This window comes from Sander vitreus, chromosome 16 (genome assembly GCF_031162955.1).
Source record: "Sander vitreus isolate 19-12246 chromosome 16, sanVit1, whole genome shotgun sequence".
Classification (NCBI taxonomy): Eukaryota; Metazoa; Chordata; class Actinopteri; order Perciformes; family Percidae; genus Sander; species Sander vitreus.
This window is the reverse complement of record NC_135870.1, coordinates 22,823,908-22,937,033: the sequence shown is the minus strand read 5'-3', so window position 1 is coordinate 22,937,033 and position 113,126 is coordinate 22,823,908. Positions and strand designations below refer to the sequence as shown.

Below are 113,126 nucleotides of genomic sequence, written 5' to 3'. Positions count from 1 at the left end.
TTGACATAATGCATTCCCTAGCCCCTTACCCTAACCTTAACCATCACAACTAAATGCCTAACCTTAACCCTTACCCTCACCCTAACCCTAACCTAATTCTAACCCTAATCCTAAAACCAAGTCTTAACCCTCAAACAGCCCTTTAAACTTGTGGGCTCCAGCATTTTGGCCCCACAAAGCTGTCGGGACCCCATAAGTATACTGGATTCATGGTTTTTGGACTCCACGAATATAGTTAAACAAGCCCACACACACACACACACGCACACACCCACCCAAAGGATGTTTAAATGGAGCATGTTTAAGTGTTATTGAGGCTTGTTTATTCATTTGCTCTGTTTGTGATTCTATGTGTTCTTGTTGTATCTATTTTGCATTGGTAAGTGTTGCTGTAAAAGAGCACAGATGTGAAGCCAACTTGAATTAATGTTAAGAATAACTAATTTCATTTTTATGGAATCACGTTTTGAGAGGAACCCATTATGCACTGTACATATGTCATGGTTACATTCACTTTACTGCACACTCCACCATGCACATGTCCTTGTATCATTCATTCAAGTTTATGTAGGCTATGTATGTGTTGTTATTTGTTGTGGCAGGTTGATGCTACATTTAGTTGTTCTGGCACTCGCGAAATGACAATTAAGTAACTTAAGCTGTTCATTTTACGCTGTACGACAGCAGCCGAATAAGACAAATTTTCATAGAAAGAGACAGGGACTTTTGTCAATGACAATGATGCAACGTCACATTTTATGATATCATATGATGTTGAATGTAATCCGAATGTAAAAGAAACTTTAACTTTTTTTTTTTATTTGTTCAGCTTTAATATTACAAAGTAGTATTGAGGGTATGGAAGCCCATTTCTGCCAGGAAAAGATACAAAATAGATAAGATGTCAGGATTGGCAAACATAAAAATATTCATGGTAAGTAAAAATTCTGAGACAGTGGTTCCCAAACCTTTTCACGTCAATGACTCCTAAACTGACACAAATTAGACTAAGGATCCCCATTTGATAAAATTTTCTCCAAAGGTCCCGCATCTGCTTTTAGATATTTTATTACAGAAAGTGTAGAAGAAGCCATAGAGACAGAGCACATTTAAGTCCCACCCCCACCAGAGGGTAAAACAACTCTCTGCTCTCCATTGACTTGTATTGTGTGAAGGTGCCTCCTCATCACTTCCGTCTGCTAGCAAACAACAGAAAATGCCTAAAAAGTGCTGTGTGTGATGGTAGCCTGACAAGCCAGACCCACATCAAGGAAACTCACCATTGGCAGGGCTCAATCCGAGGGGCGGGATAAACGGTTGTCTTTCAAATTCCCTCTGCCCTCATAGCCAACCAGAGCAACGTTAGTTGAAATAACTGGCCTTTAAAAATAAACATCTGCCTGCCTCTATGGGAATTTAACATGGGGGTGTACTTACTTATGCCCCCTGTATTTTAAGGAAGAACATTTATTTATTTATGATACATTATTCATTCACAAAGAAAATTGGTGTCCTTAAAGGTTGGATTTTTCCTCATTTTTTTTAATTAAGGCATGAAGATCAATTTCCTAAAGATGTTTTTTTATTCCTCTTTTTAGTCAACTTTAGCATAGGTGTTCTAATTTGTTCACATACATGCATAGGCCTACATACATACATACATACATAAATTCAAACATACATACATACATACATACATACATACATAGGCCTACATACATACATACACAGACATTTAGCTATTTCAAAATTTTCATCCATTCTTTTTTTCTGCCATTTATGAGCTTCCATATAGATCTCTCCACTACCCACTGATGATGTTTAAAAAAAATAAATTAAAAAAAACACTACCTGGGAGAAATTACAAATCTAATTTGCGCGTGCGCTTTTCACATGTAGGTCACGCGAAACCGCATTACACACATTTCATCCTTCCACCAATGGGGAGATGAGAAAAACAATCTTAGCTTTGCAACACAGCGAATAATTTGCCGGTATACACATGAAATGACTACATCTGAGTTATCAGATGTCATTTAACACATTTCGTTTAGTTGTTGTTTGGGTCAATGAGTTGTAAAAGTTGTAACTGCGACTTGCGGGGCGCTAACTTGTGGGATTAGTTTGCATGTAGCCCGACTGCGGAGGCTGACTTCGGTGGGATGGGCTGTGAGGTGTTCAAGATGGCGGCGCCCTGTGGAGTGCAGCTACTCTAACAGGTAAACAGGTCCGATTATTAATGTCTCGTGTGTTTTTCTTACTGCGAATCTTAACGCATATGACTTGTTTTACTGCAAACGAGGTGTTCGGCTTGCTTCTCCGCCGATTGAACACGACTGACAGGCAAGATGAATCCCCCGAGCGAGTGTGGGTCGCTGCTGCCAGCTAACGTTAGCTCTTGGCGTTGGGACTGACTTTTTTTTGGAAAGAGCCGGTGATGGATTTAGCATATGTTGATGCTTTAGACATGTATCCGTGGTTATATCTGCGTTGTCTGTGATGTTTGAAAGGGGGTTATCGCTTTGCCAGAGGAAAGATGCTTGCATATTTTTTTAATAATCGGATAAAGTAAACCCAACCCTGCCCATTGTTCTCTGCGAGTTGTTTACGACAGGCAGCAGGCAGCAGCCAGTGGCCAGTCCACATACAGCAGCAGCAGCAGCAGCAGCACTGCTGCTTTTCAGCCTCAGCTCTCAGCCGGTCCGGTCAGGTCCGGTCCGGGCTCGGTCAGACTCTTTTCTGCTCACATTGTGCATGTCACGATCACAGATTATCATTATGGCCTTGTGTGTGTGTGTGTGTGTGTGTGTATGTGTGTGTGTGTGTGTGTGTGTTTGTTTTATTTTATTTTTATTTGCTGCCTCTTTATTTATCCCAGTCAAAATATCTCTTGCAGCTTTATATTTTGGCTGCAAACGCATTTGCATGCACAGTTTTCCCCTGTTATCATGTTAATCATTAATATCCTGCTGTCTAGCATGTGTTCATTCATTCTCCATCAGTTTCTCCTTTTCACCATGGAGACAAAACGGTTCGCTAGTGTCACCGTTTGATACTAGTGAATCCCTTGGTCACATTATACTGGACTCACTGTCGCCATTGCTAATGTCTGTTCGTCATAATTTTCCCAAATTATGATAAAGTTATTGTCTTAGTAGCAGGGGCTGTACGTGGTCATGAGTTCGATGTCTGAGCAGAAACCAAAAACTCATGTCTCTGAAATGTTGTCAATATTTAGGATTGTTATATTTTATTTATTCAGCTATATTTTCTGTACATTTCATTTTCTAAACCCGAGTGTTCTTCTCACTGGCAGGATTAGAATTGGGGGAAAAAAAACTTTATTTATGTTTGTTTTGGTGTCCTGAAAGTAGTACAATGCAACTAATAGGCCTACTGAGTATATGGACAGTAACATTACGGATGTTATTAATATAATTATTATTAATAGTTAACCTAAGCAATTTCTTTAAAAACAAATGACCGGTACCATGAACCCACTGTTCTCAAGGTCCCTATGGGCCATAGGGACCAATACAAATTATAGTGCAATACTACTTATTTTTGGTACTGTTATCAAGAACAATACTTTTTTCAACACCTCTTGTTTGATGAATATGAAGATGTTTTTTTTTTTTTTTTTTTTACAAAACCCTTATTTAATTTAACAAAACATTGGAAGCGTCTCAGTGAATCAGCATTTAATGTCCCAACACAGAAGCAGCCTCACAGGAACTTAACCCAAATAAGACGTAGTCTAACATAAGATGGATATCTCCTGATCTAAATGAAGGCTCCTGGGGTCGGTAAAGCAGCTCTAGCCGCCTGTTGGGATGAGTGAGGGTTTGTGTGATTTTTTTTTTTTTTTTTTCCCCCATTAATGAAGTTAACCACAAGCTCCCACTGCCTAAATGTCTTCATACTGCTTGTTTTGTTCTTCAGCACTGATAAATTCACACACTGGTAATAGTTAGTTGTTCTAGTGTGTGGGATTCTTTTTTAAATTCTTCTATTCTATTCTTCTACATTGACAGCCTAATAAGATATCAACTGATTTTTATAGATATTTTTGGATAAACCCTTTTGCATATTTGCCGGCCCTGTGCTGTAGTTTTTCATCAGTCGTGCAGCTATGAAATATGAGTGAATGAATAGTTCTACTCTTGTGTCTGCCTTTCCATTTACACACACACACACACACACACACACCCGTGGAATTATTCATACTAGAGCTGGGCGATATGGAAAAAAAAATCTAATATCACGATATTATTGACCAAATATCTCAATATCGATATTGCGGCGATATTGTAGTGTTGACAATTGGTGCTTACAAAAAAAATATTTACACAATGACATTTTTGATAAATAATCATCATTTATGTGTATATAATAACTAAGTGGGTAAAGGCAAATAATAGAAAAGCTAGGACAGTCTGGTCAGTCAGCCATTAAAACCAGAGACAGATAACACTTGTGTCATATTCCGATATCCAAAATCTAAGACGATATCCAGTCTCGTATCCCGATATCGATATATTGCCCAGCCCTAATTCAGACACATTAAACAAACGACTCACCAAACATCCCGCTATGTAAACCCAACAGCAACTAACAGCACAATATATTAACCTCATACATATAATGTCCCATGTATGCGATATCTAACAATTGTTAAGCAAATTAAATGAACATATACACAAAGCTAGAAAGTGTGTATGTGTGTGTGTATATATATATATATATATATATATATATATATATATATATATATATATAAACAGTCCTGTATTTTTTTTGTGCATATTAAATTGAGATATTTATGTGAAGAAAGTTAACATTTGCTATAGTCTCTGAATCAGTTGAATTATTGATCTGTATCCTCATCACTGTCAGTTACTCTAAAGTGTAAATACATGTGCAGGCTCATAACCTTATTATTGCTGAAATGATTAGTCACTTAATTGATAAGTTGACTGACAGAAAAGTAGTAGGGCCACACGATTAATCGTAATTTTATCGAAATCGCAATATGGACTAGGGCAATATCCAAATCGTGGGGGGGGGGGGGCAATATTTGTTAAAGGCAAAATATGTGTCAAACCAATCTAAAATAAAGTATTGTGGTGCTGCATAGACATCCCGGCCTATAAATCCTATCCTACAGACAAAAGGATACATGTGGTACAAATCCTCGCAAAAAATCACACTTTAATCATTTTAAACCAAAAACATTTTCAATGAAAATAATGATACAAAAATGATCATTCCCTCCAATATCGCGAATCATATCGCAATCGCAGTATCAGTCAAAATAATCGCAATTAGATATTTTCTTTAATATTGTGCAGCCCTACCGAAAAGACAACATTTTTGATACTTACTTTTAATAATAAAAAAAACAGCATTCTGGAACATCTGCTTCCAGTTTCTTATATATAAGGATTTACTATGATATCAATATCTTTGGGTTTTGGACTGCTGGTCGGAGAGATCAAGACGTCCCATTCTCTGGGAACTTTTTATGGGCATTTTGCTCTATTTACTGACATTTTAATAGACCAAAAAGTGAATGGATCCGTCCAACTATTAATTGACAGATTAATCTGTAATGAAAATAATTGTTAGTTGCTCTACATACTGTTTAGTCCAGTTAACCACTCCTACATTCCCATTTCCTTTCATCCCCGGCCTGCAGCAAGGAGATGGAAGGAAATGTGCTATTTTGCTAACCGAACAGGGCAGTTGGGTGGATGAGAATCATTCCTTCAAATGGACCAAGCAGGCTGCTTGTGTCTTTTTTATTAAAGTGCTTTAAAATATTCACCCAGGAGAGAAGGAGGCTGTTGCTAACAGCTTGCACACAGTCAAATGTTAACTTCCAGTGTGTGTACATGGAAGTGCTCGGGCCGCATAAAGGTCCTTTGTGTCCTCCTGAGCGTTCCCAAGCTGCCTGAGATCACACTGAGGGTTGGTCGTGTTTGTGCCACTGACCTGTTCCTGCAAGAAAAAGGAAAAAACCCAATTTGAATCCACTTTCCACACTCAGACTCCCATGACTGCGCACTTTATTATTATTTTTTATTTTTTTTTAGATTAGTTTCGACTTTATTGTCATTGTGCAGCTTACAAGTAAGTAAACAAAGACAACGAAATGCAGTTTGCGTCCAACCAGAAGTGCAAAAAGAGCAGAAAAGTGCAAAGTGATATACAAGTATAGAAGGGAATTGATAACAGGGAAACGATTGCGCTGTGACCTCTTCACTGAATCAACAAACGAGAGCGCATTTGCACATTTTGATTAGTTATGAATTAAGAGCGGCTCGAGGACATTAATATTGTTTATTCGTTTCTTCCCACAGGGTGTTTTTTTTTGTTGTTTTTTTATCTGACATGTGACTTTAGTGGAACTAAGATAAAATACACTGCTTATTGATTCACTTCTTCTTGTCGCACTCCAATTTAGCTCCTGTTGTCTTAGTTTTGGTAGCATGTGACTGTGTTGAAAGATCGCATATTCTGTGCTAATGAAATAGTTTGTAGGCTTCTCATCCTCTAGCATGTTGAGTGTTTTGGCCAAAGGGTTGAAAGGAGATCTTAGGAGTTGACAAGATGTCTGGTGCTGATTCATTACTCCTGTGTTAGGGAATAAGCTGCTGGGTGCAGACACTCTCCCTGACGATAATGACCTGCCTGTCAGGATTATTCATACCTGTTTTTCAGATGGAGATTTGCAAAGCTCCCCTGACCTCCTTTACTTGAATTACTGACTGAGCGTCTAGTAGCCTCAGTGTATCATAGACAACTTAAATAGACTAATATTCCCTGAAATGTTAACACGTTAGGCCAGGTGGTTTGAAAAGCACATTTTTGATATAGTCAGTATAATAATGTTTAAAAAAATAGCTCTTAAATGAAACTCTTCATTTTGGGCACTGATAGTAAATGGGGGAAGATTGAAACTAGTTATCTTTTGCGGGGTCAACTAGGGTGACCTGACGCTCCAGATGGTTTGTTAAGACAGAACCAGGGTCAAAGGTCAGCTAGCCTATACTGTGAAATCATGTTCTGCAAAAGGCACTTTTCTGGCCATCATTCAACACCACAACTCAGGAACAGAAGTGGTGACACCTTCATCAGATGCTAAATTGGTGTCACTAATCTTGAAACTGTGGTGATTGTAGAGATACTCTGTGCTGCGTGTGTGTGTGTAGCAGCTACTTTTCACCAAAAAAAGGACTTAATACATTTTTATGAAATTCCTTCAGAGTCTACACTACATACAGTGGCTTGCATAATTTTACACACCCATGCTAAAGTTGACTAAAAAGAGGAATAAAAAAAATCATCTTTAGGAAATTGATCTTAATGGCTTAATTAAAAAAGCGAGGAAAAATCCAACCTTTTAAGGACACCAATTTTCTTTGTGAATGAATAATGTATCGTAAATAAATAAATGTTCTTCCTTAAAATACAGGGGGCATAAGTAAGTACACCCCTATGTTAAATTCCCATAGAGGCAGGCAGATATTTATTTTTAGAGGCCAGTTATTTCATGGATCCAGGATACTATGCATCCTGATAAAGTTCCCTTGGCCTTTGGAATTAAAATAGCCCCACATCATCACATCCCCTTCACCATACCTAGAGATTGGCATGGGGTACTTTCCATAAAATCATCTCACAATGCAAATCAAACCAGCTATTAGGCTAACTGAAATAAAACCATGCCAATCTCTAGGAACATAGATACGATGTCCCTGAAGTGAGTTTGTGATTATTTGGCTAAATATTTCTCTTATATGGCCTGGGGTGAGCTCTCTTTCGCGCTGCAACCAACACAACCACTAAGCTTTATGCAATTGAATGCGCGGTCACACCAGTGACATGCAAATGAGCGCATGGCGTCGTTTGTGCCTAAAAGTCCTCTTAAAAACCTAGGGAAAACTCTAGTATGGTTCCGTTATAGTATTCTCAATGAGTCATGTAAAAGAGCCCCAAGCTAGTTATACCCATAGAGTGTGATGTTCACATGTTCTGTGGTGATGTCGAAAAGCATAGTTTTGTTATCAGACTCATCATTCGTTGTGTTTTCGGGGATAGAAGTATCGATGCCTGCCTGCCCGAGTTTGTACTTTCCTGAGAAAATGATTTATTTTCCCATTTCAGTAACCCAACATGTAACCCAACATTTTGACAGTAGGAAAGTCTCAGGTGTAAATAATGAAATTAATGATGGCTGAATTCCATTTAGCTGCTTCAGTTTCAGGGTCCTGGTATTGTGCACGTCGGCTCGCTGTCACACGGCCATGACTTCCTGTGGCACTTGAATAGAACTGAGCCACCATTCATGTTATTGGTAACATCTCTCTTCCTACTAGGACAAAGTCAAAATGTCTGCTGTGAGAAAGGCCGTTGGGAAGGGAAAATTAGTTTGGGCATTGCTGCTGCATATGTTGGCATGTCACCACCCTCTGTGGATCAGTGGAATAGTGTGAAACCATTGGCAGGAATGATTGTCGTGTCACCCGTGCGCACATAAACCCCACGTTGACATATTATCACTGTGTAAAGTTAATAGGGCTATGATGTGTTGACAGCGGACACAGAGCAACATTAGTATTTATTAGGAGTCCTGTTTGTGTCCACCTGGTATATGAAAGTCCAACATTAACTGTCCTTTTTAGTGCTTATTTCCCGACTACCGCACTGAGGGAAACATCTGGCTCTTTAGTTGCTAAACGCTCCAATATGTTCACCAACTTGCCACTAACTTTGTGTGTCTGCTGTTTTATGCTGGCCTACCTTTTATAAATGATTAATCATTTAGGTTTGTCATTTCGATTAGCAGGCTAGGGCCGACAGCGTACAGTTGCTAGTGATCTTTGCTGAATGTGTCAGTTAATCCATTATGGCCAACACACAGCTTGCAGTCATTGTTGTCAGTGGTGTTGAAGCTGTTTGGACCACAGCTTTTAGTCCACTCTCCCCGCTCTTATTGCATCTGTTTCAGCTTCCAGCAGGCACGTTAACCTTTTATTTATCCAGGGAAGTTTCAGAGCGGTGCTCTTTTTCTTTTTTCCACGCCCTTTTCACACAGTCCCACACATACACACCTGGAAGCTGCCCAGCGCATTCTTATCTGTTGGCAACTGAGCAGCTCCACTGGAGCAGTTGGGGGTTTAAGGGCTTTGCTTTGTGCTGCTCTCATTTGGCATAGTATCCCATCACAAAGCTATTATATTGTCAATTCATGAAAACAGTCCTGTTAGTAATTATGGTTCCACCATTGTCACTAATATCCACACCAGAAGTGACTGTCTCATTAGACAAGACAATGTATAAATACAGTACTCTTACTTGATGGTTATACAGAATTTCGTAACCATGAAATGTGCAAGTCATTATAGCAAAACCATTGTGTTCATACTTCATATACTTGATATGCTGTGGTATCACACATGGTTCTCTAATAGAATTCCCTAATGGGAACTGAGGCAACGCCCATCTGTAACCTCCAAAAAATGTAGTTCATTTGATCATTTAGAGGTGTTATTCCTTGTCTATGAGTACATTTGATGAAGGGCTAGCTACCTCATTAAGAACAACACTCCCATTTGTTGCCATGTTGAAGAAATGCCTTTAGCACAAACCCAGCTTCCCAGTACTAAGTTGGTATTATGTGACTGCTAATCCTGAGATCACAGCTCTAACTAATTCTGGGAATTGTTCTTGGTGCAATGTAGAGGTGCCTGGAGACTGTGTTGGTGGGTGGCCCCAGGAGTCCTCCAGGCAGGCAGGGACGGACACAGCGAGAGAGACGCGGCCTCCCCCTCCAGCACTGTCACCATCATGGCCAGGGAGCAGCCCAACGTGGGGGACCTCCTCCCGCTCCTTGAGACCTCCGACCTCCACCAGCTAGAAGAGATCCGAGGCGTCATCAACGAGCATCTCAGCACTGGTAGGGCAGCTTGGCTTGTTTAACACCAACATGGTTTATCTATGTGGGTTCCCTGCTTTCTGGGGAGCTTTGAGATATCGCAACTTTACTCATGAGTTTGGTCAGTGTGTCAGGATCACCCCAGATTGCTTGATTAATGTCCTTTTTTTTTACCATATGTTTGAACAGACTTCTCTTACTACTTGCCTACTACTCTTTCTTTCAAAAACAAACTCATTGAAATTTTCCTTCCAAAGAGCGAGGGTCCATGCTGCTGAACGGGCTGGTGGACTACTTTTTGGAAACAAACTCTGCCCAGGCCATGCATATCCTCTCCTCAGTCAGAGAGCCACACGATAAGGTGAGAAACGCCCCTACACAAGCCTGATGCCCGGTCACGCCAGGATTTAAAACGGCAACATTTTGCATAGTGAAATCAATTCATTCCAGTTGAATCGCCGGGATTAGAGGATCTGCTTGTTATGATGGCATGCCTTACATGTGACGTGGTTCCCATGGGTCCTTGAAAGTTTGTAAATTTGAGAGAGGAAAATCAATGCCTTGGAAGTTTAAAAGTGCTTGAATTTTTATATTTTGTGCAAGAATAGCAATGTAATAGAAAAGTTCTTTTTGATATCTATACATAGATATGGAAGAAAAGTGCAATTCTAAATTAAGTTTCCCTAATTATAGTTTCCTTATTAATTAATAACAAGAAGAAAAAAAACCTCCAGCCACCATAATTGTGTTAAATACAGAGCAAACTCTGCTGTCCCTCCCTCCCTCTCAGCACCTTCTGGACAAGATGAATGAGTGTATGACCAGGCAGGCCTGCCGCCTGCCCACCCTCACCCTGCTCGGCCATGTAATCCGCAAGCAGCCGTCCTGGATCCACAAGATCGCTCGATACCCTCTGTTGCTTTCGCTGCTCAAATGCCTAAAGGTAACGACCCGGTTAGGACTCGGCGAACAAAGAAATCTCCTCGTCAAGGCACTAAGAGGAGATTTCTCTTCCAGCCTTAGAATTGATAGCACATAGAAGATGTGATATTTGGGTAATAAGAATTGGTAGTAAGAATTGTTGGATGGTTTGCCATGAACTAACTTTGGTACACGCATTCATATCACCCTAAGCTTTAAGACTGCTGAATGGAGAGTGTAATAATAGAGGGTGTCGTACGCTGTACCTATCTAAAGCCCCTCACATAGGGCTATCTATATAAATAAAATTGACGTTTCTATAAAAGTTCCCACTTGTAAATACTGGTTAACATAAAGAACTGTTTTGGTACAATGTTCTTCATCATAATGCAGTCCTTCCAGAAAAATGCAGTCTTTTTGTGATTGTTGCGGGCAAAAATCCTTGATTATGCGGCATGTTTTCTTAAAAAAATGTGATGGAATACGCGGGATATTTATGCAGTTTTATGCGATGAAATTGCGGGAACTTGCAAAAATTGCGGGAACTGCGGTTTCATTGTGGCTTCATCGCGGGGTTTGCAGCTTTTCGATGATGTTCACGTCGCGTAATTATGTGACTTCATAACGTTCCCATGGCAACAGGGGAATATGGCTGATTTTGTGTGAAGTAAACGCACCATTTTCCAACTTTTTGCTTAGATATGTGACTTTTTTGCAAGGAAAATGCGGGGATTATGAAATCGTGCAAGCCCCGCATATTTTGCGCGGAAATCGGCAATTTATGCGGCGAAAGTGCGCCGTTTTTGAAAAAATGCGCCCCCCCCCCGCATAAATATGCGGACTTAGGCTGATTATGCATTGAATTATGCTATTGCATAATCACGTTTTTTCTGGAGGGACTGATGTTGACATATTTACCAACATTTTAATCTCTCCCTTTATCACAAACGTGAATACTTGTGTCTCAACTTACCCGGCAGACGGACACGGACGTTGTGGTGCTGATAACTGGAGTGCTGGTGCTGATCACTCTGCTACCCATGATCCCTCAAGCTGGGAAGCAACACCTGTGGGAGTATTTCGACATCTTCGGCCGCCTGGCATCTTGGAACCTAAAGAATCCCGGTAAGAGTTTCCTGTCATGTCTAAGGGATTTTAATTCGAAATTGACCGAGATGAAGTCACAACCTCGAACTTCAAATAAAAAAAAAAAAACTGAATCGTAGCGATGCTGCCACGCCCCCATGTCACGTCCGGTCGGCTTGCCAACATGGATGTAAGCGGAAGAGACAACCTCCGCTTACATCAGAGTCAACCTCCTCTAACTTAGCTAGAGCCATTCAAAAGATAGCACGGCAACTGCAGATGCAGGAGACCCATCGACAGAACTTGAGCCCCCTCCTCTTTCACTGAAGTCGCCGGTGTGGAAGTATTTTGGATTTCCAGTGAGTTATGTTGACAACGTTCGCGTTGTCGACAAAAATGCCACGGTTTGCAAGCTCTGCTATGTGATTGTACCATATTCTGTGTGTTTTACCATTGCACATTAGCCTAGCAGCTAGTGGAGTTTCCTTCTGCTAATAGCTTAAGCCCAACAAAACCGCACGGCTGAATTTTAGCCTGCATGCACGTTTTGTAGCCTAAACAGAGTGGTACATTGCGAACAAAAGTCGGCTAGTAGATAGCATAAAAGTCTAGTCTAAAAATGGCATAGTTGCTGCACTTTTTTAAGTAAAAATTGAGAATCGAACCGTGACCTTAGAATTAAAAATGTAATCAAATCGAGGATTTGGAGAATCGTGACACCCCTAGTCATGTCTCACAAAACATGTCGTTGCTACATGTTTGTAAATGTACACAAAATAGTCGATTTTGATTTAGATCATTTTCAATAGGTCAGCCCCAGATGGTCCTTGGGATGGTAGTCTCGCATTGCCAGACCTTCCTCCACAGCGCTGCGGAGGAGGGTCTGGCTAGTCCACACAGCATTCCGGGATGGGAGAAAAACGTGCTCTGGTTTATTGGCATTTCTTTAAACCAATCACAATCGTCTTGGTCGGCGCTAAGCACCGCACAAAAATAGCCTCGCCAACACAAAGAAAGCGGAAGGTAACGGACACCCGGCCGAAAATGAGAGCCGTCCGGCGGAATTTCCGGCGGCACCTGAACAATCCCAGAGGTGGAACGTCGTGGATGTAGACTATTGGGGTGGTAACTTCTCCCATAAGAACTTCTAGTGCAGCAACGGATAATAATTTCAGAACGTATCCCTATTAATATTGTGAGAAACATTGCCTGGCACTGTAAAAAGGCAACTTAATATTGTATTTACTGCATTATTTAAATCTCATCTACCAAAGAGTCGACCACTCATAGGCTCCTGAATGGATGTTTGCACTCGCAGCCATGCACAGTAGGCAGTTAACTGGAGCGCGAAAATCCAAATTTGGTGAAAGGGGAGGAAGTCTGGGTGGACGAAATAGAAAACAAACTACAAACAAAACTATAACTGGGTTTGCCAATTATCTTGGCAGTTCAAGTTTGTGCTTTATTCCCCTTTTTGATGTTTTTTTTTTTTTTACTCGTTCAGGGCACGTTTCCGAGGTCTACCTAATCCACCTGCACGCCAGCGTATACTCCCTCTTCCACCGACTCTACGGCATGTATCCTTGCAACTTTGTGTCCTACCTGCGCTCCCATTATAGCATGAAGGAGAACATGGAAACCTTTGAGGAAGTAGTGAAGGTGAGGATATTATCCCTGCCGCTCTTTGCAGAGTTTTTGTAGCCATATGATTATTGTTACTAATCTAGATTTTGTGTTTAACCTTTCATTCAGCCGATGCTTGAACACGTTCGTATTCACCCAGAACTGGTGACAGGAACCAAGGACCATGAGCTCGACCCCACCAGGTACGTCCCACACCGCTCCACACCTGGCAAGGGAACACTTTAGCGTTTCGTCTTCTTTTTCGAAGTCTACTGCATCTCTTTGACCAATGGTGCTCTGCTTCGCCGTAGGTGGAAGAAATATGAGATCCACGATATCGTCATTGAATGTGCCAAAGTGTCTCTAGACCCCAAGGAGGCCTCCTGTGAGGAGGGCTACGCCACCATGCCTGAGAACTTTTACCCCCAGATCCACCTGCGACCACAAGACTGCACTTCCAGCCCCTACACTGACCTACACAGCAGCTACGGTCAGAAAACACTTCATACATATCAGGGCTGCTCCATTATAGGAAAAAAAAAAAAAAATCCTAATTATGATTGTTTTGGTCAATACTGAAATCATGATTATCCAATACGATGACTCATTGTCTTTTGGAACGATGTTGCAATTATTGCGGTTAAAAAACAGTGAAACACCTTAAAGCAGGGATGTAGTCAAGTCCACCTTTGTCGAGTCCAAGACCAAGACTAGTCGAGACCAAGTCCAAAGAGATTCAAGTCCAAGTCAAGACCGAGTCGAAATGAGAGACAGTCAATACCGAGACAGTGAAAAAAAAAAAAAAAGAACCCTCTTCAAGACCATTTACTTACCTGTTCAGAATTTATGTGATGTGAGAGACAGTATATCTTCTATTAAGATGATAATTTTGCTTTATTATTTGTAATAATCAAAAAGCAAGTGCAGTAAAACACTATAGGATCAAATTAAGCCGTAATATTTACTTAAAATATAAAATGGAAATGTTCCCATTCTTGAACTTGTTACTTGTCCTGAAGAATTCATAGTACAAAGACATTGTGTCTACGGCCAAAATGAAAATGATTGATACCTGATGATTGAGGTGTATGACGCAGCCAGGTGTATACCAGGCCTCCAATCACGATGCAATTCAACTAATACTAATAATGTTTTCTGAACGAGCGCGTTTCATCAATGGTTTTGTTTTGAAGGAGGAAGTTACTTTAGAACAAAAGCATATAGTGCTGGACTTGGTCGAGACCAATTAGAATATTTGGCGAGTCCGAGACAAGTCTGAGTCCAAATACCAAAGAGTACAAGATGAGTCAGACAACAGAAAAGCGGCTTGAGTACGGACTCAAGTCGGAGTCCGGACTCGAGTACTACAGCCCTGCCTTAAAGTGTGACATTTCCTTTAATCCCGTTTTCCTTTTATTTTACATTCAGAATACAAGACAAAATAAATTAACTTAACTTATTTTAGTGTTTATAAGGAGCCAAAATCGTATTTAATATTTGGATTAATTGCAAAGCCCTTATACACATGCCACTTTAAAGAGCCCCAATGATACTGGATTTGTTACCATAAACACAAGACTATAAACACACATTTTATTTTTATTTAAAAAATATGTTGGCTTTGTTCTCTGCTGGGAAAACTATGCAAACAACTGTTTCTAAATTACCTTTAACTTTGGTATTTCTGTACTACAGTTTCTTGTTAAGTATTGGCCAATATATATACACAGATAATAAACTGTGTATACAGTGGGGCAAAAAAGTATTTAGTCAGCCACCAATTGTGCAAGTTCTCCCACTTAAAAAGATGAGAGAGGCCTGTAATTTTCATCCTAGGTACACTTCAACTATGAGAGACGAAATGAGAAAAAAAAATCCAGAAAATCACATTGTAGGATTTTTAATGAATTTGTTTGTAAATTATGGTGGAAAATAAGTATTTGGTCAATAACAAAAGTTCATCTCAATACTTTGTTTTATACCCTTTGTTGGCAATGACAGACGTCAAACGTTTTCTGTAAGTCTTCACAAGGTTTTCACACACTGTTGCTGGTATTTTGGCCCATTCCTCCATGCTGAGCTCCTCTAGAGCAGTGATGTTTTGGGCTTGTCGCTGGGCAACACAGACTTTCAACTCCCTCCAAAGATTTTCTATGGGGTTGAGATCTGGAGACTGGCTAGGCCACTCCAGGACTTTGAAATGCTTCTTACGAAGCCACTCCTTCGTTGCCCGGGCGATGTGTTTGGGATCATTGTCATGCTGAAAGACCCAGCCACGTTTCATCTTCAATGCCCTTGCTGATGGAAGGAGGTTTTCATTCAAAATCTCACGATACATGGCCCCATTCATTCTTTCCTTTACACGGATCTGTCGTCCTGGTCCCTTTGCAGAAAAACAGCCCCAAAGCATGATGTTTCCATCCCCATGCTTCACAGTAGGTATGGTGTTCTTTGGATGCAACTCAGCATTCTTTCCCCTCCAAACACGACGAGTTGAGTTTTTACCAAAAAGTTCTATTTTGGTTTCATCTGACCATATGACATTCTCCCAATCCTCTTCTGGATCATCCAAATGCCCTCTAGCAAACTCCAGATGGGCCTGGACATGTACTGGCTTAAGCAGGGGGACACGTCTGGCACTGCAGGATTTGAGTCCCTGGCGGCGTAGTGTGTTACTGATGGTAGCCTTTGTTACTTTGGTCCCAGCTCTCTGCAGGTCATTCACTAGGTTCCCCGGTGGTTCTGGGATTTTTGCTCACCGTTCTTGTGATCATTTTGACCCCACGGGGTGAGATCTTGCGTGGAGCCCTGGATCGAGGGAGATTATTAGTGGTCTTGTATGTCTTCCATTTTCTTATAATTTTTCCCACAGTTGATTTCTTCACACCAAGCTGCTTACCAATTGCAGATTCAGTCTTCCCAGCCTGATGCAGGTCTACAATTTTGTTTCTGGTGTCCTTTGACAGCTCTTTGGTCTTGGCCATAGTGGAGTTTGGAGTGTGACTGTTTGAGGTTGTGGACAGGTGTCTTTTATACTGATAACAAGTTCAAACAGGTGCCATTAATACAGGTAACGAGTGGAGGACAGAGGAGCCTCATAAAGAAGAAGTTACAGGTCTGTGAGAGCCAGAAATATTGCTTATTTGTAGGTGACCAAATACTTATTTTCCTGAGGAATTTGCAAATAAATTCATTAAAAATCCTACAATGTGATTTTCTGGATTTTTTTTTCTCATTTTGTCTCTCATAGTTGAAGTGTACCTATGATGAAAATTACAGGCCTCTCATCTTTTTAAGTGGGAGAACTTGCACAATTGGTGGCTGACTGAATACTTTTTTGCCCCACTGTATATGGGTCACGGTTTTCGGTTCTGTACGGTTCTTGTTCTTTTTTCTTTTAATCTTTAACACTCCAGAAATATACTTCAGCATATGATATATAGCTTAATTATCCACAATGTAGGATACAGTATTAAATAATTATATAGTTATATCATGTAATCATGCACAAACTGAATTTGACTTGACTTTAAGCACATTGTTGGGACCCTCTCTGAGGAAAGCTAGGTGAGATTTTGATACAGCAAGAGGGAAGACATTGATGATTTCAACATGCTTTTCCTTTATTTGGAAAAAAAGGAGACTGTGTATTTCCATCTACAGGAACTTATATGCCTTTTTAGCACATGAAGATTCTCTTTTTTGAATAAGTCAGAATACGTTAAACATAAAAACAGTTTACATTGTTAGTTAATTTCCTATCCTGGCCTGGGCTGGGACACAGTCATACGGTTTGATAAAGTACTTATTGGACTTATCATTGCACTTCCAATAACGAGCGTAGCTGTCAGGTCCTCCTGTATATGTCTCATCTCCGTTTTTTCCTGCATCCACCGTGTGTGTTTGTTTGTGTTTGTGTTTGTTTGTGTTTGTTTGTGTGTGTGTGTGTGTGTGTGCGCGTCAGTCGCGGGGAGAACTGAGCAGCCCCGCCCGCTGCAGAGACCCGACAGGATCTAAACTGCAGCCGCTTCAGCGAATTTAGAGTGAAAAAACGTTACAGTACATTGATGTTAAAATGTTTACAGGTTGGCAGGACGGTCTGAAATGTTTTGCACGGTCTTTAGCTGTACGTTTTGTTGGTAACTTGTCCACACCTCTTCTTTCGCGCGAAAGGGAAACACACTGTCTGAGGTCACATATATATATATATATATTTTTTTTTTTTGAGCTAAAATTTGACGCTAATATTGGACAGGTCAATGTTTAATTCATGCTCTAAAATTGACACTCCCTTACAACCCAGTGCAGCAAGTGCAAAATGAATCGTTTTTAATAAGTAATGAGAAACAAGTAAAGAACGCTGATGCTTTTATATTTTTATCAGACAACTTCCCTTAACACAGAGTACAAGATACAACAGGAAATGACACGTACAGAGTTATGACAGGAAGTTGCAATCAAGGTTTTGGCTCCTCATATATTATCATGTTTACCATGACAGTAATAAAATAAAACATGCTATCAAGAACAAAAGCTCAGGTGTGGATGGAATAATGTTTTCGATGATTTAAGTTGTTAGGGGCGCCTGGGTAGCTCAACAAACAAATTTAAAAAAAATTGAAAAGTACAGTACATACAGAGTAAAATCCAAGCGGGTTGTGTGTAAATATGAGGATGGGGTCATTTTACAATGATTGCAAGCTGGATTTATGTCTGGGAATCTCTCTGATAACTTCTCTTTTGTCCAGTGAGCCCGATGCAATATTTTACACTGTAGTAGTCCATGTCTTGCACAGATAGAGAACTGGACTCTTTTTAGTATTGCATCCCAAGTTTCATCATGTATAATCTCACCTACATCCTGCTCCCATCTATGTCTAATAGTGGCAAGGGACAGGGTGTTTTGGGAAAGTGCACTATATAGGTTGGATATTATACCTTTTAAACGACTGGACAGGCGCCAATAGAGAGTCAATATCAGAGCTTGGGGGAATTTCTGGAAAGTGAGGCAGCTGTTTACGCATAAAATCACGCAACTGTAAGTATCGAAAGAAGTGTGTATGTGGGATAAGAAATTTAGTGCGCAGTAGCTGAAAAGAGGCAAAGAAACCATCTATAAAAAGGTCATGCTGGGTGCGCAGTCCCCTGTTTTGCCACTGCAGAAACACATTGTCCTGAAGGGAGGGAGGAAACGTGATTTGCATGGATCGGGGATTTCAATGAGTAACTATGCCATCCATAGTGCCGACGGACCTGCTTCCATATTTTAAGTGTTGTTCTGACCAAAATATTTCTTGTATACGGGGCGGTGTCTGAGGCTAGAAGTGCATAGATTAATGCTGACAATGTGGACGGGGCACAGGATCTAGCTTCAAGAGCGCACCATGAGGGAGCGTCGGCACCTGGATCCTCATATAGCCAATGGAGAATAGGTCGAATATTAGCAGCCCAATAATACAACTGAAAATTGGGCAGAGCCATACCACCTAGCACCTTTTGAACGTTGTAAATAGGCTCTGTTCAGTCGCGGACTTTCATTATTCCAGATGAAGCTGGATATAAGTGTGTATAGTCGTTTAAAGAATGACATGGGGATATACACTGGGAGACATTGAAAAAGATATCCATATTGGGCAACACATTAATTTTTATAGCATTTATTCTACCAGCAAGTGACAGATGTAGAGGCATCCAACGTTTAAGATTCTGCACTACCTTAGTTACTAGTGGGTTGAAATTTTCCTTGAAGAGTCTGCCTATACTGTTTTTAATTTGCATCCCTAAATATGTAAACTGATCATGAGAAACCTTAAAGGGAAGTGTGTGAAAAGAATAAGTGCGGGCTAGGGAATTGATAGGAAATACCTCACTTTTCTGAAGGTTTATTTTATACCCTGAGATTTTACCGAAATTCTCAAGGATGGAGAGGACCCTGGACATAGAGATGTCCGGGTGCGAGACATACAGTATCATATCATCCGCATAGAGCGAGATTCTTTGCTCTAGCCCCTCTCTGAATAGGCCAATCATTATAGTATCCTGCCTTATTGCGATCGCTAAAGGCTCTATGGCCAATGCAAAAAGTAACGGTGATAGGGGGCAGCCTTGCTTTGTTCCACGAGAAACCGCAAAATGCTCAGAATACATCCCATTGGTACAGACTGATGCTACTGGCATGGTATATAATAGTCTAATCCATTTAATATATTGTTTCCCAAAACCGAATTCATCTAATACATAAAACAAATACCCCCACTCCAGCCTATCGAAGGCTTTTTCAGCATCCATGGACATAATAAGCTCTGGGGTGGTGGGATCTGAATCATGATAAATTATATTTAAGAGTCGCCTGATATTAAAAAAAGAAAATATTTTTTATAAATCGTGTTTGGTCAGAGGAAATGATCTGGGGTAACACCTTGGCTAAAATTTTGACATCTACATTCAGTAGTGAGATTGGACGGTAAGATTCACAATGGCTAGGATCCTTATTGTTTTTCAAGATTAAGGATATAGATGCCTTTTTTAATGATTGGGGTAGTACACCTAACTCAAGGGACTCATTGTACATGTTCAGCATGTGAGGGTGGGTGGAAAATTTCTTCAAGAACTCAGATGGGAAACCGTCCGGCCCCGGACTCTTGCCACTCTGAAGTGTTTTAATTGCCACATTTAGTTCTTCAGCAGTAATAGGATTTTCTAATATGTTCTTGGACTCTTCACTAATAGTGGGCATGTTCAAATTTTGAAAAAAAACTGTCAAATGTGGGACAAGAATCATGCTCAGAAGAATAAACTGAACTATAGAAATCCCTGAACATATCATTTATTATTTTATTATCATATGTATAACCCTCAGCTGTTGTCCGGCAAGAAAAAGAAATAAGTCCGAGCAGTGGGGTTCATGCTTCGCCATAGATCACTTGGGCAGATTTAGACTGTTTAGAGGGGTTAGCTGAAGACCTGTCCAATACTGGATTGAGGCAACAGTTGAAGTCAATGAGGAAAAATTATGACCGTTGAATTTCTATTTCTATTGTCTCATAGTACGTATCATCATATCATGCTCGATGGTGTTTTAAGCCCCCCAATGTCTCCTTCCAAGGCAGCGCTGCGACCGTTGACTTCAAGGCACCTAACCCTAACCCTAACCATAACCATTGCCTAATCCTGGCTGCCTGGAAGGAGGCGTTGGGGGCTTAAAACAGCGATAAACTCATATCGCCCAACCCTAACGTACAGTCAGGCAAAATATTGGCAAAACCTCAGCTAACACCTTAAAGTTAAGCTGTTATCTGAGTATCCCTGTTTAATAAATAAACCATTTAAGTGCATCTTCCTGTCCTAATGCAAATTTAGTGATAGTATTTATTTTATATAAAGTGCAAAAGAAATATCAAGAGTCATCACTATAGTATTATCAACAGTAAGTACTGGTTGTGGCCATGTGTTGTGCTACCTAAATGATCACCATGTTCATCTGTTTGTTTCTTTGCTTTGTCAAAAAATAATCTGTTTCGATTTCACATTTGTATTTCAAAGTAAATCTGCAAATGAATCAACAATGAAAATGTTATTTGGAGCCCTAGTGCAACCCTTGGCAGTTATGTTGTTGTTCAGTGAGACCCTTGTGTTTTCGATGTTAAACAGTGTGTGTTTTCTAACTGGTTTAAAGGAGAGTGACAGTGATGTGCAAAAGAGCAGAGCAATTTGAAGACTGATCAGACTGTTTTGTCTTCTTGACAACAGGAAGCTCTTCTTCGACCCCGTTCTCGACTCCGCGGCAGCCGCTGCCCCCGCCCCTGTCTTTGCCCCCCTTCTCAGGGACACAGTCCTCCTCCCGCAGCCCACAGACCTCCAGACGTCAGGTAAGAGCATCCAGAATATGGTGAAAAGCTGTCAAAAATCACAAGATTGGTCAGTGACTGATCAAAGGGTAGTACCAGAGCGTTGCGTCGTGAAGCTTGTGTTTGCTGTTAGCTCTTGTACACGCGGCAATGTTTACACTCCATACATCACCTGTCAAAGGTAGTGAGCTCAGTGCTTTCCTCCGAAAACCACACAAATGTATTTGTGGTACACAACACTCCATGGTATTTAAAGCCGCTAACAGAAAGCGAGTGTACAGACAGATTTGAGTCATCAAAGTCGGCAGGCTGGCAGACAGGCGGGTCAAGCTTCAGGAATTGCAACACATGCCCCCTGTTTTCGTCCTGCCACCTCGCTGTAGACACTCCCGAGGGCTGGTTGCCATGGAGATGCTGTCTCTCCCTTTCTATTATTGGCCATAAGAGGGAGGGGTCTGGGTGTTTTTCTGCCCCCCCCTGGGGTCTGTCTGAGGGTTTGTCTCTGCGTTACACTCCATCCGACCCAGACAGATGAAAACATGGGAGACCCGCCATTTTGGGAAAAACATAATTTAATTGGCTGGAGTTTGGGTTGTCTACTTATTAATAGTCCTTCTTTTTTTTTTATTTTTTTTTTTATCCAGGATCATATTACTTTACATTTCATACATTTTTAGATTATAGTATAATAAATAGCTAGTGGTCCTCAGTTATAATGATTATATAATAATAATAATAATAATAATAATAATAATAATAATAATAATAAATTACAGCAGTAACCGTAACAATGCTTGTCCATTGATGCCAAAAGCAACATGTCTAATATCAGGCCCTTCTCTGAAGTGAGGTCAGAGGTCAGGTCAGGAATTCAGCAAGGTGGACCATCTGCCAAAGGGGCTCAAATCTGGATCTTATATTTAATGACAGGCTACTACTAACTCAGTTTCCCTCAAGAAGTTGTTTTGTCTCCGTGAGTGTGACAACAATCAAAACATTCTGGAAGGAAGTGATCAATAACACTATGTTCATCTTGTATGTGAACATTCCACTTGACCATGAGATGATTTTGCTGCACCTGTATCCAACAAATAAGAATCTGAAACTCTCAAAAATATAACTATTGATTTTGCTATACTTCAGGCAAAAATGACTATAGCTCTCATCTGGAAGAAAATGGAGGCACCTACAATTAGAGATGGCCCGATACCATTTTTTGCTTCCCGATACCGATTCTGATACCTGAACTTGCGTATCGGCCGATACCGAGTACCGATCCGATACCAGTGTGTCATGTATTTTATTATGTTTTAACAACTGTATACTACTATCCCTGTATGGATGTGATATTATTTCTATCTTTGTTGTCGGTCTGGCTCAGGTTTAACTCTTTGTGAAACATTAACAAACACAAACAATTAATGCCACAGAACTTATTATACAGTTTGACAGTTATAACGGAAAAAGAACATAAATAAACTACTTTAACGTAGATTTTTTTTAAGGCTTCATTACGTGGTATCGGATCGGTGCATAAACTCCAGTACTTCCCGATACCAGCGTTTTAGGCAGTATCGGAGCCGATACCGATACATCTCTACCTACAATTGGTGCTTGGATCAAGAATATGGCGCAATGTATGTCCATGGAGAGGTTGACATTATATATTGACAGGCAAATGGGGGGTGTATGAAAAAATCTGGAGGCCATTTGACCGGTTTGTAAAAGAAGACATAGGGGATCTGCTACTGTGATACTGTCGTATAATTGGGGCCCACATCTTGCACCCGGCGCTGCGCAACGCAAAGCCCGACACAAGTGTCTATCCATGCAGATCCACCTGGCCAATGCAAAACACTGCTACAACATACACGAGTTCACCATAATCTACAAAAGAACTACTTACATGTCCCTGCTCTGCAGGTATTCCACGCAAAGTTGGAAGTGCGCCTTCGTTTAGAAGAAGTCTCCCAGCTAATCCTGCCTTGTACTGACTGCAGTTAGAGAAACAGCTAGCTAGCAATTATGAGTCTTACCTAGCTGCTGCGCATGTGCAAATCCCAACAAAGATGGTACAGAAGTAGGATGTCTCACTCTGTAGCTAAAACAGAGACCTGAACACAGGGTGAAAAGAGGAGCTGCAGCAATGTGCAGTACATCAAAAATATGGTGTTTTTTGATAATTAAACCATGTAAACCTATTCTGGTACAACCTCTAAATACAATTATGAACCTGAAAATGAGCATAATATGGCCACTTTAAAGGGTCAGTTTGCCAAAATTCATCTGTGTATTGAGTAGTAGTAGTAATAGTTTTGGGCAGCACCAACAAAATGCCATTTACCCTCCATATATTGGAGTAAAAGGTTCAGAGGCAATTAAAGCAGAACTGTTTGCATGACCAGACACTACAAGGAGTGATGAAATGATGTGCTTTTGGTGATTTGGGTGAATTGACTAAAATGTATTTCACAAGTTGAGAACCACATGAGCATAATAAGGTAGAGACACATTTTAGGAAATGTGTCTGCTCAATATGAAATTACAGCCAGCAGCCGGTTATCTTATCTTAGCATAAAGACGGAAATAGCTAGCCTAACTTATTAAGATCTCATTTTATTAATCCGTATTAAATTAAATTAAATTAGTGGGCTTTAGAAGTGCTGGTAGGCCGATTTTGCATGGCTGTAATTTCATGTTGCGTGCAGACAATAATCTAACTCCCTGAAAGAAAGACAGACAGACAGAGAGGGTATTTCCCAATGGCTTGTATCTATGTCCTGATGTTGTGCTCTGTCAGATCTGTAATCTGTAGTCATTTTTGCTGTTTGGTCTCTTTTTTTGCAGAACTCCAACTGTGAACTCAACTCTTCCTATGGGGGGAAGGACTCTCTGTGGAGCCCCTCCTCGTTGTGTGGCATGGCCACGCCCCCTTCCTCCAGGGGCATGTCGCCCAACTTGGAGCTCTCCCACAGTGCCTCACACCTTTCCAGCCGCTTCCACTGCACATCAGGTCAACCCTTACACCGTTACAATAGATTTCAACCCGGCTGTCGGTGTACTGCAGTGCGTTTTTAATGTTTGAACTGACGCTCTGGAATGTTCTTTTCTGCTGACTGCTGATTGTTTTGACCCGAGCAGGAGGAAAAGGAACGCCTGCCTCCAGCACTCCAGCCACCTCTTCCCCACCTCCCACCCTATCAGATGACTTCCCCATAATCTCCTTACCAGCCAACACAGTCCAGTCCAGTCCACCAAGAAAGGTATGCTCTCTGCCTTTCATTTTACAAATGGCATTATAACAGGACAACAGTTCAGGATGGATTACATGTCTTACCTTCATTAAAAGACAACAATCCCCAAACAAACTTCTTCAATTGTTTTCTTTTAGAATAACAGAATTGCAGAAGGCCAATGGGTTGGATTGTAATTATCACCAGTATGCTGTTTTTCTGAATTGCACAATAGCTTAGTTGTTAAGGATCGTGTTCCTCTTATGTTGCTTAATTAGGAACATCCAAGCCAATATGGCAGCCAGTTCAAATTATCAACACTTATCATCTTGAAAACTCATTTCCTTGACAGCAGGAGGCAAATTGATTTATCAAACGTGCTTTAAGTCTGTGATTTTTAACTCAGGAGTAAAGCAACGGTGGTGGTGGGGGGGTGGGGGGGGACATCATATTGTAAGTTCTCAGCAGGAGTCTGATTTGTTTGGATTTTTGTCTCATAAATGTTCTTTATTCTGGTGTATAAATGTAGTGTCTGCATGTCTTTAATCCCACATTATCACGTGGAGCAAATGTTCACAGAAAGAGCTGGAGCGAACCATGGACTCGTTTTTCCAAAAATGAATTCAATATACAATAAAACCATAAGCTGTGTAACTTTCCAGGATCGTCGACCAGGAGAAGGCAGTAAGCCTGCACTGGTGAGACAGGAACCAGTAAAAGATACAGAGAAGAGTGCAGAAGCAGCCACGCACAGAGGTTAGTCATGACGAGTCTCATCACTGTGATTTATTATCATTATCATCATCATTTCAAAGTAAAGGTCTTTTAACGGTCATTTCAATAACATCCGAAATTAAACCGTGGAAAAGCAACGGTTAATTTTCAGTCTGGAAGGCAGGGTCTGAGGATAATTATACCCGAGCCAATAATGTGGTTAAGTCATTTGGATCATTAGTCTTGATAGGGGCAAACTTCTAACCGACTTTCCCAAACGCAACCATATCCGAGTTGTATTTGTTGTGTTGGTGTTTTGGCTTTTTAACCCTCCTGTTGTCCTTGGGTCAAATTTGACCCATTTTCAAAACATTTCTATACCTGAAATTTGGGTTTCTTTCAACCAAATTGTCCAAAAAATAAAGTGGATGGTTCCATGCAACACTCTTCACAAACAACTCAACTTTCATTGAATTTGGGTGTTTTATTCAATGTTATAGAATTTGAAAGTGGTAAAGTGGTCAGTAGTTGAAAAAAGTGACAAAAATGTCGGAAAAAGCTTCAAAAGGGCGGAGGGAAAAAAACCAAGAAAACATCAAATGAAGCACAGAAAAAAAATTGACAAAAACATAGCAAAAAGTGAAAAAAAAAGTTGTAAAAGCTTCAAAAATGTCAGGGGAAAAATAACAAAATTTGGAAAAAGGTGACAATCGACAAAAACATCGGAAATAGTGACAAAAAAGTTGCATGGTCGTCAGGAAGACAACACAAGGTTAAAGAGGTTGTTTTTCTGACATCAATACGTGATACACTTCCTCATCAGATGCCAGAGCTGGCGAGAACGTCCCCAGGACTTTGACGGAGCTGTCGGCCTTCATGAAGAAACAGGAGCTGGAGCTTCAGCTGAGAACGGAGAAAGAGAGAGAAGAGGGTGAGTATCGACTCGGTATTGATCAAAGAACCAGATCCGGTCGGTGTGTGACTCAGCATGGAAAACACAGGTCACATTGTGGCTATCTTCTTTATCAAAAAAAAACATTAAAACAAATAATGCTGCTCACAAGCATGTTACACTCTTGAATGCTTTTTATGTGTGGCAAAAGAAAGTGTTTATTTTTTAACGTCCAAACCACAAAATGGCCAGACCCACGTCTGGACCAGTTCCAGTAAAAAATAAATATACCAATATAATATATTTACTGACAAAGAAGGTAGCAGATGGTTGATAAATACAGTTAAAGGTTAAAAGGTTGAAAATGTTAAAGGTCCCTTATTGTAAAAAGTGAAATTTCCATGTCTTTTTATTTTATTATTATAAAGCAGGAAATTAAACAAAGGGTATATAACAAAGTATTGAGATGAACTTTTGTTATTGACCAAATACTTATTTTCCACCATAATTTGCAAATAAATTCATTAAAAATCCTAGATTGTGATTTTCTGGATTTTTTCTTTCTCATTTTGTCTCTCATAGTTGAAGTATACCTATGGTGAAAATTACAGGCCTCTCTCATCTTTTTTAAGTGGGAGAACTTGCACAATTGGTGGCTGACTAAATACTTTTTTGCCCCACTGTGTGTGTGTGTGTATATATATATATATATATACAGTGGTGTGAAAAAGTGTTTGCCCCCCTTCCTCATTTCCTGTTCCTTTGCATGTTTGTCACACTTAAGTGTTTCGAACATCAAACCAATTTAAACAAAAAGTCAAGGACAACACAAGTAAACACAAAATGCAATTTGTAAATGAAGGTGTTTATTATTAAAGGAGAAAAAAAATCCAAACCATCATGGCCCTGTGTGAAAAAGTGATTGCCCCCCTTGTTAAAACATACTATAACTGTGGTTGTCCACACCTGAGTTCAATTTCTCTAGCCACACCCAGGCCTGATTATTGCCACACCTGTTCACAATCAAGGCATCACTTAAATAGGAGCTGCTTGACACAGTAAGGTCCACCAGAAGATCCTTAAAAAGCTACACATCATGCCGAGACCCAAAGAAATTCAGGAACAATTGAGAAAGAAAGTAATTGAGATCTATCAGTCTGGAAAGGGTTATAAAGCCATTTCCAAAGCTTTGGGAATCCAGCGAACCACAGTGAGAGCCATTATCCACAAATGGCGAAGACATGGAACAGTGGTGAACCTTCCCAGGAGTGGCCGGCCGCCCAAAATTACCCCCAAGAGCGCAGCGACGACTCATCAAGAGGTCACAAAAGACCCCACAACAACGTCCAAGAACTGCAGGCCTCACTTGCCTCAGTTAAGGTCAGCGTTCATGCCTCCACCATCAGGAAAAGACTGGGCAAAAAATGGCCTGCATGGCAGAGTTCCAAGGAGAAAACCACTGCTGAGCAAAAGAACATCAAAGCTTGTCTCAATTTCTCCAGAACACATCTTGATGATCCCCAAGACTTTTGGGACAACATTCTGTGGACCGATGAGACAAAAGTGGAACTCTTTGGAAGGTGTGTGTCCAAGTATATCTGGCGTAGAAGGAACACTGCATTTCATAAAAGAACATTATACCAACTGTAAAATATGGTGGTGGTAGTGTGATGGTCTGGGGCTGTTTTGCTGCTTCAGGACCTGGAAGACTTGCCGTGATAAAAGGAACTATGAATTCTGCTGTCTACCAAGAGATCCTGAAGGAGAATGTCCGACCATCTGTTCGTGTACTCAAGCTGAAACGAACTTGGGTTCTGCAGCAGGACAATGATCCTAAACACACCAGCAAGTCCACCACCGAATGGCTGAAGAAAAAACTAAATAGAAGACTTTGGAGTGGCCTAGCCAAAGTCCTGACCTGAATCCTATTGAGATGTTGTGGTATGACCTTAAAAAGGCCGTTCATGCTCGAAAACCCTCTAATGTAACTGAATTAGGACAATTCTGCAAAGATGAGTGGGCCAAAATTCCTCCAGGACGCTGTAAAAGCCTCATTGCACGTTATCGCAAAGCGCTTGGTTGCAGTTGTTGCTGCTAAGGGTGGCCCAACCAGAAATTTGGGTTTCTTTCAACCAAATTGTCCAAAAAATAAAGTGGATGGTTCCATGCAACACTCTTCACAAACAACTCAACTTTCATTGAATTTGGGTGTTTTATTCAATGTTATAGAATTTGAAAGTGGTAAAGTGGTCAGTAGTTGAAAAAAGTGACAAAAATGTCGGAAAAAGCTTCAAAAGGGCGGAGGGAAAAAAACCAAGAAAACATCAAATGAAGCACAGAAAAAAAATTGACAAAAACATAGCAAAAAGTGAAAAAAAAAAGTTGTAAAAGCTTCAAAAATGTCAGGGGAAAAATAACAAAATTTGGAAAAAGGTGACAATCGACAAAAACATCGGAAATAGTGACAAAAAAGTTGCATGGTCGTCAGGAAGACAACACAAGGTTAAAGAGGTTGTTTTTCTGACATCAATACGTGATACACTTCCTCATCAGATGCCAGAGCTGGCGAGAACGTCCCCAGGACTTTGACGGAGCTGTCGGCCTTCATGAAGAAACAGGAGCTGGAGCTTCAGCTGAGAACGGAGAAAGAGAGAGAAGAGGGTGAGTATCGACTCGGTATTGATCAAAGAACCAGATCCGGTCGGTGTGTGACTCAGCATGGAAAACACAGGTCACATTGTGGCTATCTTCTTCATCAAAAAAAACATTAAAACAAATAATGCTGCTCACAAGCATGTTACACTCTTGAATGCTTTTTATGTGTGGCAAAAGAAAGTGTTTATTTTTTAACGTCCAAACCACAAAATGGCCAGACCCACGTCTGGACCAGTTCCAGTAAAAAATAAATATACCAATATAATATATTTACTGACAAAGAAGGTAGCAGATGGTTTATAAATACAGTTAAAGGTTAAAAGGTTGAAAATGTTAAAGGTCCCTTATTGTAAAAAGTGAAATTTCCATGTCTTTTTATTTTATTATTATAAAGCAGGAAATTAAACAAAGGGTATATAACAAAGTATTGAGATGAACTTTTGTTATTGACCAAATACTTATTTTCCACCATAATTTGCAAATAAATTCATTAAAAATCCTAGATTGTGATTTTCTGGATTTTTTCTTTCTCATTTTGTCTCTCATAGTTGAAGTATACCTATGGTGAAAATTACAGGCCTCTCTCATCTTTTTAAGTGGGAGAACTTGCACAATTGGTGGCTGACTAAATACTTTTTTGCCCCACTGTGTGTGTGTGTATGTATATATATATATATATATACAGTGGTGTGAAAAAGTGTTTGCCCCCTTCCTCATTTCCTGTTCCTTTGCATGTTTGTCACACTTAAGTGTTTCGAACATCAAACCAATTTAAACAAAAAGTCAAGGACAACACAAGTAAACACAAAATGCAATTTGTAAATGAAGGTGTTTATTATTAAAGGAGAAAAAAAATCCAAAACCATCATGGCCCTGTGTGAAAAAGTGATTGCCCCCCTTGTTAAAACATACTATAACTGTGGTTGTCCACACCTGAGTTCAATTTCTCTAGCCACACCCAGGCCTGATTATTGCCACACCTGTTCACAATCAAGGCATCACTTAAATAGGAGCTGCTTGACACAGTAAGGTCCACCAGAAGATCCTTAAAAGCTACACATCATGCCGAGACCCAAAGAAATTCAGGAACAATTGAGAAAGAAAGTAATTGAGATCTATCAGTCTGGAAAGGGTTATAAAGCCATTTCCAAAGCTTTGGGAATCCAGCGAACCACAGTGAGAGCCATTATCCACAAATGGCGAAGACATGGAACAGTGGTGAACCTTCCCAGGAGTGGCCGGCCGCCCAAAATTACCCCCAAGAGTGCAGCGACGACTCATCCAAGAGGTCACAAAAGACCCCACAACAACGTCCCAAAGAACTGCAGGCCTCACTTGCCTCAGTTAAGGTCAGCGTTCATGCCTCCACCATCAGGAAAAGACTGGGCAAAAATGGCCTGCATGGCAAAGTTCCAAGGAGAAAACCACTGCTGAGCAAAAGAACATCAAAGCTTGTCTCAATTTCTCCAGAACACATCTTGATGATCCCCAAGACTTTTTGGGACAACATTCTGTGGACCGATGAGACAAAAGTGGAACTCTTTGGAAGGTGTGTGTCCAAGTATATCTGGCGTAGAAGGAACACTGCATTTCATAAAAAAGAACATTATACCAACTGTAAAATATGGTGGTGGTAGTGTGATGGTCTGGGGCTGTTTTGCTGCTTCAGGACCTGGAAGACTTGCCGTGATAAAAGGAACTATGAATTCTGCTGTCTACCAAGAGATCCTGAAGGAGAATGTCCGACCATCTGTTCGTGTACTCAAGCTGAAACGAACTTGGGTTCTGCAGCAGGACAATGATCCTAAACACACCAGCAAGTCCACCACCGAATGGCTGAAGAAAAAACTAAATGAAGACTTTGGAGTGGCCTAGCCAAAGTCCTGACCTGAATCCTATTGAGATGTTGTGGTATGACCTTAAAAAGGCCGTTCATGCTCGAAAACCCCTCTAATGTAACTGAATTAGGACAATTCTGCAAAGATGAGTGGGCCAAAATTCCTCCAGGACGCTGTAAAAGCCTCATTGCACGTTATCGCAAACGCTTGGTTGCAGTTGTTGCTGCTAAGGGTGGCCCAACCAGTTATTAGGTTTAGGGGGGCAATCACTTTTTTCACACAGGGCCATGATGGTTTGGATTTTTTTTCACCTTTAATAATTAACACCTTCATTTACAAATTGCATTTTGTGTTTACTTGTGTTGTCCTTGACTATTGTTTAAATTGGTTTGATGTTCGAAACACTTAAGTGTGACAAACATGCAAAGGAACAGGAAATGAGGAAGGGGGCAAACACTTTTTCACACCACTGTATATATATACACACACACACATACATACAGACACTACGAGGAAAATAGTCTTTTTTTAACATTAAAGCATCTACATGTATGTAATGTAGTTGCTATTTGTACAGTTTGTGTTGATTAGCGGCCACTTTGGACAAAAGCGGTAGTGTTTTTACCACACCTGCTGTCGTAAAGGTCTTTTCTTTACGGTGCTGTACTACCCACTGTATTAATGAGTTAGCGTTACTGGGAGGTCATATAGTCGCGATGAATGTTTTGCTCAGACAGAAATTCGTTCATTTAGATAAGAGAATATATGTTATAGATGCATCGTTGCATACGGTAACTTAGCCTACTTTGAATGTATCGTGAGTCATCACTGTCACTGTGTCACGAGCCAAAGCATTAAAGCAACACCAAAGATTCCTTTGTTAAAATAATGTTTACCAAAATCGTTTCAGAGGTTCATCAACTCGTAACTGGGTGAACGGCATTTCTGCATTCGCTTTGCGGCCCTCTATCGGCTATAACCCCACTATGCAAGTTTGCCAGATCGGGTAGCGGATCTGTAGTTCAAATGAAACATAATGAGACGTTACGACAGCGGTAGTGGACAATTCTGCTTCAGACCTGTAGGGGGACAGACGCGGGAAAAGTGCTTTGGTGTTGCTTTAAGAGATTGTTGTAGCAACCAACGTAATGATAATAGTTGTAACTTAGATTAATATAGCACATTTCATGAAACCCAAGGACAAAGTACTCAAGTACAGGGGGACCAGGGAAATAGTAGCCCAACACAAACACGGACTGAAAGAAATAAAACATCCGCGCTAAATGGAAGGGGGGCGTAATTTAATGTTGGCTACTGGCTTACAACCACATCGCGCATTGTAAAATTATTTCATGAATGAAATAGACCTATTACATACCTGAGGGCCAATTCGGGGTGGGTTTTGAATCATTTACAGTCCCGTAATTGTCTCCATTTGTTGAAACCCCGACCGAAGTTGACTCGGGGTTTTCGCCTGTCTTTCACTTTCCCTTTAAGCTATTAGTTGTTCTTTGTTTAATTTCCTTCTTTTCTGTGACGGTCCTGCCCCAGTATCAGCCGTAACGACAGCAGATAACTTCTAAAATAACATTAAAATACAGTTAGGCCTATATAAAGACATCTCCTGCTTCCTTTTACCTGGCTGGATACAATAACACTAACACAGGCTTTTCTGGTGTTACAAAGTAATCTGTGACCCGTCAGAACGTGTTACCCTAGAGCCGATCAGCCAGCCGTAAATCATTTTGTGACTTTGTGGGAAAAATCGAACCCTGGCAGAGGCATTAATAAAAACTATATAAAAATAGCGATTCTTTTCACTGTTGGTCTCGTTTGCTGTTACAGGTCATGGATCATCATATGAAAAATGTTTCAGCAACATTAAAAAGTTCGTTATAGTTACTTTAATATTAAGTATACAGTTAATGTGTATTCCATTACAGATTATTATACAACACATATGCGTTGTAAAAACACATTAACATCAAATGAGAAAGAAAATGAAAGAAAAAGGGGGAAAAATGTATCTTCCTAATACAAATTCATTCTTTAGCTGAGTCCATACAAATATTTACTCAACATTAAACAGCCACAGGCATACAGATTTAAAGATGCAGTAGGTAGGACTTATAAAACTAACTTTTAGTCTTATTTCTTGAAACTGACCCTATGTTCCAGTAGAACTACATGAAGCAGGTCATTTAAAAATAGTAGTGCGATTTGCAAAAATCCACTGCTCCCTGTTCAGATGCACCAATCAGGGCCGGGGGGGGGGGGTGTCTAACGGCATGTCAATCACTGCTCATGACACGCATTCATTCTCCCTTGTTGGGGGAGGGGCTAAGGAGACCGTTTTGGGCTTCAGCGGAAAGGGGGAGGGACTGAGAAGTTGTCGATGTTAAAAATGTTTGGCTAAGTCCTGGATCTTCGCAGTCCTACCTACGGCACCTTTAATGGAGATCATACAGTTCTACCAACATATCAGAATCTCACGTTTTTTTAAGGCAGAGTCAGTCAGTGCAGTATGTTGTTTTGACTGAACCCAAAAGTGTTGAATTGGATCACATCTTTAAATATGTGAATTCTTAATCCTGTTTAGCTGAATGAACCTGAGCTCATGCACTATGACTAAATGTCCAGGATGCTATCACATCCCTGTTTATATCCCTGTGTGTGTTCAGCTAGTTCTGCACAGTTATTGGTTCAATCTTACCTGAGCCACTTGTACTAAAAATAAATGTACAGTACTGTGTCAACCACTTTGAATACAAGCGTCTGCCAAATGGCACAAAGCTCTGCCGCCAAAGCGAGCTGCTTAGACTTAAACATTCCCGCTCCCTTTGGGGGGAAAACAGAAAGCCCAGAAACCTTTTTTTTTTCCTGTGTGGGATAGCAGGTCCTCGACATAAATGTTTAAGCACAGACATTGATATTCAGAACATACATTCAGGTTTAAAATCCACCACAATTGTCCATATGTTGTTTCTGCTGCAGCTGCCATCACAGAGGAGCTGCTGAAGATCACTGAGGAGCAGCTGGAGCTGTCGGGTCTGAGGGGCTTCGATTCGCCTTTCTACCACACCACTGAGACGCTGACTGGCTGTCAGGCACAAGACAAGACCCTCTCCAACACCCAGCCTGGAGGCCCCGTCCGGGACCCCCACCACGTTGTATCAACGCCAGACAAAGGGGAGACAACTGCGAGTACGAGTGGCGTCGGGAGTGACCGAGGAGGAGCGGGAGACGGCCGGAGCTCAGCCCTCGGACTGGAGCAGTCCTGGTCCTTCCAGTCGGGTTTCACCCCCATCGATCACCACCTGCACCGGAGCCCTTCCGCCCCAGACGACGAGGTGACCAAGTTTGGAATGTTCTCTCCGAGCCCGTGCAGCAGCAAGACCCCGGCCCCGGTGCCCTACGAGTCGTTCTTCGACCTGGCTCTGCCCAGGGCGGCCTCGCTCTTCGTGGGCCAGAAGACGTCGGAGGCGGTGCACAAGGCGACGCTGGAGAGGCTGTTGCAGCAGCAGGAGGAGGGGCTGGAGGACGGGGAGGAGGAAGGGGTAGTGTCTGCTTCACCCCTGGAGGTGCTGGATCGCCTTGTTCAGCAGGGGAGCGACACCCACGATAAAGTCCTCAAGAGGTAAGGGGGCTAGCTTCCAATCTGCAGTTTGATTTCTACTCAAGGATTTTCTGGCTTTTATTTTTTGTCATTGTTATTAGCTGTTAACCGTTTTAGGTTTTCCACTGTTTTGACTTTTTTTCAGCCCTCCTTCAACAACATTCGTCCAATACAAGTCACATACACGTGCAGAGCACATTTGGATGATTTACCCACAATTGATCATGCATTGTTTTTAGCCTTGGGTTAATGTACTAAACAAAATAACTATAATGTGTTGATTAGTGAGCTTTAGAGGTGCTGGTAGGAGGATTCCCTGTAGCGGTCTCCCCTTTGTGCTAAGCTAAGCTAACGGTCTCCTGACTGTGTATAGATACATTTATATTTATGGGCACCATATCACCATAGTTGTGTGTGTGTGTGTGTGTGTGTGTGTGTGTGTGTGTGTGAACCTGTGCTTTTCCACACCTGTAACTAGGACTGCACAAAATATCGCAATATGTTCTAGTGCAATATCCAAATCGCAGGGGGGCGCAATATTTGTTAAAGGCAAAATATGGGTCTAACCATTCTGAATGAAGTATTGCGGTGCTGCCGAGACGTCCTGGGCCTACAAGTCGTTAGCCTGGTCCTACCAGACTCTGGTACATTTCATTTGTACAGAGAGTCTGGCCACTCTCCATTGACAAGTGTTCACTTCCTTGAAGGCGGGTACTCTGTTGTAACTATTGGATCTGCCCAGAGCCACTCTGGATCTGCCGTAACCAATCGCTAACGTTTGGTCGTGACGTACGCCATGCACATGTGCAACAAGAGGGGAGACCGACAACAACTATCGGCTTATATTTAGCCTTAGCCAACTCCTTCACCACTAACGGAGCGAGCTGGAAAATCAAACTTTTCCCAAACCCCGCGGGGAGGAGGGCCACAACATCATGGCCACCAACACAACTCAGCAAAGATTGTTCTTGCTCGGGCTTTAACTTCTGGATATTCGGAAGCGTTGCTGCCACAACGGACCGAATTGCTTCGCTCGCATCTTTCTAGTGCACGTCCTCAACGTCGTCGGTCTCAGCCACTCCCTCTGTTCGCTGATTGGACCTACAAATATTTAACCGGAGAAAACCCAAGAATGTACCGCAAACCCAGACGTGGTACTGAAGGGAAATGAAAATTGAGCGGAAGTAAGTAGGAGGGCGGAGCCAGGCTAACAAGTCTTATCCTACAGACTAAAAGAAAACCTCTTTGTTTGGTACAGATTCTTGCAAAAAAAATCACACTACATCACTATAGTACATGTTTGTTTGTGTTTCAGTGAAAATGAGAATGATGATCCAAAAAATGTATCATTCCCTCCAATATCGTGAATCGCATCGCCATCGCAATTTGACATTTTCCTCATATCGTGCAGCCCTACCTCTAACCCAAGTTTTCTCAGTGTAGAATAGTTGAGCCTGTGCGATCTATAGCTGACCTCGATCACTACAATGTTTCCTTCTGATTATCTTACAATAGTTGTGGTAAACGGAGATATAGTATGTTTTGGATTAAAAACCAACATCAATGAAATTTGGGTGAATAGGCAACAATACATTTTTTTTCCCATTCCCAATACCAGAAACGGTGGCATTTTCAGAACACTCATTTATACACATATTTAAAATGGTTGTTGGCAGTGTTTGTGTTTTCTCTTCTGAATACGATCGTATCATTAGACATAAGAGAGAGAACATCCCAGAGACATCACACTTCTAAAATGTTCTTCTTCATTATCTCCTTTTTCCAGATTACCTTTGCCAAGTAAGTCAGCTGACTGGACGCACTTTGGAGGTAAATCACTCGCAGCACCACACTGCCGCACACTGATAAAAGATGCTATTATGAAGACTGCAGATGGAGCGTTATTCAGGCATGACTGAGTGATTCGTCACGAGCTCTGAGACATGAACAGCATGTTAAAACGTTACCCAGCCAGACGGGGGAATTTGTTCAGCGGAGGTTAAGTTCCCACAGTCACACAAAATCGGATCAACTCAGAAATGTATAAAGTTGGCCACTTAGAGATGTCTTCGCCCTTTTTATTTACCTTCCTGTATGTGTTCAGTTAACCAGAGCAAGAATCAGCTCTAGCTGCTACAGCAAAATACAACCCCTCTGTGTTTTTAATGAAACCTCTCTGCCAGTTTGTAATTACAACTCAGCACTTGCTGACTGGTGTAACCTCTCTGGAGCGCTGTAAAGGTCTTGGATCAAATTCTCCTCCAAATTTTTCTGTAGATGTTCTTTCTCTACTTTTTTCCCCTTGGAACAAGCGCAGCTCTGTATCCAGTGGCCAGTTGTAAGGATTTGAAGAGTCCTACATTTTTAAACATCTTTGTGATGTGATTGACTTGGCAAACAGCAGCCTTAAAGGCAGCCACGTAGAGTTGTTAAAAAAATCAGGTTCAAATGAAAAGACTAGCTGATAAGATCTTGTCAGGTGAATGGGGATCGATAATACTGTCACTCTTAAAGGTGAAAGTTAAGGGTTGTGTTCAGTCCTGTTTGTCTGTTTATTTGTCAGTCACCGGGCTATCTCCTAATCTTAACAGATTGTAATGACATTTGGTGGAAGGTTGGACCATGAGCCAAAGAACAAGTGATTAGGTTAAGTGCACATCCAGGACTCCTATTAAATCATTTCTCTAAGCTGAGAAGGAAGCTTTAGTTGTTGCTGTGTATTTAGTTGTTGCTGTGTATTTAGTTGTTGCTGTGTATTGTTTGAAAATGTTCTTTTACAGATACCAAACAATACTTTTTTTTCCAATACCTTTTCATTTAAAACCATTTGTTTCCCCCTCATTTAATAATAGAAGCCAACATTCTCAAAAGTTAAATGTGTTGCTGCTGCTGTATAACAAAACCATTATTATGAGCTTAGATTTATATCTGGGACTATCTGATTAAAGAATAAATAAATAAGATTATGAATGTGACCAGGTGTTGAATACTAACTTTCGCTACTTGGCCATTTTTGATGTTGGTGCTACAGTCACATTTTGGTCAGTAACATCAAAGTAGGTGGAGGTTCGATGGCCATTTCTCTGTTCATAAAGTTTTTGGTGGTAAACGTCATTAAAGGTCCCATGGCATGAAAATTTCACTTTATGAGGTTTTTTAACATTAATGTGAGTTCCCCCAGCCTGCCTATGGTCCCCCAGTGGCTAGAAATGGCGATAGGTGTAAACCGAGCCCTGGGTATCCTGCTCCGCCTTTTAGGAAATGAAAGCTCAGATGGGCCGATCTGGAACTTCCTCCTTATGATGTCATAAGGGGAAAGGTTACCTCCCCTTTCTCTCCCTTAGAGCTGTTACACACCAACCAGACGGCCGACGGTCGGCAGAAAAGGCAGTCGGACTGATCAGTTGGGTCACCAAGGTCCAAAAAAATGGCTCAAAACACACTGAGGCGACGTCGACTTGAGCGTACACTCTGCGCGTGCGCGAAACATAATACGTCTCCATAGCAGCAGGCAGCGCTTCTCTGTATTGTTTCCCAGAAAATGAAAACCGGCAGCTGATAGGACGAACGCGTCACGTGGGTCCTTTTTCTCCGGAAATTCACAGCCAGACTGTCATGGCGGCTTGTTCAGAATACGATCTCATATTGTACTAAAATAGTTCACCGAAACGTGTTTCTGAAAACATTTTAAGTGAGAAATAGGCCATGCAGTTGGTGAATCTGTCTTCATTTTAGATCAACAAAGGTCAGTTTAAAAGATTTTCGTCAGATTTTGAGAGGCTCATCCGCTCGCAATTTCCGGGTGAGTCCTGACTGCTCTGTCTCCCGACTGAGCATGTCGGGTCGGCCAAAATAAAGGCGGTGGCTCCTCCGAGGGACGACGGCACGGAACGCACCGAACAGACTCGAGTCACCGACCTTGCCAGACTGTCCGACGGCCGATAATCGGGTTGGTGTGTCAGCACCTTTACCCACCCAGAGAATTTGGCCCGCCCATGAGAAAGAGAGAGACATCATGGCTTGCAATCAAGCAAAGTGCCAGTTGGTCAAGGCCACAGACTTCAGATACAGTATTAGGGGACCACTAAGGTCTATATAAACGGGACTTCAGATACAGTATTAGGGGACCACTAAGGCCTATATAAAAGCATCCAAAAAGCAGCATGTCATAGGACCTTTAAGACCTCTGTGCAAAAACAGTAAGTCATTACCACAGACTCACAAAAAGATCTATGTATCACATGATTGTCTTTACACTTGTTTCAATGCATGTCATGATCCAGAATAGTTCTATCGGCTCGCCTAACTCAAAGAAAATCGGAAATCGGAATCGGCCTAGAAAATTGTAATCGGTGCATCTCTAATGTACAGTCAATGTTTCTATTTTTTTATATTACCATTGATTACCTGTGCTATTCTGTTCCACACTTGAATAATAATTAAGCTCAGTTCTACTTGTGTGTCTGTGTGTACGGCGTGTGACCGTGCTAATGACATTATTATTACCCATGGGCCCCCCAGGCTCGGCGCCGCTGGACGAGCTTCACACGCTGCGCAGCCAGCTGCTCCTGATGCACAACCAGCTGCTGTACGAGCGCTACAAGAGGGAGCAGCACGCCGTCCGCAACCGGCGCCTCCTCCGACGCATCATCAACGCCACCGCGCTGGAGGAGCAGAACAACGCTATGGCAAGTTTGCATGTGCTCATTATCACAGATTAGCCCTGGGAAGTATTTAAAATGAGCAAAAGGCTACTGTAGATTTGTTTGAGATGCAGTCCCACGAAACATTCAACGGTCTGTCCCGTAACTGGAGGCTCACAGGGTTAATATCTCAACAACCAGCGTGTCCTGTTTGCATCCTGAACGCAATGAGAGGGGAAAATGTCCACTGGTTACTGAGGTATTTTATAACTCCAGCTGTCAAATCAGTTGGGAATCATCTGCAGCACACAACAGGAGACAGTGTCACTGAAGTTGTTTTGTTGGCAGTGGAGAGTGACCCAGACAGATCGGATTTCAACAAGTGATGGTTATGAGGAAGCCCTGAAGGCTGTTTGGTTTCCTGGAATGAAATGTAAACAAAGAGGTGGAACACTGACACATTCATGCAGCAGTCAGCTGGTGGAAATGTTGCACAGTAATTGAGTTTTGTGGGGAAAAATGTCTACGTGTCTGTCCCAAGACCTGCTGGACTGTACAAACTGCTGCAAATTGCCTTAAAACATCTATTCTTTCTATGTTTAGAAACTCCTTTACACTTTGTACCTAACATTGTGTGTGTGTGTGTGTGTGTGTGTGTGTGCGTGCGTGCGTGCGTGCACGTGTGTATAGAAGGACCAGCTGAACCTGCAGAGTGTGGACATCGTGTCTCTGAGGGAGAGTCTGCAGGTGGAGCAGCAGCGGTACAGGCAGCTGTGGGATGACCGGGAGACAGTGGTGACCAGGCTGCACAGTCAGATCAGACAGCTGCAGCAGGGACGGGATGACTACTACACCAAGAACCAGGAGCTTCAGGTACACACACACACACACACACACACGCACAGAGACAGACACACACACACACACACACACAGACTCACACTCACACACTCACACACTCACACACTGACTGAAGGCTAGTCCACATTAGAGTTCGGATCGGGCCGCATTTTTCTGCCCGGCCCGCGTACTAATGACACATGTACGTTTGTTTGTGTGGAAAGCCCGCTTTTATTAAGCAACTGTAGGAAGGCATTCGGAAATGACAACAGATGACTACAAGGGCACGTTAAAGGAGAATTACGGCCAATTTTTACGTTAATCTTGATCGCTATAGTTACGCGAGTACTTTCGATAGAAAAAACCCCGACGGCAGTGGTCGGGGCAAATTTTAGAATGCCCTTGTGCCTCTTAACAGACACAAAATGCAATTACTATGTCTGTGCCACATGAACAGGCCCCTTACGTGTCAACAAGATGCGTTAATAGACATTGTTTAAATTCACCTACCCTGGTCCTTGTATCGATCCTGCCGGTAGCTAGCTTGCCCTTCTAGCTGATAGCCGTTAGCTGCTAGCTGCCGTCCGGTGAGTGTATTTAGACAGGCTTCTGTGATAATCATCCCAATAACAATCCATGGAGCGGCGGTGGTGTGGCTATGTTCTCCAGAGAACAGGTCATGTCACGTCTTGAAGTGTATTCCCCCCCTAAAATAAACAGTAGTGCGGTAGTAGCTGTTAGCTGCTAGCTGCCCTCCGGTGAGTGTGTACAGCCAGATAGCCGTTAGCTGCCGTCCGGTGAGTGTATTCAGACAGGCTTCTGTGATAATCATCCCAATAACAATCCATGGAGCGGCGGTGGTGTGGCTATGTCCTCCAGAGGACAGGTCATGTCACGTCTTGAAGTGTATTCCCCCCTAAAATAAACAGTAGTGCGGTAGTAGCTGCTAGCTGCCCTCCGGTGAGTGTGTACACTCATATAATAATAATAGCCTACTATGTCTACAAAAAATGTATAGTCCAGTGATTTATAAGTATCCAAGAGCCGCTGCTCATAGTTTCTCTCAGAGGAAAAGCAAGATTATCAGCAGAAATATGCAAGCAGAGGCAGGAGCAAGCAGCAAAGCGTCTGCACTGTAGGAAGCAGGAGTGTGTATCTTAATAAGGGAAGAAGCTTGGAGTAACGTAACTATGGAGAATATAGCAGATATACAACACACGGAAGAGCCTTTTGAGTTTGATGGTCGTCCTTATTTATTTGAACCCGAGTATACAGACGAAGAACTAGCCTCACAAGAGTTGGAAAGAACGAGACAGACAGAGGGGAAACAGGCAGATGAACTTGATGCTCCAAACGCAAGCTAAAGCTAGCCTTCAGTAACTGGAGGGCATAGCCACACCACCGCCGCTATTGGGATGATTATCACAAAGCCTGGCTGAATGCACTCACCGGGCAGCAGCTAGCAGTTAACGGCTAATGGCTATCTGGCTGTACACACTCACCGGAGGGCAGCTAGCAGCTAACAGCTACTACCGCTACTGTTTATTTTAGGGGGGGAATACACTTCAAGACGTGACATGACCTGTTCTCTGGAGGACATATCCACACCACCACTGCTCCGGGATTGTTATTGGGATGATTATTACAAAAGCCTGTCTGAATACACTCACTGGACGGTAGCTAGCAGTTAACGGCTAATGGCTATCAGCTAGCAGGGCAAGCTAACTACCGGCAGGATCGATACAAGGACCAGGGTAGGTGAATTTAAACAATGTCTGAGTTGAAAACGCATCTTGTTGACACAAGTAAAGGCCCTGTTCATGTGGCACAAACATATTAATTGCATTTTGTGTCTGTTAAGAGGCACAAAGGCACTGTAAAACTTGCCCCGACCACTGCCGTTTTAGCTCAGGGGACGCTTGTAGTACGTAGCTGCAGCTTCTCCGTGTTACCTGCACTGATTCGGGTCGGGGATTTTTCTATCGAAAGTACTCGCGTAACTATAGCGATCAAGATTAACGTAAAAATTGGCTGGAATTCTCCTTTAACACAGGTCTCTCACACTCACTCACACACACACACACACACACACACACACACACACACACAATGTTCAATGCCTTATCACGCTGATGTGACTGAGCCCGACCCGAACATCATTTCTAAATATCTGTCCGAACCCGTCAGCTCCCGTCGGGCTCGGGTCGGGCATCCATCCTCTAGTCCCCATGTGCACGGGTATTTTTAAAAATGTTTTTTTTTTCTTTGTTCGTTATAACCATAAATCCCGTCCTCACATGCACTGTTCAGAAAAGTCTCAGTCCACATGAAAACACAAAAACTCAATTGAAGCGCTGTCAAGATCATGCTAAGCCAACAGGCGGTGCTATAACGCCAGTTGTGCAAAGAAGGAGAAGATATTGGCCAATCAGAAGCCTGAAACAAACGGCTAGACCGGAAGACTACCCACCAACTAGAAGTCCGACGTTCTCGTCCCAAGACCGCCGACATTGGCGGTGGGGTCTATGTCTTGGCGGTGTTAGATTATGTAGCAGTGACCTCCGTAGCGCATTCTGATGCCTCCGTTCCACAAAACAATGGAAGAGTAACTGTACATTAACGTGTAAACATGTAAAAAGTCCTGCTAGCACGCCTGTTACCGACACTATTTTGGCCACGGCTGCCATTGCATGAAATGTTGCTTCATTTGTCGAAGCCTCACAAAGGAGATAAAGGCGCACACTCTGACGTTACAAACCAAAAACTCTGTTTTCCCGGTCTACATTAATGTATATGTTTTATACAATAATACAGTACAAATATATGTGTCCACTGTAGTTACCCTTTATCAGAGGTAACTCTCTTGCAATCTGGTTCTGTTCTGCATCTCCAGAGCAAAGTCCAGGAGTGTCAGAAAAGGATGGACGAACTGGAGGCGGAACTTCAGAGGGCCAACAACAAAGTCTGCCACACTGGTCACCTCCTCAACCAGATGTCTATCAAGGTAAAGAAACACCTGAGCCAACTGAGTCTGATTTAACTCATTATCTTCTCAGTTTCTGGTCGGTGACAGAATACACAATATAATTAAAAGACATGGAATGCATGACATTGTCAGCTTCATCTATCTGATTAGCTAATGAGGTCTGTCATTTAAAGTGCTCATATTATGCTCATTTTCCGGTTCATAATTGTATTTAGAGGTTGTACTAGAATAGGTTTACATATTTTTGTAGTACTGCACATTGGTGCAGCTCCTCTTTTCACCCTATGTGTTGAGTTCTCTGTTTTAGCTACAGAGAGAGGCATCTCACTTCTGTTCCATCTTTGTTGGGAGTCGCACAAGCGCAGTCGCTAGTAAGGACTACTAGCCAGTCAGAAGCAGAGTATGAGGGCGTGCCATGCTAGCAGCTAGGCGAGCATTACAACATGTGTTACAAAGTGACGCACGTTTGTCTCTGAAGTAAAGGCTGGACTACAATAGAGCTGTTTGGAGCAGTTTGTGAACAGTGTTTTCTGTTGGAGATGGTAAGTCCTTTTGGGGTGGACTTTGGGCTTTTTCACTTTGTAAACCTATAACGTGCACAAAAAAGATATATAACACAATAAAGGAAAGGGAAAAAGCCAGCTTTACAGAAGGCGAGGAAATGCATTACAACAACATTAAAAACACAATGAAAATCCAAATGAAATCATTTTAAATAGAATGAAATTATATTTAGAGAATTATTTAGACAAAAATAATAACAGACCAGAAATACAGATATAGTGCAGTTACAGTTAGGGATGGGTCTCCAGACCCGGTTCTGTTCCAAATTCTCAAAACCCGAAAATCAATAAGGTCCGAGCTTATTGACACTGCTCTCGAGATCATATAACGTAATGTCTAAAAATAGATACATGTGAATGAAAATGATTTACAAGTACAGTGTGTGCGTAAGGACCATAAGTAAAGACTAGCCTCCCCACCGCAAATCATTAAAAACATAGTCGGACTGGCTACAGAGAGGGCTGGGCGATAAGGAGAAAATCAAATATCACGATATTTTTGACCAAGTACCTCGATATCGATAACGCAACAAAATTGTAGTGTTGACTAATGGTGCGTTCACAAAATATTTACACAATGACATTTTTGATAAATAGTCATCAGTAATGTGGATATAATGACTAAGTGGGGAAAGGCAAATAATAGAACAGCTAGAACAGTCTGGTAAGTTCAGAAAATGACATCACTTTACTGTAATGCAGCCTTTAAAACCAGGAAAAGACAACATTAAGATATTAAGATATCCAAAATCTAAGTCGATATCTAGTCTCATATCACGATATCGATACAATATGGATATATTGCCCAGCTCTACGTTATGTCCATAGTTAATGAATTTTGGGTCGTTTATTGCCGCTAGCTTTGATGCTAACCGCCGTTTACATTTTTTCCCATGATGCTCTGGGAGACCATTCTGACCAATCGAAAAAAGCTTGTCAACCAATGGAAGGCTGGTCCGCCATTTCAAATGAAACAAAGATCGTATATAGTGAAGAGGAATCACCCGAGGGCAGAATAGTTAGGTATGACCATAAGTTGTCAAAAATACCTCAGGGCTCAGAGGGTTGGAACAAAAACAGCGACCGAGACACAAGAAATCAAACAGTCACAGACTCGCAGCATTCGCAATAAAAGCAATAATAGTTCTGTTAAGATTAAGAATTTGTGGTCTCGATAATGGTATCCATAAAGACTGGGATCGTTAAGCAGTCTTGAAAATGATATCAATAAAAATGAACGATCCCCATCCCTAATTACAGTGCAGTAATAAGATACAGGAAAAAAGTGCAGCATAGAAATAAATCCAGTTTATTCACGTGCATCTTTCTCCTATTTAAGGTCCTATCCAGACATACGGCCAACATGTAAAATTCCCCGTGTTGCATTGCTGAAAGGAGCTACATATAGTTCTGGGGGTGTGGTTTTTGACCGGACATTTCCAGTTGTTACCTGTATCTTGATTGCGTATGGCCACAATACTACACTGAAAGAGTTTTTATTTATTTTGGTCCATATGTATTAAACTATATCAGGTAAAATAAGTTGCTGATGTATCATTTTTATTTGTCCTGAAAGTTCAATTGAATTGGCGTTTCTGCCCTGGACAAAATCAGCCATCAGTCGTAACTTACATCTGATATGTTCTGTGCAGTGTGACGCGACGTCCTGCCAAAACGAAGGATGTCTTCTGCAATTTTACGTTTCATGTCTGGGCGGGTGTTCAATTCTGGATACGGAGATGAACATGTCTCTGCTAACAAAGCCATATACAGTAGGCACTATTCACACAGCACTTAGCTACTAACGACTGACCGCTTTATGTTTGGTCGCTGCCCTTCAGGCTCTTCCAGTGTAAAAATGTGACTCTGATTTCTATGGGCTTCCTACTGCTTTCCTAAATAGAGGAATTGGGCAGGATAGTGAGTGAGCAGGCTGGCGGACAGTTGGGTCAGACTCAGGGGGTTACAGTAGCACATGCCCCCGTCCTCACTGCAGACTGTCCCAGGGCTCGGTTGCCTTGGAGATTGTCTCTCCCTCTCTATTTTTGGGTCAACGGCACAGGGGGTCTGGGTGTTTTTCTGCCTCCTGGGGTTTGTCTGAGGTCAGTTTCCCTCTTCTGACCCAGACTGAACCCAGATCCTGACAAACAAGGAGCAGTTGATTCAGGCTTTTAGTTGACTTAGATCCTCATTAGTGATATTCAGACCGAATGAATAGACCGCAGGGCTTAATATCCTGTGATCCTGTCATTTCTGAAGATGCTTTTTCATACAATGTCTGTACAGCGTAACATTTCTCTTTTAAGATGACCACAAAGCGAAGTTCTGTCCTAAAGTAATCATTTTTGAACAAAAAGCTCCTCAGAGTGACGTGTTTACTGAAATGTTTAGACGGCTCACCTGCCACCGCTCGTTGAATCTTCAGTGGGTTCGGAGAGGTCATTAATGACTAAATCTGTCGTGCTTATTGTTATTGTTGCAGTCCCAGCTATTTCTGGACAGGTTTGATTTGCGATTTGCGTAATTGCTGTTTTTGCCCTCCGTCGTCATTGTTTGTCTCGTGTTTGTCCTTCAGCTGAGCAACAGCGAGAGCACCCAGCAGCAGATGAGCTTCCTGAACAAGCAGCTGCTGCTCCTCGGGGAGGCACATAAGCTGTCCACGCAGGAGTTGCACCACACAGGCGCCGATAATGCAAAGGTACGCTGGAAGGAAGTGCGTGTATGCCTGTGTGCGCGCGCGTGCGTGTGTGTGTGTGTGTGTGTGTGTGTGTGTGTGTGTGTGTGAGACAGATGCGGAGAACTGCAGAGACGACATATTGAGGTGAGAAAAGGGACACTAACTGGGTTTGTTGGGTGCTGCCAAGCGTTTTTAGCTTCACTGTAATCTCATCTATCTAATGTGATGGTGATCATTATCAAGTATGATAGGAGTCAGGGGGGCTGCTTTGGTCCAGTGTTGAAACCAAATGTTCACGTTTTCAATTCTGCCATTTAACCAGACACACTGTCCGAAAAACCTCAACCACTTTTATATTACCTTGTGTTTTAAGACATTTGACCATTTTCTATAATATAATTAAATCAAACTGAGACAGTAGTCTGCATATTAATCGGTAATGAAAATCATATGTCAAAATTGGAAAAGGGGAGCAATGATCCCAACTGCCACATGTTAGTTTTTTAAATGTTTCTCCGTCCACTCGGATTGCCCCTCACACACATCTAACGTGCTTTGGTAGCTACTCCTTTTTAAGTCTCCAAATACATCACTGATCAAAGGTTTTGTATCTTTTTATGTTTAAAAAGTTCACATCCTTAGTGAAATGCACATCATAGTCATTTTCATGCATTTTATTGCATCGTTGTTTTTCTTCTGTTCTCTAAAGTGAATGGCTCAGTTACCGGAGCCGGGAAAACTCACTTAGTTCACATGGCAGACAATATGACTATTAGCATAAGTAACATACAGTAGCAGTGCATTTTATCAGGGACGTTTGGGAGAGTTGCTTTAAAATCTAAGTATTTTGGTACCAATATTTTTTTCCGGATAGGACTCTTGGACCTGTGCTGCAGATCCATAACTTTTCTTAAAGGAACACGCCGACTTATTGGGACTTTAGCTTATTGACCGTAACCCCCAGAGTTAGACAAATCGATATATACCCTTCACGTCTCCGTGTGTGTTGTAACTCTGTCTGACGCCCCCACCGCTAGCCTGGTTAGCACAGATCCTGGAGGTAACCGGTTCCAACTAGCAAAATAACAATAAAGTGACAAAATAACGCCAACATGTTCCTGTTTACATGTTGTGATTTGTATAGTCACGGCGTGTACAAATAACAAGGTTACATGAGACACAGCCATCTTCTAATCGTATATAAACTGGGAACTATATTCTCAGAAAGGCGAAGCACTGCTACTTCTGCTAGTTGGGCGGAGTGATTTGCTTGCAGCACCTGAAGCCCTGTGGTGAGGAGCAGAGAGTTCGCCTGGAGTTCGCTCAGAGTTGGAGTAATAGAGTCAACAATTACTAGATAGTAAAAGCATAGTGACCTTGTTATTTGTACACGCTGTGACTATACAAATCACAACATGTAAACAGGAACATGTTGGCGTTATTTTGTCACTTATTGGGAGCAGTAGGCTAGATGGAGCCGGTTACCTCCAGGATCTGTGCTAGGCTAAGCTAGCGTTGGGGGTGTCAGACAGAGTTACAACACGCACGGAGATGAGAAGGGTATGTATGGACTTCTCTAACTCTGGGGGATACGGGGAATAAGCTAACGTCCCAATAAGTCAGCGTGTTCCTTTAAAGCATGAGTAAAAGTGAATTTGTCAGTTGGATAAGTAGCATATCGTCGCTGTGGGGTGAAAACCTTATATGTCCAAAACTGTTGTTTTTCAAGAAAGGGGGGAGGCTACTTTGAAAACATTGTACTAATATTATATATATATTAGGGCTGTCAAAATAACGCGTTAATTTCGATTAATTAATCTGAGATAAAATAACGCGTTAAAAAAATGAACGCAGATTAATCCATTCCATATTGACGTTTGCATACAGATGAAAATCTGGTGCCACTGATATGTCTGCGCTTCTCTCTGCTGCTCTGAAACGTTACAAACCCCGCTGCATGTGACGCTAGTTAACACTATACTCAACAGCAGCTAACGTTAGCCTACCGCTAGCTAGTAGCTGGATTAAACACGGTTAAAATGCTGACAGCTAACGCTAAACGGTGTAAAGTGTGACTGTGTTTTACTGTAGAGGATTCAACACCGGGATGTAACAATCTGCAGCTGTCGTCGGAGAAACAACACAGACGGTTCAGGCACCGTTAATTATGTATGCGATTTAATTTCGATTAATTAATCACAGAGTATGTAATTAATTAAATTACATTTTTTAATCAATTGACAGCCCTAATATATATATATATATATATATATATATATATATATATATATATGTATGTATTATAATAATAATAATAATAATAATAATAATATTATTATACTAAAATGTCATAACGGCATAAAATAGCATTTATTGTATGGAAAATATAAGAATACACATTGAAAAACTCATCATAGAACAAGCTGCTCACACATGGCTGAAAACCTTCTTATTAAAAACGCTCCACAATACTTCATCTGTGTCTTCTTTTTACCCTCTCATTCATATCAATGGCCTGCCACCACCCAGGAGGCCCAGATGCTGAAGTTGTCTTATGGCAAAGAGGTGGAGACGCTGAGGCAGAGCCTGCTGGTTCAGGGTCAGAAACTAGAGGCGGCGCAGCAGAGAGTCGCCGAGCTGGAGACGCACCTCTCCAAGAAGGAACACCTCATCGCAGAGCAGAAGAAGTTCCTCGAGGATGTGAAATGTCAAGCAAAGTGAGTGTGAACGTCTAAGTCCTCGGTACAACAGCATCTTAGTCCGTAGGACATGAATCAGTTGTCTAAGCCAGGGGTCTTCAACGTTTTTCAACCCAGCGACCCCTTAACTGAAAGAGGGGACACCACAGATATGCTGATATATATTTGCTAATAATATGTTGGATTCATGTTAAAGGTCCAATATGTAATATATGTACTGTAATAAATCCAAATAATGACCCCAATGCCTCATCAGATATTAGGGAAACATGCTAAGTTGAGATACTGTCTTTTCTGACAACAATGCACAGGTACAAAGCCTCTGTGAACATATTTTGCAGTCCGTCACCTGTTTCTTCTCATCTGTCTCTTTTCTCATCTCATGTCTTCTTTCTGTATTGTATTTCCTTTACTCTAATTTCAATTGTACTTATGTTCTCTTTCCCACCTCATCTTTTCCTTGTCCCGGTGTCATTCTCTCTCTCTCTCTCTCCCCCCTCCCTCCCTCTCTGCCTCTCTGCCTCTCTCTCTGCGCAGGGCGGAGCTGCAGGCCTCCGACAGCCGGTATCAGGCTCAGAGGAGAATCACTCAGCTGCTGCAGACTGAACTCCTGCAGCTCTACAGCCGTGTGGAGATGGAGGCTCCTGCCAGTACCGCCACCTTTTCACCACCAGGGGGCAGAGCTGACCCACACACTCACGCTGACAGCAGGTCAGGCTCAGCACTTTTTAATTTCTTTTCTTTTTTAGGTTGCTGTTCAGTTCGCATAGTATTGCATTACGGTTACACTGCTGAATTTGCTACACGATTGAACTTACTTTACGGTTTACAATGGTCCCCAACTTTTTTGGCTTGTGACAGTTTAGACTGGCCAGTATCTACCTGTGATGGCTGCATTCCGTTTGTCTATCTATGATTGTTTCTTTCCATTTTTGACTACTTTTTAGAAGCCACAACATGTAACCGAAAGAGTTTCCCCCCCTCATTTTCAATCTTGTTAGTCATCCCATGACCCCTTAAATATATCTTAGATTATGCTCTTTCAGTATTGTTAATGTGGTCACTTGAAGTGTGTTTTTGTGCACAACTGATATTTTTAATCACTTTGTCCCAAAGAAGATAATAGAAGGTTCAGGTTTCTTAACGAGCACCAAGCGATCCCTGAATATACCAAAGTTCTGGCAGTTAACTGTATGAATAAATGTAGCGCGTGCGTTTATGTAAACGTTTGTGGCATTATATTGATACTCGCATGAAAACTTGGCATCCCCTGATCTATCAATACATTTCAGGGTCCAAGAGTGTTTTTCTTTATGTGTGAATATTTTGTCCTCCCCACAGTGTCATGGTCCCAGATGGACAAAGTCAACTTCACACCGACGTGGAGGTGGACAGTAGACTCCCACCGCACGACTCCCCTCGGGGCAACGGCAGCACTTTATCGCCACGGCAACCAAAGGCGAGCAACTCTTCCAAGAAGACAACAGCCAACTCCATCAACGGCAGCCAGGACCTGGCCCCGCCCCTGCTGGTGGAGCCCTCCCTGTCCTGTCCCTACGGCAACTCGCTTGCACCCCTGCCCGCCTCCGACGCTCCGCTCACCGTGGGCTCCTACCCAAGCGCAAAGAGCTTCCTGGGTATGAGGGCTCGCGAGCTGTTCCGCAACAAGAGCGAGAGCCAGTGTGACGAGGACCAACCGCAGACACGCCTGGCGGGCCTTGCCCACGGCCTGAAGACTGAGCTGTGCGTGGAGCCACCCTGCCCAGGTTATATCGCCCTCGTTTGCCCTGCACCTTCCCCCGTCTCGACTCCGCCCCCCGCCCCCGCTCCTGCTCACGCCACTCCTCTCACGGTGCCCACCAAGGAGCCCCCCTCTGAGCCCAAGCAGCGGGCCTCCAGCCAGGAAAGCCCCCGCAGGAAGGCAGGGTCAGGTGGAGGGCGGGGTCAGGTGAGTTCAGGGCGCCCCCGGCAGCAGCAGCAGCAGCTAAAGATCATGGACTATAATGAAACACATCACGAGCACAGTTAGAAACACAGGACTGAGCCGGGACGCAGGGCGGACGTTAAGAGACTGAAGTTTAATGATGGAGAGGAGCTACAAATCAGCATAAGAGTAACATGTCAGCAACTCTTTGGAATTCAGTGTTATTTGTTCCATTCCTCTGAGTGGACAACAGGATTTCCCAAAATGTTTACCTTTTTATTTATTCTGAGTCATTCCCATGAAGAGTTTTGACAATGTTACAGGGATACAAAGTCAATGTGTTGTTACCAGTGGAGAAGCTAGTCTTACTATTTTTGGATATGAGACAAAAACGCTCAAAGATATGCCAACAGGATGTGATCGAAGTTATCAATAACTTGCATGTGAGTCTGATGTTTAAAGAGTCCGTTCACCCAAAATACAAAAAGCCAACTTGGCTCCAGTTGTATCAGCCATGCAGATAGTTGAATTAATTCAATTAGTCCAAACTTTGTGTCTGAGATTTCTGCCTCCAAAGCCAAAACAATGGAAGTAAATGGAATTTTGTTTGTGGTGCTCCCAGCATTGAAAGATCACTTTTTTTTTTTTTTTTTTTTTTTTTTTTAAAAACCACCTCAGCAGAAACTTGTCTTCTGAGTGTCACAGTTACTTTGGATCCACAAACCTTTCTGAGTTTTAAATTGGAACTATCTTCTACTGAAGAAATAGTCCCTTTTGGAAAAAGTTTACAGTTCTGATAAAAGGTTTACAGGTCTGTGTATTATCCAGAGTAATGGGGACACAGTTTCTGAAAAGACAAGTTGCTGTTATAATTTTTGGATTCGTAAATGCTGTGAGCACAAATAAAGTTCCTTTCAGCCTCCATTTTGTTGCGCATGAAGACAGGAATCGCAGAGACAAATCTCTCAAAATGTGGACAAATAAAACTTAAACTATCTGCTCTAGTTGATATCACTGGAGCTAAATGAGAAAATGGTTTGGTAGTTTGGGTGTAGTGACCCTTTAAAATCCAATTGGCAATTAAAAAAAACAACCCATAAGAGCAGGAGATGTTACATTTGTCATGATCATCTGTTAGGCTAGCTTTGGCGTTGACTGCGGACCGAAATATGTTTTGATATCAGAGTGCGTGTTGAGTGTTACATCAGAGCGGTGGAGGTGATCAGTACGTAGAGATTTTTGGTTTGGGGAAACGTAAGAGAGGACTGAATTGGAAAACTAACATTTTCATACAAAACTCCATTGAGTTTTTGTCCAAAATAAGTCAAAGGGAGAATGTGTTTTTGTTTGCGAATGTGCAAGTGTGTAGGTGATGCAGTCATGTTGGTTTCAGCAAAGGTGCGATGAGGAAAGTGTGTGAAATTTAGAAGATGATGAAATTGTATGCATTTTTATGAATTCCACATTCTGTATGTTTTTTTATTATTTTTTTTTTATTTATCCAGCTATGAAGGGCGCTCACAAGTACATATCCTAAATTTGAATCAGACCTGCCAAGTGACACAAGTCCAAGCTATAAAAAAAATCTTTTACTGTTCAAGATTACCAGCTGATCATTTTGAAGTGCCATGCAAACATTTGTGTTCTGGCTGAATTCAAACATCTCTTAACAGAAAGTGTTGTTTCTCATGTTGTATGTACATTCAGCTGGTAAAGTGTGTGAAACAAAACCAAAAACATCTTGTCCAATCCAGGTTCCCTTCTGCAGGTCTGATAAACAGGGAGTTACCTCATTTCTACCGAGTATTAGAAGTAAACTCCTGCATTGAAAGTCATCCAAATCCTGTTGTCCACCGAGATCTCCTGCTGTCACTTCCTTTTGCCTCGCTATCTAAAGCATGTTCAACAATCCACTTTAAATGCCAACCGTAGTAACTACTGCAAAGACAGAAGGTACAATCAGCACAAACTGAAGAAACCAGGACTCTGACCAGAGCTGGAGAATCTGGGATAAAATGGCAAAAAAGGAAGTTCCTAAAGCAGTGGCTTGTATTTAACTGTGAACAATAAAGATCGTCTTTAATGTTTTGCACTACAATTCTGAGTTTTGCTTTTTTGTTTCTGCTGCTGAGTGTAAGCCCCTCCATTTGTACCTCAGTGGAAATGCAGCATCAAGGTATTTTTGTCGTTATGTCTAGTGAAGGTTGAGTTTGTTTTCTGGGACTGGACACTTTCATGTTTGCAGATTGAAAAGATCCATCCATCCTCCTAAACTGTGTTGTTGGTTTACAGCTCAATAGAAAAGAGAATGAATGGAAGTCTAATGTCATACAGGATGATTTTCTTTGGTGGCCAGCCCTGTAATATAAGGCCCTAGAGGCTCTGGACTGTTGGTCAGACACTTTTGGCTGTGGATAATTGTAATTGGCATTTTTCACCATTTTCTATTTCTATTTTTGAATGTGTGGACAGATTCTTAGACGTGTTTACATTCTTTGATTAGATGTTGCCCAATCTAAATCCATAAACCTTTATAATTTATGACATTAAAACTGTCTGGAGGCCCTCTGCATGGGTTCAGAGGGGATGCATGAGCAGTTTGGTCAATGAACAATTAGTTAAAACTGAGCTATCAAGAATGTATTGTTTTAATATCTGTAGAATTCAAACTGTAGACTGTATAAAACTAGACTGAGACTCAGATATCGTAAAGGCGCCGATAGCAACATTTTTCAAACGTTTATGTCCCACCTATGACACTAAACCATTAAAAAACAAAACTTATGTTACGCTACTAACTAGCTAGCTAATGTTACTACTACTATTAAAGGTAACGTTATGCCCTAATAGTTTTACAGTAGATACAGCAGTAATATTATACCTTAAAAATGTTACACAATACAGTTAACCTTAGGCTATATAAAATATATATATATTTTCTGAAATATTGCTGTAGTGACGCAGTTCTTGAATAGTTAAACATTTGAGAACATTGATACCGCTCTCATGTCTGTCCATTAAAACCATATAGTGTGTCTCAAATCGCGCACTTCCCTTAGTGCACTAACTGAAGTGTATCCAGGGCAGAGCATTCCCACCACCTGTTGTCACTCGTGAAAAATACATTTCTGCTTTGTTCATCAAAATGAATGTGATTGTTTTTATTGTTGCTTGTTGACTATGACTAGAAACCCATTAGCTTAGTTTGAAATTAACACTGAAGCTGAGCTAGCTAGTTAGCCTTGTCCAAGGGTGAAACGGTCAACCTACTGTACCTCACTCTGTAACGTTAGCTACCTATTTAACACTTAATATCGCGTTTGTTTATTCCGCGCAGCTGAACTAAATTAAGCTAAAATACGCTAACTGCTTCGTGGCTCATAGCTTCATATTAAATGGACCTATATGAGAGTGGTGCATGGATGGAAGAGAAGGAGTGGTGTCGGTCTTCTCAACTAGTCAAGAAATACGCAACACTAGCTAGCTAGCTAACTCTCGGCAGCAAACGTTAAGCTAATAAGCGTATTATCTTATTAATACAGAGAATTATATTATGTCGAGTTCTTCCTAAAATAAATACAGAGGTGAGTGAGTCTGAAATGTTCTCAAACTCAACTTTAACGTCATGTTAGCCAAACAAAAGATAGCAATTTAGCCAGTCATTGGGAGTCCAGAAACATTTTCAGACAGAAAATCAATACCAAGATTAAAATATATATTTATGTGTATATATATATATATACATGCATGAAACTGCATTACATAACGCTTTTGGTTTTATCAGTTATTATAAGGACTTGATATGATAGCTTATCTAATATCTACTCAGTGTGTGCTGCCTTTGTTGAGGGTTTGTGTCTGGTTAGAAAAACAGAATGTTGCTGATGGTGGTTATGGCCTTTTATAGTAATTATTTTTCATGTTATAGCTAGTTAGTACCTTGTATAACGTCTAATACCAAAGGCAGTTTATTGTTTGACATTTCTAGAATATCCCATCTGTTCTGCTGACTTTCCAAACAGAAGGTGGGTACATTTCTGTGATCATATTTTCACAGATACTGTAGGTGTCCCTGTTTCCATGTTTGTACTTACTTTTATCCTTCTGCTTGTTGTCATGTTTCCACCAGAGGACACTGTTGCTCCAAAAACATCAGACTCTGAAGCCATGTTGGGATCAACAGGTATAGTAAATACGGTGTTCCACAGTTGATGATTGAAGATGATTCAGATGCTTAGGCTGTTAACGGTGCTGTTTAATATATTACAGCAGAATTGAAGATATTGACGAGAATGCTGTTATTTTTCTCTGTCCATGTATTTTTTTTTTTCTTTTAATATTTCACTTTACCTGTGGTTACCGTGAGGACATTATCACGACTTCACACACATTCTGTGAAGACAGCAGACAATAAACCAGAACTATTACTAATGTTTAAACAAAAGTCCATTCACGTTGATTTATACAATTTAATCTGTCTTATTAATTCATGAATTTATTTGATTTTTTTTTTTATACAAATATGTACAAAGTAGAAAAACTAACAGCATTCTGTCATATATGTGTTTTTATATTTTTCGTGTATGTGGTTTGTGTATGTATACGTGACTGTGTGTGTGTGTTTTATCAGCTCTCAACTCCCTGGGTTTTGCTGTTAACTCTCATCCTGTTTCCAGGACGGAATCATTTTTTGTGAGTGTAACCGACCAAGTATGATTAGTTTATCAAACGTGCATATGTGTTTCATGAGAGAGAGAGAGACCAAAAAAAAAAAAAAAAATGAAAAAAAAGTGGTATGATTAATTTACCAGCATTCCGCAGGGTCAAGGAAATTGATGCAGGATAATTGGGCACATAGGGAATCCTTGGCAATTTGTGCTTTCAGACTCTACTTGAGAAATTAGATGTCAGTGCAAATGTGAAATTGCTCCTCAATGTTCTCAAAGATTCCATGAAAATTTAAACATAAATCTTAAGTATTTCCAGCAAAGGGAATCTTTCCTTTTTTTGTTGGTGCCAACTTAAAATGAAGCCCTGTGAAAATGATCTGAATGAAGTGAAAGTATATGAGGGGGGTAAAGTTGGGGCTGCACTCCGAGGAGGATGTGTAAAGTTGGGGCTGCACTCCGAGGAGGATGTGTAAAGTTGGGGCTGCACTCCGAGGAGGATGCGGGGGCTCTTGCTCTCGGTAAAATCCTCATGCAAGAATTCATTAGATTCTTTTTGACAGGAAGTAAAGTTTGAATTCATCTGAAGTCGTGTAATTATAATATTCAAGATGTGTACACCTATAACGCAAAATATAACTCAAGACGATGCAGTATAGCCTACTTTTCTTTCTTGTCTTTTTTTAAACTCGGGTTGTCAGTGTAGAACTTAGAAGGTACAAACGTCCGACACGTGTGTTCTTATGAATGAAAATAAATGACACAGGAGGGAATAATTGATAGAAAATGAGCATACGTTCGTCAAGTTCGGCGAGGCCATTGCTTGATAAAGTTGCTGTGTATGTTTTTAGTGTGAAAGAAGTAAGACACATTTTATTTTGAAAAGCATCCAGACTCTGATATACAATTTTTCATAAATTCAGTGGACATTAAGTACATTGGATCAATTTAGCTTCAATTATAAGCATTACTGAACATTAATAAATCATCTTCATCATCACAGAGTGTGATCAAAACTTTTATATTCATGCAAGATCAAGATAAACTGATTGCTTAAAAGTCTCGCTCCAAACTCCTAGTTATATTTAAATGTTGGTGTTTATTCCTCATGGACACACAGTGCAAAAGAAAATGCTAAACAAGAATATTTTTGGTAAGCATACTACATACTGACACTCTGGAAAACGGCTTCATTTGTCCTCATTAAAAGCTTAAAAGTCCATGAATAAATAATCATTAAAGTGGATACTTTATCTTTGGCCTTATGCAAAATACACTCACTGACTAAATAAATATGCTCCATAAAGGCTGTTTAGAAACGTGCCCTCCCCCCTCCACTTCCACATTTAGATAGCTGACATGCACCTAAAGATCAGCTCCTACATTGGCTGTTGGTTTTGGAGAGAAAAATTGGACCTCCGAGAGTCAACTTAATGCAATTAAGTGAGGATGATGAGTCTTTCTCACTCTGTGCTGCTTGAATCAGTAAGCAAGGCAGAATCAAAACTTAAAGGCAAGAAGAAAAGAAAAGAAAAGAGAGATGAGCGTGCTCAGACGGGTCCCAGCGGTTTAATTATTTTAATTATCTCTCCTCTTTCAGCTTTCCCTAAAAAAAGAGGCCATTAAAGGATGCCCGTTTGGGTTAATCTGATTAAAAAAACAAGATGGAGGGAGAGATGAAAGGCTGCAGATGTCAGTGCTAATCAGGGGAGTTAAAACTGCTATTTGTGAACTGGGACGGTTGTTAAAGTGGGTAGAAAGTGTGTACAGTGTGAGAGTGTGTGTGTTTTTTTTTTTTTAAATACGTTTTTCCTCACTTCAAAACACCTCCTTCCTTCAGCCTCTGTTGATAAACTCCCTCTCACGCATCTCCTCAAACTCACGCCATGTTTGATTCTCCGCCGCGCTCTGTAACTGTGCTGGCAGCAGGTCAGGCAAACACAGCACGACTGGAGCGAAGTATTAAAAGTTTAAGTTTAGTCCCCGGTGATATGGTTTCTATTTTTTCTAAAGTAAAGATGCAATTTTGAGGAAGTGATGAAAGCAGCATTCGCAATTAGAAAGACCAGAGTGAATATTTTCTTAGATTTTGCAGAATAAGGCACATCGATTTACCCATCTCTGCATTTTCATTCTGAGGCAAAAGATCATCATTAACTGCTTCTTATATCATTTTTATCAGTCCTTAAGGTGTTGTTTTCTCAAAACTAGTCAAAAGAAGTCTGTCAGTTTCCTCTGCAGATTAACTCCTCTCATGCGTTTTCCAAAGCTAGATTTCTGTCTTATTCTTTCTTGTTCCAATATGCGTGAAGGTCGAGGGAAATAGAGTTGAGGCAAGGTAACTCAAAGTCCAGCAAGTACAAAACACGTGCCATCAAATAATGGCCTTTTAATTCTACAGTTTGTAACACATGGGGAGTAAACAGACGGTTTGGTAACGCGTTCTTGAGTGTTTCAAGATACAGATGGTCATTTCTCTGGTTGCTAAAACAGTTTTATGTTTTTCACTTAAAAAAATATTTTAACAAAAATGTAACATTTTATTTTTTCAAATCAATTCAAGATAGAACTGACTTGATAAGATGGAGATGATTTTTTTTGCAATGCAATTATTTAATGTGGTTGCTAGAAGCCGTGTGCATCTACTTTACATTACTCAGCAGGCCAAATGCAACGCTGTTAACTGTGATAATGCAGGGAGTTGTTAAAGTTCCTCTGACTGCAGAGCTTGACATTTGTTCAGGCAAGAGTGAGCACAAAACCAGCACAGGTGTTGAGCCACAGCATGGCGAGAGAGGAGGGGAAAGGAGAGGGAAAAAAAAACAAAACAAAGATCTTCTTTCAAACTAAATCAAGCAGAAGGAATGTCCTGAGTGTGTACAGAGATGGACGTGAGCCCATGCAATATTAAAGCACCGTGTCTGGCAATGCCAACCGTGCCACTCCTCTCCGCGGCTCCCGCCCTCCAGGCTTCCCGGCCATCGGCTCTTCCCTCAAGGTGACACTTCAAAGCGGGCACGCAGACGTGGCAGGCCTGGCTGTCGGCATGGAGCCAGCCCCCCCCCCCCCCCCCCCCTTCCTCGTCTTTCTCTCCCGCCCACCACCCATTCTACCCCGCTACCCCCACCACCACCACCACCACCACCACCTCAAAGACACAGCTCCTACCCCTGCTGGGCCAGGTCAGCGCAAGATCCACACCGCTCGCCGCCTCGGGAGCCGCTGTCAAAAAACTCTTCTCCACAAGCTTAATTAATAACGGGCCATTCCTAATGCAAACCCTCTGAATCCGCAGCCTGTTTCCCTCCGATCCTATTGGTGAGTTCTGAGGCCTCGACAGAAGGCAGACAACGAGAGGAGGGCTGGTTGGGGATGCATCCAAATCATTTGAATTTCGATGATTCACATGCATTATTCTCCCCGCTTTATAACCTATTTTCTGTGTTGTACTGTGTGCCTGCCCGCCCGCCTGCCTGTCTGTCTGGGTGTTGTTTTTAAAGATGTCTCTCTTCTGCAGATGATTGGAGACACTCGAACCAAAGAATATAGGGCTGCTGTCCTCGGCCTGTCTGACAGGTGGGGTAGGAAAAAACTAAACGCGCACACATACACACAGCCAGTCTGCATCAGCTGGGTCCAGGGCCTGTAATCACCTCTCAAACCTGGAGGGGGAATTTTACAGAGCGTGCCGTGATCGATATTTGCCGATCCGTCTGCCCATATCAACCTCAAATAAAAGCAGACAAGGCAGCACAGGCAGGTCGTGGGGAGGTCTGCGGCACCCCGTTTGATGTCTGTGAAAGCGCTCATCAGTGTGTAGGATCGGCCTCATCTCAGCATGCCGGGTCACCGCCGCCTCACCCCGAGCAGCGCACGGCTGATTGTCTCACTGTCGAGGCGAGTGGGGTTGTTGTTTTTCGAGGTGAGAGGACGGATCTCTTCCGGCAAGCTGGGCTTCGGTTTTTTTAATAGGGCCCCTGCTCCGGCACCTTGCAGGCCCGCTCAGTCCGACACGCTGATGATGAGGAGGGTAACTCACTCCTCCTCCTCCTCCTGCCATTCCTCAGCTCATGTTGTTACTGTATTTTTATCCACCGCATGTGCTCCTCTGTCTCGTCCATTGCATTCTTGATGGACTGAGTGGGGGAAAAAAGTGCAGGCTAAACAACCCTGTGTGCCTCGAGAAGCAGTGGTTAAATGGTACACGGCTCGGAAACATAAGGTCTGCAAATACGAGCTCAGCCACGAGAGCATTGCGGCATTTAGGGCAAGGAGCTGTTTGCGTTAGCTGACACGCTGATATAATTAGGTCGTAATAAATAAGAAAGGCAACGGGGAGCGAGGGCGTGTCTCAACAGTGGCCATTAGAGAAACCACATAGGTTGCATTTTAAGAAAAAAAAGTCACCTGTCTACCTGGAAATACACACACGTTCTCTTTTTTTTTTCCTGGTCGGTCTCACACACATTTACTCAGTGTCCTACTTACAGAGTCCTTGTGAGAGTGTTGTTCTAAACCCCCAGAAGCCCTGGCCCTTAAAGTGAGCTAACTGGGGTGGTTGTAGGCTCAAACCAACCTTAATTAGTACACTTACTGCACAGCGAGGGCAAGTACGAAGGCGAGCCTCTGCACTGCAGTTTCCCTCAGATTAAGCCTCTTTTAGACGAGGCAGTAACCTCCCACAATGATGCGGTAATTAACTTCATTAGCTTTTCGATTCTCTTTTTAGTTTTGGCAAAGTGGGTGAGGCTTAGTTTTGGCCTCCGTTGAGATAAGAGTCGCAGAAATCGGTTAATCTCGTCTGTCTGTGTTTTAGCTCCACCAGTGTTGCTGTATTCTACGCGTGCTACCTGCTGTTCATCTTGGCGACATGCATGTGCATGAGCGGGTTGTAATGAGTCAGGCATCGGGTTTTAATAAGCAGAGCTTTACCCACAGATCCTTCTGTGATTTGCATCCATGTCGGACACGAGGCGTAAAGCGGGGTGATTGATTCGTGGCTCGTCCCATATTGGGGGAGAGAGAGAGAGAGAGAGAGAGAGAGAGAGAGAGAGAGAGAGAGAGAGAGAGAGAGAGAGAGGCAGGCCGTAGATTTATTATCAAGCTCAGCGACAAAGGGAGGAAGAGAGTGTGCATATGTTAATCCTCTGGCTGAACGATGATCAAAGACTGGAACAAGCTGAGCCCTGCTGATCGCCTCGGGGCAAACGTTGCTCTCCAAGCAGCTGGGAAAGTGTGCAGACGAGGAGTAAACAGATAGTTAGAAAAATCAATAGCTGAAGTTTGGGCCGCGGCTTGGTCTGAAGGTCAAAGGAGGCTGGTGTCTGCGGCGCGTGGAGGGAAGTCTGGAAACCATGGGCGCTTTTAGGCCAATTTAAGAGGAGTGATGTGTTTACAGCTGAGTTGTGTCCAGGCATGAAGGAAGTTCAAGCTGAGGTTATGGCTGTTTTGGTCAGCTCGGTGATATAAATAAAAAAAAAACCCACCATGAATAAAACCTACAGTTCTGGCTCAGACTCAAACATCTAAGGATTTGATTCATGGGTAGTGGCATGGCTATGTGTTTGGAACGAGGACCTTGCATCCGCTTATTTGGCTTTCAAAGGAAGAAGGATTTCCTTTGTAGTTTCAAAACCCCCTGCATGGCATGCGTTTGTTCGTTATCTGTTGTCCCACCTTCTTCTTTAGACCGACCCAAAGTATTCCCACAAGGCCGCCACGCTGGCTGGCTGCTTTGGGAATTTGTGGCATCCCTGTGATCCAGTCCTCACGGCTCATTTTTGGTTTGAAATTTGCAATTTCCATCGTCAAAAACATCAGATTCTCCTATATGTCCTCATGTAAATATTGTAGAAAGTCGAGTACTTTCTCTTTCATCCAAGCAGTCCCCTCACAGCTTCATAATCTACAATAGCTGTTGACAAATAAAAAAATATCTGTCATTGTTCTGTTCATTAGGAATTCATATCTTTGTTTGCCTATAGCTGAATAATTAAGATGACTTAGCTTTTTACCCCCAAGCTTTGGCATCTTTTGACTTCCTCCACTTCTGAAGCGGATTGTTTTTGTGATTAGTCACTTTGTTTAATCTGGTAATGATGGCATCCCCTCAGGCTAAATGCCTGATTTGTGCTTACCAGTTTATTTATTCATTTGTACTTTTGACGTGTTAATCTGCATAAACGGCGCAGAGCTCCACCAGGTCCCCCGAACGCCTCTCTGCACCTGTCAATTACAACAAATCTGAGACACCTGGAAGCAGCCACCCTGGTCTCCGCACCCTGATCGGGTTAGAAGTCTGCCTGTCAATCAACCCTGGTCTGCCCTGTCCTGTCAGCCCTTCATCTCTTCTTCAAGACTGCAGCATTAATCGATCAGAACTGCTGCTAATTATGATTGATGAGAGAATGTGCAGTATAACAGACAACTCCGTACCACACAATGCAATGCTCTTTTTTTCCTAACCTTTTTGGCTTGTGACCACTCGTCACTGGTTGCGTTTATTATATACTGTATATATGCATTTATTGCGGATGTCTGAATAACTTTTAGACCCAAGGCAAAATCATGCAGTAATTCACAGGAGGAGAAAAAACCAAATAGAGTAAAGCCTTAAAAATATCCTTAATTTTGTGTGGCAGAACGATTTTGCTTTCCTTTCCTGTTAATACTTACTCCTGACTCCTTGTTGGGGTTGGGAACCACTGTTTTAAGGAAACTCAATTTGTAAAGCGCGCTGACAATCAGGGATAAACAAGAAAATACTACTGTAAAGGAAGCACAATCCAATTTTTGGATCAGGATGAAAAACACATTGCTATAGACAAACTGATGATGTCTGGAATTATAAGGACTTTGTATAGAGGGTGCAAACTTGCAAGTAATTCAGACGCATGACATGATTTATGGCCAGTGTAGGTGTAGTGTCGCTGTGTTTTAAATTTAGGCCATTCACTCCGAGCAGATGTGCGCATGTGCCATATGAATTACGATGTAGTTGCACAATGCATTTTATGTTATGTGTCACATAGGCTACACCTAAAGGAATTCAACACCAAATTATAGGAACACCAGTCGAGCTAATTAAAAACGTTTTGGAGGTCATCCAGTTATTTTTAATTATTTTATTGACCAAATTAGAAACAAATCTGGTGAATTTGGATGAAATCTGATAAAGGCAGGAGGTAGTTTATTATGTAGTCCATTATTGGGGGATTAGTGATTTGATCAACTCCTGTCCACATGTCAGAAGTGTCCTTGAGCAAGGCACCGAACCCCAAATGGCTTCTGATGGTCAGACAGGTGTGTGTGTGTGTGTGTGTGTGTGTGTGTGTGTGTGAACCAGGGAATTTTGTGGGAAAAAATGTTTCTTCTACCTCACGATGAACCAAAATCTAATCAGTTAATTCTTCGGCCCAAACTTAACACCAAATTTGACAATATGTTGAGTAGCTTTTAAGATGCTACCAAACAAGTAGACATACATGACTAAAAACAGAACCTCCTGTGTGTTAATACTGACCGCGACACGTCGTCTGGACAGTTGGCTGCATATAAGGACACTATTCATATGTTTTGACCTAGGAATAGTTGAACTGATTGAACCCGGAGAGTTGACAACAGACCAAATGTCAAAAGGAACCGCCTGACCTCTCTTATTGCAGCCTGGCCATTAGCAAATCCTCTGGTACGTTGTCAGACAGTCGGAGACCTATAATATACTATAGCCCTACAGCAGGCCTCTGGTTATCCAATGCAATTGTTCCCAAATGAAACAAATGAGAAATATCAACAAGCTCTGAGTAATTGCGTCTGATAAAAAAATGCTTGGGGGTTGCGGTGCCAGACCCGCTTCCCGCAGATGCAGGGAAGTTATCTCTCATTAACCGGACTGTGATAAAGTACACCAACTTCGCCGTCAAGCAAAAGCAATGCATTCAGCTCTGTCTAATAAAGGCTGCTGCCTACCACGCACTTGCTCGTGAAATCCATTTGCAGCAGTTTGTTACGGAGGAGAAATATTGTTACTGGCTGAAGCGATTAATTTTCTCTCTCTGTGCTTTTGACGCTTGTCTCCCTAGTTATAAATTCCTGCATATGAAGTCCAGATGTTTTATTCATTGTAAAACTTACTTTATATACAAGCAAGGATGTACACTTTGTGAAGATTTTACACTAACAACCCCCACAGTACATTTTAAAAGTCGAGTCTGTTGCAATTCTTCATCTGTGTGCTGGGGATTCCTATATCAGCCAGTTTTCAACAGCAACCTCTCTTTATGTGTTTTCATGCCGCGCTATAATTCAAGACCTCAGTCCTTCTATCCGCCACCTGAGTGTCAGGAGTCAGGACGAGCTCTAATTCATTCTGCCATGCAAAACAGCTGTTTGGCTCAAAGAAATCTAAATAATAAAGAGGATGACACGACGGCTGTCGCTGCGAGCACAGCTGGGGATCCACACTCCACAAACCCAAAACGTGAGACTAGATTATGAGGACTGGATGAGGGTGGTTTCATGGCAAAGATGAGCCACTTTTCTGTGCTGCTGGGAAACTTGTATTCTGTGGAGATTTGAAAAAATATTCCAAAAAGTAGATGGTGGTTGGTGTCTCGAGTTACATTTGGGAAAGGTCAGCTGAAAGACGGTGCCAATGTTTCTGCATGTTTGAGCCCATTTTGAGGGTCTTCTCAATGACGCATTAGCTAAGTTTGTGTCCCATACTGCACTGCACTGAAATGGATGGAATACAATAGCTTCCTGGAACATTAAAAACATAAAAAAAAAAAAAATGTGTATATTTGTAAGCTTTGAAAAATGTTGGACAGCTATGTACAGCATTAGGCCTGCAGAATTATATTAACATTCAATGTTCTGCTCAACCTTTCCAAATTCTTCTAAAAATGCTGTCAAAAGCCGATCCCTTTTTTGGTGACAGATGACATTTCTATGAACTTTGAGATCCGCATGTTGCCCATGCAGATGAAAGGATCATCAGCAATCCAGAAAAAAAACTAAAAACTCCACTTCTCAACTAGGGTTAATGCTTGTGGCAGTGCACTGACGTCAACAGCTGTTCTCAAACAAGCCCTTTGATGACTCATTGACAGCGGAAGCTCCCGATTGCCACTTTCACTAACCGGGGAAATGTCAGCGTCTGCGCTCGACGGAGGCTGATCACAGTCCCTCTACAGCTCCCGCCTGCCAGAACGTGGCAGTGATGAAATAGTTCTGGTGTTAATGGATGTGAGAGCAATCTTGACCTGCCACAAAGAGCAAGCTCTCTGTCTCCATTAAAAAGGGCCTTTACTTTGGTCTGGATCAGAGCCTGGACTCTCTCTGTGCCACGGGGAGTAGCCAGACAAAGGTAATTGTGCACCTCCTCTGCCCCTCCACCTCCACGTCAGGACTCAGGGGAGCGCCTGTGGAGGACAGGGTGTTTTGAAATAGAGAGAAAACACACGCAGACAAGTAATGATTAGGTTATTAGCGCTGAGGTGACTAATTACCTAATTGTACTGTCAAAAGGGGGAGCAGGAGGAGGGAGCTCGGCTGCAAGGTGAGAAGAGGAGAGGGGAGCAGAGGCGGAGTGTTTGGAGAGACTCCCCAGACTGGGCTGCAGGGGTGGGTCCCTCACTACGTCTCTCTTTTCCCGCCGCGTCCCCCCAGCCTGCTGTTCGGGTCCTGGTGACATCTGCTTGTAGCATGGCGTGTCCTCCCTCTCCCCCTCAGAGGCCGGAGTCACCCCCCACACCCCCTGCATGCCTCCCAGTGCAGATGTTGCAGTCCCTGGGTCCTGCCTGCGTGGAGAGAGTCAGGCCCGTTTGATGTGTGATGAAACAGAATCAAGCGAGCCACTCGGGGGCTCAGGGAGCAAAGGGGGTAGAGCGGGTGAGGAAGGGTATGGTTCCAGAAAAGGAGGAGTGAGGAAGGGGGGTGGGTGGGGTTGTAGGGTTGTACAGGGAGGAAGGTGATGTTGGGATAAGTCTCATTACAATATCGATCACAGGCCGGGCACAGAGCACAGGGTTGGAATGTCTGTGCACTGGAGGTCAGAAACCTCAGGAGGAGGATGGGAAGGAGAAGAGAAGGAAACAAGGAGATGAGAGGAGAAATGACAGTGGAGAAAATGAGTAGAGAAGGGAGGTGAGGTGAGAACACAAGATATGAGGAGAGGAAATGAGAGTTGAGTAAAAAAGAGGAAACAAATTCAAGGAGAGGGAAGTAAATGAGAGGAAGCAAGAAAAGAGCTAATGCAAGTAGAAGGGAACGAGGAAAAAGGAAATGAGGAATGAAGAGGAAACAAAAGGGGAAGAGAAAATAGTAGATGAGAGAAGGGCAAGAGGAAAGGAAACCAGAGGAGAGTAAAGAGGAGGCAAGGAGAAAAAAACACAAAGAAGATGAGAGAAAAAGAAATGAGAGCAGGCAAGAGAGGAGGAACAAAAAGAAGAAAGGTAATGAGGCAAAAGGAAAGAAAAAGTGGATGAGACAAACATTAATGAGAGAAATCATGACTAGAGGAAGGGAACAAGGATAGCAAGCAAGAGGAAGGCAAAGGAAAGAAAACCGAGAGCTGAGGTGGAAAGTAGATGAAATGAGAGTAAAGGAAGCAAGAGCAGAGAAAACGAGGAAAGAAGAGGAAACGAAACCTAGAAGAGCAAAGTGGTTGACGGGACAGAGTGAGCAGAGGAAACCACAGGGAAAGAGAAGGAAGCAAGAGAAGAGGACATGAAGTTAAAGGATAAGAAAGAGGTTAACACGAGAAGAGAGGAGAAAGTTTGCTAGGCCAAAAAGAACGTTAATCTTGTGATAAAAAAATTGACGCTAATGCGTTTAACTGACAGCACTAGAAATAACATTAGAGGAGAGAAAAGAGAAAACGAGGAGATAAGATATACAGGAAGTAGATGAGAGGAAAGGAAAATGAGATGAAAATGGACAAAACAAAAAAGGGACCGAAAGGAAATTAAAGAAATGGTGGTAAGATGAGAGTAGAGGAGCCGGTTGCAGCTTTCTCTCATGTCTCCTTCCTCTCTTTCTTTCTTCCCTTCAACATGGCTTCCCTTCCTCGTCTCTTTGCTCTGCGTTCCTCTATGTTCCCTCATTTACTCCTGCATCTCTCTGCTTAATCGCACTCCCTGTGCACTATGTTAATTATTGTTGTGAAAGAACGGAAAGTTAATGGCGACAACGAGGAGAAAGATGATGATGCCGATGCGGTCATGATTACCACTTAGTGCGGGCAGTGCCGTGCCCACGTAGAGAAAAGTTTACCGGGAGGAAGTGGGTGAAGAAGCGCTAACAGGGGATCAGGTGAAGCGATGGATAGGTTAGCACTTACAGATCAAAGTGAAAAACAAAGGCGGATTTCAAACGGGCCCAGAGAGCTTGGCAACAGACCCGCAGCTCCTCTGATAATACTTAGATCTATAAATGTTTCTTTTTTTTTATTTATTTATTTATTTTCTTATTTATTTTTAAAATTATTCATCGCCATAATAATTTGGGCCTAACAAGCACTTGAGGGAGACGGCTTCCTTTTGCATCTCTCTCCCCCATTTCTTTAGTTCCCCGCTCCGTGGTGCTGGGAGCTCGGGGATTTGGGGGCAGTATTAGAGAGAATTTCTTTTATTTGCTGCTAATGAATGATATGCATGATGCTATTTTCTTTTTTCTTGTGTACTTTGTGGGGGTAACTGCGAGGATTGGGGCAGGAGCTGGAGAATTGGACTCTTTTTCAAGGCTTTGTTCACTTAACCCTCTCTCATTCCGAGAGAGTGCACGTGGTTGTTATCGTCACTTTTCCAGATTTCCAATTCAAATATGCAATCATACTTCACTTGACACCAGTGATATGGCGTGGTTTGACTTTGTTTTTCTATTTTCAGTAACGCTGTATGTTAATGAAATATGGGTTAACTGGTTTGTAGATACAGGAGAGGCACAGCAGGTCTGTAAACAACTCTGGCATCGAGAGAAATAACTGCACATTTTGTTGTTCTCGATCGTTAAAAGGATTCCAGCAGTTTTTTTTGAATGCCCATATAGTGCAAAACAGAACAATTTACTTATCATAATGGTGGGCAGACACAGTACCGTTTTATTAATCTTCTATGTGAAGTTAACTCACACTACACATTTTAAAAAGCATGTACCTCTTTTAATGTCACACTGTGAAGTGATGAATCGATCAACCTTATCACAACACGCATGTTCACACTGAACAAGTCCCCTGCAGTTTATCACACATCTGTTGTATTCAATTGATCCTTTCTAGCCTCTGACGAGCCTCTTCAAGTTGTTTGTCAGTGTGCCGGCGTTTTCTTCCCATCTGTTATGGGATTGTTGGATACACACGCCTGATACGACTTCTTGAGAAAACCTCAATTCAAGAGCACAGACCTTTTCACAATGTCATACTTTAGCCATGTATGAATTTGTCTGCTTCTATGCTGCAAGAATTGTTCATCTTAATACGTATTTTGCTCCAAAAGTGCATTACATTTACAAAAGAAACAAAAACTAGAGACTCTTTCTCTGTATACCGCAGTTATGTAAAATAGATCATATATAATTCTTGTAATTATTATATTAGTGTTTTTTGGCAAACATAATGCGCATACTTTAGTCTCATATTCTAGCTATTGTCTAATGCACACCTGTTAGACAGGTAGTGTGGGAGGATGAACATACTGTACTGCCATTTCATTTAGTGCAGTTTTTCATGTTTCCAGAATATTCTAGTAACGCGTTAATAGGAACAAGACAAAATAGGGCAAATCAATGCGCTCCTGTCAACATCATTCTTCAATCGATTATATATTTTATATATATATATATATATATATATATATATATATATATATATATATATATATATATAGCTATAGATATTTGTTGGAACCAGGAGCTAAAATGTTGTTAAAGACAGTTTTAGGCGCCCATAACAAACCAAATGACTTGTTAAATTCCATACTTTTGCAATGTATTCTCCTGCTGCCACTGTATGAAGTATTCATTTAGCTGTTTGTGCAAAAGTGTTGAAATTCGCTGGGGAAACTCTGACCTTCACGGCTCCATGCAAGAAATAATGAAAATACCTTTTAAAGTGTCGTCTCGGTAGACTTTTGGACACACACACACACATACACACACACACACACACACACACACACACACACACACGCGCATGCATACATAGACAAACACATCAACATAAACTATTTTGCCTGCAGTGATGGCTGCATTACTATATTGTAAATGTTAAAACAGCAGAACACATCAGTGTGCTCTGTGCCGGCGTAAACATGGCCTGATTATGACCTCCCTTCTGACTGGGGAAAGCTGCCCCTCCTTGGCTGTCCCTCTCCTCCTCCTCCCTCTTCTTCATATTCTTCTTCTTCTTCTTCTTTGGTGTGATGTGTGCGTCGACCCAAGCCCCTGAAAAACTTTGAAGTTGCCTCTCTGCCACCTTCTGCCTAAATCTGCAGCTTCAGATGGGAGTTGACGGAGGCGCTATTGTCTCCCTTTGGAGCTCTCTGCAGCAGCGGTTGTGTGATGAATGTTTGAGCAGCAGTGATAAAGCTGCACTTTTCCCATGCTGAGAGTCATGCCAGAGGCTTCACACGCCTCGCCGGTCAGGAGGGGAGACTCCAGGCCGGGCCGCCCTGATCTTTACCTCCTACAATGGGCTATATGGATGGGGCTTCAGGGAGCTTTGGGGTTAAAGGTTGACTGTGTAAGCGCAGAGCAACTCCATAACACAGCTGAGAGACAAGCCTTGTGTGTGTTGATGCTCAGGTTCACAGTGATGCCTGGCCATTCTTCTCTTTCACACACACGGCACAAAAACAAACTTTGTACTAATATGTGTGGAGGCAGAGATCTCGCGTTGATGTTTAATTCAACCCTGTAAATGACCATTAATTAATAAACCTCATACTTCAGTCTTCTCCATGTTGCATGAGCGAGTTTAACTTTTAATCTGGCAGCAGAGATGTCGACACATGCTTTCGTCTGAATTTGAAACTACCACAAATTGACTTGGAGCACTGCGGTGAAAGATATCACTCAGATGCAACTTGAACATGTTAAATCTTGGTCTTTGTTTGTTTCTGCACAGTTTGTTGCTCCCCAAACCCCGAACATCTGTGCAGAGGGAGGGGACTCGGGGGTGGGGGGGTTGATGGTAAGCCACATGGGGAGGTCCTCCTCTGCCTCAGTCTGTCAGCCCACCTGACTGCTGCTGTGGCAGGCCTGCCCAAGGCAAGACCACAGGCTAGGGCCTCCTGTGGGCCTCCAGCAGGCTCTAGCCAGCCTCCCTGAGCCCATTAGAGCACCCTTCCTACCACCTCCGCCCGGGAGGCTCCCACCTAGCCCTGCAGCCCTGGGCCCCAAGATGCCATCGCTCTCCGTCCTGCTCTGCGCTGCGCTGAAATAACTCTATTGTTTTCCACTGTTTGCCATGTTGTGTCTGTAATAGAAGTGCTTTGGGGGCATGTTTTTTGTCTTTATTTACTGCTGCCTTTGCTTGCCTTGTCCTCAGGCTGCAAGGTTTCAAATCAGGCTCCGGAGAGGCTTCGGCTTCCAGTGTTGAGAGAGTATTTTTAGGGAACAAATCCCAGGAAGGCCTTTTTACAGTTACTGCACTAATGTGGTGTGACTGTCAAAGCTACCCACTTGTGTCTGCCGTTCTCCTGAACGGACCCACATGGAGAATTGTCGGAGCACTTAACCTGGATTCACTTTGTCTTAAAGCACAGACATAAGCAGGGAGTATTTCTGTTGTATATTTCCCTCTCTGGTTCTTACATCTCTGATTTAATGAGATTGTCTCTGAAGCGGCTGAGATTCTCAGAGGCAAGGTGAGTTGGGGGGAAAATGATCAGATATTCTGGATATTCTCTGTCTATTTGAGTCTTTTTCATCTAAATGAAACTACAGGGTGCAGAACTGACCCTGCATGCGAATCAGACCCGGCGACTTTGCATTCAAGCTTCAGAAATACCAGGAGAGCAAATTCATGTTCAACCCCAGTTGTGGATGCAATTTGTGAACGTGAGGCTCTGAAGCGTGCTGTAATGGTTCAATTTATAATTAATAATATCTAATATGCCAGATTGCCATAAACTTGGGGAATAAAAATTTGGGTGTGTTGGGGTTTGAGATGAGATTTTTTTTTAAAGCATTAAGTATTTATGATACTTGATGGATATATAAACTGTGGAAAATCCATTGCCTTGAATATTGATTATCCCTAATTATAAATGCAGTTTGAATAAGGTTAGCAGCTTTCTCTGGTCAGCCTCGCTCCATTTTACAACTTTTTTTTTTTTTTTTAATTCCGGACCTCCTTGTGGTGTATCCCTGCTTGCAGTTCAGTATGCCAATTAGCTGTAGAGCTCTTTAACGAGCAAGTCATTAGTTCTAATTAGGATGTGGTTATCTGTGATGCGTTAAAAGGCGAAACCCATCATGTTGAAGGATGGCGGTGTTGCCGCTAAGCCCGACTGGAAACAGCTGTTGACTTTCCAGATAGGGTCACGCTATAAACAAATAGTCCCCTGAGCACAGCGAGATGATTGGACAACTACTCGTACAAAATTAACGAAAGCTCAAAATAAAAAAAAAAATTGACAGGTATTGCCTGTCTCTATGTTTAATTTTTTGGACATACTATTGGGTATATCTCAACATGTGTAGGACCACAAAATGATCCTTTTGTTTAACTCTGACTCCTAAAAATTTGACAGAAACATAATGCTACCCGGATTACAGTTGTTATTAACGTTATAAGGAAACCTTATAATTGAGTGAATCTACAAAGTCAAAAAGTGTTCATACTTAAATATAAGTCGATCGACAAATACGTGTTTTTACGGGTAGGTTCAGGACTGGACAGCGGCAGTAGCTCAGTCCGTAGAGGTTGCCGGTTCAAGCCCCGTACGGGCCAAGAAAGGTGTGTGGAGAGGTGCCACTGGTAGCTGGAGAGGTGCCAGTTCACCTCCTGGGCACTGCCAAGGTGTCCATGAGCAAGGCACCAAACCCCCAACTGCTGACCTCCCTCCATTTAGTGCATTTGTAGGTCCTGGGCATGTGTGTGTATTTTGGGCCTGTGTGTGTTGTCTGTAACTGTAACAACAGAGTGTAAAAATGTAATTTCTCTTGTCTTCTTCTTCTCAAAGCATCAGGATCTTGGTTGAAAAAGCCAACAGTGACAAACTCCACACTCAGAGGACCTAGGCTGACCGGGGATCGAACACTGGACCTTTTTGCTGTGAGGCAACAGTGCTATCCACCCAGTGAGTTTGCTATCTTGTACCACCATTCAACCCAACCACCTCCAAAAGATTTCTTTGTGGTTTAAGAACTTAGCACTTCCAGGACTGAAAAAGTACCCATGCAGCAGTTGCTTTTCCTCCTAAATGTATTAGGCCAAACCATTTAGTAGTAAATGAATGTCATTTTTAGGAGGCAGAGTTGCATCAGTTCTGCCTTTTCTGTACATACCTGGTTACCTGGTTGATTCCCAACAAGTTCAGCACAAATGACAATTTAGTAATTTGAAGAAAAAAAAACACCCGTTAGAAAAACGATTGTTTTTTTAATCTCACCTCCATGGTCACCTTCATGGTTGTTTTACTTTAGGGTAAGATTGTGGTCATTGTTAAAATGAAACAAAGTTGACTGTAGGTAGGAAACGGGAAGGTTGGATGCTAGAATGTAGTCAACGAACGACAACACAGGCAACCTGCACAGGCGTCGTTAAATAGAACAGTCATGTGATTAAAATCGCCACCGCAGTCCCATGTTACGGTCCCATGTTACGGTCCGATGTTACGGTCCCATGTTACGGTCCCATGTTACGGTCCGATGTTTAAAATGAGCACCGTGCGGTTGTATTATGGCGTTAAATAGAACTCTCATATGTCGTTTTAGGGGACATTGGCAATCAACCTATTATTTTTTTTTGTTTAGTTATGAGGGCGTGTTGAAAAAACAGTGCACAATGACAATGATGATTCAGTGTTTAAAGGTGCTCTAAGCGATGTTGGGTGACGTCACTTCTTGTTGACGTTCAAAGTATTGTCAAACAAAATGGAGGCTAGCTCGCCCCTCCCTCCTCCTCATCCCATTGCCCTTCCCCTCCCTTCCGCGCACTAACCCCCCCCCAACCCCCCACCCCCAAATCCTTCTTGTCGGTTATTGGCTGGAATCACTGTTTGTTATGTTTGGTGGTGCAGGTTGACGCAGTTTGTTTTTGTTGGCGTTTGTGGAGCCTGGGCTGTCTACAGAGACCGAGATTTTTTACAGTGTGTTCAGGGGACAGGCAGCTAGCGGATAGTGGGGAGATGTTTGCTGTATGTGACAAAAAATGTTGTGGCCCAAAAAAACGCGTGACATTGCTTAGAGCACCTTTAAGATTCATGTGTGCATGTACTGTACACCTGTAGTAAACACCGGTTGTTTCAAGAATTAACAACCAGTGTGTTTTAGTTTTTCTGTAGAGGACAGTGTCTCTGAGGGCTGTGCGGTGGTTTTGGTAAAATGGTCACAAGCAGTAATTACTTCTACTTCACTTTTGTGATAAAACCTTTTTACAGTGACTGGATAAAACCGTAAAGTTTTATAATCTGTGACAAATTAAACCATAGTTTAACAGTAGCACAGGTGGAGCTATAGTTATGTAGTCAGTGAGATGTCTCAGTAATGTCAGTTACACTGCAGAAATGCATTCTAAAGTTTGCCAACTAACTTGAGTGTATTGAATTGAGCGGGTGTGTTTAATTGCTTATGAATTCAACATTTCAAGTGTGAGAGATTTTTTTTTTTTTTTTTGCTATTTCTTTCTTCAGAAGTTCCATATTCTCATTTAAAAAAAATCCTTTTTGCTAAATTAGCCTACTCTAAACCATTGTTTATTGATGCTCCTGTCAGCTTCCACACGCTGGCAGTGTGCAGATACCTTTTATTTTTCCTATGGGCGAGCGGTTAAGGTAAAGTTTTAACAACAGGTTACTTAAATACAACATTCTTCAACACCAGATAAAAAAATAGTAAAAAAAATAAAGTAATATTATAGTTTTGTGACTATAAAGCATTCTTAAACACATTTCACAAACCTTTTTTAAAGGAAGCTGTTCAGTACATATCTGAATTTCTGCCTGAAGTCAGAGTATTTGGCACACAGCTGTTTTTGCTAATGTGTTCGTTGGTACGAGGGAGGAGGCGCAGGAGGAAGATGGCAGGGCGGCGGGGTGTAGCTGAGGATGTGCAGGTGCACGGCGAACGTGACAGAAAAGGTACGCAGCCCGAAAACAGACAGAATGTGGAATGAAACACGGGGAGAAAAGATAAAGAGGAAGAAGGAAGTCATTGAGCGTGGCTCGTAAGTGGGAGTCGCGGGGCTCGGCATAAGTCGTTGTCGATTACGGAGACTGTGGAGATCTTTTGACTTGTGTTCCTCCTCTCCCTGCCTTCTGTTTGACATAAGAGTGAATGAGGTAATCCACTGTGCTCAGGGGGTACACAGGCTCTGCTCCCCATCCGGGCTTTGAACCTTTTGCTCACCTCATGCTCGGTCTCTGGTGTGTCGTGGTACAGTGGAGCATGTCAGACAAAGAAATTAAAGATGGCAGTTTACAGGGAAACACTCGGCTCTTTCGGTAACGCGTCTCTAAGACGAACCTGACAAATTGATTTAAAAGGATGAAATACATTCTCCAACCCACAAACGTTTTTTTTTCCCCTCACCTTTTAAAACGTATTTACCTCCCTGTCTGTTCCCGTTTTGTCACTTTGGGAACGAGTGCATACTTTGTGCACGTTTGTGCCTGTTTGCATGGTTGCATTTATGTTCTCATTCATTTTTCATACTCTTAATAGTACTTCTATTGCAGCTATTGCTATCAATCTGGGGGGGTTGTTTGCATGCGAGATTATACACGTGAGTGCATACGGTATGTGTGTGTGTGTTTTCAAAGTGCTCTGCTTGCAAGTGTGTTTTCAAAAGCAGGACTGCGACTGTTCTTTTGTTGCTCACAGCTGTCCCACATTAGGGATCAGCTGCTATTCCCCAGGCAGTAAAGGGTTTTCAGAAGCCCTGCTAATTGGCTGTAATCTCCTTTTTAAACTTGAAAGCCAGCGAGCCTCCAGCCTCACAGTTTACAAGCAATTAATCCAAGGAACACCAATACTGCAAGTCACAACTGGTGTAGATCTGTTCCCTCTTCCTGCGGCTCCCTCTTATCTGATCTCACGTCCGTCTCAGAGGCGAATTGACTCCTCCTGCTTCTCGGGCCCCGGTGTAAACAGCTACTCAGTAGTTGGGCCTTCTGGGGAAGAGGCGCGGCGGTGGGATTTGGTCTGAATCTTGAAGTGTCCGTGGGGATGATGGCAGGGTTTGGGGATCGGAGGGGTTCCTTCTTAGGCGCTGATGAAATAATAATGCATGGAGTTGGCGAGGCTGAAATTTGCACATGAAAATCCTCTCCCTTCGCGCTCCTTGCATCTAATGTGCCGCCGATGACAATCCCTGCCTCTCACAGTTTATATGCAAATTAGTTCTCTCAGCTTCCTCCTCCTCAGAGAGTCGCCTAGCCGAGCTAGAGAGAGCCAGATAGACAGAGATATAAAGTGAAGGAGACAGAGTGGGGCTTTTTTGTTGTGTTTTGTTTGTGTTTGTCTTGTTTATTTTTAAAAGGATTTTAAAAGATGATAATATATTTTAATTTTTCCCTTTGTTTTTGTCTATTTTTTTTTCTTCCTGAAAGGCGATATGTAGATTCTCTTTCGAGTTTGAAATGTCAGACTTTTCTTTTGTGTTTAATTGGAACATAATGCCGGTAGTCTAAATAAAGTGTTTGTCTGAAGTGAGAAATGGTTGTATAATGCCAAAATCTTTTTTTCCTCCAACAAACAACACTCATCCTCCCCTCAGGAGTCCTCCCCGCCTGGCTGTCTGATAATTCTCTTTCGATATAAATACCGTTTCCCCTCCATGACCTCTGCTCTGTCTGGGTCCCTTCTTTTTTCGTCCACAAGCCTCCTGCTCAGCCGGCCTTGTTGGGTTTAATATCATATCACCAGGCAGTCCAAGCTACTAGCTATACATTAGAGTAAATGGAAACAGAAGAACAATTCGGTTCATGCTAAAACAAAATGAACAAATCTGTTCACATGTGGATCTAAAACTTTTTTTTGGTATCTTTTATTAAGGACAGATTAAGTCAGGAAAGTGGGAGAGAGAGGGGGATGACATGCAGCAAAGGGCCGTAGGTCAGAACCGAACCTGTGGCCGCTGCGACAAAGGACGGAGCCTCTGTACATGAGGCGCACGCTCAACCGGGTGAGCTACCCAGGCGCCCCAAGTTAATGATTAGTAGCACTAACTTCGCCATCTTAAATCTCATGAGCACAGATCAGTGGTTCCCAAAGTACGGTCCAGGGACCCCCAGTGGTCCTTGAGGGAGTTCCAGTGGGTCCCCAGCAAAAAGGGGAATCATTATTTTCACTATAATTCCATCCAAAAGTAACACAATGACAGAATGTATGACTATTTTGGTCATTTCTATCAGATGGGGGACCCTGCGACGAAATCTTATCAAATTGGGGTCTGTGGTCTAATTTGTTGATTTGTGGTCTGAACTAGGCGTTGTAAATACACGTATAGAGTTAAAGATTCAGCAATAGCAGGAGACTTTTTATTCAGAACCATATGGCAGACAGTTTAAAAAAACTTCACCTTTTTGCACTAAAACATTTGGTATGTTCTGCTGCCTACTTGTTTTGATGCACCAATTTTTCAGGTTGGATAATTTATACTTTTCAAATGAGTAGGTAAACAGTAACAAGAAAGCAATAAATGGCTGGAGGTTTCACTGTTTTCCTATACCCCCATTCCCAGCGAACAGGGCCCAGTCAGACAGAGGAGGGGTGTGATGGATGGGGGGGGGGGGGGGGGGGGGGGGGAGTACAGAGTGGGAGAGGAGAGGGGCTTCATGTCAGCCTGCTCTCCTCAGTCACGGCCAGTTAGTTAAAGCAAACGCAGGCGGACCCTGGAGAGAACGCAGGGCAGCGGCGAGTGCCAATCACGGCCGAGCCCTGGGCATTCCCCGGTACAGCTCGCCTTGAGCAACTTTTTATTAATTTAATAAACATCCCGCAGAGACGGAGCAGTGTGGACTTATGTACCCTCGCAGACAACAGCACCACTCGGGCCTAATGAGATGTGCTACTCACGCGCATACATATTCACACATACACCAAATGTGCACACACTCTTTCTGAAAACACACAAGCATGCCACCCAGAGAACAGAGCGTTCAAGAGCCGGTTCACCTAAACTACAAGAAACACATTTTTTTCCTATTGTGGTCTCTAGCCAGTAGTTTGGTTTTATTTTAAGTTTTGAGATGTGTAACGAGGATATCGTTTCTGGAGTAGGAATGGGTATTGAGCCTCAATACTTCTTGGTACCAACCGAAATATGTTCCAAACAAGTAAAAAGTTGGCATTGAATGCTTCGACAGATTCTTAAGCTTGCTTACTTATTATTTAAAACACTGATGCATCGAGCGGGTTGCTATATTTCATAAAATAAACATGTTTAGCTTCACCAAAGTGAGATCACAAAAGCATTGTTTTGGTATCTACTAAAACATAGATGTTGTATTGGCACCGATATCAGAACATTTTTAATCAATACCTAGCCCTAGACAACAGCTGTTGCTGCTGGATTCCTAATTCTTCAATGCTTTGAGCACCCAAATAACCTCAAGTATATTGGGGTCGAGGCAGAAATCTTAAAGGTGGCTATCTTAAAACCTAAGCTTACAAACGAGCTTAAAAATGTGAACCAGCAGGTGCCTGGGTAGCTCACCTGGTAGAGCAGGCACCCATATGTAGAGGGTTTACTTCTTGACGCAGCGGCCGCAGGCTCGACTCTGCCCAGCGGCCCTTTTCTGCATGTCATTCCCCCTCTCTCTCCCCTTTCATATCTTCAGCCGTCCTATATAAATAAAGGCCTAAAATGCCCAAAAAATAAATCTGAACAAGCATTCAATACCAACTTTTGATACTTGTCATTTTTCAATGCTCCTGTCCCGTTTACTCTGGAGAATCCACAAACCACTGCAGTGAACACTTCTCTGGAACTACCAAAGAAATAGCCCATTTGAAAATGTTGTTATTATTCTGTAGATTATCCAGAGTGCCATTGTTTCTAGAAATAGATGTTGCTTTTACATTTTTAAATGTCATTTTTTCAGAGCTTTGATGAAACCCCATTCACTTCCATTCTATTGGCGAGTATGCAGAAATGTTAGAGGTGGATGTCTCAAAACTCGGGCAAACCAAAACCACAACTATCTGCGAGGTGAGACACCACTAGATAAGTGAGAAAATATATCGTTCTTGTAACTTGGGTGCGCTGACCCTTTAAACTGGCACGCCATCGTTGAAATAAACTCACTTCTCTTCAGGCCCACAAAACACTCCTCCGTCTCGTGTTCATTATGATTCTGCGGGCAGCGCGGCGATGCGCCAGGGGTCCGACACAGAGCACAAAACATTATGAAAATAATAATGATCTCACTTTCACGCTTGTTTCTTCCTGCCCCGGCTGCTTATGGCGAGCGTCGGCGTCGATGGGAGTCATTAGAAGGGTCGGGCTCTCCTCTCCGCTGATGAGCAGCGGCTGCAGCAGGAGCAACCTGGGGAGCAGCAGGAGGACAGACTCCGGCACGCTAACAACCATCACACTACCGCCACGCATACCTGCTGCTCCGGGGAGACGCTACCTCCTGTCAAACAGCGGAAGGACCCCGGTTCAACTGCAATGCAAAGTCGTGTGTGTGTAAATACATGTGACTGCATCTGCTTGTGTGTGTGTGTGTGTGTGTGTGTGTGTGTGTGTGTGTGTGTGTGTGTACATGCGTATGCAAGTGTGTGCGGGCATCCTGCTGACTGCATAATTCCCTCCCAGTCTCGGCTCACTCTTTGGCTTTGACTGTTCACTCCACTTTCTCTTCCTTCACCTCACCCTGCCTTCATTTCCCACTGTATCACTCCATATATTCATGAATTTCCTGTTTATCATGAAAACGTATGCATGAAAATAGAGGGTGGGAATGGGAGGAGAAAAAAAACTAAAACAACAACAACAAAAAAGAAAAAAAACAAACAGGGTGAATGTTGATGGGGGGGTTTTGTCTCGTCTGGGTGCCGAGCTGCACAGGCAGCCCGGTCCTCAGGGGACATGCAAGAAGACCCTGATTCCATCTCCCTTTTCTTTTCTTTTCCTTTCTTTTCTCTCTTTTCTGCCATCTACCCACCTACCCCCTTCCTTCTTTCCTTCCTAACATTCGTCCCCCCCCTTGCTTTAGTCCCCCCCCACCCCCCACCCCCCACACCTACCCGCTGCCTTTCTCCTCTCGTCTCTCCGTCACACTGTCAAAGCCAGTTACAGGCAGAGGAGCTCTCCTTCTTTAATAATTCACAAGTTGATTAATAGACTCACAAGGGTATAATTAGGCAGGGGAGAAACAGTGGCTAGTGTAACCAGTACAGTGCTTAAGGGAATTAGAGAGCAGGGTTATTGAGGAAATGGAGAGTACCTGTAAAAAAAAAAAAAATAGAATAACGGCAGCGGCTGCAGCGGTGGACTCATGGAGGGGATGAAGAGGCAGGGGGAGGATGAGGAGATGTGTTGGATATGAGGCAGCCTCTCCAGGAGCACGGAGCCCGGGGTTTGTTTGATGTGGAAATTGGACAGTTTGAATCCGTCTCCTTTAATTTTTCACATCTTACAGGGCCCCCCCCTCCTCCCCTTTTTTTTTTATTTCCTCTTATAGGATATAAATTAGATTTTTTTTGTCCTCTCACTCCTTCAGTTTTTAAAACCCCCTTTTTTTCTCCTTTTCTTTTACACATTACCCAGGTACCCCTGGTTTGTTTTTTTCCTCACTGAACAGAGTTGCAGTTTCACCTCCGATGTTTGTCAAACAGTCAGTCATCAGCATAAAACTTCACTTATGTTGCCTCTAAGGCATCTTTTATATTCTGAAAGGGATGTGCTTTCCGCTGCCAGACTGGTCTTCTAACAAACAAACAGAACAATGGAACAACAGATCTCTCTTCTCAGTTCAGACATCATATTTCTGTTGTGGTGATCTCTGTCTGCCTCGCTTTTGCAGTTAAAATAAAATGAAAAGAACTATTGAAAATACACCCAGACAGGTACAACTATGCCTTTCCAGCTTGTGTGTCTGTGTGTGTGTTTTTTTTTTTTTTTCCTCTTCTCCTTCCCGGGAAAGTTCTCTGCGAGTTAAAGCAGTCATATTGGGTACACACTGCTGTTCCTTTGGTTTGTTCCTCTGTATTTATTTCATTGTCGATATCTCAGATTGCTTCCCGCGGTCCCACTCAGCTGATTTTTTTTTTTTCGTGCTCAGGATTCACCGATATCCAAACAGACTGACGTGTCCATCCCAGCGCGCAGGGCTGGCTCTGATATGCGGCATGTCTGCCTGCATGTCGACGTGTCAACTCTAATTCAAACTCCTCTGTTCACCTCTCATCCGTCTGCTCCAGATGTTGCACTGGGTGTCAAAATGTATCTGTGCTCCCGCAAAAAAATAAAAATAAATAAAAATAGGCGGAAAGCAACACATTTCTCTGTTTGTAGAAACTGATAGATACACTTTGAAATTCAATTCAGGCACGCAGGAGGAGATGAGCCCAATTCAGCATGTGTAAGCCTTGATGCCATGCAGATTTCAGTTTCTTGCTTGTTATCTGCACTGTATCATCTGACATGACTGCCAAGAGAAGGGAATGCACTGCTTATTGGTTAATTTACTTCTTTGCTTGTCTGTATTTGACAATGGTGCATTAATTATCCTTTCTGCTCCGTGTAATTGGCCCTTCTTTGTTGTCCCCAGCAGACGACTAATGACTTCTTGATATTTTTCTTGGCTGTGCGGATACCCTTCCACCAGGAGGCGCTGAGAAGAGCGGGACCCCTGTGTGTTGATTTATTTATCTGTGTCTGGATTAAAGCCTGTATACCTGATAAAGGGGATGTCAGAGGAGCTTTGACAGCCACAGAGGCGGCAGAGTGTGTGCGATTTGGTCGCCGCGCCGGCAGAAACAAGGATTGTCGATGGCATCTTTGAAGTCTTGACAGACGAGAGCCTCTGAGCAGCCCCTTAATCTTGCCTTCCCCTCAGAAAGGCACGCGAGCAGGCAGGTTCTGAGCGCGCTCTGCTCCCTGTTTGCCTTACTCTCTTAATGACACAAACCATTCAGCGACCACGCATGATAGCATTTCATCTGGCATAATGTGTGGTGGCTGCTTACTTCAAACGCTTTGGCGCCTCTCCGCATTAAGCCGGCTGGAGCCAGCACATGAACACATAAGGCTTTTCCTATTGGGTTGATGGAATGCCTGTGTTTAGTGTATGCTGTTTGATTGTGCTGATTGTTTTCGTGTGCCCACCTAAAGCAAATACAAAGAATCTGCCGTGTATGATTGGAAATCAGATCAGTGGAGAGAGATATGTTTCGCACCTGAACGCTCTGTCTGCCTCGAGTGATTCGCCGCGCTTATAATGACCCCTGAACTGTTCCCATTACTGTTTCTTCACACAGGACATATGATATTGCTTCCTCACATAACGACAAGTCACTACAAAGACAATGTCAGGGAAGTACAGCAATAGGCTGCCAAGGGCTTCATTGCATCACCGTGCACTCCGTATTGGGCTTATTTCCCTATCAGTACTGATTTTGATGGTGTTTTTTTTAATCACATCCAGGACAATGACAGAGCAGCGATGCAGGCTGAGTGGAATACGGGGGGCGTTGGTTGAGGAGGACCGGAGCTGCTGGGCAGAAGAGGGCACTGGGGTTAATTACTCCATTACTGGGTGGCTCAGCCAGGAGCTGTTTAAACAGGCCCCAGTCAGCAGGGGATTAGGCCTCATTACTCCAGCTAAAGTTACGCTCACGACCCTTCCCCACCGCCTCTTACTGCGGGTTTGTCAGGCATTCTGGGGAATATTCATATTGAGGGAGGAGGGGAGGATATAGGAAAGAAAAAGGAATTAAGACCAAGCTGAGGCAGAGGGACAGGTGAGGGGAAGAAGAGCAAACGGGCGATAACGACGGGGCTTAACTCCAGCGGATCGCCTGCATCATCACCTGAGCTCAGTCAGAGCTACAATTATCCCCCAAAATGCCCGAGCGTAGCAAGATTAGCATCTAAAGCTCAGGTTACCCCCCCCCACCGAACCGAACCCCTGGCCATCCTCGTCCACCGCCTCTCCACCGTCCTCCTCCTCCAGGTGTCTGATGGCACTCTGTGATAATGACGGTGCTCTCGTTTGCAGGAAGGACGGGCCATCTGAAATGAGGTCGACGTTTGTGCTTTGTGAGCGGAGCATGATGTGTCAGTTTACAGTGACAGTCATATCGCTCAGTGATGGAAGGTGTCTTTATTAAACGGATGAAGTGGTGTTACACTGCGTCTAAGGTCTGGTCACTGCAAAAATATTGTATTTGTAGGCTACAGCGTTGTTGTTTCTAGCTATTTAATTGAAATACTAAAGTGGCTGAAAATTTGAAAATAATCAATAATTGAAAACATATTAGGATTTAAAAAAAATACCATTTGCAATGCAAACACTTACATGTAACCACTTTTTTTTACTTACATAGCAGGACTGCATAATAAGAAGCTCATTTGTGATTTTTCTCCCATTTTTCACTTTCTAGTGTTTGTAGATTTTCTGAGCTTTGCTCATCACAAGCAGACCTCATTTACTGTGGACTACAGGGATCTATCCAGCCTTTTGTAGCGTGGCGGGGGGGGCAGCGACTAAAGGGCCCTCCACACCACACCAGGAACGCTAACTATAAATATATAGTATAGTCTCATTTTAAAAATTGTGGATGGCAGAGTCCACACTACAACTATAATGACGGCAGTGGCGAACAATATTGTTGGGATCACTTTCAGACTGATATGATGAACGCTGGAAACACTGACAGCAAATCAAAATCCATCTGAATTTACAACATGGCACGGCACATGACCCTGCGGAGAGATCAGTGGGTCAGTGGCGTGGCTTTTCCACTCAGTGGGGCTACGATCTATTTTATACATTAGTACTTTGAAAGTATTTCTCATGTCACAGAAACTACTGAATGAATCCTGTGTTTTGGATGTTATCATCATACTGTCCGTGATGTGTCGGTGTTTTTGTTCCGGTGCTCTGCACAGATGTTACAGTTGCCCGCCTGCTCTTATCCCCGGCTCTCTGGAGCTCTGTGCATCGTTGTTGCCTGGATCAGGAAGCATTGTTGGCGTCCCCCGGGACCGCCAGTAGACAATAACCTTATATTTTTTGGTTCATAAAATGTAGCCAAATTCACAATATGTAGGATATAATACTACAGACATTCCTGTAGTCCTACGTTGCCACGTCTGCTGTATTAGTGTATTATAATCAGCTGGAGCGTGCAGTGCGCGCTTGACCCCACTGTTTATAGAACGTTATCGCTCAGCAGTGTGGATGGTCACATCGTTATAGTTCTAGTTCTTGGTGTGGACAGCCCTTGGCCATAACATAAAGCCACGCTAGTGGCTCTATGAGGCATTACTTAGGGATAGTGGGGCTTTAAGCTAAATGCTAAGGTCAGCATGCTGACATGGTCACAATGATAATTTATGCTAATGCTAAGCAGGCATAATGTTTACCGAAACATCTTAGTTCAGCATGTTAGCATGCTAACATTTGCTAATTCGTGCTAAACACAATATGATCTAAGTCAGTTCCCAAACTAGGATACGCCAAGTGACGTCGGTGTAAAAAAAAATGTGATTTGCATTTTCAAAGTCAAACAGTCCAATAACATTTTCAAACTGACCTATACATATGGTGTTTTTCCATTACGTGGTATCTGCTCGACTCACCTCGACTCTACTCGCCTTTTTTGGTTTTCCATTACGAAAAAAAGTCCCTGGTACCTGCTAACAGGTACTTTTTTTAGTACCACCTCCGTCCAGGTTCCAAGCGAGCTGAGGCGATACCAAAAGGTGACGTGAAAACCTGCAGACTACTGATTGGTCGGAGAGAATAGTCACTAATCACTGCGTCACCGTTGCTAGCGACAGATGGGGGGTGTCCTGAACAAACCCACCATTTCTAAATAGTTCAGCCAGTGGTGTTTTTTTTGCTGCCTCCAGCTTCTTTTGAAACAAAATGTGTCTTCTGGCTGTGGCAACAGCCACATACCGAGAGTCAAAAACAACACGCCTTCAACGTTCTGTGTGTGTGTCGCGTTAGGTCACTGCAGTTTCCTGCAGCGTCGCTATGACGACCAGCCACGCTCGCCTCAGGCATGAGGCGGTACTAAATCTGCAATGGAAAATGGAGGATGGGGCACCGTGGTCGAGCAGAGAAGAGTAGAGTCGAGCAGGTACCATGTAATGGAAAAACGGCAATAGACTTGCAACCTGCCTAATATACCCACATGTATAGGCTACCCTCTAGTGTTCAGAGAAATAATGACACTGCCAAAAAGAACGCTGCAGGTAGGTTAATCAAGACATAATGGTTAGCTCCCTCGTGCATGCCGGTTCCCTGCGCAAGAATCGAGGACGTAGCCGGAGGTTGAATGTCTGAAGGGATATGGACTGTTAAAAGTTTAGTAAATGCAGATCCCAGTGATTACAATGCATCCTCTGGGGACCGTGAATGTCTGTACAAAATTGCATGGACCAACGTGGTAGACAAACGGACAAAGACAACTTCCGCTAACATCACACAGGTTTATACTCTTTGATGAGATAAAACATTAAAGACACAGTGAAACAGAAGTCAAAGCGCCTTTAGCTTCAGTAATGTGATGTAATCCTGAGTGAAACAGAATATGTTGATAGGGTTTACTTTCGAGATGGCTTTACAGTAAGTCCTTCATATGTGATTGAATCGCTATAAGTGGGCGTGGCTTAGCAATTCAATTCTTATACGGAGCGGTAGAGACATATTTGCAGACATGCTTTTGCACACACAAACCAAACAAAATACTGGTACTTGCTTTTTTTGAGCAAGAGTTATGAGAAGATCAAAACAGCACGTAACTTCCAGTAAAACCAGCACTTGTTTTTACACTTGGTATTTGTACGGATCAAAAAAATATATATATGTTTTTATTATTAGCATTGGACAGAGCCAGACTAGCTGTTTCCCTCTGTCTCTGTGCTAAGCTAAGCTAAAATCTTTGCAAATCTTTTTTTTATTGGTAGATTATTCTATTTTTTAATAACCTTTAAGAGAGGTCAGATTGTTCTGGACTGAAGTTTAAATGGCTGTTATGCCGAGCTGAATATTATTTTTGCCGTGAAACAGGGTAAGTGTCCTGTTGTGTTTTCACTCACAATGTCCTAACCTGCATGATCCTATCGATATGGATATGCCTTGGAGGATAAAGACCGCGGGGATGTGTTTCAGCAAAGTTGCCAATGGATCAAATGGCTAAAAAAAAGTGGGTGTCTTCCAATTAGAAGAGTCAACTGTGTACTGGGAGAACTAATCCAGGGGGCTTTTCAAAACAGATTTGTGAGAGCTCGAGTTGTGGCTTGCTGAACTGTACACAAGTTTTGTGTCAGTGACTCTTCGTCTTTAGTTCGATCACCTGGAACACACAAGAGGAAGAAAGAAAAGAAACCTACAGACACGTTCGTACCACACATTCACACAGTAGTCACGCAAATCTCTCCATAGGGGCTGCCAAACACAGTCGATAAAAATCCTATTTCATATGAGTCAAAATGCCTTCTTGATTTATGGGACAGGCTCGCTCGCCAAACTATGTGATTTAAGTTCAAATCCAGAACAGAGCTTCTATTATATAATTGAGGACAAAAAAATCAATAGAAGCAGCTGGATGTGGCCGCGGCAGGCACGGTTCACATCCATATTGAGAGTGTACCCTCTTCGATCTGTGTCTGGGCCGGGCTCTGCTTCACTAGCCTAATCACACACGGAGCAGGTCGATTGGAGGACTTAGCCGGTGGCGCTCTCCAATGGCATATGTTAACATGATTCTCCCTCTTGCTCGCTGTTTAAATGGGAAAAAAAAAAAAAAGATGCACCTGAGACACTTGGCCATTCAGAGCTTAAAAAAAACAGGGATTGTTTTAAACATAGCCTGAGGTGAGAGCAAGGTTCTCCGCTCCGGTAACCTGAGTGAGCTGGAGGTGGGCGGCTGCGGACGAGAGGGGCAAACAGGATATTTATCCTATTGATTTTCTAAAGTTGAAACAAGAAGATTTAGGGGGGCTTGACTCTTAAAATTCCCAAGGAGCCACTCACTTCTCAGCCGTATGGCCGTGAACACACACACACACACACACACACACACACACACACACACACACACACACACACACACACACACACACACACACACACACACACACACACACACACACACACACACACAGAAAGCATCTTGCTAGTGAGAAGTGTGAGTGAGGTTTAGGGGCCTTGAGCTGCAAAGCTGTGCTGTGCTGTGGAATGATGTGCCCCAATGTGTGTCAGAGGAATCATTATAGTGCTAGTGCTGAAGCCCGCTTATGGTGTGTATATGTGTGTGTGTGTGTGTGTGTGTGTGTGTGTGTGTGTGTGTGTGTGCGCGCGTGCGTGCGTGCGTGAATGTGAGTCATGTAGCAAAGTGGAGGTGTGAGCAGACAACAGATGGGAAGGGCCTCAGTATTGCCGAGATGTGGCTTTTCTCTCTCCAGCTAAAGGGAGAAAACCTGAAAATCAACAACAAACGCACTGTGAAGGAAAGTGCGTGGGAATGTGATTCAGCACACAGAAAGTCTCCTGGATATGTACGATTCTGATGGCAGGTTCACAGTGTGAGGACTGTGAAACTTTGCCCGTTGCTATATTCAGAATGTTACATTTAGTCATAAATATACTTTAGAATAATGATCTAACTAAAAAATGACAATTTTGCTTGTTTTCGGTGTAACAGCCTGTTCAAAGCTCTTACAAAGGTGCAGATTTCCCTAGAGGAGGGAGTTATTTCAAACATTCAGGGTTCACGAGGGGATCTCCAGTTCAGTTTCCGCGTAAGCAGTGTTAGGTGACTGACGGTTGGAACACTTCAAGCCTTGGATGGACATGAAACTCTTCAGTTTGAATCATTAGTTAAAAAAAAAAAAAAAAGATGAACAATGTGGTTTTTTGATAGAAGTCAAAGCTTCCTGATTAAATAAAGGGTTTAAGTCACATGTCAGAGTGAGGAAAAACATTTCTAGAACATGCAGTGGCTCCTCCAACTTTGCAACTACATCAATTGATATGAAAAGATTCTTGCAACAAGTTGCGTTGCAAATCATCCCACACAATAGCCAACATCTGTTATTTTCTTCTTACAGTGATCATGTTCAGTAGGGGGTGTGCTAAAAACTTTTTTTAATTGAGAATCGTTTTTGAATCGAAAATCGATTTTGAATCAAATCTTGAGCCTAAAAATTGATATTGACTCGTGACATTTTCTGAATCGTGCACCCCTAATGTTCAAAATGTGCAAAAAAAAACACTGTGAAACTTCATAGTTTGAAGACAAATGCACCAATATGAAAAATAATGTTAAATGACTCTACTACAACCCATTAAACTGTACAATGATATTAAATACTTTATGTGAGGAATGTTGCCAAACTAACCCAGTTTTTTAAATTATTTTTCTAGTTTAGTTTATTTCAATCAATCAATCACATAAATACACAACATCACATACATAACATATAACACAACGGTAAAGTGTCACCTTAGTTCATGCAGTGTCATCTTAACAAAAAGGTGTAGGTTGAAGCATTTGCTTATTACACCTACCCTTTTTACCTTCTATTTTATTCTTATTTTGTTCTTAGGTTCCTCAGGATATTATCAATCTTATAAAATGTATTATTATTAATTTCTGTATTTTATATACATATTATCACACGTGCAGAAGTAAAAAAAATAAAAATAAACAAAATAAAATACATTCCCATTCATATACACATTGCCATTCATGCTTCACTTTTATATTTGTTTATCATCCTACTTTTTAGTATATTTTTTAAATCTTTGTAGCGTGTAACACATTTTTTTCTTCCTCATCTAAAAGATTCCATATTTGTACTCCTTTTGCTAATATACATCTTTGTTTTACATTTGTTCTAATCTTTATCTTTGTGAACATGCACATTCCCCTCAGTTCATACTTGCTCTCTCTAATCTGAAACTGCTTCTTGATAGACTCTGGAACCATCCTATTTTTGACTTTATACATTATTTGCATTGTTTTGGCTTCCACCAAGTCTCTACATTTAAGTGTGTGTGAGTTTATGAATAATCGGTTTGTTGATTCAAGGTATTCTGCTCTGTTAATGAGTCTTATTGCTCTCTTTTGTAATATAAAAATAGGGTTAGTGATTGTTTTGTACGCGTTTCCCCATATTGCCACACAATATGTAATGTATGGCAATATTAAGGAACTGTACAATAAATGAAGTGAATATGAATTGAGCACATCTTTCCTTTTATATAATATCGCAATGGACATTGATACTTTTGTTTTCACTTGTTTGATATGTGGTTTCCAGCATAATTTGTAGTCTATAATCACTCCTAAGAATTTGCTTTCATAGACTCTTTTTATTTTCACATTTTCTATCATGATTTTTGCTTCGTAATTGATTTTTTTTATTTCCAAATATCATGAACTTAGTTTTATTTAAATTCAAAGACAAGTTATGTATTAATATCAAAACATCTTTTTAAGATTTTCAGCTCTTTCTCCATTGTATCCGAAAGCAGCCTCAGGTCATCACCAGAGCAAAATAAATTTGTATCATCAGCAAACAACACATATTTCAACAATTTAGACATATTACAGATTTAATTTATGGACAATATGTACAGCTTTGGACCGAGTACTGAACCCTGTGGAACCCCACATGATACTTTCATTAAATCAGATTTATCATTACCTATTTGTACATACTGCTGTCTGTTGTCCAGATAGTTACTAATCCATGTGTGTGCTACACCTCTTACGCCATATTTTTCTAGTTTTGTCATTAATATTGCATGATCCATAGTGTCCTAAAAAGGTTTACTGGCTCCTGCAACACATTTAATTCAAACTGCTTCTCATCACATCACAAACCTCACCATGACTAGCCCCCCTCCTACCTCACTGACCTTCACCATGGCGACACTACTCTGCCAACATCAACCTCCTGTCTCCCCCACCTTTCAGGACCAACATCGGAGCCCTGCCACCCCCTACTCTCCTTTTTAGAAACACTTTTACTGATTTCATATCCAGCTACTCAGTAAGCGTGGTGATTTTCAGGTCAGAAAGCAACCAGATGTCTAGGTTATAAATTGGCTAAATATGGTCAATACGTGTTTGAATTAGTCACATACATTCTGTTGAAACAAATGTTATCTTTCAGAGACCTATCATTATTTTTCAAATTGGCTCGTGAAGACTTGTAGCTTGACTTTGACTGACTTAAAGGGGCCATGTGGAGTTTTCCTGCGAACAAACCAAAGTTATGTTTACATTCTTTGTAACTCACCGAAACACATTGTGTGTCCTTGAGCCCCAACAAACATCACAAATTCATTTCTTTTGTCATAAACATTTGCAAAGCCATTTTTGTACTTTGTAATTTCTTTAATTCCACATTGTTTACATCCATGTTTACTAGCTAGCAGTCTTCTTCGTCATTGCCTTTGTTGCCTTACAAACTTTCTTGGCACGTTTCTGCCACAAATTGTCAATCAGTGGAATAACTCGAAACGGACTTCAGAATGCGAATTGCTCGGCTTGAGTCTGTGCACTATACAAACAAAACAGGCACCCACTCGTAAAAACCCTAGACTGTATAAAATATGGACCATGACGTCATAGGTTTCTAAAGAGCAATAATGAAGCCCAAAGTGGGCGGCTCCCAATGGCTCTGGCCGTCGACCATCTTGGCAGTGCCTGACACCGCCTGCTTCCAGCTAATCCAAAAATGGGCAAAGAGGTAGAGTATGGATGGAGCTGAGGCGGGCCGAAGGAAGCCTACAGTCTATGTTCGCCTGTGACGGCAGCCCACCTGTCACCCAAAGCAGAACGCCCTTAATTATGCAACTTTAACCCTGATGGGTGAGTTCTATAACAATTCATCTCTCATACAGTTGTTATGAAGAGAGAAATTAGCTATAGAGACCAAAACCATTTTTTTTGTACCAGGATGTAAACATGTTTGACTTCTGCTGTAAGGTTGGGCATTTTAACATGGGTTTAACATGGGGTCTATGGGGATTGACTCCCTTTTGGAGCCATCCTCAAGTGGCCATTCAAGGAACTGCTGATTTTTGGCACTTCCACGTTGGCGGCATTTCCTAATAAATTTAGAACAGCGCTTTGGCAAAAGCTTGTTTTGTGCTGCATCGTCAAACAATGAGAGTGGTGCTGATGGATTACACAAGTTGGTGACATTACACCATCTGACACAGTATGACTTGCACTCAATGACTTGAGACTTGACTTGGACTCGCCCCCCCAAAGACATGAAAACAGCTCTTTATATGTCCTTTGACCAGCAACTGACCAAAACCACATTTACCGGGCTGTAATATTAAGTCATTTTGTGCTAAGTTAAAAATATAAACGGTGTCATCATTTTCAACATAACCGCATCACTTGGTGATAATTACAGTCCATCAGACAGGTCACAGTGCCTGCAGTCTTGGCTGCAGTTGACCGTCTGTGCTCTCCAGCTGCTCCTGTTGGACCTCCCGGGTCAAACCGCAGCCACGACTCAGCGCCCGGCGGTCAAGACTCGTGACTCCTCAGTCATGCTTGTAGATGATTGCTGATCTCATAGGTGGGGAGGAGGTGCCACGGTAATTGTTCTTTGGAGTGGCCCAGTTATGCCAATAAACGGCCCCTCTGTGATGAGGCTAATGGTGAGAGACCTCGTTTGCATAGCATTATCTTAATTGAGCCCAAGGCCTGGCATGAAAACAAGCCTGAGATTATGTTACTGATGGATGGTGGCGATGGTCCGGCGGCAACCATTTACCCGACAGCTTTATTAATTAACAGCTATCCAGTTACATGGGCTTTAACAGGGATGAATAAGTTAACATGGTGACTGTGACGGCAGTGGTGACAGGGCTCCTGTGCTTATGTGTGGGCTTCTAATGGAGGAGACACACTAATATGGAGTGTGTGTGTGTGTGTGTGTGTGTGTGGAGAGGGATGCTAAAGAATGCCTGGCATCGGATCTTATTACTCATTTCCTAAAGGAGGAAACCGAGCCAGTGTTAGTACCAGCCTTTAAATAAATCACCACACAAAGCCTGTACTAATACTTTTAATCGTGAATTAATTACACACTTATGACAGGGAGAGAACCCATAAATGTTCCAATATGCTTAGGCCTGATATCTTTATGGCACAGTATTTCAGGGAAATCACAACTCCAGAATGTGTCGTTGTAGTACTTAACGTGAAGTAGGGACTTGTTGCGGCTCACCGTCGGACCAGAAGCCGGAGTCACGCACGCAGAGTGTCTCTGGATCCGGATGGAGTTTTAAATGAAGCGGGCCAGCCAGGTAGCTCTTTTGTCATGTAAAGGTCTGCCATGTGATCCGGCAGAATGAAAGAGGAGAGAAAAAGAAACCGTTCAGATAAGCTTCCCCTCATCAGATAATTAAGGATGCCTTTGCTCCAGTTTCCCCTTCTTAGCATAAGTGTCTGATCAACTTTCAAAAAGCTCATCAGTCAGAGTCGCTCCACTCCAGGGGCTTAAGCTGGTTCCTCCAGGATCCGTCGGCCCGAGTCCAGATCTTCACCAGGGGGTCTTGGCCCGCGGCTCGCCCTGGAGGACCCAAATAAATTTGCTGAAAATCATTATCATTATTATTCCAATAGATTCAGCCAACAGCAAACATACAGTTCTAGGATCAATAATTGTTTTGTAACATATTTGAGGCCTGGAGTTTATTTTATGAGTAACTTTTGCAGGGCTGCGATGAATAAATATTTCCATTTTTCATGTATCTATTGAATAGTTTACACTGAAAACAATCATCAAACTGTGACTTTTTTTGGTTCACTTGCTTTGTCTGAATAACCCAAAGGATTATAATTTACATCTTCAATTAACGATTCTTTTCATGAATTGTTTAGTCTGTAACAGGGCAGAGAGGAAAATGGCCTACATCTACAGATCGATTGTTTTTTCTGACCAATATTCCACAACACACAAATTTTGGCCTTCTTGCCGTTGATCAAGCAATTGATTAATCAACTAATAACTTCAGCACAATCGCCATTGTGATGAACCGGAGAAAAGTTGCAAATGTTCTCACTTGAGAGGCAGGAACATGCTAATGTTTTACATTTTTACTGGATAAAAGACTTCAACATCTTGATTAATTTTGAGTCTGTGTCCTGTGTGTACATCAGTTTTTAGCCACAGCTCTCCAGCTGCTGGTGTGCATCGGCATTTCACTGGAATAATTCTTGACTAGGGCTGGGTATCGTTCAAACATACGATACCGGTACCAAGACCAATACCGTGACTTTGATACCGGTTCCTAAACGATTTCTGATACCAATTTTATGAAACAAAAAGAAATCTTTGTATTTATTTTTCAGCTCCTACTACATGAGCCCCGTCTCTCAGTGTAACGTAGAGTTTTTCCTGCGTGGTCTCTACGATGTGTAACGTTAGACAGCCAATCACCAGCATTATTAGATCTTGGTAGAAGCATGCTGCATGCTTATTGGCTCACTGACTGATGAGAGTTACTCCTTAGGTACTGAAATTGCGTATTGAATGACGAGGCATTTTTCAATACTCAATACTTTCGAGGCATTTCAGTCGGTGCCTAAAAAGTACTGAATTTGGTACCCAGCCCTATTCTTATCCCAGGTTGTCTCCTTGGATGTCGCTACTTTACCATGCCAACTTTGTGCAAATGAGGCGTGCAAATGAAAAAAGAAAAAGAATTATGAAATTGTTTCTTAACAATATGCAGAAGAGGTCAGCGAGCCGCGCTTGGCTACAGGCTACAATAAGTGAAATTAATTACTGTTTGTGCTGCTATCTAATTGCAGCTTCTCAATGAACGGCTTCAAACCCCCCCCCCGTTACATTCTCCCACCTCGACACCCCTTTGCTCCTTGTCAAAACTCTTCCTCCACCTGTCACAGTGTCTGAGTTTTGTGCACGGCCGCCCCCCCCCTTCCCCATCCTACTCCCCTCTTCTTCCTCCTCTCCGTCGCCCCCTCCCTGCCTCCCCTGCTGCCAGTTTTTAACTACACTCCACTCTGGCCTCTGCTCTACTTGTTACAGCCCCAACACGAGTGCAAACAATCAAAGTCTTTGGGAACGCTAAAATATGCATGGCTATCCGTGACAGACAGATAAAGCAGGGCAATTAGCCACGTAATCCTAGAGCATCGTACGGAATAGTCCGCCTCAGCTGTCCTCCCTCCCCTCCTTCTCTTTACTCTCTTGGTCTCCATTAGTTAAATGTACTCTGTGTGTCGGCTCCCCATCAAATCAAGTAACACTTCCCCTAATTGGCTTATAAATAATACAGCAGGGCCTACATTATAATTTCATCAGTGGTAAACATTGCGGGGGCAGTTGGTGAAGAACCTATCCCTCATTAATTTCTTAATTTGGGTAGATGGAACGAAGGGGAAGTGAGGGAATGAAAGGTGGAGAAAGAGAGAAAGAGATAGAGAGAGAGATGGAGATCGCATGAACGGAGGGACTCGTATCACCTCAGGCAGAGAGAAAGAGGGAGAGATGGGAGAGAAGAAATATTACAAAACAAACACAGGGAGGAAGATGCTACTGCTGCTGCTTTTGTTAAGAGATGTCAGATATTCAATCCAGGGGTTTTGTCAGTACTCCCGTGCAATAGGTGGTGAGGGCCCCACCGCCCCCATTTTACACACAAACACACACAAGTAAACACACACAATCTCTCTCTCCCCAGTCCCATTCCGTGTTCTTTGTTTATACAGACGTGATGAATATTTCATAACGAGCAACATAAATATTCATTCTAATGGTTTTGCACATAGTTATTACCGGTATTTCCTCTTTCTTTATTTTCAACAAAAATACTCATTACAAATTCTGCATAACCAGGCCCTGAAATAATTTCTCTCGCTCTCATGCTGAGGCACAGAAGACTGTGCCAAAGATTATCTAGATCAACTGCTCAGACAATGTTTCAACAGGAAGTCAGCAGAACTATTATGAACATTCTACCCAAAAACATCTAGCGTTTGCTTTAAGGTGTGATTATTTGCATGTGCAAAAACATATTTATCTATTGGAGAAGAACAAAGTTCATTTTTAATTCCATTCATCGGCGGCAATGGCAAGACAAACCGGAGAAATTCACAAAGGCTCCCCGTGTGATGAAATCCTTTTTGCAAAAGGCAATAGGTCTGTAACCAGCCTTCCTCCCCTTGGCAGATAAATGTCACCCAAACCTGCTATTATATTGCATAATGCACTTTTAAGGGAATTTTACATGGCCTGTGATTGATGCTATGAAATATGAGGTGTGAGGATATGACACCCTCTGATCTCTGAAAGACAGATATTAAAGCAAACTCTCAAATGAGCCATTTCCACCCCCTTTCCCTCCCTCCCTCCTTTCTCTTCCTGCTGAATTGTGGAATATAAAAGGCACAGAGAGCCCTTCAGCCTTCAAAAGGAAAGTTAAGCGCTCCACATTCTTGGTGAGATTTTGAAAATGGAGCCACCTGAAGGCAATCTGTCTCCGCTGGAACCTAACTTGTCACCGTTACAGAGAGCTGTCACTTCACGGCGCCAGCGCTGATGGAGACAGACATCCGTCACCCGCCGCGTTTACGAACACACTACCTGATGTCTTGCAGGCCTGCTGAACAGTATGTTTCACCTCAGATCTGCCGAAAACACGCTCAGGCACAGCCACGAGTGCTTTTTCTTCACTTATCCCTGTCGTCTTCAGGGGAAAAAGAAAATATAGTTTTGAAGCGATAAAGAAATAACTGTCCATCAATCACTCTCAAAGCCACATCACACAGATCTCATTTAGCTGAGATGTACTTCAATTGTTTACTTAAGAAAAAGCACCTGGTATAGAAGTATTAGCTGTAAAATACATGGAAGTATCAAACGTTCTCGTTCCTGTCACAGCTTTAAATTATAGGCACATCAGGCGAATCAATACTTGAACATGCAACATGCAGTTTTGGCGCTAAAATGTACTTGATTTGGACTTTTTAGACTTAGTTCCTAACCCATGTGGCTTGTGCCCCCTTAAATGTATAGTAAGGGATGTTAATCCAATACACTTTTTGCTAATTCAGCGAATATCTCCTCACGGTCACCTAGCTCTCTATTTTCTGTGTGTTCCTTCCTACACAGCCCTGGCTGTGTAAATGCAAAACAATCAGAAAAGGATGCGCAAAGAGCCAAACAACACTATTCCAGCCAATCAGCAACAGGTGGCTCGAGCAATCAAGTGATGGGGGCAGGGGGAGAGTGGGGGGGGATTGTATTTGTTTGGCAGTTGAGTTCAAATGGTCCCCAGGTTGGAAACCACTGATTTAGACAAATGGTTCCTGTTAGAGTTCTAAACTTGAGACAGATGTCATTGATAATTGATTGATGGACACATGATAAGTAAACCTGATGAAGGCATTAATATTGAAATGAAGCCCGAGCCGGATTAGGCTGCTAGGGGGCCCCTAGATTAAAAAAAAATGTACCGTGGGCCCCTTCTGACCCCCTCCTTCTGTGCATTGTGATCGTATAGTTAGTTATTAATACTTAGTTTGTGGTAACTTGATTCAACCCATATTTATTAATTACATTCAGCCCATCATCTTTATTTTTACTTACTTGAGGCCCCTGTCATTTCAGTTTTAATTGTGCTTTACTGGTGGATACAGAAAACATTTCATCTAAAAGGTCCTATATTGTAAAAAGTGAAATGTCCATGTTTTTTTATTATTATTATAAAGCAGATTGAGGTGCTATATAAATACTGTGAAAGTTTGAAATCGCTCAATCCACAGAGAAATGCACACAGCCCGTATTCAGAAACTGTGCCTTTAAACGAGCTGTCCATACTTCTGTACAGTTGTGATGTCACAACTATACTATAGGGTATATAGGAAGAACAAGTGCCGCTACAGTGCCGTTACGGTCATTCCCCTGCTGCAATGAAAGGTAAATGTAAGCAAATGTAAGGTGCAGAAACACCTGAGAGTGCAGACACGCTGACCAATCAGAGCAGACTGGGCTTTTCGGGAGAGGGGCTTAAAGAGACAGGCAATAAAAAGGAGTGTTTTATACAGTGTGATACAGGTATATTCAGACAGAGAGTATGATAAAAGAATAATGTGTTTTTAGAACAATAAAGCATGTAAACATGTTCTAGTAGAAACCCAACATACAAGTATGAACATGAAAATATGTATAATATGGGACAAGTATGTCTCTATATTATTCAATATTTATGACTAAATAAGCTACAATCAAAGTTCTGAAAAAAACACATTTTGTTATTATCTATGTTGCTGCTAAACTGTGATTGGTGTACGGAAGTGCATGACATCAGCTGAGCTCAGTCAATAGTGTACTAGTTGATTGGTAAAATGTGTTTTCAGGGCCTTTAACTAACAATAAAACAATAAAAATGAACACAAACTAATTGCCACATGGTGAAACTGGAACCTTGGGGCCCCTGGAGGTTCTGGGGGCCTGGGGGCAGGTGTCTGCTTTGCCTGGTTGGTAATGCAGCTCTGGTTGTAGCTTCACTAAATACATCTTTTGGGAGCATCATTTTACACACAGTGAAACATCGGGATGTGCAGACACGACCTTTGTAGCTGTTTTACGTTGACGGAGCTATCCATATAATCCATTAATCATCAAAGTCATTTATCAAGCAAAAACAACAAACATTCTCAGGCTCCAGCTTCTCCAAGTTGTTTTTTGAATGTTTTATATCATTGTAAACAGACTATGTTTGGGTTTTAGACTGTTGGTCGGAAAATCTGAAGCAATTTGAAGACCTCACTTTGGTGTCTGGGAACTTGTATTGGACATTGTTCACTATTTTTTTTTTCATTTTTTAATTCACTTACAGAAATAATTGATATTATAAACAGTTAACTTCCTTCTCAAATGTAGTGAGTAAAAAGTACAAAAGTCTCCAAAAAGTCTCAGAGTTGTACTAAAAGCACAGTAACCTATGTACTCATTTCTCACCAGTGAGGGATGTAGTGCTAAACGTCAGAAAAGGTTAAAGCAGCCGCACACACGATGCAGCCCCTCCACCTAATTACAGCAGAACAAGAGGAGACAGGGAGCATGTTAAGAATGAGCTTAATTAATGTAGCAGTAAAAAGTGGCCCTCCCTCTCCATGTCCATTCTGCTGTTCAGTATTAGTTCCACTTCAGTGCTCTCAAAGCCGGGAACAAATAGTGACTCTAATGATGGACATACAACCCCCCTCATCCTCCTTACAGAACCCCTCTGCTGGTCTCAGGTCACCGCCCTCCCTCCCTCCGCTCCCCAGGGACGGCAGAGCGGAGTCAACCAGTTAGACAACCATGTTACCCCATCGCTTCAGAGAGAGCAGAAGACAACCTTGCATACTGACTTCATTAGCACTGACAAGCTTAGGGGGGGGATGGGGCTTAGTGGGAGGAGTAGCTGCAGAAGTGCAATGATGCAACTCTGGTTTATCTCTGGGCCAAAGTGTTTACTGTGGTGTATGTGTGGGCCTCTAACTTTACAGACAGCCAGGTCTATCTGCTTCCTGTCTGGATGCTACTGTGCACAGACACAATTCTTATTAAGAAAAAGCAAAGTCACAATTCTGAGCTCATTAGGCTTCGTCAGTAAGGGCTGGGCATTAAAGTAGGACTAACAGTTCTTTTAATTGTCGATTAATCTGTGGATTATTTCCGCATTAATCGATTGGTGGTTTGGTCTGTCCGAAAATTATGAAAAATGTCTATCAGTGTTTCCCAAAGCCCAGGACAGTGTCCTCAAATGTCTTGTTTTGTCCCATAACTCAAAGAGATTCACTTTACTGTCACAGAGGAGTGAAGAAACTAGAAAATATTCACCTTTTGAGAAGCTGCAATCAAAGAAGTCTTACTTTTTTTCCCATAAAAAATGACTCAAACCAATTCGTCGATTGTCAGAATAGTTGAGGATCAATTTAATAGTTGACAATTAATCGACTCATCTTTGCAGCTCTACATCTAATTCATTATTTTATGAACCTACCATTACATTTATCAAACAAATTTTTACAGTTGATCATGATATAGATTTTAGTTTATGTTGCCTAACCATGCAATTTCACCGCTTGGTACCACCGTCTGGTACCATACGCAAACGTACAAGTTTACTTCTGTTGTTAGAAATTGCATAGTTCTCAATATCAAGCCTTCTCAGCACACTCCAAAAGAGCTTGAATCAGCTGAGGAAAAAGGTCATTCACAACGTGCGGATAATCTTGCCTGTGAGGTGAGATGAGCTTCACTTCTTCGAAGAGTTTTCCTGACAGATCGCTGCACACTGGTTATCAAGAAAATGACACTCTAATCTAGAGAAGGCTTTAAAAGCTGACAGATGTCACCTCACCTGTACATTTTTAGATTCAATAGTAGACCTAACATGCTGGTATGATGGCTATGATGGAGATTTACTTCAGAGAAAAGCAACAAAGAAACAACCAGAATGTATCAAAGTAAAAAATGTGGCATATGAATATTTTTTTTTATTAATTGAGAAACAGTCGGATTGATAAACTGGACAGGAATTTCGGTTTTGAAAGCTTCCCCCGATGTAGACAGAATGGCGTCTCATGTTTGACAAATGAGTATTGTCTCCTGGCGTTTTATCGTCTTAAACTACTCCCCATCTTTTTCTCAGAAATGGGACAAATCAACAGGAGACTCCTAAAAGCAGCAGGTCTATAAAACAACGCCGTGATCCCACCAGGTGACGCGCTCACATGTCAGAGTCAGTGAAGCAGCTGCCGCGTTTCACAATGCAAACTGGAATCTTCAGAAGCGACGATGAATCGATGCTCTTGAGAGACTACAGTGGGACATATCGTGTTCAAAAATCTAATCTAAACAAAACAAAAGGAATATCACATGAAATTACGGTGTGAAAAAAAGGTGCCATGAATGTTTTATGCCAGCCAGCCACTGACATAAAGGGTATAAATATTGTATGCAAAGAGAAAAATCCCCCGTTTGAAGTGTTGAGAGCAAAGACAGTGGGAGAGAAAGGGAGGGGAAGCAGGTAATTACTAGAGGAGCTGCACTTTGACGGATTATTATATTAAAGCAGGAGGAGGATCAACCAAACACAGCTAACCTCTGTAACAGTGCTGGTCTCCACCTATCAGTGACAGGAACATTACAACCCGAGAAGCCACTTCCACTTGACAAACTGTAACGCGGAGCACCAAATCCCCGCGGCTGAAAAAAAACAACAGAAACCCGGCAGCCATGAAGGCACCAAACGCGGCAAACCTCCCACAGACAGGGCGGGTGAACAGCTCATTACAAGGCTTTTAGTTACTTTAGGTTCCCATTAACTTGCGCTTTTTGGAGTAAAACTTGTTTCTAAACTTTCAGCAGTTTTAATGAAGTGCTGAACTCAGCGAGGTTGCTTGTTTTTGGCCCAATCAGGAGGATTCATGTTTTCCTTTGAACTTCTATTCCTTTGTTGCAACGCGGTGAGAAAGCATTCTTAGGAAAGCTACTATGGCCACCCCTTCAGAGAGAATCACTGAACCAAATCACTTACGCTACGTTTACACGTGGCCGGCTATTTTCATAAACGGACATTTCAACCTCTCCCGTTTTCAAAAATAACATCGTGCACAGCTGTCAGTTTTCAGAAAAGTGTCCGTTTACACGTACCCGTGTATATATATGCCGTCAAGAGCACGCCAAACCTGTAGGTGGCAGTGTAACAAGAAGCTCAAGGCCACGTTAGCCAGATCCCGTTATCAGAATCCTGAAAATAGCAAAAACAGCAATGAATCACTTCCTCTCTCTTCTCTTCCTCGGCTGCCTAAACCTCCGTTTGTCTCAGTCTACATGCAAACGAAGTTTTCCAAAATCTCCACTCTGGCCGGAGGTTTTTAGAAAGACTCGTTTTCAGAGGCAAATTCTCCGTTTGCGTGTAAACGAAGGGCACAAACAAAGGGAAATGTCTCCGTTTTTCTAAATAACCATGTACGTGTAAACAGGGCCTTAGACCCTTTGGAAACCACCTTCTTTTAACTCTTCCTCTACAAAAAGACACAGCTCTATTTTTCCGTAACAAAACTGCAAAGGTCTCTTAATCAAATATTGCCGCCATGAGGAGAACATAAACTTTCATTATTTTGGCAAAGGTTGTGGTAACTTATTTTGGTTTAGGGTGGGGGAAAGGGAGCAGGCACAGAGACGTGTTGCTCGACATGTCAGTTTCACAATTGAAAAAAAATCCTTCTACTTTAGTGTGCAGCTAAAAATAAAAAGCCAGGACATCACGAAGGCTATCGCAAGGAAGATGATAGTTTTATAATTTGACATGATAAAAACTTAACTCAAGATACATGTGCTAGCGTTTTCGTTGTATGTGCTGTTAAAAGAAAAAGCCATGTTTAGGTCCACATGGGGTGCCATTTTTTTTTGCACATCTCAGATGAAATCTTTGCACTAAAAAATATGAATTAACAGAGATCAGATCATACTCTCCAAAAAGATAACCGTGAGTAGTTTCAGTAAATTACCATTATGTTTAAACAAGTAGTAAATCTTCTTAATATGATATTTCACTGGTATTGTTTTCGCCCCTGCCTGTTCATTCATGGATGTTTTTTTTTCAGCTGTACCCTTACTAATAATCTTTCCACTATCGCTCTGCACACCATAATGTGATAAATGATTCACTTTCTAGCAAAGTGCGAGACATCCCTTTCTTCCCCGAAAGGACTTCACTGAGTCTTGGGCCAATAAATGCCACCACTGGGTAGAGAAATGTGGAAGTTTCCCTTTCATGAAGTGCTGTGTGTTTGGAGCCGAGCTCCCTGCTCTTTCCTCGCCCCGGGGCAGGCTATCATCTCCAGTGACACCAGAGGGAGGGCAGACCCCGCCCCGCCTCTGCTGGGGTCTGCTGATGCAAGGGGATGAGAGGCGGCGCTGGATAGAGGAGGCTCGGCTGCTGGCACGGTCTCTCAGGTCCAGCTCCACTTTGATCAGCGGGCCACCGACCTTTATGTCTCCAAATCAAGAAGCCGAGGCCGGGAACACGCCGCTGAGCCTGTATCCCCTCCCTTCAGCCCTTGTTCCTTCCAAATATGAGAAAAGGGTTAATTGTATTTAACAATATGCTCTCTACCCCCCACCACCACCACCTCCCTCTCCTCCTTGATTAGAATTAGAATCACATCTGGCGCCATGTTCTGTCCCTCATTACTGCTGAATCTCATTACAAGCTGCTCCCGCGGGAAGGAGCGCGCCGGGTTTTTAACCACACTTTTTCGCTTTCTTCCTACCGCTTGCTCATCTCATCTGCCTCGCCGCTCCTTCTCTTCTGCGTTTACATTAGCGGAAGTCCTCATCTGAGAGAATGACTGAGCACCACCACCCCCCCTTCCTCCCTGAGATTGGAAATTGTTTTACAGTGCCAATTAAAGTAGGTATGTTGAATTTTTTCCAGAGTATGTATTATTCAGTGTATTATTTGTTGCACTCAAAAAAAGAAGAAAAAAAAAAAAAAAAAAGGAAAAAAAAAAAAAAAACTCACTAAAATAGGACTAGCAGAGTAAGTTCCACTTATTGACTTGCAATAAAAACTACACCAAAGGCTGGGAAATATATAGTCAACATAAGGAAAATGAGGGAGCTTATTTATGGTGCTCTAAAGTCCTACTGAATAATAGAAACCTCCACATATAACCACATTTTAAACTTGTTTCTTTGCACCCTTGTGCAAACGCTGTGCTGCCTGAGAATTTATTTTAGATTGAGAAAATAAAGATATCTGTAAAGTTTTCAGTCCAAAAGGTTTTACCTTAATTTAAAGACATGGCAGAAGCAACTCAATAAGAGTTAGAACGTATAATCAAAACCTTTTTATTTAACTTTTAAGATACCAATATAAAGTAATAAAATACATGAACAAAGTACATGAAATAATAAAAAAAAAAAATCGTAGCAGTGATGTCTGACAAAAGTGGACCCTGCGTCAGAGTGGGAAGCTCTGAAGGACGCAGGGAAAGCCCTGAGGTTCCTCCCACCGATCAGCTCTAGATCATGGGCGAGTCGCAGAGCGTGCAGGGCGCCTGCAATATCTTCCTTATCCACTCTGGATCTGCGGGGAGAGAAAACAAGCCGCGTTGGTACCGAAGCTTTCTAAATATGAAATTATTCTAAAGACATGTCCGAATACATCCATAACGGAACATTTATGTAACGGCCATCTATGTTTGAGAGCCCAAAAAGCTATTACTTTTACTGACAGATGCAGCCAGCAATGTTCCATGTCTGAAAAAGGTTTGGAGGAGCTGAGATGATGTTGATTCTGACAAATGCCAGAACTGCTCAGAGCTGTCAGTCTGTAGCTCAGATAGGCTGGAATGACCAGAGGACTGATCCAGACCTGGGATGCACCTAGCAGCCAGATGAAGCCAATCCTCAAACAAACTGCAGGAAGTACATTGTAGGCACTGGACCTCTTTGTTTGTTAGGCATTTCTTTAAAGCGCCAAACAAAGCCATGATATATGGTTCTAAGCCCCTAAGCCTTCCAGTATGAATCATAATACTTGATTGATGTATGAATACTGCATGTTATTGCCATCAAGATGGATCTGATTGCACCCAATGTTGCACTCATATGATGTAAATTCATTATGTGTCATGGACTGACGTGCTGCAGGACAAATGCAGAGTAAAGATGCCAGAAAACATGTTGAATATAACATTTGAGTATTGGCCAATTGAAAGATCAAACAGTTATATGGCCTTACACAGATGATGGGACATTGGTTTACATGCACTTGAGTAAACTTGTTACTGTAGTGCACTATGGATGAAATCATTTAGAACACAAGGATGTATCGCTATGTGTAGTGTATTGATCTTTCCAGTCATCCTGCCAGATACTTTCCCCGTCTGAAGGCTTTGTCGTGCACATGCAGAAAAAGCCAATTAGAAACCTGGTTACGCGTATACGTGGCAAAGAAATCGGCTTTCTCCTTCTGAAAAGTTGGTATAATGAGACGGATTTCAAATCCATGAGAATATTTCCTTTGTGCATCTGCCCAAATGGCATGGCAACTGAATTAGGGCTGCGTACTTGTTTCAAGTACACGTTTGCTTTTGTCTAGTATAATAATGAAACTTCTCAAAATTGTTTGCATTTGACTTTTCAACTTCACTTTAATAGTGCAACAAAACTTGAACTTTGTGACATTTGGGACAAGATTACATTTGTGTAACATGGGGGGGGGGGAGAAGCCTCAACCAAAAAGACTGAGCTTTCTGACCATTGTTTCAACTCTCGAAGGCAGCCTTCATCATAAAAAAACAGGAGTTAATTTCTACAATCATTCATGTTTGTTAAGTGTGAAGTTTTTGGACAGACTCAAAATCCAAAATGACGATCTGAGCGGCGGAGCGGGATAAACCGACGCTGAAGGTGACAGGAGGAGATGGCTGATGGAGAGTGGGACTGTGAAATGGAGGTGGAGAGAGATGGAAAGTGGCGCTTACCCTCAGGCTCTGGCAGTCTGGCGATGGAATCCAGCAGGAGGCAACGTTTGAACGTCAGCGTCTGGCAGGCCTGGTATGACAACACACACCTGGAGGAGAGCGAGAGAAAGGCATTAGATGGGCTGGCTGGCAGGGACACACACACACACACACACACACACACACACACACACACACACACACACAGCACTGAGGTACAACTGACGGGCACACATTTCCCTCTCAGTGCCCACCAGAGGCACCACGTTCTCAAGCGAGAAGGCAGAAGAAATGTTTGACAGACGATATTTATGAGACGATGAGAGTGGTGCGTGGGTAAATATCAAAAGGTGGGAGGCTTGATTACTGCTCTGTGAAGATAAACAAACCGTCAAAGAAGGCGTTTGGCTTTGAGATTCGATTCATGTCCCCTCAGGCACGTTGCTGCTAAAGCTAATAAATAAAAAATAAACATCTTTTGTGGATTGGATTTGAACTTGTGGAAGAGAAGGATCTCTTATACCTGAGCCACATGTGGCCGTTTTCACAGATTGCTTGTCGGTGGTCCGAGAAGGGCAGCACCGCCTGACACAGGCTGCAGCGCTCGGAGAACGACTGCTTGTTCATCTTTTTCTTGATGTGGCCAATCAGGACCTGAGAAAAGGAGGATACACACACACACACACACACACACACACACGGTGTAAGGGAAGGCAATCTAACTTGTGTAATGTTTGCAGAGAAGATGGCACGAATGGGAGTTTGGTGCTAATCTCGTAAAGGCTATAACTAAAACACTAACGTCAGAGCTGATCAGCAGCTGTCGCTGTACAAAGTCTTATCAAAAGTGTTTGTGGATTTTACCCAAATGCACTGGATCGTCACCTGATGGTGTATACTATACGTCATAAACAGGCAGTCATTAAAAGACAGAAATGGCTGAAATCAAATGAATAAAATAAAACATTCAACAGCCTCCTTAATAGAAAAACACTCATTCAGTGTTAATGCAAATAAATGCAAGAACAATTTCAAAGACTTCTATAGTTTGTTATTTTATCATTTTCTTAAAAACAAAACAAGCAACGAACTACGTAACTTTACCTGAACAGCAGCCAGGGTGGCAATTATGAGATACTGGTAAATGCTGAAGCCTACGCTATATGGCAAAAAGTATGTGGACACTCCAGGTTTTTTAATGTTTTGGGCTACACCCATTAGTTCTAATTTAAGATCCCATGATATGGGCACTTGAACTTCCTGGATAACCGTGGTGATGTCACGCTGCACTACTGGGTGTTACTAAAAAGCGGAAAAAGCCATCAGAAAGTTTTCAACAACCCCACCTTTCTGCTCAGCCAATCAAATCAAACTGCCCTTCTCCACGTAACTTACAGCCCACTGGGTTACACATTTGATTGAAAGGAACTAATGAGAATGCTACGGCAGCATATAATGTTCAACAACCACATACAGTTGTAATATTCTAGTATTCCACGTACTTTTGGCCATGTACTCACTTTAATGTGCTTTAAAAAGGAGAATTCCGGCCAATTTTTACGTTAATCTTGATCGCTATAGTACTATCAATGAGTTGAAAACGCACCTTGTTGACACGTAAGGGCCCTGTTCATGTTGCACAGACATATTAGTTGCATTTTGTGTCTGTTAAGAGGCACAAAGGCATTCTAAAAAGCCCCGACAACTGCTGTTTTAGCTCAGGGGACGTAGCTGCAGCAACTCTGTGTTATCTGCACTGATTCGGGTCGGGGGGTTTTTCTATCGAAAGTACTTGCATAGCTATAGCGATCAAGATTAACGTAATTAAAGGAATTCTCCTTTAAGTGTACTTTGGGATCATCACCATATACCCGACATGAAGTCACTCTGATCAGGGCAAAAAAACAAAACTAGAAACTAAAGATGACAACATTGGTGGGAAGAAGCTGAGGGGCATCACTGAGTTTTACCTCTGAAGCTCTGTCGTTAGAGTCTCTGGCGAGGTACTCCACCAGGCCACAGGAGGGTATGCTGGTGTTCTGGGCAATCCAGGTGTTGAGGTACACCACCCCCAGCACCTTCTTCATGTTTTCTCTCATTATGTGGGTCTCTACAGCATTGATCCAAGCCTGCACCTCCTCCATCTGCTCCTCCCGATTCTCCTTCTTTACTCCGCCAGGCTCGCCTTCCTCTTGCGCGCCATCTTCTCCGTCCTTTCCGTCCTCCTCTTCCTCGTCCCTCACAAACACCTTGTTCTCCGTGTGCGTGGGTTTCCAGCGGTGGTCTGTGGGAGGCGTCTGTAGTGACTGGTAAAGTATTCGCACCAGAAAGAGCTTCAAACGCCACAAGTAGGGCGAGTCTATCTCCTGGATCTTTTGATCAAGTTCTTCCAGCAGCGACGCGGGGATGCACTTGTTTTTCAAAACTTGCCACCTCACGATATCGAGCAGGTCCGCCGTTTTGTACAAGTTCTGCGCGGGGGACTTGAGCAGCAGCGCCGCTGCCGTTTCCGACGTTTTCAAGGTCACGAAGTGAACCTGGTAGGTCCTGTTGACTGGATGATGGCCGCCAACCATACCTTGTGTGCTCACGAGCGCAATGTACGCTCCGTTGCGACTCACCGCGATCCCGTGTATCCTCCTCCCCGTTAGGTTTTCAGGTCGCAACATGTCCTCCTGATTGAAAATCAAAGTGTTCTCTGTGAATGTTGGCGTCAGCTTTTTTATCCACCCGTCTACAGAACACGTGTACACTGCGACGCCATGTTGACTGATTGCCAGCGAGACCACGGGGAGCGAGTGCAGCCCGGCCACGTGAGAGTTGTGTACATTAAGTCCGGCTGGCGAAATCATGAGCAAACACCAAAAGACGTAGCAGCCTCGGGAGGCCACGATGAGACTGCAGCTGGATTTCTGGATCGGGTGGATCATCGGGACACATTTGAGGTTTTCGACGGCGATCTCGTCACACTCCTTCCAGAGGATGACGGGGTGTCGGAGGGTGAAGTAGCCCTTCACTCCCGACAGGCTGACCGGCATGATCTTGACGGGTCCCACCTCGCTGCCAACGATCAGGCCGCTCATCCGCCGATCTGCGCTTTCATACTCCCACCACGCCAAGTCACTGGGACGGGTCACACCGGACTCCACGAGGTCATAAAACGCGACATCTGACGCACTTAAAAAGGGCAACACAAACTTCCACAAAACAAGGTCACCGTTCTCCATTAAGACGGCGAGGAGCACCATCTCCATGTCTTTGCACGTGTTGTCCGGCTGAGCCTGTTTGGTGGTGTAAACGCTCGACCACTCCATTCTAAGAGGAGTCTGCATTCGGAAGCGCCGCTGCAGCTCGTCGAAGTCCTGCAGGTTTGCCTCCGGAGGCTTGTTGTCTTTCTTGGAGTAGCCTCGCTCCTTTAGCCTCTCGCTGTACTTTTTGGTGAGATCGACTAGCATGTTCCACTCGAGACGCTTGAGGCTGTTATGAATGGTCAGTCTGTGGTCAAGTGTTAGGCATGCGAGCAGACAGCGCCCGCTTGAGTCACAACCTAACGGAGACCAACTGGCATATTGTATTCCTTTGTGCAGTCCTATCGATGGGTTCATATCTTTGTTGGCAAGAAAAACTTGCCTTATTGTGGGGTCCGGATGTGTCGAGAACTTCTCCCTCGCTTGAGCTAGCTCTGCTGCCGGTCCCACCTTTTAAAAAGACAAAAAACACAAATGAAAGCAATATTGAAGATCAGGTCAGAAAGGTCAGGTCATTTCAGCATACATACACACTTAAAGTGACTATATGTAACTTTTTTATGTTTCTGAAACTTTAATTTTCCTTCTGATGATCACAAATGACCAACAGCAAACAAGACTAACAGTTACAACAACGCTAATTTTATGTAGTTTTTACTACTTCCTCTGCCCGGGTCAGATTTTTCCCACAAAGTCACAAAATGGTACGGCAGGTACACGTCGATACAGAGAGAGCACACACTCTGACCCGTCACAGATTTCGGCGTAACGCAGGAAAAGCCTGTGTTATTGTATCCAGTTGGTATTTCTTAGGCTTTATATAGGCCTAATTGTATTTTAATTTTATTTTAGAAGTTATCTGCTGTCGTTACGGCTGATACTGGGGCAGGACCGTCACAGAAAAGAAGGAAATTAAACAAAGAACAACTAAAAGAGAAAGTGAAAGATGACGGGCGAAACCCGAATCAATCTCAGTCGGGCTTTCAACAGATGGAGATAATTACAGGATTGTAAATGATTCAAAACCTACCCCAAATTGGCACCTCAGGTATGTAATATGTCTATTTCATTCATAAAATGCGCAACGTGGTTGGACATCAGCAGTCAACATTAAATTACGTCCCCCTTCCATTTAGCGCGGACGTTTTATTCCTTTCAGTCAGTGTTTTCTTTTCCCTTGTCCCCCTGTAACGTTGCTTGTGTAAAGCATCCTTGGGTTTCATGAAATCTGCAATATTGATCTAAGTTATTACGTTAAAAACAAACTCTTATTGCTTTGGCTCGTAACACAGACGACAAGACATCCAAAGTAGGCTAAGTTACCGTATGCAACACTTGAAATGCAACGATGCGTCTGTAACATATATTCTCTTATTGTAAATGAATGATTTTCTGTCTGAGCAAAACATTCATCGCGACTATATGACCTCCCCGTAGGCTAACTCAGTAATACAGTGGGCAATACAGCACCGTAAAGAAAAGATCTTTACGACTCCAGGTGCGGTAAAAACACTACCGCTTTTGGTCCAAAGTGGCCGCTAGAATCAACACAAACTGAAAGTTACACAAAGCCACTTTAACATGTGAAATCATGATTTGGTAACTCAAGATAATCCACAGACCTGTGTATTTCATGTTGGAACTTTTTTTCTTCTACCAAACTACACCCGCCAACCTTATCATATACATACATATACATATATATATATATATATATATATATATATATAAAAATGACACTGCAGGAAAGCAACTTTGCCCGTCTGCCACTGTGGCTAGTGGATTATAAAATTCCGCTCCATCCAGTATTTAATCTGCCAAGTGGATTTTTGGAGTGGAGACGAACCTATAAACAATCATGTTCACACACACCAGAGCAGCTGCGCGGAGACATTGTTTTTCAGTTTCTCTTTTCATCAACATTTGTATACCGTCGCTTTAATTATCTTTCGTTCAGTTTAGCAAATAATGAAACAACAGAAACCTCCACTGCTGCCAAATTAATAGCACACAAGTGAATAGTAGCTTGGCTGGCTTTCTGAGGCATGTTTACACAGGTTGCTTAACAAGTAGACAAATAACACTACTCCAATAGACCCACAGATGCCATTTTGTAATTAGATATTCTTTAAAACACTTGTGTTACTTATTAGCAGTGGTACTACCTTAAAATGTCTTGGCACTTTTGTTGCAATCAAATGCCATCCAAAAACTTTGTTAAACTAACAATCAAATTAAGGACATTACAGCTGATAATTGAGGCAAAAATGTATTGATCCGGAATTGAACGTGTATCCACAAGCATGACTTCGTGACATCACATCTAGTTTGGAAGCCAATCATGGTCCAGTATGCAACTTACACAAGCCACGTGGAAACTTGAAGCCTCCAGTGCAAATAGAAGGATAATTAGATAACTGAACATTTATAGATGTTCAACTATCTAATTATCCTTCTATATAAATATGAAAAAAAAAAAAAAAAAAAAAAAAAAAAAAAAATCGGACACAAATTATTGTTGAAAACAGAGTATTAGTAGATGTCTTAAGACATGTCTGGATGGTTCTCATTTCACATACAGACAAACCCAGAATTTTTCACTGACTGATTATGCCTCATACGTGTTTAACATGCTACAGTGATCAACATGCAGTTTTTCCTTTGGTGTCAACATGACAGTTTACATATCAGCAAAACCAGTGCCACTTATAGCAATCATAGATTTCACATCCCAGTAACATCTTACTTAAGACATAATTAACTGAATATGGTTTCTGGAGGCATTAAGTGTACATCTAACTACATTTTTTATTTTATTTTTTTTTTTAAAGCTGTGGGTTTTAAGGAGAAAGCCTGAGGCCAGTTCATGAAAATATGGGTGAATTGTGGAACTCCCCTTTAAGTGATTTAGTCTCTGACAGCTGGAGTGGGAGGGAGTACGCCAAGAAGCCCAGCAGTCGGCTGTATCGGTTGTTTCCTGACACACACCATATTAAGAGATGTACACAGTCTGTATTAGTCAGTAAGTTAAGTGGTCGACCACTTACACAGGTTGAGGCTCCGGGTTGAGCCAACAGTCTCAATGTTTACTAGCCGAAGTTCTATCAACAGCCGCACGTTCTCTGCTGTGACAGTGCTACATGGGTCCATGCTTTTTCCTTTATTACGGCATAAACAGGTTAACATTGATGGATATTTACCCGCAGTTTTAACGCTTCGGTCGGGACGGGGATTGAGGTCCGGTGCAGCGTCAGGTCCTGTTTGTTGCTGTGGACGTCGCACACCAGCTCCAGCAGCGACATGGAGCTGCTGGTGCACACAGCCAGGCGGTGGTCCTGCGACCAGGCGAGCGGCTGCAGCCCGCTGACCGGGGACAGGAGCGGGACGACGGGGTCCCGCTTAACCGGCACATCCGCCGGGCTGATGAGTAGATCATCCTCAGATTCTGGCTCGGTCTTAATGACTACATTTCTGGGCAGTGAAAGCGCCGAATCTGCGGGACTGGCAGCCGCCATGTTTGTTCTGCGGTGGATGTGACGTCTGCGAGCGCGGGAGAAGAGGAAGGAGGGACTTCCTCCGCAGAGTTAAATAGTGCACTGTGTGTGTGAAGTCAACAGCAATAAAGGTTACTTCAGGCCCTATGGTCAGGCCTTTTTTTACACTAGATGTACAGTTTGCTGCTGGTAAGGGGACTCAAAGGGATTTAAGTTAGGTGGACTCCTGTAAAGCAAATATGAGTTATTGCTAGGGCTGGGCAATATATCGATATTATATCGATATTGTGATATGAGACTGGATATCGTCTTAGATTTTGGATATCGTAATATCGTGATATGACACAAGTGTTATCTGTCTCTGGTTTTAATGGCTGGATTACAGTAAAGTGATGTAATTTTTTTAACTGACCAGACTGTTCTAGCTTAGACTTGCTCTATTATTTGCCTTTACCCACTTAGTTATTATAAACACATAAATGATGATTATTTATCAACAATCTCATTGTGTAAATATTTTTTTGTAAGCACCAATTGTCAACCCTACAATATCTCCGCAATATTGATATTGAGGTATTTGGTCAACAATATCGTGATATTAGATTTTTTCCATATCGCCCAGCTCTATGGGTGTCAGTCAATTTCATGCCAGATCAATACATTATTATACATTATAGCTACATGAAGCTTTCAGTCACAGACATCCACAGAATCTCTGTGAAGACTGTAAGTTAAGATTTCTTCATCTCTTGTCTTAATGTTTATATTTTATAAGTAGAGTTAAACTGATATAGTCCAGTGGTTTCCAACCCAGCCCAAGATAAACCTATGGGGTCACATAATGATTAAAGGGATATACGGACATAAAACAAATTTTTTTTTATCTCCGACTTTTCTGTGATTTTTGCTTTTCTTATAAAATATTAAGCTGCTCATAACTCAGGTGTGCACTCAGGCCATAACCTGCGATGATGGGACATTCATTCATCTTAAGGGGTCATAAGCCAAAAAGTTCGGTAACCACTGATTTATTCCATATTATGGTTTTACATACCTGATTGTAAATCAAAAATGAATTCCCATCACTTGAAAAGAGATGGTGTGATCATTAGTGATGATATTACAGTCATTATCTGACAGTCATCCATCCATATGGTTATTTTCAGTTGCAGTTATTTGTACTTTAACCCTCTGTAGCCATAAGAAAAAACTAGCACTGGATCAAATGGGGAAAACACCATCTCTGATCTCTGAAATGTTGCCCTTTGAACTCTCCACTTCTCTCGAGTGCCAATCACTCTGCCGTTACCCCCCCGACAGACTGTTAGCATGCATCTAAAGTAATCACAACCAATAACTGTGCTCAGATATGGTAATGAGTGTTGTAATTACCCATCCGCTCTGTGCACACAGTATTAGCAATGTATATCTTTTACTTTTTTAATGAGTGTCTTTGTAGTTACAACTAATATGAAAAACACCCAAAAAGGCCAATGAATAATTTCCATTGGCGTGCTATGACAATTAGGTTGAACTGAATTATACTGAAGGGAATATGTTCTGTAGGTATTTGTTGGTCGGTATTTGTTAAAATCACAGCTATGATATGCCACCAAAACCTTCAATGTGTCAATGCATCCTGCAAAATTTGCATTGGAATATTTGTCTTCCCTGTATTCCCTGCTGAAACATACATCACAGATATACCTTTGTAATCACACTGCTTAACAATAGTGACATACCTTGTTGGCATATTTATTTAAAAAAAAAACAGATGTATTATATTTCTAATGAAATTAAACATGTTTCCATGTGTGTTTTATACAGAATAGCGACGTGTGTTTTGACTCTGGCAAAGCCACAATGTCTCGGAGCAAAACAGCCCATGCAGCCTTGGGCAGTGTGTCAGGACTTGCACATCCTTGTTTTAATTAGATTAGATTAGATGAAACATTAATGTGTTCCATAGGGACATTTTGCAATCTGTGTGACACATTCACTCAACGAGATTAGGTTTATGTTGAGACAGCACTGGCACTCAACAGTGACTTTATTCACCAGTCGGAGAAAAAAAAAGAAGAATGAGCCCAATCCTTGACAGTTACGGCATCAGTCATTTCATCTATCCGAGTGCAGCCACTCGTCACCGAGACAGAGATCATTAATTCTCATATTTCATCGTTAATTAATAAAAATATGAAAACTGTCGCGTCCGCAGTTGATGCCTCAGATATATATCAGCAGGCTTCGTGCGATGAGTCACCGGCCGCTCCTGGACCGGTCAAAGGTCAAACTGCTGCAGTCGGATGCAGAGCTGGAGATTCCCAGGCAGACAGTGATTTGTTACAGCCCTCACATGAAAGCTCCTCTCGCAGTAGCATGCCTGACTCTCAGCAAGATGACAGCGGGATTTCAACAGGCAGAGTTATTTGTCACAAAACAAATTGGTACAAATCTGTGAGACAAATATAGAATAGCGCGCCCACCATGTTTTAATCCCTCATTTTTCTGTCTTTTGTTTCGATAATCGAAATGAATAAAAGAACGGGGACCATGGTATGTTTCATTCTTAATGAAGTGTGTAGTGAATGAATATTTCACACACCTTCTGTGTGTCTTTGGTGGGTTTTGACTGGGGACTCAATCCCAGGCCGGCGTGTATGAATGTTGGATTAAACATTCATCAAATGCTGTCACAAAAACTTTATCTTCTCCTGTCAACCACACATAAAGATGGAAACAGGCCCCTGCGCAGGCCAAAGTAGCCCAGCCATGTTTTGATCTTGAGCCTTAGGTTTACTTATTGTGTTGTAGTGGAATTAAGTAGGCTGCACTGGAGTCATGTCATGTGTGTAGGTTATGTAGTGTGGGTTTATGGATATGGATGGGGTCAGCTCAGGTCAATCCCCTGCTCTCTAATATCCTCCTGCTGTCTTGTTATTGCCCGCAGGTTCCTCCTCACCCTTTCAACCCTCACTAGACCACATCCTCTGCTGTTTGCCTGCTCCGAATGTCACTGGAGCTGCTTACATGAATCTTGTGAGGGAACCCGCAGGGACGTTTTGATGCATGGTTCATCGTACATGTTTTAATCATTCAGTCTCTCAGACACCTCCCAGGAGGGGGCTGCTGCACCACAT

General features: G+C 42.3%; 2 protein-coding genes across 2 annotated transcripts; one reads left to right on the top strand and one right to left on the bottom strand.

Annotated features, from left to right (window-relative positions):
* Nucleotides 1–1,956: 1,956 nt before the first annotated feature.
* On the top strand, nucleotides 1,957–50,976 carry tsc1b (TSC complex subunit 1b). Its single transcript, XM_078271058.1, has 22 exons — nucleotides 1,957–2,219; nucleotides 9,747–9,961; nucleotides 10,198–10,301; nucleotides 10,731–10,883; nucleotides 11,842–11,986; nucleotides 13,452–13,606; nucleotides 13,700–13,773; nucleotides 13,882–14,060; nucleotides 21,320–21,438; nucleotides 24,265–24,430; nucleotides 24,559–24,680; nucleotides 25,313–25,406; nucleotides 26,188–26,295; nucleotides 33,744–34,386; nucleotides 36,152–36,195; nucleotides 38,887–39,053; nucleotides 39,699–39,881; nucleotides 42,742–42,852; nucleotides 45,973–46,095; nucleotides 48,604–48,791; nucleotides 49,311–49,484; nucleotides 50,115–50,976. Exons 2-22 carry the CDS (start codon nucleotides 9,853–9,855, stop codon nucleotides 50,800–50,802), a joined length of 3,849 nt encoding a protein of 1,282 aa, XP_078127184.1. The 5' UTR covers nucleotides 1,957–2,219; nucleotides 9,747–9,852; the 3' UTR covers nucleotides 50,803–50,976.
* Nucleotides 50,977–101,609: 50,633 nt separating this feature from the next.
* gtf3c4 (general transcription factor IIIC, polypeptide 4) lies at nucleotides 101,610–110,058 on the bottom strand. Its single transcript, XM_078271838.1, has 5 exons — nucleotides 109,693–110,058; nucleotides 105,215–106,942; nucleotides 103,768–103,898; nucleotides 103,266–103,354; nucleotides 101,610–101,863 (listed from the first exon to the last, which is right to left on the bottom strand). Exons 1-5 carry the CDS (start codon nucleotides 110,005–110,007, stop codon nucleotides 101,799–101,801), a joined length of 2,328 nt encoding a protein of 775 aa, XP_078127964.1. The 5' UTR covers nucleotides 110,008–110,058; the 3' UTR covers nucleotides 101,610–101,798.
* Between the last annotated feature and the right edge of the window lie 3,068 nt (nucleotides 110,059–113,126).

Bases quoted from the DNA above. Each gene is read 5' to 3' on its own strand.
- gtf3c4 (XM_078271838.1), bottom strand. From the start codon at position 110,007: ATGGCGGCTGCCAGTCCCGCAGATTCGGCGCTTTCACTGCCCAGAAAT. The intron at 106,943-109,692 runs GTAAATATCCAT...TCTTTTTAAAAG, and splicing joins CCGAAGCGTTAAAACTGCGG to GTGGGACCGGCAGCAGAGCT. The intron at 103,355-103,767 runs GTATAAGAGATC...GCTCTCCTCCAG, and splicing joins AACGGCCACATGTGGCTCAG to GTGTGTGTTGTCATACCAGG.
- tsc1b (XM_078271058.1), top strand. From the start codon at position 9,853: ATGGCCAGGGAGCAGCCCAACGTGGGGGACCTCCTCCCGCTCCTTGAG. The intron at 10,884-11,841 runs GTAACGACCCGG...CTTACCCGGCAG, and splicing joins CGCTGCTCAAATGCCTAAAG to ACGGACACGGACGTTGTGGT. The intron at 42,853-45,972 runs GTAAAGAAACAC...TTTGTCCTTCAG, and splicing joins TCAACCAGATGTCTATCAAG to CTGAGCAACAGCGAGAGCAC.